The sequence below is a fragment of the Onychomys torridus genome, chromosome 7 (assembly GCF_903995425.1).
Source record: "Onychomys torridus chromosome 7, mOncTor1.1, whole genome shotgun sequence".
NCBI classification, from domain to species: Eukaryota; Metazoa; Chordata; class Mammalia; order Rodentia; family Cricetidae; genus Onychomys; species Onychomys torridus.
In genome coordinates, this window is record NC_050449.1 from 62,814,671 (window position 1) to 62,940,064 (window position 125,394).

At 44.2% G+C, this 125,394-nt stretch overlaps 1 protein-coding gene across 1 annotated transcript; it reads left to right on the top strand.

The window, feature by feature from the left end:
* Positions 1-24,570: 24,570 nt before the first annotated feature.
* LOC118587334 (nuclear receptor ROR-alpha) lies at positions 24,571-117,119 on the top strand. The gene is made up of 10 exons (XM_036193245.1): positions 24,571-24,819; positions 85,902-85,987; positions 97,910-98,051; positions 100,462-100,857; positions 107,403-107,524; positions 109,281-109,413; positions 110,212-110,319; positions 111,872-111,982; positions 113,202-113,314; positions 115,152-117,119. The coding sequence occupies exons 1-10, from the start codon at positions 24,792-24,794 to the stop codon at positions 115,314-115,316; spliced, it is 1,404 nt and encodes a 467-aa protein (XP_036049138.1). The 5' UTR covers positions 24,571-24,791; the 3' UTR covers positions 115,317-117,119.
* The last annotated feature ends 8,275 nt before the right edge of the window (positions 117,120-125,394 follow it).

A 125,394-nucleotide genomic window follows, 5' to 3' on the forward strand; every position in this document is an offset into this window, starting at 1 on the left:
ATGTGCTCCTTTATCTATATCTCCTGACCCCGAATGTTGTAAGCATGAAGTATTACTGTATTCAAAACACAAGGACCAGAGCCACAGGCTCAGCCACTGGCTTCCACGTGATGGTGAAGAGGATTGAAAGGACTAGATATGAGGAGCTGCTCCACAGCCATGTGCTGGGACACAAGTGGCCAGAGAGCCATGGTGCTGTTTTCATGGCACCTTTGACACTCTGGGGAGGCTGCTCTCTTCCTTCCAGGACAGAGTCACAGTCTGTACCCTTAGTCATTCTTATCTTAGGATGAGAGTTCCTATCTGTCTGCTCCCTGCAAGACCATGAGATATGCTCCATTTGAGCAGCTTACTAGATTCGAGGCGTTTTATGAGTATGTAAGCATGTGTGGGTGTCGCTGTGTGTATAATGTCACTTAGCCTCCTGATAAGTATCAGTATCAAAGATCCTGCTTCCATTGAGAAAGCTGAGTTTCAGATATTAAGCAACTTGTACAACTCACGTGACCAGAGTGACAGAGATGAGCTTGAACCTTAGTCTATCCAATCTGGATAAACGCTGTTCTTTCTGCCGAGCCAGGCTGCCCCACTTCCCCACAGAGTCCTGTGGAGCCCAGCACAGAAGCATGTCTTTGTAAAGCAGATTACTGATGAGCTATATCCCAAACTCTTGAATGCTTTAGCCAGGGCCTCCTCACTAGTGAACCCCATGGGTACCTCTTTTTCTTTCTTTTCCAAAAATGCACACAGGCATGCCAAAATAACAAACCCCTTCCCAATCCTCTTTGGTCAGTCAGAGCCTCCAAAGGGAGCATTTTTACTTCCTTACCTAGCTTCTGGAACATTCTTGTTCCCATCATCTCTCACCCTCTTCTTTCTACAACTACTGGCTCCAAGTCAGCTCCGTCAGCCAGTGACCCAGCCTCCAGTTCTGGCTTCCTCTTCCTGTCAGTCAACACTGGCTCCTCTCCATGCTGTTAGGTGGGAAGTGTCCCCCACACACCAAACTAGCTGGCTTCCATCCCTGACAGACCTACCTTTGGAACCAACTAGCCCATGAATGTACAAGGATAGTTCACAGAATTCCTTCTTCTCCATCTAACTCAACGTTCATTGTAAGAATGACCAAGGAAACTGCTGGGGAGATCCATGTGCCCATTTACTGAAGAATCTATCAAAAACAGATTCTAGTTTTCCTTTCCTGTCCCATAGATGTGTCATTTTTATGCCTTTGCAATGGTAGCATAGGTTCAGGGCTGTGTTCGTTTCTAGTGCGGTCCTGTGTGGCAGACCTCGCCTGCCTGCCTGTCCCATGGTACCTTCCCATGAAGGCTCTCACTCAGTCTGGGATTTTTCTGAGGGAGTGTCCCAGAACTAAACAGCAAGATCAAGGAAGAGATTTGTTTTCTTTGACATTTTTTTTTCACATGTCCTTGTAACCTTGATCTTGAGCCCAAATCCAGACAACACATTTGAACCTTGTGGCCATTCTCTTCTCTTTCATTTCAGGAACTTCTGAATTTGATTTTAAAAAGAAATCCAGAAGAGGCATCCCGTTAAGGCCTGGGACACTGGGGGGGGCATTTTACAGAGCGATGTCTGTGGGGGAGAGGTGCATGTAGCTGTGTGGGGAAGGTACAGTAAGCCTCCTTTACAAATGGGGAAACTGAGGCTTGGAAAGTTTCAAACTCACCTGATAGTGACAAAGGAGATTCCAACTTGGACCTGAACCCCAAAGCTTTGGCAGTTGACCCCCCAACTTTCTGTCTTCGAAATTCTTTGCTAAATAAAAAGACATGTCATTTCCAAGGTGCTCTGCAGACACGTGTGACAAAGAAAAGCAGATTTGAGAGGGTTTTTTGTGGCCCCTGACACACAAAAAACAAACGTAAATGCATTCAAATACTGAGAGAGGCCATCAACAGGGGACTTATTACTCATAATTGATTTTACTAGTATTTTAGCTTCTGACCCGTTTCTCTTAATTGAATTGGAGTGACTTACGCAACACATTTGTTTTACTGACTTTGAAAAGATTTATAATCACCTTCACTTACACATATATCTTTTAAAGTAGGATTTCAAAGATAATAGTGTCTGAGATGTGGTCTTAAAGCTAAGTGACACACAATTAGGGTTTTCTTCCCTAGGAAATGCCTTTTTATAAGTACGATTGTGTTGTGTTAAGAAGGAAAAATAAAATAAAGGTTATTTTACACAAATCAGAGAGGTCACCCTGAACAAAAGTAAAATAACGTCTATTAAACCCTTCTGAAAGGCTGCAGATTGAGCCTCTAGAGAGAATGCTCAAGGATTATTCTTCCCTCTGCTTGAAATTTATAATTCCAGAGCCCTTAAAATATAAACTAATTTCATGTTTCCAGAAAGTACTGTCCCACCGGGAAGAGAAAAAGATACTTATAGACACAGGGGTGTCTCCTGTCTTCCAAACAGGTGGCTCCTGATGCCAGACTGCCCAAAGTGCTGGACTGGACTTGATAATGCCCAGCCCAGCCATCTATAAAGGGTCACAATTCAGGATCATTCCAGGGAATTTGTTCTCCAAAGGAATTTCAAGTGAGGACATTCACACAGACTTCCACTGGGCATGATCACAACAGTTTCTACCAGGGATTAGTTGAGGCTGGGAGGAGTGTGCCAAGACCAGGAGACATTATTTTGGATTTTCCAGTTACCGGGTTTTGTATTGGAAGAGGAAGACCATAGCACACTGGCCTTTGATGGATTAGAAGTTGATGGAGTGTTAGGTGGGACAGTGCAGTGGCGGAGATGCCAAAGAAAAAGGAAATTCTTCATTTTGAGAACCTGCAAGGCATGGGTCTCACTGGCCCACGGCGGCCTCCATTGACGTCTGTAGTCTGTTTGTGTCTAACGCATCTGCTCTCAGAGCCGTCAGAGATGGCATCCAAGGGGAAAATGAGGAAGGGACTGAGAAGGAACATTTCTCTGGGTTCCTTCTCCTGTGCCCAACAGGGGAAGCCCCCCGACACAAGTCCTGCCTAGTCTAACTTGAGGCCACCCATGGGCTGATGAGACTAGGATGAAACGTGAGCACTTTTAATGTGGGGTTGAAAAAACGGAATGCCAGGAAGTTAAAAGGACTTAGGGGGAAATGTCCTTTGGCCTTCCTCTGCATGACAGGATTCTGAAGTGGCAGCTAGTGAGCAGAGTAGACTCAGTTAGTCCAGTCAGAGGAAAAAAGAGTGAAACCAGAGGACCAACATCAGTGATATCTTTGAGGACAGTGATGAAAGAATGGGATGGCTCTGCCAGAAAGGCGGGTCTCTTCATCACGCTTCCCAAAGCAGCTGGGTCCCCGTCTCCGGCCAGCTCTGACAGCAAGTGCACCCTGCCCCACTGGGCCATGTTTCTTGAGCACCTACTATGTGTCCGGGACACTCCAGGCCCTTCATGCCAAGAAGATTCCATCCATTTTTTTTCCTTCTCATACTAGAGATTTTTTTGAAGTAAAGAGAGATGGTGATTTTGTTTTCTACCTACACAGAGAAAGGAAAATGCAGAATGGAATTATGGGGTGGGAGGGAATACCTTGGCATAGGAACCCTGAGAAACTTGGAAGTTAACACGGTGGGGGGTGAGTCTTTCTTTCCTCCTCTGGTCCCCTATTCTGGTACTAGCTGGAAACATAGACAGATCTGGAATGCCTAGCCAATGTTTAGAGACAGAAGAAATTGAAACCAAGCTTCAGTCACTCCCAAATGGGGACTCTGCTTAAACATATTTCGAGGTCTGAGAGGTTGAACCCATCCAAGATGAAGGAATTTTCCGTTCCCAGCTGTCTGTCTCAGCAAAGTGAAGACAATGGTCTAGGGAGAGACATTATATTTATCTCAGAATGTGAATTCCCTTTGACGAGGCTTCTTTAGAAATATTCCATGTCAGGACTGCTTTGCATGGTCTACAAACTTCTGATAGTCTTCTAAGTTTATCCACAAGATCTAAACTCTCAAACTCGAGAGATTATCGACAGTAATTCACATTAAGACAGAATATTTCTTGAAATTTCAGCAAGGCATTTCTTTGAGTGAAATTTAAAGCTTTTATTCAGATGGCTGACCCAGATTGGACCCAATTCTTAAAAATGAAAACTTTCCAGTTTAATCTCCCTCCCTCTCTCTCTCTCCCTCCTTCCCCTTCCTCTCCTTCTCCTCCCCTCCCCCCTCTCTCTCCCTCCCTCCCTCCCTCTCTCTCTCCCTCTGCCCCACCTCTTGTGTACATGTGTGTGTGTGTGTGTGTGTGTGTGTGTGTGTGTGTGTGTGTTGCGAGTGCACATTTGTGTATATAGATATGCTGTTGTTCAACTGTGCCGACTCTGTTATTACCTACTTGGTAATCATGGTGAGAAATGAGGCCTGAAACTGATAATCCATCAGATTTTATTTTTTGTTCTGATGGTCATTTATTTCATCTAGCTCACTGTCGATCACACTGCACGTTTTGCCTCCTTGCTGCAATTTTCTTTGTACTCTTGGTTCCCAGCCATGGCCCTGCTTCCTGCTGAATTAAACCGCAACCCAGACAAAACCGAAGAACACATCTCTCCCAAAGGTCATGTAGGAGGTCACCCCTGGTGAGATGGACATTGCAGATGTGGTAGAAAGATTAGAGGTGGCTTTGATGAAACCTTCGTCTGTTCTTTGCCCCTGCTCCTCAGAGTGGAAGATCCAATAGCTTCTCATTGCCTGGAATTATTGAAGACTTTTGACAGGCACCTCTGGCAAAATGCCCCACAGATCCTCAAGTGTGTGTGTTTGTGTGTGTGTGTGTGTGTGTGTGTGTGCATTTTACACAACACTTTAGAATGATTGAGGTGTTCAAAAGGACTTTGCCAAGTGAGCTCTTTGCAGGACTCAGATTCCCATAGGTTGCCCTTCCTTAAGGTCCCTCAGTGGCCCTTACGTTCCGTTTGATGACAATTTCTGTTCATTCCAGATTGTATTACTTCTCTTTAGCGGCTTCAAACAGCTCCCTGGAGCTGCAGTTTTAGCATGTGGGTGCTGATCACATCAGTCCCTGGACTTTTGTTACTTTTCACTCCTTTGAAGGCTTCCCTCCGTTCTTCTGTTTTCGGTGGCTTCCGCTTTCATCTCTTCTGCCTTTTCTGGCCTGGTGTTATCTATTCATTTGAGAGAGTCTGGCCATTCAGGCATCTGAAGATGAGGCCATTCCCTCCCTTCTGGGTCCTGACTGCCTCCGTGGGTAGCCCTCGTTTGGGGCTTTTCATCAGGCAACAGTGGGGACCCCTCTTCGGGCTGCTGCTTTGGTGCTGTGATAAGAATCAGTGTACCACAATTTCGTTTTTATCAGCCTCTTCTGTGTCTTCCTATTTGGGGTTGAGATGCAGGAGTTTCTGGCATGGCTGGTACTTTTAGAAATGGTTTCATCTCTGATCATGGTAGATAATGAAAGGGAGGCCACCTCATCTCCATCTCAGGCCCTTTCCACAAATGACTTTTTACTGTCTCTTTCCTCATTGTGACCAAATGACCAGAACATTGAGCAGGCATCAGATTTGGAGTGTTTTAATCCCAAGGCTGCCTGGTTTCCTACCTGAGACTTTATCTAAGTCCTTTGCTAACTACCACACTATTCTCCTCTAAAATTCCTGCCAGGAGTAGTACATGGTATTCTGCCTAATTGAATAGTTCACGTGTTTTATTTCGAGAGCTCTTGTGCTAAATAATATAATTATATAAAAATATAATTTGAAGATAATATAGCCTGTTACTATTCTCTTGACTGTGTGTTCGTGTGTGGGGGGGGGTGCACACATGAAGGGTGCTCATGTATGCGGGCGTACCTGTGTGTAGAGACTAGGGCAATAGAAGATGTGTTCCTCGTTGCTTTCCACATTTTTGTTTTGTTTTTAGTCAGAATCTCTCACTGAACCTGGAGTTCATTAATAGACTGGCCAGCCCATGAGCCCCAGGGACCCTCCTGTCTGCCTCCCCCAGGGCTAACATTTGCAGGTTCTATGTCACTCTCTGATTTTTACCTGGGGTCTGACAGTCCCAACAGGCTTGCACAGTAGGCATTTTACTGACTGGGCTATCTCCCCACCTCCCTAGTGTAAGCATTTTCTCAATTCAGTATCTCATATCAAGGAGAAAGTGTTAAAAGGGCAGACGTGGGGAGCCAAGAGGCCCGGTGAGCATCCTTTCGATGTGGGCAGAGGTTTGCTTTAGACTTAATGCCTGGAAGCCCCCTCCCCCTTTATTAGTGTTGGCAAATACATGTGATACAGCCTGCCTGGACCTCCCTTTCACCTCTGAGGATAAACTTTTTGTGGGGAGGAGGGTTTTTTTGAGATAGGGTTTCTCTGTGTAACAGCCCTAGCTGTCCTGGAACTTGCTCTGTAGACCAGGCTGGCCTTGAACTCAGAAAGATCCAACTGCCTCTGCCTCCTGAGTGCTGGGATTAAAGGTGTGTGCCACCACACCCAGCAAGGATAAACTATTAAAAGGCGTTTTTCTGTTTAAAGTAGATTAATGAAGAGGTGTCACTTGGAAATATATTCTTACTTTCTGGGGCCACTGTTATGGAGGTACCTTTGTCCCCTTATCTCTGTGACCTGAAAGATTGAAAGACCATAAAATAACCATCAAATATCCAGGCCTGGTTTATACAGCAGGTCACATGAGCTGCTTTTTGGAGACTGTTAGGAGACTCAATGAATTAAAACTTAATTGCTGATTTATTGGTAGCATGCTGTTAAAGGGCCATGTAAATTATCTCCATGGCAGGCATGAATAGATGATATATGTATACACGAAAGGATATATTACCAACAAGAGCATCTTTGGAAGAACAGGAAGTCAGCTTCATGGGTCACTTTCAAAAATCCTGCAGGAAGTAACTTTACTTGGCCTGCCCACCTGAGTGACTCGCAGTACAAATGCTTCAAACAACATGAAGTCCACTGTCAATGCTCCACTGGAGGCAATGTGTCAGAAGCACTCTAGTGGGAGTCAGAAACTCAGGTTCGAATCCCAGCTTTTCCATTAGTGTATGGCCCTGGCTGAGCCAAAAGCCTTTGGGGGGGGGGCAGGATTTCACCTCCCCCTGCCCCTTCCTGAGCATCTATGTTCCCATCTAGCTTTTTCTTACATTCTTCCTAGGATAAAGCATTGTGAAAACATCAATTAAAAAATATCTATGGGAACTTAGGGGTGACCATGGAGATTTCACTACCAAAAAACAAAAAAAACAAAAAACAAAACAAAAAAACCATCATTATTCTGGAACCTGGACCCTATATGGAGTCCAAAAAAACAGAAGCCCAAAGTACCTGAGCACTAGTCTAGGACATTTGCTGCCCACTGTGGAGTCTGCACAAAGTGGCTGTCATCTTGCGTGTCTGTGTGTGTGTGGGGGGGGGGGGTGGCAGATTCCATGCCTCCCACAAATTAACTGGTTTTCATGAACGCGTATCGGCTCTTCTGGCAACAGGCTAGCAGTGTTGTTTTGTTGTTGCTGTTTTTGCGGGGGAGGGGTGTTGTTTTACTTTAATAAATCGCCGTAGCCACTGAAGAAGGCATTGGTTATCATGCATATATGTGTATAAAGCGTCCTTTGACAAACCTGCCACCTCACTTGCTCTGAAAGAAAACAATTGTCAAGTTATGCTGAAGTTTTCCTGCTTCTGTTTCCCACTGACTTTCCCCTTACCGCTAACCTTTTCTTCTCCGGAAGGCTGGCAGGTTCAACATTATGCAGACTTAGAACAGCAGCGGCAACAAATATCTTCCTAGAAAGAGCTGTGTTTAAACCCTAGCTCTGAATTAGCCGAGGAAACATTCTAGACACAACTCTAAATAAAGGTGGAGGGATGTTTGGATCATTTTATTATTTTATCAATATTTGGTGAATGTTAGAAATTGACTGAAAACTCTGTGTGTCACACAGGTGTCCTACTAAGTGAAACTCTTCTATCTGCCAGTAGACCTTGAGGCATTGCTTAATGAACCTTAAACAGCCAAACCCCTGGCTGCAAGGTCTTGAGTAACAAGGCTTACTATTATAGGCACATACAACAATTCTGCATGTGCAGACAATTGAGAAGAATTGATATATTCCCTTGTAAATTAATTTTCAGGAGCATGTCTCTATAAATGCTTAAACAACTTCACTTTTATTTTGCAAGGGGAAGGTTTTCAAAATATATTATTATGTAAGTCCCTGTCCTTGTGTGCTGTCATTCTTAATGATTCAAAGCTATTATAAACATTAATTATTATGGCCTTCGCAGTATGCCGTAACACAAGATGTCCTCAAGATACCCAAGGTGTGGCTGGTGGCTGGCCCCTACACTAAGTGAGCCTGTCCTGCCATAATTTTTAATTCCTTATGTCTCACTTTTTGTCCTTTCATGAAATCTCTTCTGTTAATAATGTATCCTGTATTTTTCTCTGCCCTTAATTGCAAAGGTCTCGGCTGTTCCTTGCAAGGCTCTTTCTCGAATATCTTTTGTATGCTCACCCTCCAGACAGCATGGCTCTCAGGTCTCTCTCCCAGACAGGCAAGCAATCCTGGACCGCCGGAAGCTTGCTTTTGGAGCACATGGCTTGAGCTCGGTCTCTGGGATTTTAGTGGGCATCTTTGTAACATTCTCCGCATTTGTGGAAGGCTTTCATGTGAGATGTCTCTAATTATGGAAGGCTTTATCACAATTATTTGTACTTCTCTGACCACAGTTGTAATTTTTTTAACCTTCTAAGTTACCTGTGAACACTCCGAAAATGGGATGCCTCTCTGAATCTGATGACAGTGTTTAGCACAGAAGAACCAGCTTCTTTTCACTTCCCTTTCCAAACCTCTCCTACAGCATCTCACCCAATGCTGCTCCCAGAAATATCTCTGAAGGAAATTTAAAATTATCGTCTCACACACACACACTGTATACCAATGTAGCTTTCTAAGAACTATAATTGTCTTTCGTGTTCTGGAAAACACCTCTATGTTTTTCACACCTTGGTTTAAAAAAAAAATCAAAAAAAGTCCACACTGAGAATGAAAGAGATGAAAATAGAATTATTCACAGACACAAATTCCGAATGCAGTTTAACTTTCCTATGGGAATCTTCGGCTGATGTAAGAATCTGTAGGTCATTATTAGACATAGTTTCAATCATTCATTCATCTCTCCCAACAATAGCATTTATTTAATACCCGCTGGGCCCCACCAGGGATACACAAACCATATCAAACTCAATCTCAGGAAATACTCACTTTGGCCCAAATTCCAAGGTTTTGTGAGTCACAGCCCAGCTGCCGTGTGTTTGACTCGCTCCCTTAGCTCAAACTGAAAGTTTCAAAGGGAAAAACAACTTGCTTTTCTTTTTCTTTTTCTTAAAAAGAAATCCTGGATTCTATTAGAATGATCCCAAATATTTGTAATCTGGGAAGGAATTTGAAGAAGGATGGCATAACCGTTCTCTTGCTCGCTGACAAGTAATTCAGTAGCCCCATCCAGGAGCATTTAAAATAGCTATGAAATAATGGGACACAATTGTACCTCTGAGGAATGTACTAGAAGCGTGCCTGCCAGCAGGTGATGTTTTAAATGCCAAGTTTGATTCAGACCTGTCACTTGCTTCCTGATAAGAATTTGTGAGTTGGGGGGAGGGACGGTGTTGTCTCTAGAAAAATTAATATAAGTGGAATCTAGGATGCAATGGGAGTTTTGTAGACAGACCACCCTTCCGGATCTCTTGCTGTGTGATCAAATGCACGTAGTCAGCATCTCTCTCTCTCTCTCTCTCTCTCTCTCTCTCTCTCTCTCTCTCTCTTCCTCCCTGCCGTTCCTTTTTCTGCCAGTGACTCATCTTGTTCTGAATCTTCTAAAGACCTGTGATCTTAAAGAGTGTCACTTAATCATATCTGAGCCTCATGATTTTGTAAGACAATCATTGGTATAAATTTTGAGTGAAGAAACCACTGAGTGATGGGTGCTGTCTCTGACCCACCATGGTGTATTCAGTAGACCTAATGTCATTTCATTAGTGTAGGAACACACAGGCAGAGTGAGGCAGTTCCACAGAAATTGTTCATGATTTATTGCCTTGAAGTCTTTTTTAAGAGCATTTTTTGAATTTTATGTATTCATGTATTTTGTGTGTATGAGTGCTCTGTCTGCATGTACATCTGCACACTGGAAGGCATCAGACAGTTGGGCTGCCATGTGGGTACTGGGAATTGAACTCAGGACCTTCGGAAGAACATCAAGTGCTCTTAACCACTGATCAGTCTCTCCAACCCCATTGCCTTGAAATCTTTAAGGAGTACATCAGAAACCATTTCAGATAGAATCATGATATGTTCATTAATTAAATATGTATTTTAGGAATTCTTGAAAGAGGGGGGAAAAAAGACATCATATTTCCAGAGAGAACAAACTTCTGTTTGAGGCATCACTTTTAAACATTCAACAAACGTTTTTGAAGTAGAATAAATTACCAGCTTATTTTAAATTGGACCATATTGGTGCTACGTTGTTAGAAAGTGGTGCTAATATTGAATTTTGAAGGCTATCAGAAGCCCGGAGTCTTCAATATTCCTTCTCACGATGGCATGGTCTAATATCCCGATCATGCAGCACACAGCAAATGTCTGAGAACCAAAGCATCTACTTTTCAATGGAAACTTCCTCTGAGTCCTTTGGATTCCCTGGATGTACTACAGCAGTGTATGGTGGTACCCAGATGCCCACTTCAGTTCACTGTTCAAACTCCTGGTTGAAATATTTTGCATTGTTTACTTTGGTACAAATTTCTAACGCTGGCTTATAAATATCCTGAGGCAACGATGATGAGAAACCAACAGTATGGCAGATTCTAGAAGTCTGTGGTCATTAACTGAATTTTTAGGTCTTCCCCAAAACCCTTATTAGAGATAGGCTATTATTTCTTTCTGTTATATAAGTGAGGAGACCAAAGCTTACAGTCACATAACCAGTTGGGTTAAGACCGGGATGGGAAACCAGATTTTCCAATCCCAGCTCCGGCACTCTTTCTGTCATGTGTTCCAATTTCAGCAAGACATTCGCTTAGTCGACAAATATTTACCCAGCAACTGGATGTGCCAGACACTATGGTAAACCTTGGCATAATGGGCGACACAAAGAGACTAAGACAGGCAGTGTTTTCCCTGACTCTGGAGAGGAGAGCACAAACAGTTACCAAAAAAGAAGGTGAATGAGGCCAACAAGATGACCAGCGGGTAAAGACACCCGCCGTAAAGCCCGAAAGACCTGAGTTCAATTCCAGAGACTGGCATGATGAAAAGACAGAGCTACTCTAGCATGTTGTTCTCCGATGGCACATGCGCGCGCGCGCATGCGCGCGCGCGCGCGCGCGCGCGCGCGCACACACACACACACACACACACACACACACACACACACACACGTGATTGCACATATGTACACATACACAGACTAATTTTTTTAAGAAGAAAAGACATTAGGGAAAGAAGAAGGTACAATTAAAAACAAACAGACATAAACAATAAAGGTGAGGAATCAGGTTCACAAAGAGAGCAGGCTGCAAATGGGAGCCTAGACCTTTACTGGTGGAGGTTGGGGATTTCTCCATGCTCCAAAGACAATGGCCTTTCAACTGAGAGGACCAAGTGACAAAAATGTACGGAGGAGTAGCATCATCTATTCTCAATGTTGATGAGTTTCATATTTATGAATTTTTACAAGCATCAACATTTATTTGTGACCTCCCCCCCCCCAATCAGTGCTGGTTTTGTGGGCGTGGGCAGGCAAGCAACCAAGCAGGGCATCCAACTGTGAAGTTCACATTTCCAGCTGAGGCAATACTCTCCCGCCTTGTTTCATCTCTTGGATTGTAAACAAAGTGGCTTCTTCCAAAGTCTGCTTAAAGCCACATTTGTCCAATCTCTATGCATTTTGTTGATGACCTCACTGTTGGAAATGACTGGCAGTGTGGTGCTCGCCAAAGAGCCGTCTGGGGCCTCTAAGTGTAGGGAGGCCAGTGATGTGCTTGTGTAGTAGATTCCATGTACTCTCAAAGCTTCCTTCAGCCACAAATCCAGGACTCATGGGACTGCAGCTTTGAGTTCAATGTAAGGAATCAATGGAATATATTAAATAGGGTGGCTTTAAACAGAACCATGATTGAAAACAAGGTTATGTCTTCACCAGTTGGCACAAAATGCTTTGAGCACCACTGGCAGAAGGATAACCCCACATTTTCTCTGGGTAAGACGATCCATAGTTAGCGTTTCTGCTGGCTTTATTAAACATAGCTATAACAAATAACCAGAGAGATGAAGCATGGATAAGCAGCAGAGAGCTGCAAGTGTTGGTGTGCATGCAGAGCAATTGGAGTGCATGCATCACTGGTTGGAATGTAAAACAGCACAGCCACTCTGGCAAGCACTAGGCATTGCCTCTATGAAGTGTATGCAACCCTCCTTATAATCCACCATTGCTAGACATTCATCCACGTGGAGTAAAAATGCACACTCCCATACCAGTGTGAGTGTTTACTACAGATTTAACTGCAGTTCCAAAAATGGTGGAAAATGCTCCTCTTCTGTTGGGGAAGGAGTAATCAACTTCATTCAGTAAAAGGGCGCGGGGCGGGGTGGTTATTGATATAGTAAGCATTGTGGGATAAATCTCAAGTGTGGAATGACCAGAGTCAAAAGACCTCATACTAATACACCATTTGCATATGTATGTCTGTGCATCTGCCTATCTGTGTGTGTCTAGATGCTCTTGCAGCTTATGCAGCTGTATGTAAAGGCCAGAGAATGCTCTCTCTCACTACCGTTCCTCAAGCACCATTGACATATCCAATTAGACCAGGCTGGCTGTCCAGTGAGCCCCAGGGATTCTCCGTCTCTGCCTCTGCCTCCCTTAGACGGTGGTTATAAGCATGTGCCACTACATCTGGCTTGTAATTTTTATTCTAGGGATCAAACCGAGGTCTTTGTGTGTGTAAAGCAAGAGCCGTCCTGGTTGAGCTATATCTCCCTCTTTAGAAGCAAAAATATCTAGAAGAAAATGGAGCTCCAGTTTCCAGAATCTGAATAGAAGGACACACTGACTACAGAGAGGTATACAGGAATACTGAGAGGAAGAGATCTCGACTGTGTTGGTGCTATGCCCTTAAATGTCTTAATCAAAACTCTATCTGAAGGGTGAATCATAATACAGTATTTCTCATTTGCCATAATAACTCACAAAAGCAAGGGGGCATTCCAGGTCTTCCCCTGTCATTCTAGCTGATAAAATACTGTGAGTGTAAAACAAACACTGAATAATGTTTGATGTTATGTGATGAGTTGAGTGGTGTTTCCTCTGAACACACAAAGACATTTTCTTTCCTCTTGTTTTGCAATGCCCATGTCTCACGTGGTGACAGGGAATACTTAGAGGCTCTTCGACAAGCATTGAAATCTGCACACTTGACTGTGCTTCCAAAAAAGAAAAAAAATAAGTACGTTATTTATTAAGCAGAACTCTTTCATGACTGGAACTGCCCAGTTAAATGGCAGTTTGACCTTGAGACCATAGAAAAACTAAGACATCAGAGAAAATATGACGCCACCACTTATCTTCCGTGTGTGTGTGTGGCTATTTAACCATGGGCAACTGTCAGACATGGATGGTTTAGCTGCCCATGTCCTTGGAAGCCAGAGAGACCCACCACATAATCTAAGAGTTACTGTTGTTTTTAGTCTTCCTTGTTTATGATGGCTTTGCTCCATTAGCTCAGTTATATTTCAAGGAGTGAGGATGTCGTAAATGGACTCACCATCACAATCTAGTTTATGAAACTCAGTTTCACCATACAAGGTGTACCTAACCTTTGGAATAATGGGCAAGCTCGGCTCTCTGAGACAAGCCTTTGTAGCAAATTCAATGATGTATACCAGTCATTTTCTTAATGTATACTGCTGATGCACTAACAGGTCCTTCCTGTAGCACTGCATTTTAACAATTACTTTACATATTCCTTTGTGGTGTCAGAATGCCTTAACTCTCTATGTGTAGTTTTGTTTTGTATGAATGACACTTGTGATGAACACACATACTACAGCCACTTAATAAATGTAGGCAAGAATTTTACTCAAAGCACTCTGAAAGCTCAGAGCTCTGCTTAACCATGTGTTAGAGTAGGTGGATAAGATAAGATCCTATGCCACATGTTGCAAAGGGCACTTACAGAAAGAACTGGGATGTTTCCATTTGCTAAAACAAAAGCCAGCAAAGGCCTTTATCTTATATGATTTCTGTAGAATAGCATAAACTATAAAATTACTATTTTCTACATTTGTAACACATTTGTTGTGTTTGGAAGCTTGTAGAAATACTATTGGTGCTTGTAACTTTAAATTTCCTTAGGATTACATGTAACATCCAGTTATTTAGAGCTCTATATTCCAAAATGGAAAAGAAAAAAAACACTCCCCTCAAGAGTTAATTTGTAGTAAGTGTTCCTTAAATATACAAATGGTAACATTGTTTCCAAACAAGGTAATTACAACTGTGTACAGAATGTTTCTTCATTAGTAGTAATTAAATAATTTACTAAATTGTGCAATAATTCATGATGACACATGCTAGCCCTGCTCGGTTACAGGAGCTGGTGATAGAAAAATTCCTTGCACCCATGCCTAGATGGAATTGGAGTGGCAATTTTTGATTCCTGGAGAAATCAGCTTGCTATTTTAAAATTACTAAGTAGTGCTGAACGCAAGGAAAACAAATGATAAATTATTTGAGCATTGTGGCCTAGTGAGTGAACACCTTAGAATCCATATGTGTAGGAATTGCTTAAATACTGATTCTGTAGTCTAGGACATGCCACTTGATTTCTTTGCTCCCTACTTCCCTTGTCTGTGAAAGGAGCGTAGGAAAATGAAAACCCAGAATGTCATTGGGTGAAAAGAATTTTGAAAGAAAATGCACGTCTGCCACACAGGAAATCCCAGGAAATCGTTGGCCAGCAGGAGAGGAAATAGAAGCAAAAGTAGTAGCATTGAATCCCCATCCCAAGTCATTTGGAAGGTCTGGGGAGCTGGTTCAGTCCTGAGTTATAATCCCAGTTCCAGGGAGAGAGCTGGGGACAGGAAGATCCCTGGGGCTCACTGGCCAGACTAGTGAAAGACCCTCGCTCGAAAACCAAGGCGAAAAACAATAGAGAAAGACACCTAACATCATCAGCCTCTAGCCTGCTGTACACATACACACACACACACACACACACACACACACACACACACACACACACACACAAAGCCATTTCAATTCCATGAAATTATCTCCATGGTGGGGGAGACACACAAGATTGTGTCCACACACTGGATACTAAAACTCAAGATTAGTTTGACTAGATTGCTTAATTTAGTCATCCTCATCTTCCAGTACGTAGGGATGATTTTTCCATTCAAGAGGAGTGTGGTGATTATCTTTTAATTCAAATTAAACATAGTTGGGAGGCTTTAATGTTTTTATTAAGACAAAAATACCCACTCGAGTTTGCCCTGTCTAGTAGTGCTCAGGGCACATTTGCACTGTGCTGGACTTAGGCAAAAATAATAGATGGGCTTCTGGGAGGGAGAATAGGCTGCAGTGGAACACTGTCAGCCCAGATGAGTTCCGTGCTGTAAGCTGGGGCTTAGATCGGAGCATCCAAACTGCTATTGGCATGTGGCATAATTGTCTGAAATGTCAATAGATATAAAATGAGGATCTCATAATGCAGAATAATTGATTACTCCACTTGACTGAACAGGAACATATTTTGTCTGTGAAAGCAAAAGAATGACAGCATTTACTTCTGCAGAGTTCCTCACTTCAGAACTTGAATTTCCCAGCACAGCCCATGTGACTCAGTGGGCTTGATCACGCGTGACAAGAATAGGGGAAACTGTCTGTAATTGCTTATCTTTTCTCCATTATTTTGTATTTATATATGATCAGGGCTTTTTAAAAATAAGATACAGTCTTTCCAGGAAGGATCTATATTAATAGGAGTGTCTATTATAATTTTCAGAGCTGAAATGGATGAGATACAAAAATCAAGTAACATTCAATTTATCTTGTTCATCCTCAAATGCTCTGCTGAGCTTTGGGGAAATCACACCACTTTCTATTTTACTTTTCCTCCATGCACTCATAGGCTCTGTGTATTTTACTAAGTATAATTTAACTTGATGACTACCAAACCAACCGTAAATCCATACAATAAGACTACAGAACAAGCAAGGTAAAAAGACACCCATTTTCTTAAGCATAGTTTCTTTCTTATGCCCTGACCCACCCCCCTACACACACACATCCCAAACACATTCCATGAATAGATAGAGTTTGATTTTTTAAGTTTTGTTTGTCTTGGGTTTTCTAGGGCCTCGTGTTTCCCAGGTTGGGAACTCACACTCAAGCCAAGGATAGCCTTGAATTTCTGATCCTCCTCCTCCTTCTACCTCCTGAGTTCTGGGATTATCTTATGTGCCTCTATGTCCAGCTGAATGTCTACAGTTTGAAGAGCTCAATGTGAGGCATGTGAAGGGGAGGCGGGAGATGCAGCTATGGATCCACCATTTAGACTTTTTCTCCTCTCACACTGTGTGTAGTATATGCTACTGTGAACCCTTAGCACTGCTGCCCCTTGGCCTAACTGGAACCCTTGTGTTCCCATTTCCATCAAGATTTGAGCCAGACTTCAAGGTTCAGCCTAGATGATACCTTTCTTCTCAAAAAACAAAAAAAAACAAACCAAAACAAACAAACAAAAAAAAAAAACCCCACACATCTGAACATATTAATCTTTCTTGTTCTTTTTTTATAAATTTATTTTATTCTATTTATTTTTATTTTATGTGTAGGGGTGTGTGTGTGTGTGTGTGTGTGTGTGTGTGTGTGTGTGCGCGCGCGCGCGCGCGCGCGCATGCGCGCCTACTTGGCTGTATGTGTCTCCTGTGCATGCAGTTCCCTCAGAGGCCAGAAGAGGGCATGGGATCCCCTATAACTGGAGGTACAGGCAGTTGCAAACTACCACCCACTGTACAGGGGCTGGGAAACCAGAGAACTCTGCAAGACCACAAGTACTCTTAACCACTCAGCCAGCTCCCCAGCTTCCACCCCTCCCATTCTCAACTAACATGGCCCTTGATTTCCAGAACACTTAGAGTTAGCATCACACATTCTGTCTTACATCTTATAGCATCACAATCATTGTCATTTGATCTCCTGCTCGATCAGGAGCTCCTAAAGGACGTCATAAAGTTCTGCTCTTTCTCCTTCCCTCTCTATGTCCTAGCGTAGCCATGCATAGGGCTTTTCTTTACTGAGTATGTGGGAGCTTGCTCTCTTACAGAAAAAGAAATGTAAGAAACTTGCCTGACCAAAGTCCTCTTTGGCCAAGCAGTAGCTGATTTTTTTATTCCCTACTACCTACATAGCAGTTGCTGAATAAACAATGTTTCCATGTGTATATATGTGGGTGTGAGTATGTGTGTGTGTGCATGTGTGTGTGCATGTTTGTGTGCACAGATGCACATTGCACATGTGGGTGTGTGCTTGTGAGGCCCAGAAGTTGACATAGTGTGTTTTCCTTGATTATTCTCCACCTTGTTTTTGTGAAGTCAAGTCTATCACTGACCCTGGAGCTTGCCAACTCAGCTAAACTGCCTAGCCTACAAGCTCCAGGGACCCTCCTGTCTCCACCTCTCACAGTGCTAGAACTACATGCTGCTGCACCCACCTCTATACATGGATGCTGGGGATCTGAACTCAGGTCCCTGAGCTTGCATGGCAAGCACTGTCCTCGGAAGCCCCAATAATACTTATTTTACATCAAACCCACAGCTTCAGCCTTTGTAGAGAACAAATGCATGCCGATCTCCTTTAACAAATCTTTACTAAGGATCAGTGTTTTGAGTTGGTATAGTTTCTACATGTGCTAAAATACAGGAATTAGCTCTTTTCTGTGGCACCTCCTAGGCATTTGGCTCCAACAAGATGAAGCTAAGTAACTCCTTTCCAGCCACCAGCTGTCAGAAACTCAATGAAGTAGATGATGAACTCCGACTTGGTATTTGCTATGCACCATGCATGGCCACAGACATAGCTGCTGGTGCTCTGGGTGAAGAGTAGAAAGGGTGTGTGGTGTGATCAGTCGTGGGGGACAACAAACAAGGTTTGCCCATGAGGCAGGGTGTCTTGATCAACAGCAGCATGTGCCTGCTGTTGAGTAAAGGGCATTCTTACTATAGACCAAGGAGAACCGGAGAAAGGAAGAACAGGTCTGTTCAAGATGCATTGTGAATACAATCTGAATGTTCTCGACTTGGTTAGTCTCAGAAACAGAGAGAGAGAGAGAGAGAGAGAGAGAGAGAGAGAGAGAGAGAGAGAGGAGAAAGGAGAAGAAAAGAAAGAAAAAAGAAAGAGGAGAAGTATATTCTGGAACTGATAGATACTACTGTGCCTTGTTGGCTGGGGCTCAAAAGAGCTAGCAGAATCTGAAAGCTTTTCAGTCTCTCTACAGAAGATGATGTCCACTAATGTCAGAAAGCCATTAAACAAAAAAGGTAAGAAGGCCAGGACCAACAGAGCAAAGATTTAGTGTCCTGTTACTCCACATGTCCTGCAACACAAACCCCAATTCTTGGCTCTGAAGAAACAATGCACTAAAAAAAAGTAAAGAAGACCCAGAATATGCTAGATTTTTAGCCAAGAGGATGAAGGAAGACAAAGAAAATGCCAGGAACAGATTTCCAAGGGCTGCCCTCACTGAGAACTTCTACTTCTGAGAGTCCAGTCAAAAATAAGTCTTTAAGAGGGACAAATAAGTGATCAGACCTTGAAAACATACAGGGATTAGTAGGGTGGAGGTAAATGGTTCTGTCCTAAGTGTTAGCGCTCTGACCTTTCTTTATATTGAATGTGCCTTATGACCATGCAGGACTCTTCTGTCCTTACTTCACATGTGATGAAACAGAGCTTTGCTTAAGATCATTCAACTGGTGAGTAGGATGGAGGCTGGTTTTGAGTCCAACTTCTCCATTGACTGCCAAAGCACTTTCTGCCATAAGACAGAGTTAGGAAGTGAATCAGGCTCCTCAGAGAAGTGAGGAGAAAAAGTTCAACACAGAGAAAGGAATAATGGTGCTCCCCGAACATGAATGGCTGTGACAATAAAGACCTCTGATATCTCATTACTCCCACATTCCACAAGGGACAGACCTTGGTCCTGGGAGGTGAAATGACTTGTCAGAGGTCTCACAGAAAGATGCAAGCAATGCATATAACACTATGTCCTTAGCCCTCTTAAAATCCCTGTATTGAGAGAGACAGACACACACACAGAGAAAGACAGAGACAAAGAGATAGACAGACAGACTATATGTAGTAAGAAAATAGAGGGGTCTACTTAGGGGAAGGAAGGCAAACAGCCAAAGATGGGCAAGGGTACCAAAGGAGAACAGTGGGAGAAGTGGACCATTGAGAACGAAGTACGGTGGCTTGTGTGTACAAACATCACAACAAAACCCATGGCTTTGTATGCTAACCCTCAAAAAGGAAGAAAGGAAGGAAGGAAGGAAGGAAGGAAGGAAGGAAGGAAGGAAGGAAGGAAGATGGGGTTTCATGCATGGCTTATTCTTCCAGTGTTAGATGTGTAGTGAAGACACCCCTGGGAACTTAATGGAACACAGGCCTTCTTGTCTCTAGTTTACTTCTCCTTGCTCACTGCCTTAGCAGCTGTATGTGTGGTGAAGCACCTGCTGCCTACGTTGTCTGTGGAGGCTGGTCATCTCTGCCTGCCAGTGAACTTCAACCTTTTCCTCATTGTAATGGTTACAAAACACAGGCCAAATCTCTGAGTTTCCTAATAGCCATATGAAATATTTGGCTCTAGAAATCCCAAAGTCTATGAAGCACTGCCTGGTTTCAGTCAAACCACCCACCTCAATGATCTATTCCGCTAATAGACACAGGAGTGGTCCATAACCATCCATCCAGTGCTAGTGGACATGGTCACCCAGATACTGGGCTCCTGCAGAAAAGTGCAGCTTTACTCAGAGAAATGACTGACTTCTGTAGGGTTTTAGAGCAAAGGTCATCTCATTGGTAAACTCAAAATCAAAGTAATTGCCTTCTTGTCTTTGCATTCTGGAATACAGTTTTAGGCATGAAATAGTTGGTAATTGTGGTCAGTTAACAGAAGTGTGTGTGTGTGTGTGTGTGTGTGTGTGTGTGTGTGTGTGTCTGTGTCTGTGTCTGTGTCTGTGTCTGTGTCTGTCTGTGTCTGTGTGTGTGTAAAACTGAGGGCATCTTTTGCCACTCTAACACTGTGTTTCACCAGATTTCCTGGACAATGTATTTGCATACACTCATGTATATTTAAATGCTTCACTACTTTGGCCTTAAAATTGTGAACAAGACAGACAAGCTGTGTTAAAAGGGTCATCCTCTCCTCTTAACACTCATAAATAAGATAAATCAAGGATTCCCTTTCTTACCTTTGATTCTGGATCTCTCCAATATTATTCATAAAATGCTATTTTGTGAGACCCGAAGCCTTCTAGAGTCACAATTTGGCAAGGCATTGATCTAAGTAGGGCAATAGGTACCTTCTCTGTAGCTTCCTGTGTAGTCTTGCTGGCCCTGTGGGTCTTTCAGAAAGCTGATCCTATGGCTCTGTTTTGGCCAGAATAGTCCAGCTCCTGAAGAATCCACTGCAGAGTGGCCAAGGATCCAGCTGAAACAGGTGTATAGGACTGCATTAACCTTTAGGTAACCTCCCCTGTTCAGTTAAAATGAAATGAATTGAATTATCAAGCTGAGAGAGAGACAGAGAGACAGAGAGAGACAGAGAGAGAGAGAGAGAGAGAGAGAGAGAGAGAGAGAGAGAGAGAGAGAAAGGAAAGGAGGAGGAGGAGGAGAGAGGAGAGGAGAGGAGACCAAAGTATTCTTATTCACATGCATCAGCAAGTGTTGAAATCATCTTGTTCTGGGATCTTGGAGAGTTGGGGCAAATTCCTCAACCTACTAGTTTGCTGTTCTCCCCAAAAGCCTTATTTGCACGCTTGGGCATGATATACCATATGATTAGATCTCTGTGTGGTAAAAATCCAAATCTCAGAAAGCTAAGGATCATTTTTTAATTAAATTTTTTATTTGATGATTTCATACATGTATATAATACACTCTGCTTGCTCTTGTCACACCATCTCTCATCTCTCCTCTTCCCCTGCCTGTCTTCCTTTCCCTTCCCATCCCTACTAATCTCCCACACTCCATCTTTTTCTTTTGTTTGTGTCCCTCAGGGTTTGGCCAAGGCCATCTGTGTGGCCTTCCGATCAGAATTATCCATTAGGTTTTGGCATGTTCACCAGTGGGTATATAACTAAAGACAGTGATTTCCCCCCTCTCTTAAGCTCTTCCACACCCATGGCTGACTGCTGAAAAGCCATATCTTGAGTAGGCCCATTGCAAGTAATTGCAGCTGCTGTGAGTTCATGTTTATGTTGGATGTTTGGTGGTAAGAGAATGGGACTTCACTGTCCTGTTCCCTGTCTTATATTTTTTCCACTCTCATTCTACAATTTTCTTTGAACCTTACAGGGAGTAGTATCAATGACTTGTTTAGGGCCAAGTCCTTGTCCATTGCTATCACAGCAGCTGGGGCAGCCATGAGTCTCTAGAGTGATGAACTGGCCCTGTGGAGTGGAGGCCAAATCATTTTCTTGACCTCTGAAAGAGAAATTGGCAACTTCCTGGTCATATTCCAGTAGATCCCTGCAGAAGTGCCCCAGGCTCCACTTCCTCCCAACTACCAGATCCAGTGTGATGAAGCACAATGGGACGCCATGAGAGTCTGTGACCATCTGTAAACTCTGAGATTAATTGCATGGGTCTGTAGTCCATTTTGACCCTTTTCCTAAGATTATCCAACACAAATGTTTGAGGGTTCATTTGTAACACTCTCCAATTAGCAGGAAAGAATTCCCATCCTATGGAATTGCCTTCATGTAAGTAATAATTTCTTTTTCTTCCCCCTTTCAGACCACTTGTTTAAAAGAATGCAAAGAATGTATTTTTTAAAGCTATTTTCCCCATAGTAGGTACTCCACTGCATTTATTTAATAAAATCCAATTACTCCTGTATACTTGTAATGTTTTAATATTGTACTGTGTCTATATATGATGGTATTTTAATTTAGTGTGTGAAATTTTATAAAGAATGAATCATTTGTAGTTCCAATTTTATTTTCTTGAAGGAAGATATATAGCCATTCATTCCTGGCTGATTTGTTTGGCCAAAGACCTATAATTTCATAGAATATTTATTCTATAGGCCATCTGTTTAAAAAAAGTCTCTCATTTTTATTTACAAAAGTTTCATAAAAGCTGTTACTATGAAGAACAATTATCTCCCCTAGGTTAAAAGCTAATGATATGCAATAGAGGCATGTATTACTAATAGCATCTAACCACCCAGGGAAGTTAGGACTTCATATCTGAATTCTGCTGCTCATTGGTTGTAGGATGTGAGAGCAATATATTTCCAAAGGGCAAGGTCAGGATTACATTATCCTGAAAATGTCTTTGTTGAATGGATTTGTAAATCTTTCAAATAAGTATGATGAGATTCTGTTTCTATTGAGGACCTCTCTATAGGAGGAAAGATCAGCCTATTTGCAATGGTGGGAGTCCATGTCACCTCACATGTCATTCCTCATTACCCATTTCATTTGAAATGTCCTGGAAATAACCGATTACTAGTGATGTAAGACTATTTACCTTGGAGTCAGATGTCTAGCAGGCAGGCTGGAGCTAATGGATTTGGTTGTTTTCAAAGCATTCTTATCTAAAGCAGGATCCATGGTGAATTCTCAGTTGTCTATCAAGATGCACTGGCATTGCACGGAACACATGAGCATGCTCTCTATGATTATATTTTCCTTCTTTAACAATACAAAGGAAAGAAAAATGCACCCAGAGCCCAATGGTAGACTAGTCTGGTGGCACTCCTCTTTGAACATTATTAGCACAAGGAAAACCCAGAACCAAATTTAAAGAATGGGGCGTTGCCTCATTGGGAGATGGAGTTGCATCATGGGAACATGGTGTGATTTAATTTCATAATTGTAAACATTACAGTGGGTATGGCTGATTTCCTTTGTAATCCTTGTCCACTTCACTATGGCTGGACAGCTGAGTTAACATGGGTAGGTCCTAGATTCACATTCTTATCTTGCTTTTTCTTATTTTTTTGTGGTTGTATTTAAAAAAAAATCTAAAGGGAAAAAAACCTACTTGGGGATGGATGTGTCTAATCAAACATTTTTGTAAGGCTATAGCTTGACTGAAAGACAGTGAAGTTTTCTGACCATTCCAGTCCCAGCACTGTGTAAATGTTTGGAAAACTTCATTTTTCCTTGAAATGGGATTGGGAGGGTGGGAAGTGGGCAGATCTGAATCTTTGTTTGTTACAGGGCTGGATGTCTGCATGTGTTCTAAATTATGGGCCCAATACAGGGTCAGAGGTAGCTTGGTTACATGGAAAGAGAAATATTAGAATCCTTCCGCTTTGATTATCAGGAAGGGGGAGGGATGTCTCTAAAGAACAACAGTAAATAAGCAAACTTGACTTAGATTTTTTTTTCCCCTCTTGTGCTCAATACTGTAGGCATGCTTGCCAACATTTTAAGTAAAGCAGACTCCTGGTAAGTAGTCTTGAAATTCATCGTAGAGATTCATCTGGGGACAGAAATAAAGCCATGATTTTCGTTTCCATAAATCCAGTTTAAAAAAAAAAGTTTCAAATGTTGGAGGGAATTAAATCTCAGTTGTAAATTGAATTGTGTGGTTAACGGTGTTGTTTGTTGTAGTTTCTGTTTAAAATACAATGTCTCATCTTTGAGGTTAGAAAAGTAGCGCCCTTTCCACTTGGAGATGGGTTTTCTGGAGAGTTCTGGATAGGATGAGCCTGAAAATGAGCGGCTCAAATTGCCTGGCACCAGGAGCTCATTTAACAGACAGACATCGTTTTCCAGTCTTCCAAGTACAGGTGGTCTTCAATATGGGATGCTGCCGTAGTGGGCAGCAGGGAACCAAGACCTTGGATGCTGTGAGCTGGGTGAGTCCTGAAAGACTTAGGGGAGCTTTCTCCTCCTCAGGACCGGTGTCAATGCGGGGCGTGGGGGCTGGGATGCTCTGGGATATGAGGGAGACTGAAGCTCCCCCAAACCAAAAGCTTCTTTGGGGCCAACCATCAGGTGCTTTTGTCACCGAGAACGATTCCGGGATGGACTGTAGAATAGCGTCAGGGTGCTTAGCTGAGGGGGTGGGCGTGTGGAAAGTGATCAGACGCTTGGCAGAGAGCTTCCGGGCCGCCACAGGTGTTCGGCATCTGAGGAGGTGGTTAGGGACCCCGGTGCGGGCCCCCGGGAACGCAGGAGGGCAGCACCGTGTCGGGGTGGGCCGCTCGCGGTCACCTGCCCGCGGGGGCGGGGCGCGGCGCCCGGGCGCACCCGCCTCCTGCCTCTCGCTCCCGCCCCGGGAGGAAGCGGAGGGGCGCGGTGTAAACAGAGCGGCGGCCGTGATGTCAGCCGGTCACATGGAGCCTCTTATGGCTCGGGATGGCTCTCGGCGGGCGGGCAGCTGCGGCAGCTGCTGCTGTGGCTCGGGCGGCGGCGGCGAGAGGGGGCTCCGGGGTCGGACGGTCGGCTCTCCCTGCGCTCTCCGCACCGCGGCGTAAAGGATGTATTTTGTGATCGCAGCGATGAAAGGTGAGCTCCGGGTGGCCCGCGGAGACTCGGGTGGACTAGCGGCTCCGGGGGGCGGGGAGGAGGGCACGCAGGGGGAGGGGTGGGCGCGCCTGCCCGAGCGCACGTACAGCCTGGGGGCAGCTACTCGAACCCAACGGGGCCACCGGGGCCACCGCTGCGTCGCCGCTGGAGCCCCAGAGGAGGGATCGGCCTGCCTCGGGTCGGGGGAGCTAGACGCACGGGCCGGATCGCCCCTCTGGCGTCTCCTTAGCCGCTGTCACTCGCCTGGGTGCGCCTAGCACCCGGCGGGGCTCCCCAAAGAAAGTTTGCCCAGAGTCGCAGAGCTTGGGACGCGCCAGGAGGGTCTGGCAACCCGGAGGAAGCTGGGGACGTCCACACTGAGTCCCGAGGGCCCGCACCCCGGGACAACTCTGGCCTGTGGGGGGGGAGGAGCGGCGGCCAGGCCGGGCCCTGCTTGCTAACGCTGGTGGTGTCATCGCCGGGACTGGTTAGCGTTCCAGGCCTGGCGTTCGAGCTCCGCAAGGCTACCCCACCCTCCGCAGCTCGGAGCGCCAGAGCTCCGGGGCGGCCAGCGGGTTGGGGAAGTGCAGCAGCTGAGCGCTGCGTCCCCTGGACGCCGCCACTTCCGAAAGCGCGCGGGCCCGAGCCAGCCCCGCGCCCGGAACGTGCCAAGACGCCCTCGGCCGCAAACCCGGCCGCAGCGCGCCCCAACTAGACACTTAGGTTTGTGCATGGACGTAGAGAGACAACCGGATCAGTCTACGGGATTGGCGGGCCGAGGTCGAGATTAGACTGCGGCGAGGGCCTACCGGCATAGGTTAGCCGCGGTCAAGCCTCTGCGCCCCGGGCCTTCCTCCAGGATCTAGTAGTATCTAGAGCTGGGCAGTAGTCCGGTGGAAAGGAAAGAGAAAAATAGTTTGCCAGGACGGCTGGCTTCAGGTGCCCCAAGGTGAGGCGGGAAGAAGCCCAGGCAAGTCAGGGAAGTTTGTGATAGAGACAAAGTTTGGAGGTGCGCAGGAAGTTGTTTGTGCCGCAGGGAGAAACAGAGACACACACTTTGACCATTGCAGATGGCCCTGGAAAGACTCAGCCCGAAGCACTCTGCGCGATCGTGAGCCTGCTGGGTCCTCGCGGGCGGATAATCTGTCCTAGCAATGCACAGGCCCAGGCGCCCAGCTTGGGGATTTAAAGCTCCATCTGTCTGGCACAGTGACGGCTGTTCTCAGGGGTAACAACTATGTGCACCCGGAAGGTCTTGAGGGGGTTTTGCCCTCCAGCGCGGGAGACTTGGTGCTCGTTGAACAGTTTGCTAGATTTGGGATTATTTTATTGTTGCCATCCAGGATGGACACCCGTGCCATATCTGTGCAGGGTTTACTTTCAGATCACCGTGTTTTTCACTGGAGATTGGGTGGCATCTTTTATTAATTATTAACAGGTCGAAGCATTCGGGACGCCGAGATGAGCTGGCGGTGTGTGCGATGAAATCTTTCTGTAGGATGCGCTCACGGCAAATTTAGTGCCTTTCCCCTACCACTGGCGGGAAGTGAGAATCACTTTTATAATATGTGACTGATATAGCGAAAGAGGGAAGAGCTGCCCGCGATCTTAATTGTGTGAAATTATTGGGGAAGGAAAGGTGTTGAGGTTTCTTATTATGTAAAAGAAAATCTGTTTGCCCTCCCCAAAAGAAAACCTCGGTATTGCTTCCTCTCATTAAACCGGTTAAGTGAAAAGTTCCCTCACCTCCTTAAATTAAAAGAGAAAGAAATTGCTGTTTGGGAAGTGTCAGCCTGGCGATGGTCCCCATCCATCCTGTTTACATTCGAGTTGATTGGGAGAAAGGTGAGAATCTGAGGAGACTTCTTTTTAATTGCCTTTCTTCCTACTGAACAGTAAAACCCTCAAACATTAAGGAAATATCTTTTGATGATGTTATTTGAGGCTTTTTTTTTTTTTTTTAGTAAGTTGGCTTTTGGTTTTTATAGGTCGAGTACCAAGTGAAGTTCTAGCCAAATCCTCCCTGTGATAAAACCCTGAGATCCTCGGGTTCTCCCCCCAAACACCCCCCACCCACACACCCACAAACCCTTCTTGGGAGCATCCTCTGGCGTCCTAGATTGATAGTGTTGTCATAGAGAAGGGGGGGGATGTTGCTTATACTTTCTGGCAGTGAAGTTTCCCTTAAAACTCAAGCCCTGGGTGTGTGTGTGTGTGTGTGTGTAGGGGGGCAGGTGGCGATGACAATTAGGATGTTTCAGTTCCAGCATCTCTACCTACAATCTTGTGTTTTCACAGGATTGACTTACTTTGGTACAAAATTTAACTGAAGAAAAATAGTTTGTGGGAAAACAAGGAATGCTGTAAATGTTTCCATATCAGATTTAAAGGAGAAAGAAAGAAAGAAAGAAAGGAAAGAAGGAAGGAAGGAAGGAAGGAAGGAAGGAAGAAAGAAAGAAAGAAAGAAAGAAAGAAAGAAAGAAAGAAAGAAAGAAAGAAAGAAGGAAAGAAAAGAAACTGGCCCGGAATCATATTAAATACTTCCCTGCTGCCTCTTAAGAAAGAAAGAAAGAAAGAAAGAAAGAAAGAAAGAAAGAAAGAAAGAAAGAAAGAAAGAAAAGAAAAGAAACTGGCCCGGAATCATATTAAATACTTCCCTGCTGCCTCTTGGTTTTAGTGGTTAAATTGGTTCCATATGCAGGAGTTTACATAATTAGATTTTTCGTGCGAAACAGAAAGGCTCTTCTTCATAGTATAGCTTTCCGGTGTGTAGATGCCTGAGAACAGGGGATGAGAGCAAGCCACTATAAAAGAGAGGCATCCTCTTTGTTGCCTGATTTAATGATGTTTAAGAAACATCATTAACTCAGGCCCTTTTTGAACTCACCAAAGAAGCAAATCCTTTCTCTGTGTCACTTGTCAGATTGGTTTAGGCTTAAAGTGGTTCCATGCTTAGGAAGGTAATAACCTTGAGTTTGAGCAGTTTTCCTCTCAACTGTCAGGGGTGGTTGTTTGTTTAATTGACAACAAATCCCCACTACCGTTTGGATTGCTCCTCGGGCACAGGGAAGAGTGGGGATGATACTTACTATGGAGGCAAGAGGTGCTTGTTCTGGTCATCATGAAAGTGTAGGGCCAAGTGTCACTGGCTGGTAGCGGAGTACTAAAAGACTTGGAGCTGGCCCTGCAGCCTCTGTTTGTGTGGGGACCTTGGAAGGCTGGAGGCTAGAGTGTGAGGCTCCATCCTGTCACGGTTCCTTCCTCCAGTTTGTCACACAGGCACAAGGCACCTTAAACCTTTGAAAGTGCTCCGTATATTGGTGATTCCTGTCACACTCCACTTCAACAGTCTGGAAGCATTCAGCTTTTGTTTTTACCATGCGAAAATTGAATTCCTAGTTCCTTGTAAGACAGTTCCTAGTCTCCTTGTAAGCATCATTCCTGCGGCGGCTCTGACCTGGGATTTGTATCCCATTTAGGGGACCTTGGATGGCTAGAACTGTGAGGAAGTGATGATGGTTGGACCTTGAAAAGCAAACATTCAAATGGCCGCCACTGCTGAGCCAAGTGTTATTTTGTCTTTTTGTCTGGTAAAGAGGATCCCGTTCTGTGGAAGACAGAAGGGCTGGAGCCCAAGACATGGTTCATTGGGTGAGGGCACTTACTGTCCTCAAGTCTGAGGACCCGAGTTCTGTCCTTGGAACCCAGAGAGTGGAAGGAAAGAACCAACTCCCACTAGTTAGCCTCTAAACCTCCACATGTGTGCCAGGACAAGCACATGCCCACACGTGTGTGTGTGTGTGTGTGTGTGTGTGTGTGTGTGTGTGTGTGTGTGTAATAATATATATATTATATATTATATATATATATATTTTATATATATATAATATTAAAAATAATTCAAGGCAGAGGTCTGAATTTGCACATTGGTGTAAGGGGAGCCTTGATTCTCCACGGGATGGTGTCTAAGTCAGTTTTCCTAGGCAGCCTCTCAATGCTGTGGATTTCAGTCATGCCACAGGACATGCACAGCAACAGTATTCTTCTGTCAGGTGCTGTGCTATCAGCTGAGCTGAGCGCTCTGATGCTGCAAACATTACCCAGGCAGAAAACAATACAGTATCTAAGCAAATATATACTGTGGAATTTAAGTCCTGGTTTTGTATGCTTTGTAGAATACCTTTAAATGTATCAACAGTTCTCTGGTCCCCCTTTTCCCCATTTTCCCATTCCAGCCAGGGGGATCACAATACCAACCGGCAAGGTCAGTAAACAGATCTTTGCCAAACATCTGGGGGGGCATCCGTCAGCTTTGTACCTAGCTCTGTGGCTCCTAAGAAGATAATATTTTGAAAGGGCCATTTATTAGGACAAAAGTTAACTTCATGGAGGGATGGGTAGATGGATGGATGAATCTTCTAAGATAGTTCAGTTTTCTTAAGATTTTTAACACCAATAAAGTCCCTTGTATAGAATTTATTGTCTGGGAATACTTTGTAATGGAGATGCTTTGTGCAGGCCCGGGGTATAGCTCAGTTGGTAGAGTGCTGGCCTCATATGTACGGACCCTCTCCCCTTAGCACCAAAAGAAAAGAGAAAGATAGATTTTCCTATTTTCTAAATACTCACAATTTTTACTGCAGAAAAATCAAGGCTGCTTTAGTCTGTATGTTTCATATTTGATCATTAAAAACCATAAACTTTTTAGTCACATCAAGCCAGCAGGTACACTGATTTTTATATTTTTCTAATTTAAAATATATTTTGGAACATTCGCCTGGGACATCAAGTATGAACTGACATTTGATAATGTTTCCAAGTCTGTACACTGGTCCTGTGAGGAGTGACAGACAGAATCTCTGCCCCATCTAGCCACTCCTTGTGTGTCCTGCCCATTCATTCCAGCCTTTAGACTAGAGGATGGAGAGATTCCCAGTCTGAGCTCTCCATAACCATCAGTATTGTGTATGACATGACAGAATGGCCTTTTCCCATCAACTGTCAGAGTGCCAGGCTTAGAGAGGAGGTCTCAATGAAAGCTCATATTAGCTAATGGACAATATGGGGCAAACAGGCAGTGGAAATATTTTGTTTCTAGCTTTTCTTTTTCAAGTGAAATGTTAGCCCCCGTCGGGTTGTGAGATAGCAAAACTTCAACCTTTGTGCTCATGGCTATTAAAAGCAAGGCCAAGTTTACTCCCTGCCAGGGCTCTTTGGTCAGATGCTGACTTTCCTCTGAAGTTTACTAGGCATTTTCCAAACCAACAGGGACAAGGTATCCATCTGTGTCCATTAAACTGCACTTCATGTCTCACACACACTCCTGCTTTGTCGTCTGAGGATCCCAGGCATGAAGAGGAAGCTCACGCAGGTCGGGAGCCATAGCCAGCTTCTTTCAGCTGACACCTGGTGGAGCCTGGCCCAGGCCACTGAGTCCCACCATCTTCCTACTATCCTTGAAGGAAGCTATAAAAATGTCCTGTACATAAGTTTGCCTCTCGTTAGTGTAAATGAGAAGTCTGCCGTTTATATGGGGGGGGGGGATAGATTCAATTATGTAATGCTTTGCTGAGCCTAATATCTTTAAATTACTCTTTAATAAAATCAGTTTGATACAAATGGGGTTATTCTTATTTGCTTCTCATTTCTCTTCATGATTTTTATTAAGCCTGCTTGGTATTAAGATCTGGGTGAAGCCTAAGCTAGAGTTTCCTAAATAATATAGACTACTGTCATGAAGTTCAGCTGACCTGTGCAAGGAGTCACCTTTATGACAAAATCCAGCCAAAGATTTGTCTGTCTGTCTGTGCCGTCTCTCTTTAGGCAAAGGGTTTACAAATGTGTCTTTTTATTTTAATATGTCTCATGTGATCGAATGGTTGTGGGCAGTGCCTGCAAGCATGGCCGTGTTGATAGGCAAGACATTGTTACACACTGTTCAGAGACTTGGTGTCTTTCACGTAGGCAGAAATAGTTTTCTTGAAGAGGTGCAGACACTCACATCTTGCTGGGCAGGCACTTAACCTTTCCAGCCACTGGATTGAGGTGTGCTGTTATTTCAGAGGCTTGGGGAGAGTTGAATTTTTTTTTAAGTCCCTCGGATTAAACATCCCATCAGTAAGTGGGTGTTCTCCACAACATTCCTGTGACATGAATGTCCAGTTACGCTTGAACACCTCCTTTGATGGGGAGCTCAGTATCTCTAGAGGTCGCTTATTCCATGCTGAATTAGAAAGATCGCTTCCTATCAAGCAGAAATCTCTGCGTTGTTCTTGTAATCCTCTGGTTCTGAGTCTGCCTTGCAGTGCTCATGGGGCGCGTGTAACCTATCCTTGGAACTGAAGACCGGTAGAAATGAGCACTCGAACACCTAATCTCTGCTGTCCTTCTCTGATCCCTCTCAAAGTTCATGGTTCAGCCTTCTTACAATCTTGGTCAGTTTCTTCCTCAAATGCACTTCAGTTTGTCTAGAAACACTTGACATTCTGATGCCAAGAGTGAAATCTAGGTGCCGGATGTGATGTGGCTGACATGGTGTTTAACTCACCACATAGGAAAAAGGAAAATACCACTTAGAGATTTCAAACATACTAAGGTCTATAAAGAAGGCTCTAGAACCCCACTGGGGATCAGTTTTTCTGGTAATCTTTGTAATTTGTAAAAGGGGGGCTTTATTTGACTTATGTTGATTATTTAAACTATCCAGGAAAATAAAAAAAAGTCATAAGAATAATTATAGGAACATTACAAGCTCGTATGAGCCTTTTTTTTCTTTCACAGCACTATCACATCTGAGATAAGGCTGCCCTCTAGTGGCTGCTTGCACCTGACAAGCAAAAGCCATGTTGGTGCGATGAAATTCCCATCAGGCTAATGGAAAAGGTCAAAGGTTGTGGATATTTTCTCAACTGCTGTGGGGCATTCCTCACCAGATTCGAAAGTGTAATTGTCTTATGCAGTTATTAGAAATGACTGATTAGATAATGAATTTCTAATGTTTTCTTGGAAGTAAGTAAGGGACACTTTTAAGAAACTTAAGCTCTATGAAAGCGTGTTTCTAACAGTCTGCTATGGGTACTAAATTTGAGTGGCATTTGGTTTGTGAGCAGTTTAGACCTGTAGAAAATTCCTTGTCCTGTCTCAAAATTTTAACTTCTGTTCTATTCTCCTCTTGAATTAAAAAAAAAAAAAAAAAGTCAATGGGAATCCAGCATTGTTCTTTTTCAAATCAAAATCTTTTTAGGAAAAAGAAAAGAGAAAAAAAACTCAATAATTAGACTCACTGATGATCTTCTTGGCATCAAAACAATTTTAGACATGGGTGCAGAAACTGTTAGCTCCTTGGTTTATGAAAACCCAGATGGTTTAGTTCATTCAGTGGGTAGAGCAGAACGCTTGCCTTGCATACAGAAAGCCCCCTGTTCAAGCTCCCATACTGCATAAAGCAAGTGTGGTGGTACACTCCAGTAATCCCAGCACTCATGGGGTGCAGGCAGTAGGATCCAAGACTGAAGGTCATCCTCAGCCACGTCGGAGGGTTTGAGGCCAGCTCCCAAAACAAAAGACGGGGCTCAAAAACAGAAGGCCAAAAATAACAGCAAACACACAAGCACTATAGCATCAGAGAAGAAAGGATTCATTTGCATAACATGTAGGCTCTTTCGTGAGCTTTGAGTGTCAACAAAGCTATCTGACCCTGTGGAGAAGCGGAGTTCTGATTTTTCCACCTAAATGCCTTTGGGTAGGGGGTCTTACATCCCAGAGGTATAAGAACACATGCTAACTAGGGTGGGATTTTCGTTGCTCCAAGCTTGGGACCCGAGCTGTCAGAGCTGAGGGTAACCAAGATGAAAGAAAGATGCCGCCTGCCATGACTTTGAAAGAGGAGGGGTCTGGCTTGCTGGGGCTACTCGAAAGAGGCTGAGGGAACTTTTCATGAAAAACAAAGTGCTAACAACAAGAAGGCGCGCGCGCGGGGGTTGGGGGGCAAAGAAACTGCTGTTTTGGGGCCTTGATCTTAGAAGTAAGACTTCGGTTCAGAAGTGAGGACTTGTGGTTAGGTTGAGATCAGTTATTGAAGCAAATTGTTTTTTTCAAAGTGTCCCACCCAGAAGTGTGATCCTCATACTGTTTGCTTTTTGTTTTTATTTTTATGTCATGGGTTGTTATCTTCATTTCTCACTTCTGATTTCTACAGAGCTCCGTGCAAACATAAATATTTATTTCAGACAATGTTTAAGTGTTTCCTGTATGCTAGATCATTCTGATGCCACCTGTATGCTTCTATAGTCAGATTCAAGCCCTTCCTGTCAGTTGGGTGTCTCGAGTCATGAATCAGCGTTTTTAAAATCTACCAAGATGTTGGTAGTTACAGTTAACCAGAGAAGACTGTGTTGAGGATGTTGGTCTCTCGAATTTTTAGTTTCTCAGAGGTTCATGCCATTTATAACCAAGGAGACAGCGATCCCATGAAACATTAATATAATTGGAGAAGGCCAACTCTTACATTTATGTGTGAACATGGTTTTCTTTCAAGTAATCTATGAGTTAACAATAAAATATCTGCTTAATGATCCTGCTTAAGACTGGTTCTCAAGCCCTGGAGTAAAACTCCTAACTTAATTCGGTAACAGGCAGATTACCGGGTCCCACCTAGAGATGGCCTGATGGAGTCAGTGTGGGGTGGGGCCCAGAGGGTGGATTTAATCAGCATCCTGGGTGTTTCTGATGCAGGCATCCTTGGGCCTCAGTTTGTTACACCCTGTGTCCTAAGCTGTTAGAACTGGGGTGGGCAGTGAGGTGCTCTACTCCCTCACTGGGTCCTGGATACTGTCATTCATCACCATCCCACGGGAAACATTAATTTGCATAGAGTTCTGCTTCTGGTGGTCTGGGCCAAAGCCAAGGAGTCAGGACTTGAAAAGTTCTTCTGGTGGTCGTGAGGACTGGATAGGTTTGGGAAGTCCTGCTCTGGCCTCCTAACTAAGGAAATAACGCGAGGCTCCCACAGTTTACCTGAGGGTAAACATAGGCTTCCCTTGGTCCCACTGAAGAGGCAGAGATAGACACCCAGAGTGAGGGATTTCTGGCATCACTTTGCTTTCCACAAGTGTGGAGGAAGAAGTGGATAAAATGTTACCCCCAGATCTCCTAACCCCAAATGACCCAAACAGGAGAGGGTCTTGAGGCAGTCTTGGTAGCTGATAGAGGTGCCTGGGACACTGGCAAAGCTCTGTACTCCTTTTTCTTAATGACACTGTCTGGAGCTGGGCCTCTGTTTGCAACATTGACTCAGTGAATTCCAGCCCTGTGCAGGGTGGGGACAGAATCTCCCCGAGCAGGTCGGGGTGTCTGCCACGGAGTCCAGGTCAATAACAATGGAAACAGCAATGTCTTTTCCATGTTGCCTTTTTATATTTTTATTTCTTTTTAGTAACAAAGTAAAGATTCCCTACCCCTCAAACTCCCCAGCATTTCCTATTAACAAAAGGACCTTTCTCAGGTATAAGCATCAACTGAATGTGTCTGCAGTGGCCAAGCTGGGAGAGTGGGGTTAAGGGAGCCGATTCTAAATAACTAGACACCCTGCCTCTGACTCCAAATAACCAGACACCCTGTCTCTGGTTTCAATAACCAGACACCCTGCCTCTGACTCCAAATAACCACACACCCTGCCTTTTGTACAGAGTGAGTTCTCATCTGGCAAAGCCAGTAAAAGTTGGACTCTTAGTGCTGTGGAGACAGACAACACTCAACACACTCCGGCCCTGGGAAGTGGTTGTGCAATACCCCATTGCTGTGGTAGTAGCTTCAGTGCTGTGGGCTGTGGGGACAGCGGTGACCATGACATATGTAGTCAGTGTCCTTAGTGTGTGTATGCTGTGGTGGGTGATGTTTAAGTAAACAGACCAACTGCCTTCATATAGGTAACTGCAGTAACAGCCAGTCTGACACAAATGTGGTGGCTTCGTGAATGAGCATGAGAGCACTGGATCACATTGTTTCCCCTTGCTAAATGCCCTGCAAAAGGCCTAGGACAGAAGCTCAGAGGCCATCTGGTCTCTCAGCACCCAGTATTGTCAGAATATTAGACGAGACTGAGCTTTCAAAACATACAGGCTCTGTCGGTTGGAGAGATGGCTCAGCATTTAAGAAGACTTACTGCTCTTACAGAGGACCTGAATGCTGTTCCGAGCACATGTCGGGTGGCTCCAGGAGATGCGACACACTCTTCCGTCCTCCTTTACTCATGTGCACACACCCACCACACACAGACACATGCTTCAAAGTATTTTTTTAACTTTTATTTTTTATATATTTTTAATAATTTAATTAACTTTATTTTATGTGCATTGGTGTGAAGGCATCAGATCCCCTGGAACTGGAATTAGACAGTTGTGAGCTGCCATGTGGTTGCTGGGAATTGAACCCAGGTCCTCTGGAAGAACAGCCAATGCTCTTAACCACTGAGCCTTCTCTCCAGCCCCCCAAATTAAATTTTTAAAGTGTGTGTGTGTGTGTGTGTGTGTGTGTGTGTGTGTGTGCTATTTGAGATTCTGATGATCTTAATCTAATGGCATTGGTGAATAGCAAGCGTTGGTAAATTTTAAGCTGCACAGATGATTCTGATTGAGAAATCACTCAAGTTCAACACGTTTATTTTATGCATGAGTCATCTGGTCCCTAGTGTTGCTACACAGTGTTGAGGAGTGGAAAGCCCCTTCATGTGGAGGGAGGCAGGAGAAGATGAAGACATGGGTTCCAGTCTCGATCTGTTGCATGGTAAATGGCAGGGTTTTTCACTTACATTTTTTCCCTGTTTGTAAAAATTAGAAGGTTTTGATTGATAGATGTCAGGGCCTTTTCCAGACTTCCATGTTTATGAAAATGTTTCTGGTACAGCTGAAAAGTGGGCTGGTGCCTAGTTCAAGAAGTGGGAAAGGCAGACAGAAGCCTCCTGACTTCTCTATTCCTTGTCCCCACAGCTGAAAAGTGGGCTGGTGCCTAGTTCAAGAAGTGGGAAAGGCAGACAGAAGCCTCCTGACTTCTCTATTCCTTGTCCCCAGTCATAATTGCTAAAGATACTTCAATCGGCTAACCAGCTCCTTTTGGAAGTGAAAATTCTAAGGTAAAGAGAGGTAATTGCTAGGCCAGCTATTTAAATACATTCTAAAACAAGGAGGCTTTCATTAATATTAACAAATATGCCCAGACTTAGTTCTGGCAAATTACAGCCCTGTTTTATCAAGTTCTAGCCCAAAGCCTTTTCCATTTTTGATGGTTGAGTAAAACCTAGGGGTGGGGAGAGGCTGAAAAAACGGAATGCACCAAACAGCCTTAACCACTGTATTCCACAGTAATTGTATTCCTGACCTGACATTAAAGCCTTGAATCCTGAAGAAATGTAATGTCTCCGAATTTGTTTGCATTGAATAACAGGCAGGACAGTGTGCCTCCTGTGCCGTCCATTCATGAAAAGAAAACACCAGAACTAAGCTCTAGCATGGAGAAGATTCTGTCCCTCCTTCATCCGAGGCCCGGCAGCCCTAAGACCTCGGGTTTCATTGCAATGCCGTCGATCAGAAAGAGAAGGGTCTGTTAGAAACCAGCATAGTGTGATATAAGCACCTTCAATGTACTTAATTTTTGGGGGGGGAATGATATTCAACATTTCCGGGAGTAATTAAAACAAACTTTGGAAAGAAAATCTGATTGGAATTGGCACATGAAATTAGAGTCATATCTTCAATGGTGATCTTTAAAGATGAGCATATTGCCGCTTCTCTGGGTAGACAGAAATTTATGGGGAAAGTGAGGCTTCTAACAGAAGTTTCCCGTTTCTACCACTGCAGAGAAACAAAGTTGATTACCATTGAGTTAAGAGGGCTCAAACTTTTGGCAGCCTCTCCAAGACCCCCTGCTGCCATTCAGCCTCCTCAAAACCCTTTTGAAGTGGCTTAGACATTTCTGTGTCATTTCAAATGGCTGCTTAGGAGAAATACTGACTGAACTCGTTTTGACTGTTAAGGTGGCTCGAGTGTTTTCAGAATGTTTTTATTTGCTAGAAATCTGTTTTGTGCTTAAGCTTCTCTTGTTGAAGAAGTTTGGTTACCAGCCATCTGATGATGCCTCGGGGTGTTTACAGAAAATGTGGGTGCCGCAATTATATTTTGAGCACAGCCCTCCCCCACCACAGATAGCACGGTAATCAGCAGCAATGGGGAAAACATGTATTTAAGGATTTGATGCTTGTAAAAGAGGGGCTGTAAAGGAACATGGTTGTTCAGATGTGGAAGTGACTGGCGGCTCTCCTTGTAGGCATGCTAGTAACAATAAAGTCTCCAAGTTCAACATCAAAGCCATCACAGTTTACTCCACCAGTGGCTTGCACATCAAAGGGGGAGCTGAAGACAAAGAGAGTGCATGAGGTATGTTCTACCTCATTGCCGGATCCCTTGATGGGGGGGAGGGTCTTCATGAATGCAAATCAGTTTTTTGTTGTTGATGGGGGGGTGGCTTACAGATCTTCATTTCATAAGCGGGGCAAATGAGAACTGTATTTGTTCTCACTGGACATTTACTTAGGAAGGATTCATCACAGGAAAGACCAGAGTCCTCTCTGGCTTCCTTCAGGTCGCAAACTCTGTACCAGGGTGAGCATCCCAAACTTCACCTAATATGCTACTTGGAATTCTCTACCAAACAGCACAATTTCAATTGGGTGAGTTCCTAGTCTGTTGTTGAACTACCCTTGACAACATAAAATAGGACCTCAATTTGTAGAGCCCCCCCCATCCCTTCTCTCTGTCTCTTTCTCTGTCTCTCTCTCTGTCTCTCCCCTGCCCCAACCTTGTGGGTGGAGTCTTGATGAATCAGGTGTGCGGTACTTAACAGGTGTGTGTGTGTGTGTGTGTGTGTGTGTGTGTGTGTGTGTGTGTGAGAGAGAGAGAGAGAGAGAGAGAGAGAGAGAGAGAGAGAGAATGAAATTTAGACCTGTTAAACCGGCTCTTAATTAATCACCTGGTCTATGTCTCTGTTCCCTGACTCAAGTCATGTGTATTCCAAAATGCTGAGGTTAGAGCAAGAGTGGAGACCTGAAGACACACACCCCTTCAATATTACATTGAAAATAAAACCAGCCACGCAAGGCTGGGGGGTGATTTGAAATAATATGCTCAGTTTTCTTTCTTTCTTTCTTCTTTTTTCCTTGCCTTTGAAATTTGAGATTCCTTTATAGTTAGCTTCAGTAATTTACTCATTTTTAAATGCTATTGAAAAATAGTAGTGCCCAGTGCAGTCATTAATAAATACAAAGCAGCTTTCTCGGGGCTCCAGGGAAACTTAATCAACACACAGTGTTACTAATTGATGCTATACTGAGCCAGCAGAAGCAGCACATCAGTAAACAGGAGTTAGAAAGCAAGAAGTTAGGGAGCTATAGGGATTATGTCGACATCAAGGGCTGGAAATTATAATAAGGCCTCTTTAGGGGAGTATTCATTTGCATCTGGCTGAATTGGGGCACCCGATTACTTTTGAAGACACTGGTAAGAATGCACCTCAAGTACCCACAATGTGAAAAGGCTAACAGTGGGATTGTGGGCAGGAGCTGAACCAATCTTCATTCTTTAACTCGTGATGGTTTGGTAAGTTTTCAATAGCATGGTTTAGTAGCTTCCTTTCTTAGCAATGTTAAAGAAATCAACTGTACAGATTCTCTGTTTCTAGGAGGGGGAGGGAGAGAGAGAGAGAGAGAGAGAGAGAGAGAGAGAGAGAGAGAGAGAGAGAGAGAGAGAGCACATGTACACATCCTGCCCCACTGGTGCTCACGAGTCAGCTCTTGCCTGTCACTCTGGGTTCTAGGTGTCCACCTCAAGTCCATAAGACTTCCATGGCCAGCACTTCTACCAACTGAGACATCTCACCCAGATTCTTTGTTTTATAACACAAAATGTATACTGAATTACCACAACTGAATTTTTTTTTTTTAAGTAAGTAAAGAAAAGCAGAGTGGACAGGTGGGTGGAGACAGAATTAAACTAAACCTTTTACATCTTCTTTGACCCCAACTCTATCAGGACATGAGCCTTGAGCAGATTCGAGTGCTTTGGGATTTTATTGTCCTCTACACAGTGGCCCTCTTGGTGTGTGATCCAGGAGTCTCAAAGGGTCCCCAGGGTCCTCTAGTGGGTTCTAAGGGATTAAAAGAAATTGCTTGAAAATGTTAAGACGGTGTTTGCTCTTTATGCCCTGGAGACCTCCTGCACCACATGGTGAACCGAATTGGGAGGTAAGACTGCTGGATGCAGCCAGGGTCCAGGCTGTGGTACTCTTTGTGCTGGTGGCCATGGAGATGTCTTCCTTATTGCACACTTGGCGTTAATAAAAAGCAACATTCAGTGCCAGTTTTATTTAAGAATGCCCTTGATGAGGCAGTCCAAAAAGTACTAACTTTTAATTAAAAACATACTTTGTATATTGGGGGTGGGTGGGTGTGCATGATATGGGTGGGGAGTGGGGGGGGGTATTCTACATGCCGTTGCTTACCCTATGAAGGTCAGAGAACAACTTTGTAGAGTCAGTTCTCTCCTTCCACCTTTAAGTGAGATAAAGGAATCAAATTTAGATCTCTAGCCTCGCATGGCAAATTCCTTTACTGTGAGCCGTCTCTCCACCCGTAACTATTCAGTTTTGACCACTGAGTACACACATACTTTCTGAGTGGGCTTTGTAAGACTTCTGCTTTGTTCTGAAGCACCATTCTGTCTCTAGGGAGAAGTGCTGTGCCCTTGTCTGCCTCGAGAGCTAGCTTGGTACTTCTTACATGGAAATCTTTGTGTTTGACAGAATGGCTGTGGTTATTCAGACTTGGCTATGTGTCCCCGTCTCTGTGAAGTGAACCCAGTGTCTGTCGTGTGGAGGAGAACAGTCAGCTGTGTTTATTGTCAATAAGTTCAGTCTTGCATGCAGAAATGACAGGTTTGGAATACTTGTGTCCAACCCCATAGATAGACCTGATACTTTAGGAGCTGCACTGATGACGGGGGCGGGGGGTGGGGGGAGCTCACCATGATGAGCCCTTGAGATGATCGCCTCTGATAAAGAGATGTGTCACCACGGAGGAAAACTACAGAACTCAGTGAACCAAACATCTCTGTGAAACCAATGCCTGGGATTACAAAACCACCGTGCGAGGCTTCTAGGCTCAGCCACAGGACAAGATAGAGCAACTGATTTGAATTGAGCAGAGCGTCAAGTCACTGGTGTGGTTTCAAGATCCATATTCTAATTGATGACTTGCTGGGAGTGGCAGTCCCCACCTCTCAGCCCAGCACTTGAGAGGCAGGAAGTTTGTCTGCAGTTTGAGGCCAGCCTAGTCTCCAGAGTGAAATCTTGTCTCAAAACAAACAACATGAGAGAAAAAAAAAAAAAAAAGGAAAATTCCCTTTTGCTAAGTTTGTGAAGCATTATAGAACATCCAAAATTGCCTGAAAGAAGCCAGTGGTACAGCTCAGGTGGTAGACCACCTGCTTAGTGTAGGAAGCCCTTTCCCAGGATGGTGGAGAGCAGAGCATGGTGGTTCACAACTTGATCCCAGCACTCAGGGAGAGGCAGGAGGATCAGAAGTTCAAGGTCATCCTTGGCTACAGAATGAGTTTGAGGCCATCCTGGGCTACATGAGACACCCTCATACCCCCAACCCCTTGTGTGTATGTGTGTGTGTGTGTGTGTGTGTGTGTGTGTGTGTGTGTGGTGTGTGTGTAAGACTATTAAAAGTAACCTTTCCTTTAGCTATGTGTGTGACCAGATTTTCTCCTCACACATTTCCCCAAGAGAACATCACACAACACACTGAATGCAGAGAAACAGCCACGAGAATCCACAAATGAAAAAGATTTGTAAAAAATAAAAGAAATTGGAATTTTTTGCTAAATTCTGGTGGAGTATTTTTTTTTTAATACATGACAAGTAAATATTTTAACTGTTTCTAGTCTTCCTTTGTAATGTCGTGGTTACTGATGTACAACCCAGAGACACCAAAGCTCCCTGTGGCTTTTAAGAGTATAAAAGGAGCCACAAGTCCAATGTGCTACAGTTTACTCCAGCAAAAAGCATTTGTGGCAGAGTCCCAAGGTGGGAGGAGAAGAAATTCACACGTAGACAGACTCATCAGATGCGTTTGAGTAGTTTACTAAACAAGGCACTTTCCAATATGAATTTCTGCTCCACTCCGCTAACATCCTGTTGTCGTTGGCAGTGGAAGGCCATGGTTGCTGTTGCTGTATTTTCTGTTTTGGGGTTGTTTGTTTGTTTGTTTGTTTGTTTGTTTTACTGGCCCATCAGAGATCCACTATAACACGGTGATTTCTGGAGGCGTTATTGTTTATCCCCAACTTTCTACAACGTGAGTTAGCAAGACAGCACTAGTGAATTCCTCCTGCCTTCCTGTTTGCTTTGCACTTACATGAAGGAAATGCTGTTTGAACCGTTGGTACCACTAATAGCAGTGTCCCAGCTTCTGGGAGCTGGGAGGCTCCTGCCACTACTGTAGATACTTTGGTGAATTTTATCACTGTGTGATGTCCCCCTTCAGAGGAGCTGTCAATCACTCCCCCTCATACCTTCTCCATTAGGGAACAGTCAGCCCAAGTATCTGTCGGCACCCAGAGTGTGACGAGAAGGCTCAGCCCTCATCTAGCTTCAGATACACTTGGCAGAATCTGGTCCATTACTCTAATTAAATGCCTGAAAGCCCAACCTTCCCTGAAATCTCTTGGGGAAAACAGCATGCAGCTAGAAAGCAATACCTAATATTTGCTTGTAATTTTATAATCACTTTCTTGGCATCTGGCACAGAGATGTGTACACTGTCCTCTGTGACCGGGCCATTGCCTCTTTTTGTTATTATCAAGCAAGGGGCACTGGGGGTCTCATGTTCTCGCTGGCTTCTGATTCAAAGGCTGCTGGGGGGAGCAGATGTGTTTGGCATTCTGATGCCAATAACTGGGAGATAACTGGATGCCTCTGGCGCCTGATGGGTCTTGGTATGGGGATGCCTTGCTCCAGCTTGGTTTTATTGTCCAATTAAAGGTAGAGCCTGGGCACACTCACTTGTATAAACAGAGATTGTGCAATGGCCCCAGCCAGGCTGGCCATGAGAAAGCCCTTCCCCCAAATGAGGAGGGCTGGGAAGAAAGAGTGCTGAGGTGCAGCTCACAGCTGCTGTATGGGTGAGAGATGAGGCCAGGGGAAGGGAAGCAAAGCCACTCTGCTGTCCTCCAAGTCCCGGAAGGCTGTGGGAAGGTGAGGCCAAGACAAGCCTGGCTCTTTAAAGGTTAGAGAAACAACAACACATCTTTTACTGGCTAAAGAGAAAGCAAGGGGGTGGAGAGATGGCTCAGCAGTTAAGGGCACATCTATTCTTGCAGAAGACCCCAATTTGGTTCCCAAAACCTGGAGGGAGGGGGGCTCACAACCAAGTGTAACTCCAATTCCAGGTCTGATGCCATCTTCTGGCCTCCATGGGCACCTGCATACTTGGTGTGTGTGTGTGTGGGTGTGTGTGTGTATTTTATTAAAAAATAAAATGAAACACTCAACTTTCCCTCTTTGAAAATAACATGTCATAACGATTATCCTCTTTGAAGTTTACTTTTTAATGTGCTTTTTAAACATTGTATTTTATTAAATTCCTAGCATTGTCCTGACAACTGACTGAAAATAATAGATTTTATATACTAAGTTGTGTAGTAGTTAGTAGTTTTGACCAGGCAAAGGAAAATACCCCAAACCAAAGGGGCATTAATTTCCCCTGTGGATGTTGACTCAGAATAGTCATCAAAGTTGTGTTGATAATTTTAGCCTGACTCTGTATTATTATTTTTTTATTATTATTATTGGAGGACACACATGTCATGGTACACATGTGGCGGACAGAGACAACTGTGTGGAGTCACTTCTCTCCTTGCACTTTCATGCGGGTCCTAGGAATTGAACTCGGGTCTTCAGGATTGTGTGGCAAGGTACTTCCTCCCTGCTGGGCCATCTCATTGGTTTCATGTTGCATTTTGATAGAAAGCTTACTCAAAAGGGAAGAACATAAAAGTACTAATACATTTTTTTTTTAACTGAGAATAGACAGACTCAGCTTGGGATTTTTCAGCCATTTTACAAACACAACTATAATATTTTTATTCTTCGAGAATTTCATGTATGCATACAATATATTTTGATCATATTCACCCCCTACTCTTACCCCTAACTCCTCCCAGATCCACCCCTAAATCCTCTTAGTTTCATGTCTTCTTAATATAAGTATATTTTTATAACCCACCCAGTCTAATTTGTGCTGCCCACACCCTAACAGGTACGGGGCTATCCACTGGTGCACGGTCCACCAACCAGAGACCACACCATTAAAACCGACTCTCCCAGAAGCACTCAGCTGCCAATAACTCCTAAGGCCAGGGGTTGGGGCTCCTCAGTCCCTCATACCTCCACACCAGAATAAACTTTTTGTTTATTCCCAATTCTTCACACTTTCCCTTCACAAGGTGAAATGGAATTGGCAGCCTTGCAGCGGAGAAAGTCAAGGCACCAAGACTATCTTCCTTTACATTTAGACCTTGTGTGAACACTGTAAACACTGACTCCTAAATGAAATAATGGGGTAGGTAGAAAGAAAACGGTAAGGTGGTCCAGTGATGCTGCCATGGGAACCAGAAGGTCTTCTGCAGTGTAATGCTGTCTGGACACTTTCTAGCTCCTGCTGACGGTTCCAGCCCAGACAGAGCTAGCCAAAGCAAACTGGGCCTTGTTTTGAAAGTGATCACCCCTCTTTTGGGGCATCTCAGTGCTCTTCTAGCTTAGCTGAGGACACAGTTGCATCTGGCCACATATCGAGGAAATCAATTGGGTCCATCTCTCCAGATGTCTGGCTGTCTCTTGGTTCTAAGGAATAAAGAAAACAATATCCTGGTAAGAAACTTGGAAAGGAGGGTACACATGTGAAAGACGCTTGATATATCTCACATCTTGCCGAAACTGAATTCGTCTATGTAGGTGTGATGTTATAACAAATGTCATCATCCTCTCTCACACAAGGTCTGCAGTGTGTATCACACAATCAAGGTTGAAGTTAAGGGGATGACGTTGTCTAAGCTCATCTTACATGGTGCACATTGCACTTGAACCCAGGCCTGTCTCCTGCATAGGTGATCTGGTCAGATAGGAGCCAATGGGAGAGCTTGGATGACAAGTCTTACCTATTAGAACCTAAGAATCATCTAACCCTGTGGCCTGATACTGCAGTGAGCTTCCGGAGTTCTCCTCTCATGGTTTATAAAGAGCTTCCTCCGTGTCAGGCACCGTGAGATGGATGACCACATTTAATACTGATCCCTCTCATCTCCACAGAGAGGCAGAACAGCTTGCCCAGGATCTCAAGTCCAGCATGCAGCTGCATCTGGAGGCTGCATCCACCTGACTCCCTAGACTGGGCTGACCCCTCTGCTGTCCTGACCCAGCATCCCTAGCACCACATGCATGTCACAGAATACATTGTTCCTGACTCTGTGATGACGTCCCTGTGCATGTCTCAGGGTTCTTTCTCAACCTGTCAGTGGACGCTAAATACCAACATGTATTATTAAGTATGTGATATGTGCTAGGTACATTATAAAGGGATAGCAGGGGCCTGGGGCAGGAAAGATTCATAAGGGTGAATGCCTGCCCAGAGGGATACACACAGTTCATGGCAGCGCATAGCACAGAGAAGTCCTAATCAGACCAAAGGCCTGGTTGCAACTTTCTAGAAGAGGTAAAGGCTGAGCCAAGCTTTGAAGCAAGGAAAGGTCACTCCCAATAAATGAGCAAGCTGGTGGAAACCCTCAAGGGGTTGATGATCAGCAATTTGGGGGACAGCAAGAAGTTCAGTGTGTCCATCGAGGCACCGCTGGGAATGAGGCACCCAGAGGGAGCTGCAGGGTTCAGACTGCAAAAAGCCCTGCTGTCACTCTCCAGAGTGGTTTCAGAGTGCTGAGGAAGGTTGCCGGACCTTTTTAAGGCACACAGAATCACTTAGTACAATCAGGTATAGTTAGTGGCTTCCTTTTGCTTCATTATTTTGGAGGGGATAGAAAACTTTCGGGACCCTTCTCTGGAATGATGTGGGTATCACTGCCCATGCTCCATCCACGCCCACCCCACCCACTGTTTGCTGTCAAGAGATGCATGAAAGGCACCCATCATGGACTCTTTCGGTGGAGTTTTTTTTGCACTTTGCTTATTATAAATTGATTCCAGGACTTCATTACGGTGTCACCAGAGATGAATGGGGCAGTAGTGTTTTGCCTTGCACTGCCAGAAGGAGGGGAAACAAGTTTCTACGGAGCCGTAGTTCAATCATGCTGCTTGCAGAAGCAAGGCCATGAAAGGCTGGAGCAGTGTGGCTTTGATTCTAGAAACCCCTGTAGCCCTGTGGGTGCTACAAGCAAAGGCGTAAATTAAAGGTTGGAGCCAGCTTTCAAGTATCGACTATCGAGCAAAAAGCTCAGCCCACACTCATGCACTTACTGGGGCTTGTTAAAATAAAAATACGATCTTGGCTGGGCTCGTGTCGCAGCCGGTATAATTATGACATTGAAGATTGCTGTTTGAATCGGGGCTGCTACAGCACGCATTTATTTAAAGATAGGCTTGGTAATTTAATACATGTTAGTCAGGACTTAGCTCCAAATCGGGGGAAAAAGCATTGTTGCCAGCTGCCTCTCAGGTTGTTTCTCTTCCACGAAATACAGGTAAATAACCCAGAACTAGGCAAACTTAGCCAGAATGGAAGGGGTCTGGTTCCCTGACTGTATTGATGCTGTTCAAGGTTGCCATGACATTATTGGCTTCTGGTTATTTCACAGATGAGATATGATGATGTGTGGCTTTTGAAAATATAGTTTAGTATAGGCATTGTTTGTGTGGTGTGTGTGTGTGTGTGTGTGTGTGTGTGTGTGTGTGTGTGAGTGTGTGTGTGATGTATGTGGTTCTGGAGCCAGAAGTTAACATCAGGTGTCTTCTTCAGACCACTCTGTACTTCCCTTTTGAGACAGGGTCTCTAGCTAGCCAGTAAGCTTCAGAGATCCCTCTATCTCTGCCTCCTCAACCGTAGGATTAAAGGCATGTCCTTTTATTTTACATGGGTACTGGGGATCCAAACTCAGTAACTCATAGTCTGAGCCTCTTGAACCATAGCCCCAGCTCTACATCCTAATTATAAGTTTCTTTTTTAAATGGGGGGGGGCATAACTAAGAAGCCACTTTCCCTTCCTCTTCCTACCAATGGTTGAGGTAGGGTGAGCAGCTAGATAAAGCAGTAACAGCCTATGAGACACGGCGGATTATATTGACCGAATATCTCCAATACTCTCAAGCCTGAAAGCTGAGAATGGGCACAATTATGGATTTGGGAATGGTTCCGTTTTCAATGCAGATATTGCTACCAGTACTCCAAAATCCAGAAGAAATGTGAAATGCCTCTAATTCCCCAGCATTTCAGGAAAGGGGTACTGCCTCTGTGTTTCCCATGTTTTGGTTTGGGTTTGTTTGTTTTTCTTATTTTTTTTTTATGCTTCGTCATATCGTGAGTATTCAAGGGTTCAGGAAGTTGTGGAGAATTACACAAATATGACATGGAGTGCTCGTTTGGGGACTGCCTTCTTCCCCAGTCCTTTTCCTAGCATGTGTCTGTCTAAGCCATTCTCTCCTCCCTTGCTCCTTCCTGGCCCTGTACAGCCAAGCACTAAGCATCTTCTCTCAAATGAATCAACTCATCCCCATGGACTGAGTTGCGTTTGATGTTGAAGGCCACTCAGTCTTGTCAGTTAAGAAGTAGCCGGGCGGTGGTAGCGCACGCCTTTAATCCCAGCACTCAGGAGGCAGAGCCAGGCGGATCTCTGTGAGTTCAAGGCCAACCTGGGCTACCAAGTGAGTTCCAGAAAAGGCGCAAAGCTACACAGAGAAACCCTGTCTCGAAAAAACAAACATACAAACAATCAAACAAAAAAACCAAGGGGAAAAAAAAGTCAAGTCTGGGAAACCCCTGAAGTCAAGTCTAGGAGACAGAAGAGGTGAGGTTGCACCCAGCCAGCCTCTTGACCACAGATCTGTGGGATTTCCATGCAAGGAATGCCACTCACAGGCCTCCTCTCCTCGGGAGTGCTGGGATGTGGGAACAGATAGCCAGTGCATGTCAGCTGTCTTGTTCACTTATCTGAGTTCCTCACATTCTTCCCTTTCTCATGGAAGTTTGAAAGGAGTCACAGGATAGTAGTAACACGGGTTTATATGCAGACACGCTGTTCTGATGAGTGAGGCTGATGATTCCCCAGTTGGGATTAAGACTCACTGTAGAAAGGGACAGCTTAGTGCAACATCCTCCTAGCCACTGGGGCATTGTGTAGAGTATTGGAACTGTAGACCATAGGTGGCATCTAGTCTAGTGTGATCAAACTACACCATATGGGAGACTAAAGGCCAAGCCCAGGCTGATTTGGTGGGAGGTTAAAGACTAGAATTAGGATCTTCTCATTTCTCTGCCAGGGTCTGTCCATAACGCATACTTCTCTGTACGTAGATAGCACTAAGCGTGTCAGGGCAATGCTATAGTGCAAAGGGGCAAGTGTCATGTTAGGCCTGTGTACCACTAGTCATTATGCTATACATTTGTCTGAGAGTGTGTGTATATCTGTATGAAGGTGGTACATGTATGTTGTATGTGAATAGGGTATGTGTACATGATCTGCTGTCTTGCTCGCTCGCTCTCTGCCTTAGTCCTTTGAGACAGGGTCTCTGACTGAACCTGGTGCTAGGCTGGTGGTTGGCAAGCCCCGGCAGCCCTTTCTCTTTGCTCCACGGTGCTAGGGCTCCAGGTGCCTAGATGGCCATGCCCAGCTTTTATGTAGGTGTTGGGACCTGCATCGGGCCCCCATTCGAGTGCCACAAGCCACCCCTCCAGCCCTGATTATACGTTTTCATGGAAAAATTAAACTGTTTTCAGTTAGTAGACAAGTAGGAGAAAAAATCCAGCAGAAGACCTGTGTATGCAAAGGCATTAATTACGGTAGTCTTTAAAGGCATAGAAGAGAAACCCCTCAAATCGAAGTTCCACTGAACTCAGAACTATGTCAGAGAAGCCAACAGAGTCATGTACTTTCATTCTAAGTATCATGAAAATGTACCCCTCGCTGTCCGCTGCTGGTCTTCCCATAGGAGACTCAGTGATATCCCTCTCCTTACCCCTACACCCAAGCTAAAACAACACCAAGAATAATAAATAACCACCTTTGGATAATACCAACGGGTGAACATATCCAGAATTGATTACATAAGGTAGTGTTGGCCAAATGAGAGAAAGAAAAGGTGGGTAAAAAAAAATTATCAGCTGTCGAGCACTGGACCATACAGGGCAGAAAAGAGACTGGGTAAAACGAGTAATAATATGGGAATATGCGTCCTTCCTGCCTCCTAAGCGGGTCCTGACAGTTATCTAGTCCAAGTCACTCCTGTGACTTGAGAGGAAAGAGGAGCTCAGAAAGGTTAAGTGGCTGGCTCAGCATCACCACTTAGCAGCAGAGTCAATTTTGGAACTTTGGTCTCTTGACTCTCAGGGCAGTGGCCCAACTACTGTACCATGACCCTCTAATTGATTGTGTGATGACAACCTGTGTCAGGGGTATGGGGTCAGGATCATGGAGACCTCTAAACGAATAGCTGTTGGAGACTTAACCGTGAAAGCTGTTTGTGGTTTTCACCATCTCCAAAGGACCAAAATAGATTAATACAGTATGGCATAAAATCTGACGTTCCATCTAGAATGGAAGGAAGTTTCGCATGTACATGGAATTACCTAATAAGTATTTATTAAGTGCCTGTATTGTGTTTGCATGATCTACAGCCCAGGCTCAAGTGTCTCCTCTCTAAGAGGTGGGAGAGGGGGAGACACCACTGGGTTTGTCCTCTTCGAGTCCCTTCCCCTCCCCCCTGTGCCTCAGGTACACATCTTTCCTTTCTCTGGGTTGTCATATCCTTTCCATCTGCTCTTTAAATGTCAGTCAGTCTCTGTCCTCTTCTCCTTTCTTAGCCAGTGTGGGTTTCTCCTCTTTATCTTGCTCGCCTTTGGCTGACGCATTCGATTTGCATGTCTTTAGCTGCAGTTAATATCTGCTAAATCAAACCATATTGGCTTGAATGGCTTCCATTGAGTTCTGAATAAAAGGATGCTTCAGTTGCCTGGCTCGGCTCTCTGTAGGTTCTTTGTCAGTCAGGAGGTTTAACTTACTCAAGACCTTCCTTGTCCTCGGCCCGCATCCTTATAGTGTCCGTCTTCCCTGTTTAAGCCAGCTCACCCTTTGAGCTGTTATTCCCCGTCAGCTGATCTCTGTTGTGGGGAAGGACTGCCATTTCTTTTACTCATGGTTTGGTGAAACCTATTCACCTGTTGTCCCTGTTGGCCGCTGTGTTGTTTTAACTTCTGCTGCTTCCCTACCATCATTGTAAAGACCACAGCCATGGCTGTCTCCAGCCGAGCCATGGTGAGCATGCACTGTCTGAGCCTCCGACGAACAGCCCAGCCCTTACTTAGTCTCTTCAGAGAAGGGGAGCAAGATGAGCAAGCCACTTTCATTGACTAATTGAATTCAACCTGTTCCCTATAGCTAATGCCTCTTACCACAGAGAAACGATTAGATTCTAAGTGCCAGAAGAAAGGTGTGAACAGACACTAACCACAAAAATGCCTTTTGTAAAGTACGTCATCCGCCATTGATTTTACACTCCAGGAAGTACCAGTCTTGAAATTTTTGTTTGTTTGACGCAAAACCATCTGAACCGAAATCCACATGAAATATACCAAAACTCCTCAGCCAACTTTTATCCACTTCATCTCTGTCATTCAACAGCTGCCTGTTCTTCCCTTCTCAAAGAAGCAATGCTAGGGGTTTGCTGGCAGAATGGTGATACTTAGATTCAAGATCAACTTCCATTACAAGGAAAGTGAAAGGAATTCATAGGTGAGTGGGCTCTATGCCTGCAGGCTGCAGAGGTGAACTGTGGAGACGCCCTGCAACTCTGACATATTCCTGGATTTGTGCCTGCTCTACCTCCTGCCTCCTGAGTATTAGTGGCTAGTCGTGACTTCCTATGCGAGACACACTGGACAGAAGGAGCTTCTTCCTTTCTGAGAGGCAGTCTCACACCACACTAGGAAGCTGGGTGTGTGAGGGGTTCAAGGCCTCAGAGAAGATGTACAAAACTCATCCTTTCTCCCAAGTCTACCAGTTATAGAAGGCAAAAAGGAACCTCCGTGTCATCACGCATTTTTGGAGATGCTGAAGGAAGCCCTTTGGGGCTTCTTTTGGTACCACTGTCTGAGGCTACCTCCCATCATTGGGGATAACACTTATTTCTGGCAGATCCGAACCATACATGAGGCCATAGTGGCAGTGGGAACTTTAGGCATCATCCTATCCATTTTCCAACAGACAACCCCGTCCCTCCCCAGAGCTTACTATCCAGGAAACCATCCTCTCTGGCATGGAGTTCTCAAGGAGTTGCAGATGTTATCCATGTGTGGAAAATTTCAGATCATCACACCTGGAAAGAGCTCCCAGTGTCTAATAAGGAGAGGCCAAGGATAGTGATAAACATTCTGTGGTACTCAAGGCAGCTTCACAGTAAGGACTCGCTGGCCATAGAAATCCCCACAGAACATGGTCATTGCCCTGGGTTCATAATAGATCCCTGACACATGACATCTGTATTTTCTATCAAAGTAAGTTCTATTTTTAAATGTTCATTTTCATTGAACCTGATGAGACAGGTCTTTAATCCCAGATACTCGGGAGAAAGAGACAGGAGGATCCTGAGTTCAAGACCAACCTATGCAACCTCACAAGATCCTCTCTCAAAATAAAAATAGGCTGGGCTTGTAGCTTTGTTGTAGAGAGCTGGCCTGGCATGTGTGAAGCCCTGGTTCCATCCTCAGTACTGTTAAGAAGTGCTTGTGTTCACTTTCTTTGTATGTGAAGGTGTATGTGTGTTAAGAAGTGCTGTGTTCACTTTCTTTGTGTGTGTAAGGGTATATGTGTATGTGTTACAAGTGCATGCAAAGGCCACAGGTCAACCTCAGCTGTCATTCCCTAGGTGCCAACCACCTTGTATGTTTGGAAATAGAGTCTCTAATTGGCTTGGAGTCCACCAAGTTGGCTAGGCTAGCTAGCCAGCAAACCCAAGGATTCTTCCTATCTCTTTTTCACTAGTCCTGGAAGTACAAGCATGAGCCACCTTGTATGGTTTTTGTTGTTGTTGTTGTTGTTGTTGATGATGTTGTTGCATGATCAAACTTGGGTCCTCTTGCTTGCAAAGCAAATAATTTACTGACCGAGCCCACTCCCCAGCCCTCATCTTTCCTTTTAGGTATAGGAATGTTATAGACATGAGGGACACAGTAAGAGTATTGCATTAGCAAAAAAAGGGAGAGGCATGCTGCATGCCATGGTAGAGTCAAGACCAAAAGTGAAAGAGGGCATCTTGCTACTAGAGAAGACATGAACACAAATGCTCAGTGCCCCTAGGCAGGTGAAGTGAGGGTGATGGACAAAGGCAGTGCCTGGGCCTCTGGACATCAGACATGCTGGTGAGAGAGCCCCAGCCCTTGGCTCTGACCCACTGATGACATCTGGGATAACTGGTCTACCACAGCAAGCTTTGCTCCCATTTTGTTCTAAGAGAATATGTCAGTTTGAACTTGATTTTGAATCACCCCGGTTGTTAATTATTAGAAACACGTTTTGAGATTCATAGATGACTTATGAAACCTGGTTAGTGGTTAAGGCTGTTTCAGCCTGTTGTGTCTTTATAGTTATTGAGATTGTGCAGCTAAACATTGGACAGGTAGCATACATCAGCCCTAACAACATGGGCACCCACACTTGGCTCTTTCTGTTCCAAAACCTTGAAGTGAGGTAGTAAATAAGTTCACACTCCTTAGCAAGTGCCTGGGCCCTTCAGAGCTGTTGTCTCCCACCTGGCCCCTTGCCTTCTGTCCTTACTGTGAGGTGAGCCTTTTACTTCTCTCAACCTCTCCTGTGGGCCCGGCCAGGCTGCCTTTGAATGTACTGTGTGTGTTTCTGCTTGGATCTCTGTTCAGCTTCCCTCTGAGCCATCTCAGCACTTGCTCACAATAGAGTGTGACATTCCTTCTTCATGGCTCCACTCAGATGGCAAGTGACCCTCCTGAATTCACTTTGAAACAAGTCTGATTTGGTATATTGTGAGACTCTAGTCTTTACAGGTTGTTAGTATGTGCTAAACTGGTCACCTCCTGAATGTCTAGTAATATCTCAAGCTGCTGGCTAGGAAATCACTTTTATTACTTTATTTTCCATATGGACTTAGCTTTCAGAGTATTTAAACCTAAGTCCCTTAACTGTTTACCAGTATGCACTGTGTGATTAATCAAGTTTCTGCATGAAACACCAACATTTTTCTTTTCCCTTCCTATATGAAACTTTTTTAATTAAAATACTTTTAAAGCCTAATCAGGGAATTAGGCATTTTTGTACCACCTAAGATCCTTTATTAAGAGAGAAAAAGAAGTAAAACTTAGCCATGAGTATACTTATTAAACACCTGGAATGGCCCTAGAATAAGCATTTTTACAGAGTTAAATATTTGCGTCTATACTTAGATCTATAAATTACTATTCTTTGAACTTGAAGTGGATTTTGAACTGGGCTCTCCATAATTATTATAATCATCCATTTCATTTATATATACTTGAGCCATATAGACATTAACTAATTACTTCTTGATCACACAGCCTAATAGGAAGACTTTCCTTGCTGCCCTGGTTTTTACAGTGTGCATATGAGTGTGTGTTAATTACAGACCCCTCTGATTAACTTGGCATCATATTATCCCAGTGCTTACTTCGCAGCCCATCGACATCAAGGGTTTGGTAGGTGGACAAGAAACTTGTATTAGAGTTAACTTCTGTTTTCAAGCCAGGAGGTAAGTGACATTTTATGAACCCATCAAATACCTGGCTTGAGTCCAAGCACAATTCATTTTCCTTAAGTATTTAAATAGTTGTTTGAGGAGTGTTGACTTTCTCAATTCAGGCCACATCATAATTGCCTAATTAAAAAAAAAAAGAAAAAAAAAACAGGTGGTCTCTAAATATATTTGAGCCAAATTGAGCTTTAGTATAATCCAGGTTGTGTGTAGGTGACATGGCTAATTAAGTTAGCCCCATTAGGGTATGCTTTCAGATGTGGCTCTTGCCCTCTGTCTGTTCCATTAAAAACCGCCATTGTCCCTCATTTAACATGAAACAGGTCCACCTGGAGAAAGTCCATCTGAAGCAGACAGAGGTGGCCGAGGGCGACAATGGTGGAGGCTCACAGCCAAGTACAAATGCTTCATAGATGCAAAGACGCAGCACAAGTGCAGTTTGTTTCCTTATTCTGAGCCCCCTGCCTGCTGCTCAGTCCACCAAACAGATTACATGTCAGGTGCACGCACGCACGCATCACAGGTGCGGAACCCCTGGTGCTGCCCTCAGCACAATCAGAAACCAGCAGCCAAGAAGAGCACTTGAACCTCTACTTGCAAGAAAGTAGCCTTTGAAATGGTTTTAATTAGTCAATTGCAAATTTCCCATGGTCCGGGGGAATGGAGCCCCAGGGCCTCTCATGTGCTGGGCACTGCCCCTTCCGCCAAGTTCCGCTCTCCTAACTCCCCTTTTCTTTGATAATTTAAATGTGAAGGTGAAATAAAGCAAGTGGCTTATGTGTGGATGTTTACCGAATAATTCTCGGTAATGCACCCGTTGTATCTCGATCAAATTGTGTCGCCCTCTGTTAAAACTCCTATTGTGTCTCAAAGACAGCCTGTGTGAAAAGAAGACAGTGTCCCTCTGAGTGCTGAGGGATGACTGCGGAGGCTGAGGTTTCAAGAACGTCCTATCTCTTCGCTGAGATACTTCTGGAACAGGATAGATAGTATTCGGGGAACTCATGGGGACACCACTGTTGGGCCACCACAGTCTACCCAGCCCCCCCCCCCCCACACACACACATACACACACACACTTTCCTACTTAGAGAATCGTGCTTAACACAACCAAAAGATCAGAATTCCCCCAGCCAAGCAAGTTTCACATGCAGGAAAGTGGTGTTCTATGGCTTTCGGCTGCCCAGTTTTCTCATAAGTGAAGGGTTTGGATAGCTCTCTCCAAACTGTCATCAAAGCCAGGAAAAATGGCTCCAAAGGGGGCCAGCAAGATGTCTCAGCAGGTAAAGGCCCTTGCTGCCGAACCTGATGACTTGAGTTCAATCCCCAGGACTCCACATGGTGGAAGGACTGAACTAAGTTCCTACAAGCCTCTGACCTCCACACATATGTCATGGCAGGCATGCACACATACATACACAAAGTAAGTGTAATAATAATTTTTTTTAAAAGTTCCACAGGAAGTTCTTATTTGGTGGCCAGAGGTGAAAAACAACGTCACATGCAGGTAAAGTTGGGAACCCATAGCAGCACAGCATTCATTCATTAACTCATTTCTACATGCCAGACACTGGGCTAAGTGATCAGCAAGTGTGTCAACAGCTTTAAAAGTGAGAACCATTATTGTCTGTGCTTTAAAGATGAGGGGGAATTAAGGCCCAGAGAGGTTCACAATCTGCCAAAGGCCACACAGCCTTCTGTGTGAGAACCAGGATTTGAGCAGGCCCATCTAACACGGGCCTCCTTCCCAGCCTGTCAACTGTGTCTCTGTCTCTGTGTCTGGTTGTATATGTGGATGGTTCTCAGATGTCAAGTGTGTATAATGACAGACATGTTTAAGTCGGTGTGCACAGGGCTGGGCATCAAAGAACAAAGAGAGATGGACGAAGGTCTGTGGAGGATGGGGATGATGACCTTTGCACACTAAGTGCCATGCTTGCTTAAAAACAAGTATGTAAGCCACAGCCATTGCGTGTGTATTGTCTGCATCAGAGCAAATCTCCTGATGACCACTAAGAGTGAACCACAGTGACCTCTGATTAAGATTGCCTGTGATACAGCCACACAGGAAAAGCCATGGCTCGGCCCTACAGGGGCGCCCATTTCCTGGTAAATTATGTGGTCTGCCAGGAGTCCTCTGTCCCCCAGGCCATGACACGGACCATTCTGTTGTTGAATATCAGATATTTTTCCATACCAGGAGGTGATGTGGGTCTTACACTCTCCACACTTTTAATAAAGAAACTGAGGCTCAACCAAGCCTCTGTAAGATGGCAGACACAAGACTATGGTAGTTACTGAAACATGTCAGAAGCATCTCCTGAAACTCTCCAAGGTCAACTTCATTTTTCCTGAAACTGCTTAAGGTCAACTGCATTTTCAAGTGAAGTGGGACAGCTAGCTATTCACTACTTCTTGCCTGCTAATCTACACTCAGCTAACATTTTGGAAGTGGGATTCCACAGGGGAAACGGAGGTGTCTGGTTAGACCAAGAGGACTGAGAAGCTGTCCAATTGCCAGGCACATGCCCTGGTATTTGCATGGTCAGACTCTTGCACTTTGTGGGTGCTGGAAAAGTGCTTGTGGTTTGTTTTAGGTACCGGGGGCTCTGTCTGAATATTAAAATACCATTTCTTTTTGGTTCACTGTGTTGGGCTGGCTCCAGTTTCCCTTTGGGAGACTGCTCCTGTGGCTGTGGTTTGGGATTGACATTTACTTTCCTTCTGGGTTAATGGCCCCTTTAAAAAGTGTATTGCTGTTTTGCAATTCAGAATCTCTTACATTGTGGAAGGGAGTTCAAAAACCTTGAGAGCCATCTTGTGGTTAAAGCATCTTTCTCAAGTTTTTCTACAACATTGCATGGAATTCTTGTGTACTTTTGGAAGTTAAGGGGCTGCACTTTTTTTTTTCATTACTTTGTCATTGAAATCATAATTAGTACTTAATTATCAGTTTGCGTTCCCCAACATTTAAAAAATAGAAATAGAAACTTACCATGTTTTATATTTAAAATTTTAGATTATAGAGTTGTCTCTACCACCCTGTGGGTATTCATAGGGGTGTGTGTGTGTGTATGTGTGTGTGTGTTTGTGTGTGTGTGTGTGTGTGTGTGTGTGTGTGCATATATACATTTTTCAAGCTTTGATTAGCACCTAGGAGTAAAAATCATGTGTTTTTCTTTATAATTTTCTATCATTTCTACATTTGTTTCAGTAAACCTATATGATATCTAAATATGAGGAGGGGAGCTAAAATTACAGTTAAATTGTGTACTTGTTGCAAAGGAAAGTTGTACAGATTGCCCAAGCAAGCATATAAAGAGGCCATTTAGATCAGTTTATTCCGTGTATTCATAACAAAATTACAAAAGTGGCCGTTGACTGGGCTGTTGTGCGAAGGAAATGTTGGGGGGTGTGAAATACGACCCTGTGGTTATTGCCCTGGTTATATCACACTTCAGAAAGTACGCAAATAAGCAGTGTAACCCCCGTCCCCTAGGAAAACAAAACAAAACAAACCACTCAGACGTGTGTCCTGGTTACCTGATGGCCTCCTGTTAGCATGTAAGTAGGCCACTGTTTTTGGCTTCATGATCATTTTCAACCTCTACTTACTTGAGATGAGAATTTTCTAGAGACTTCTAGCAGGGGTGTGGTCTTGTAGCAAACAGAAGGGTGGCTCCTCTCAGCTTCTTATTTTCTTTCATTTTAAACTTTGTCACATATAGGCTACACGTGGTGGCTTGGCTTGGTCCAAAAATAACATGAAATCATAAATTCAAACCACTCACCAGCTTCTTGGTGTAAATTAAGTCGCTTGCTTACTGAAAAACAACAACACTCAGTCTTAACTGTATAATCAAGAAGGAAAGAAAACAAAAGTCAAGATTCAACAGGGCAACATGAAGCAAAATGGAACAAAATGCTGGTGGCCACATTTATGAGATTAGATGTATTTGCCTTTGGAGTCTTTCATAGAGCATGGAGTTTTGCTTGGCTTAAAGAAATATTAGAGAGATTTGACGTTCTTGAAGACGTATGTGCTGTTTGGTGTTAGAGAGAGGGCTTGTCTATACATGGTACACATATAGACAAGCAGGCCCAGGCACAAAACAACAGTAAAAGTAAACAGATCTTCAAATGTATCCATTTAAAATCATGGAGAACGGATAGAAAGTTCTCTCAAATTGAATGTGTTTCTGATCACTATCAAGGAACTGTGTGACTAAGAGAAAGGTGGTTGCCACAGGTCCATCACACACTCCTTGGACTGTTCAAGAATAATGATCTGTCAGTTCCATTTTGTCTGTTAGATGGTTCCCTCATCCTACGGCAACAAGCCTTCGTCTCTCTCTTCCTGTATCCTCTTCTACCTGAGCTAGCTGAGGGCTTAGGACGTAAGCAGGCACGTTCCACATTGCCAGAACAGCACCGAAGTTCAAGCAGGACAGCTCCTATGCCTGACTCGCAGGAAGTCACTTTGGATCCAAGACATCCTATTCATAATTGCTTTCTACCCAGCTTTCCCTGATGATGTTAGCAACTTGGTGGAGTTCCAAGCATGTAGTTAAAATTCTTAACACAAAGTATTGGGCTTGGGTATAGCTCAGAGGCCCTGGGCTCGATCCCCAGAACTATTTATATGTTTAAAAAAAGGAAAGCATACTCATTTCCAGTCAGTAGGGGGAGGGCCAAGAACACATCTCACATATGACTGAAGAAAGGAAAAGAACTCCTAAGCTGATGGAGTGGGAGAAACAATATATAGGATGAAAAGGATAGCAGGCCGCAGTTACTCCATGTTGGAGCCATGTCCATTTGTCACTTAGAAGACCCCAGGTATACAACAACATTTAGAATTACCTCATACTTCTTTAGTAAGCTTCAAGGAAATCTTTAAACAAGTTATAATGATTTTTCATCCTCAAGAAGTTGAGTAAAGTGGGGCTCTAGGTGTAGCTTAGTTAGGAGAGCACTTGCTTAGCATGGCCAAGCCCTGGGTTCTATCCCCTACACCACAAACAACAGGAGTGATTGTGAACCCTAGGAACCCTAGCATTGGGGAGCTGGAGACAGGAAGACCACAAGGTCAGGATCATCCTCTGCTATATACTGAGTTGAGGCTCGCCCTTACTGAAGCTCTGGCCAGCTGAGGTGTGAGCCCTTCTGCTATGAAGTGCTTGACAGTCACAAAGCTGTCTGGAGCCAGGAGGACTTACTGCACTGTATTCTTTGAAAGGCTACTCCCAGTCATCATCTGCTTGTTCATAGTTGGCAGGATGTTTCTCTTGTACCCTTATCACTTGGACAACTCTGACTCAGGACCCCAGAGTTTGTAACAGTATCACCAGCCCAGCCAAGCAAAGGTTGTAGCTTATTACATAAGAGTACAAAGAAAATATGGCCAAAATATGGCATTCCCTCCCCTGACCTTTTCTCTCTCGTGTAACTTCCACCCTGGGAGTTCGTTTAGGATGGGGTCTCATGTAGCCTGTGCTGGCCTGGAACTCACTATGTAGTTGAGGATGATCTTGAATAGCTGGGATTACGGGCAAGTGCTAACACTCACTTCACTCTAGTCTCTTCTGTTTCCAAATGAGGGCATGGCAAGAGTGTTATCGGACACATCCTCTCACAGAGCCCACCCCTCTGGCTCCCAGATAACCATAATAGTTGTGAGCACTCTAGCCCTTTCTTCATTGAAGAAAGTGGGTCACTTTTAGGTCTGAGTATAGAGAGATGGCATCGCTCCTCCATGGCAACTCAAAACTCAACTTGCCCAGAATCCATGAGTATTAAGCAGATAGAGCAGAGATGGGAGAAAACTATTCCAGCCAGTGAGGAGTTGGAGAAGTTTCTTCTCCACAAAGAAGAAAATGATAACCAGTGGCTGTGGGGTTGACTGGACAGTTGGAGTTGGGTTTGGGGCCACGTCATCAAGACTTACTGAATGTCAATCAGGCATTGAGTGACATGCTCTGCAGAATGATGCTTTCCTATAAATCATCCATTCTCAATCTTCACTGAGTTGGGATGCAGGAACAAAGGCTCGGGAAGGAGATTGGCAGGTTAGTACCTTCCCAAAGGGAAGGGAAGGAACTGCAAACAGGACATGTTCAAGCTGAGGAGAGACAACTGTTGGTGTTGACAGCCTGTCTTCATTTTTCCAAGACTTTCTGAGGTGACTTTGAACCAAGAATGGGATGCCTGACATAATGAGCATAAAGGGAAGTTGTGAGCATGCAGACATAAGAGACCCCATTTGTAGCCAATAGCCTCTATGGGACAGGGCTAATTCCTCCCGAGCTCCAGAGATTCTGACTTTTAGGGCCCACAGACAGGTCCTCCTGTCACGCTTTCTCAGAAACATAGGGGCAATCGATGGCAATGCCTTTACCTGCAGAGTGAGAAAGAGCATCTCCCTAGGAGATTGTAGCAAGTAGTTATCAAAACGTATCTTCAGATCTTCGCCTTGGCTTTTTACTCTTCCACAGGGTATTCATCAAAAGGAAGGGTAGAGTAGAACTGGGGGTGAGGGAGAGAATGGTGCACATTTACGAGCTCTCGCTTGGGCCAGATTTTTTTCTCCTCCACATTTCTATTTGTGAACTTCCCACAGCACTTTCAGTTTTCAGAGTAGCAATTTTTTTTTACATTAATTCAGTGTGTGTGTGTGTGTGTGTGTGTGTGTGTGTGTGTGTACACATGCCAGTGTATGTGTGGAGTCCAGATGACAATTTGTGGGAGTTGATGTTCTCCTCCCACTATGGGGGTTTTAGGGATTAAACTCAGATCATCAAGCTCGGCAACAAGCACTTTTACCTGCTAAGCCATGTAGCCAAACTCAAGAGTAGATTTTAACTATATTTTCATCAGAAGATAAGTAGGGAACACAGAGCCCTTTGTCAACAACTGAACTGGTTTATAGGACCAAACATGAGGGCTGAGGAGGTGGTTCAGTTGGTAAACTACTACTTGCCACTCAAGAATGAGGACCCAGTTTGATCCCTCAGAATGCACGCACACACACAGAGTCAGCAATGTGGTGTGTACCTATAATCCCAGAACTGGGGCTTCCCTAGCCTAATTGTTGAGCTCCAGACCAGTGAGAGACCCTGTGTCACAAAACAAGGTGGGAGTGTGACTGAGGACGACATCTGAGGTCGATTTCCAGCCTCCACAAGCGAAGGCATGCGCACACACACAGAATGTTCGTGAAAAGAAAAGAGGGGGTACATGAAAGAAGAGAGATACCATTCTTTCCTACCCCTCCCCAATGTTAGACACTTAAAACACATTTGCAAAGAGCAAGAAACTTTTCTGCTCTCCATGCTTTGACAGGAAGTAGAGTGATTACTGTTTTAAGTTGAGATGTGTGTAACAAAGAAACTCAGAAAATATGTCAGTGAATCCTGTGCAGGGGTGTGTGTTCTGAGATGTGTTGACCTACCCAGATCCACACAGAATTAGTGACAGAGGCCGGAAGCGGAAGAATGGAAGAATCTTTTCCGGACAGGAGGAAAGAGATAGATGGATTGATGGGCTGGTCTTTATTTGGATAGCTGCCACTCAGGGCATTTTTAAAACATCTCCTTAAAATCATTTTGCCCAGCAGATTACAATGTTTCTGAGAAAGGGAGTCAAGAAAACTTGACGCAACGTGAGCTGAGCATCCATCTACCACTTTTCCCCTCTTCCCGTCTATGAGTTCGAGGACCATTTCATTCTACTTGGCTGCCTGCCTCAGCCTGAGGATCCCAGCATCCTTCAGTCACTGCTGGTTTTCAAACACTAACCTGGTACCAAACAGAATTTAATCTAGCCTTGGATTCTTTTGAACAAGGCTGTGTTGGCAATTATGAAACCAAGTAGACGTTGGCAAGCGCTTTCAGAGTAATTATAGGGTCCCTTCAGTAGTACAGTATAAATAATTGCCGGTTTAAAAGCGTTTTTTGTGAACAGCAATTTATACTGAAATTTATATTTGCTCCTTGAAGCCAATCTATGTCAAGGGCGCCACTCTCCTACCACACTTCTCCACCTTGAGAGCCCAAGGGCTTTGGGAAGCTTTGGATTCCATGGCGCTAACTTAGCCAGGCGACGAGGAGGTTGCACACGCCTAAGTTGTAGTGAACAAGGACAAGAGACTATATAATCAGTGGCATGAATGAAGTCATGATACTTTCCAAGCTCTGGCCACCTAGTGTGTTCCCAGAATACTGCTTACAGAAAGAGTATTCAGGAGCAGATGGACATCAAGAAGGGCAGCGATGTCCCTGGCAAGTAGGACACAAGGAAGATTATCACCTCCTTGTGGTTATGATGGTGCAGACACAAGGCGCAGAACACCAAGGCACAGGAAACGCGTGGATATAATGCAGTTCTAAAATAGCCACTGAGACTTATTAAAATATGTATGTTCCTCTCTGTGAAATTTTTAATTTTCTACTATAGCATATTAAGAATGGCTAGGGAGGCTGGGGAGGTAGTTCCGCTGGTGTAGTACTTGCTTAGCATGCATGAAGCCCTGAGTTCAATCCCCAGCACCACATAAAACCAAGAATGCTGGTGTATGCCTGTAATCCCAGCACTTGAGAGGTGTAAGCAGGAGAGAATCAGAAGTTCAAGGTTGGGCCAGCAAAGTGGCTTAGCTACTCAAGGTGACTGCCTCCAAACCTGACAACCTGTATTCAGTCCCACAGTCCCACAGTCCCACGTGGTGGAAAGAAAGAAGCAATTCCAAGCTGTCCTCTGGTATCTACCACATGTAACACACACAGAGAAAGAAGTAATGCTACTGAAATTTTTAAGTTCAAGGTCATTCTCATCTACGGAGTTGGAGACTGGCCTGGGCTATCTGAGACCCTTCCTCAAAAATACAATAACATATGTAATAAAATAAATTGAAATGACTGGGGACAATCAAAATGGGGTGGTGGTGGGTAGACTTTGGTAACAGAGAAACATCTGCATGCTGGAGAGGCCCTTTTCCAAGCAGGTGACCCCATGTGCTATCTTATCTTTCTGTTTGTCCCATGTGGCTTCTCTTACCCAGGATGAGAACTCCCTTGAGTGTCTCACATCCTCAGTGTCTCTCAGCAGAATAGCAAGTGTCCTAAGATAATGTGTACTTTTATTTCAATCGCTCTTCTTGGTTTCTGCATTCTAAAGTCCCTTTTAAACCATATTTCTTTTTCCACGATTGTTCGGGTGCTGGCTTTGGTATTTAAATAAGCCTTTCAATGGGTCATTAGCCCTGTAATTAATTCCAGCTATTTTTAAATGATGCCTGGGTTATTAAAGAGCTGTCGCATTCACAGCAGCCTTGTCTTTCTTAGGAGGTTTCACTCAGTGCTGGATGAGTTTTCTTCGTGCCAAAAATGCTGTCATTTTCTGCTCATTTCAAATATATTTGTCATTGATAGGAATAGTCTTTGAACGAGGACAGAAAATACTGAGTTCTGACTCTCTGTGTGGCAGGTTTCTGCTTTTAATTTTCCTTCAAATAACTTCAACAACTATATATCCTGGATCTGAGGCCCCCTTCCCTCTCTATTCCTCTCTCTACTTCACTTGCAGGTTTTTCTTTTTTAATCAGTATTGGTAAATCGCAGGATTTAAGTAAGAACTGGCATCGTGAAGTAAAAGTTTCTTACTCAAAAAAATAAAAAAAGGCTTCTGCAACACCAGGGAAAAACAAACAATGAATCAATAAATGAGAAAACTGACTCAGTGGCAGAAAGGGATGTCTCTGGAATATCTGCCTCCAGGGAGGGACAGTGCTTGTAGGCAGATGAAGTGACGTGAATGACAAGGTAGAAGCCGAAGACATGGTCAGACCTGGAGGCGCGGGTGTTGTTTCCACCAAGGCTGGCAAACTTGCTGAGAGACGACAAGGCACAGAAAAGTGGCTTGAAGGTCGTCAGAGCAGGGGATTGTGGGAAGTGAATATACAGAATGAAGGGACATGAGGGACCGTTCAGTGAAACTTGGTTTTGCAGATCTGAGTCAGAACCCGTCTCCGGTGTGGAGTTGCCACCTCCACCTGAGAGGAGATGGCAGGGGAGGGATACCTTCTCAAGGAGAAGCCTGTGCCCTACCCAAGGCGGAAGGGGTCTTTCCTGCATCTGCTGCCTTTACTTGCTTCCAACTCAAAACAGCCCTCATGCGAAACTGGTGTGCTTAGAGATGGCGGATCCCAGGCCCCTTCACCAGTTACCTGTGGACTAAAATTGGAACCCAAGCCACATGACTTTAGGGCCATCCCTCTCCAGGTATCTTTTTTTTTTTTAAATATTAAAATAGCTGCTCATCTCTGCAACATCCCAGAGGCTTACCTATCCTAGTGTTAGAACCCTGGCTCAGCTCCACACCCTGGGCAGACATTATAATTGATGGTAGCACTGTTCCTCTCGACCAGCACATGCTGGAAATCCATCCAACTTGGAAAGATGAGCTGAAACCCACTTGCCATCTTGACCTTTGAGTAATCCGGGGATTAAGCAGTAATTCCTAGTTCAGGAAAGCAGATGGAGATTAACTTTGATTATTGAGTCTTATCTGAGAGCAGATAAAAATACTTATAGCTCACATCATGGGAGCCAGTAGTTCCCAGTGTACACCAGTCTCTTGAGTCTCATAACACTGTCAAGTCACTTCTCTTGTCTCCATGACACCAATTAAGAAGCAAGAATGGGAAAGGCTAAATAACATGAGTAGGATCACACAGTAAGTCGTAGATTTAGCATGGGGCCTAGGTAATCTCTGAGGTTACCCCTAACTAAAGCATACATAGGGGCATCTGCCCAGGCCCTGGATGTCAGAAGAATACTTGGAACCTCCCTTACTGTGAAAACCCCACCCCTTATTCCCATCTCTCTAAACATATTTTTAAATATTTATTATTTACTTATGAGTATCTGTATGTGTGGCCAGAAGAGGGCATCAGATCCCCTTGGAACTGGAATCTTAGGTGATTGCAAGCCACCTGATGTGGGTGCTGGGAACTGAACTCAGGCCCTCTAAAGGAACAGCAAGCACTCTTAACTGATAAGCCTTCTCTCCCTAGCCTTTTAGAAAGATTTATTTATTGGGTGTCTGTGTGAGTGTATGCACATGTGTATGTAAGTGTGCGTGCCCGTGTGCAGGTGTGGAAGCCAGAAGGGGGTGGCAAGTGCCTTGCTCTATCTCTCCACCAACTCCTCTGGGGCAGGGCCTCTCCCGGAGTGTGGAGCTAGGCTGGAAGCCAGCATGCCCCCCAGAGGTCCTTGTGTCCACGCCTCTCGGAGCTGGGTGACAGCTGTGCACGGGGCACCTGGCCTGTTACAGAGGTGGCGGGACTTGAACTCCCGTCCTCACGGTTGTGCAGCTTGTGCTCCTGTCTGCTAAACTGTCTCTCCAGGGCCTTCTTTAGCCTTTTCTTTTTGTCTTGTGAAACCCTTTGGCCTCTTGGGGCTGCTGGCTAAAATGAGCACTGTCGTTCAGAAGAGAGGCTGGCCTAGGGTGTTAGGGATACACTTGATTCTTCCTGTTCCATTTATGTGCAAGAAGGAAATGCCTGACAGTACCCTTGGATGTCTGCAGGAAACCCTTTCTTTCCGTTCTGGACCCCACTCATGAGCAGGAAGCTGTCAATGGGATTCGCTAGCTTCTCCGTGGCTTTGGGCACCCATGTGTTAGACACTAACAAAAACCATGAAGAAAGGAGACGGGTCTCCACAGTAAACATCTGACGCTCTAACCTCACCCCATTTCAACCCCAGAGACAGCTAAAAGCCTTCCAGAGGTGATAAATGTCATCAAGAATGAATCCAGATATTCACAGCAGGTGACCTGTGCTGAGAAGGCCAGGGATGTCTCTGGGTTTTGAGTTTTTGTGCACCTGAGGATGGATATTAAGGGAGACTTTGAAAGGCAAGTAGTACTTCTGAATGTCTGGGTGTGTCTGCAGTGTGCTGTGGGAGGACTGAGATGGCCAGGAACAGGATCCGAATTAGTTCCAGAGTGGTTTTCAGGGTTTGTTTCTCTTTCTCTTTTCTGAGCATCTTTTCTCCCCTTGACTGGCCATCCCCGACCTGTTCTGCCCAATGTCCAAAGCTCATAGTCTCTCCCTAACTTCACCACTGTGAACCATGAGCAGTCCTGTGTGTCTTGTCCTCAAACTCAAGGCCCTATGGCCTCCAAGGTTTGACTAAATGCCAGGAAGCCCAGTCTCTGCTCCCTTCTCCCACATGAGCTGGGTCTGTTCACCTGGGCTTCGTGAGATGAGGATCATGGGATAAACCGATGGCAGATGAGCAAGCAGATGGGGGGGGGGCACATCAGTGCCACCCCAGCTGGAGAGTCTCGGGACACCCTTTCACCTCTCTAAGCCCCAGTTGCCTTGGCTGAAGAGTAAAGGGCTGTTTTGTTTAGTGTGTGTACATGTATACACATGTGTGTGATCATGCACATGTATGTACTTTTAGAGGTTATAGGAAGGCGTTCAGTGTTCTCCTCTATCACTCTCTGACTTGCTTCCTGATCCTGGAGCTCACATATTTTTTGGCAGCTGGTAGCCTAGTGAGTCCAGCCATCCTCTTGTCTCCAATCCCTTGGGACTGGGATTATGGTGTTTTAGGGTCTCATTGCTACAATGAAAGAGCATGACCAACAAGCAAGCTGGAGAGGAAAGGGTTTATTCAGCTTACATGCCCATGTCACTCCTCCTCATTGAAGGAAGTTGGGACAGGAACTCAAGCAGGGCAGGAACCTAGAGAGGCGGGAGCTGATGCAGAGGCCATGGAGGGGTGCTGCTTACTGGCTTGCTCATCATGGCTTGCACAGCCTGCTTTCTCTAGCTTGGGTCAAGCTGACCTAAAACTAGCCAAGACATCAGGCATACATGGCCCACACTGAAATTATTATATGGTTGCTGAGATCTGAACCCCAGACTTCATGCTTGTATAGCAAGCCCTCTTAGCAGCTGAGCCATCTCTATGCCCTCAGGAATATGGAGTTTAGCTGGGTAATCTCAGAGGTCCTGAAAGATCTAGGATTGAATGGGCTGAAAGGCCCAGTTCTGCTCTCTAGAGCACATTAAACTAAACAGAAACTATGGTTTACTCCAGGCAGATCCCCTGCCTTCATGTTCTCACCCAAAGTGGTTTCAAGGTTGCTGTGAGGTCACTGTGGACAGCGGAGACAGGTCTATTCAAGGCCTTTTACCCTCCTCCTGAGGACAGGCGGGGCTGGGGATGGACCCCGGGCTTGAAGCACACTGGGCACTGCTTTGCCACTGTGCTACGCTCCTAGTCTGCGTTCCCCAAGCTGTGGAAACCCAGCCAGTTTTAATTATGTCAGCCACCTCTGCTGACCAAGATGTGGGGCTGTGCACCAAATCACTCGCTTGCATAAATCACTGGTCTCTTCTTATCTGTCATTTCTCTCTAGACTGAGGTCAGAGTGGTAAAGTTATTGTGCAGGCTATATTTCCGTTGGCTTAAAAGATGTAAGATTGCCAAGACAACAGATAAGGCTGCCCAAGTACCAGTAATTTCCAAAGGCTAACAATAAACTTGTGACTGTATTCTATGTGGTTATATTAAATGTGCCGTGTATGCCCTGCACTGCTAGAAGTTCATGGCTTTCACTGGCAGAATCCTGTGAAACCCCCTTGCAGTAACTTGAAAGATGAGACGCCGATTCCTGGCTGCCTTGATAGTCTTCTAAACTGGGTTGCTTTGGTGTGGTAGAGGACAAGGGGTCCACACAAGAAGCTCCTCACAGACTCACAAAAGGAGCCGGCAAACCAGCATGCTTCTTCTGCCAAATGCTGTTTCTGTTTTCTGTGAGTGTGGTCGTGGTTTCACACGATAGATCAATTGTTTTGGGCTGCTGGCATCTTAGTTTCGAAGTGTGGGTTCAGCCATTCAGTACTTGAACTTCTGTTATTTCAGAATGAGGGTACTACTATCCATGTCACCTTTTAGAAGTCACCCTCCATGTGATAATATTTACATGTTTTCCTGGCCGTCCTCAAGGAAGGTAAACATCATCAAAAAAGAAGAAGTGTGCTGGTCTGAGGGGGGGGGGGCTTGGCTGGTAAAGTGTACGTTGTGTAAACATGAGGACTTGACTTTGATCCCCAGAATCTATGTGAAAGAGCTGGACATGGTGGCCAGCACTTGTAAAATGTCACACACTGGGGAGGTGAAGGCAGATCGGTCCCTGGGGCTCTCTGACCTGCCATCAGTCTAGATTAATGGCAAACTACAGGTCGTTGAAAGACCTCGGCTCAATTAAAATTAAAAAAAAAAAAAACGGGAGAGGATGGGGGCAGGTAAACAGTGCCTAAAGAATGCCAGAAAAAAGGTGATCTCTGGCCTACATATCTCACACACATATACACAGGCAGGCAGGCACACTCATGGGCACACGCGCGCGTGCACACACACACACACACACACACACACACGATGAAAATAACTTTAATCCCTCTGATATTTAAGTAAGGATGATGAAAGCTGTTCACATCCCCATTGATATTTTCTAGATATGATACTAAAGCAAGCATTTTTAAATATATTTTTGTTGAGTTCTAACAGATGAAACCAGTGATACATGAATTATAAAGTCTATGGCTGCAAACACTAGTTTTGAGATATGTCTGGGGTGAGGCATGAACATCCAGATTTAACTGTGAAGTAGTTTAGTTGTTTTTTTTTTAAGAATGTTGTTTCTAGCCATTTACTTTTCAGATCTCACATTTTGTGTAATAAAAGAAGCTGTGTTGACCTCAGCCAAAAAAAACAAAACAAAACAAAACAAAACAAAACAAAAAAACAAAAATTCAGACACTTTCTATAAAATAGGACTCATGAAACACTGGTGTCTGCTTAGTAGCCATTTTCTAATACAAAGATTAAAATATAGATTTTTAATTTCTCATGGCTTGGAAAAGAGTAGGGTAGACATCAGTGTTACAATTTGAATTTATAATTTGGAAGCACAAACCATGAGTGAGGTTTTTTGGTGAGTGCCGTAGTAAATACCACCACCCCACACATGGTCTCGGACAGTCTTTCTGTGAAAATTCACCGTGGTCTTCAAAGGCTGTTGTAATGGTGGTCATGACGGCATATACCTGGAATCCTCCCACTCAAGAGGCCGAGACAGGAGGACCAAGAGTTTGAGTCTGAGGTTTGCCTGAGCTACATGGAAAGCCTCTGAGTTACACTTTTAAAAGGAACTCAAAGAGCATTTCAATTAAAAAAAAAAAAAAAAGATTCACTGTTGGCAAGTACAAATAGGTTGTATCCTCGAAAATTGAAAGGTGTGCTCTACTACACTTGGGTAACTTGTCCTTACAGTATGAAAATCCCAAAATGAACAGCAAACATTCACTATGTTTAACCTGCTCCCTGATGCTTTTTATTTGTTCTAGACAAGGAATGGAAGAAGAATAGCTCTCTTGCTCGCTCATGCTGTGTGTGTGTGTGTGTGTGTGTGTGTGTGTGTGTGTGTGTGTGTGAATAGAAAAGGAAAACATACAAACACTACCCTAGTGTACTTCCTACCAAAATAAAATACCTTTATTTTCTCTTTCTTGGGCCCAACTCGATTACGTAGAGTACACGTTAGCTGTGTTTTTAATACTATCCCACTAAGTCCACACTGCTTACCATGCTTCCTTCTTTACCCAGTTCTCAGATGAAGTATGGTACTTTGTTATGTCTACGACGTAGTCAGGCAACAGACTCGGAACATAAAAGGTGCTCTCTGTCATAAAACACATTGACAGCTGCTCCAGTTCAGCCTGACCTTCTCAACAAGATCTACTACTATCTGCATGGCAAGAGGTTCAATGAGAGCAATGGGAAGCTACTATGCTGACTGCATTTTTTTAAAAAAAAATAATTTTTTTTTGAGCTGAGGATCGAACCCAGAGCCTTGGGCTTGCTAGGCAAGCGCTCTACCACTGAGCTAAATCCCCAACCCTATGACTGCAATTTTACCTGGTATTTTGAGCTGATGTGATGCAGCATGTTTGAAGGTCATATGTATACTTCTTGCCTTCTAAAGTTTGAGGACTTCACCATTAACTTCAAGAGTTTCTCAGAGTGGGGCACGTCCTCCCATGAACATTATTGAATGACTTTAAAAATAAACTGGTGGCCTGCATGTGCTGAAGTGCTCTCGGGCCTGGGGCTGGGGTAGACCACTTGTCTAGCATGAGCAGGGCACTGGGTTCGACCCTCACACTGGCAGAATAACATTGCTTTCAAACTGTGATCGTGTGATTGCTTAGAATGAATTGCTCAAGGGGTCCCCAGAGAAGTACTAGCACAGGGCCTCACATGCCGGCTAGTGGAAAGTCGTGGTCTTAGCTGGGAGATGACTGTAGCTTCCATGGAGACAGTGTTTTCGCATGGCTGACATTAATGACAGCCCAATGCTCTGCCCTCATGAAGGGTTTTCATTTCAGAAGAACATCAAAACCACTGAGTCCTTTCAAGTCATCTTCTTTTACTGCGAAACCAGAAACCCTGCCGACACTGCTTGTCGTAATAACCTGTGTCCCCAGCTGCAGGCTGTAGAAACTCGCCGTCATATAATTTTCTAATTTGTGTGGAGGTAGTTTCAGCAAACAAGTTGGTTTATTCCAGAGCATGACATCAGAAAATGCCTTTTCTTCAGTGGCAAGGGGTAACAGAATTTCCACCAAGTCCACCCTCATTGACCAGTATTGTCAGGGGGGAAAAAATGCGGTACAGCATCTCACTCCAAGTTCTGTATGTTATTAGGCAACAGGGCCGATTTTATTTTAACAAATGTACCAGGAAGCATCCTTTCCCGTGAACTTTGTCCCTTCGAAGCAGTCAACCAACCAGGACAGCCAAACATCTGTGCCAGTGATGCTGGCACTGCCAAAAAGTTGGTGAGCCATCCTCTCTGGAATTGCCTCCACCTCCTTCTGCAATGCCTTGGTCTTTTCTCCATGGTAGCTGGAGAAGTGGACATGATACTCAAGAACATCCAGTCATTAATTCCCTGGAAAAAGTTACCACCAAAAGCCAAAAAAAAAATTTTTTTTTAAAGTCCCAGGCTATTTTTCTTTGCAGGGGGACGGAGGAAGGCTAGGAAGCAGCCATTGCCTTCCCATCTCACTGGCACTCAGTGATTACAAAAGAAATATGGCCAAGTTTTCTGTGGCTGTGTCAGCTTGAGTGCATTCGCGATCAGTCCTGTTTTGGTGTGGAAGAAGGTGCCAACGATGGGGGTGTGTGTGTGTGTGTGTGTGTGTGTGTGTGTGTGTGTGTGTGAAACTCAGCTGTAACGTTGCCATTGAAGTCCTATGGAGCTACTGTCATGGCTTTATCCCTCCTTGAGGGTATGTTTAGAGAGATTCAAATGGTCTGAAGTTTCATGACTTCGAGCCAAAGTCCAAGCCTGAAATCCTAGCACTCTGGAGGTAGAGGCAGAGAAGATCAGGCGAGTCTTAGCTTCATAGAGTTCAAGGTTAGCCTGCACTACAGTGAGACCCTGTCTCGTGAAATGGAGGAGGCGAGGGTGGGGAGGGCGCTTTTCTAAGGTGTAGAACATGCCACTGGAGAGTATTTGCGAGCACTATATTTCCCTTGGTCTGCTTTTTTCCTGGGGATTGTTTGGGCTTGCTGCAGAAGAGGAAGAATGCCCACATTGGACTGGGACAAATGACGATATTCCTGGAAAAGTCATACGCGGGGCTGCCACTTGGGATCTCAAACCCCAAGGCCCACTGGCCATTTAGACACGTGGTGAAAGAATTTGTGACTAATCTCCCCCAGTTTAGCAGCTGTTTTCTCGGTAGACACAACCTACATTAATTCAAATGACACTTGATACCAAATCCAATTCTTAGACTAGTTAATAACCCCCTGGCTTGTGGAGTCTGTTGTGAGCCCTGGAGTCTCCCCCTTTTTTTCTATTACAGAATCTTTGCTCTACATTTTTTTGTTATTGTTTCAGTTGAATTAAAAAGTGAGCGGTGGCATCATAACAATGATGGAGATGGCAGTTACCTGTCAGGTTAAGAGATGGGTCAAGAACTCTGGTATCTGGTGGTGCCAAGTTTCAGAAACCTTTGACCGCCCCCCCCCCCACTCAGGTTAACCTGAGACAGACTGCTCACTGCCTTCAAAAAGCGGTTTTCTCCATCTCAACTGCTGCCTTCAAGTCCCTTTAAGGGAAACTCCTGGAATGACACATTGTAAAACCCACATCTTAAAGAAGTCATTGCTGTGACTATTCCTCCTATCCCTTTAGAAGCATGGGGGGGTTGTTCTGGGCCTTGAACTTTGAGAGCCATTCTCAAAGAATATTTGTAAATGGACTGGAGCTGGAGCTCAGTTGGCACAGTGCATGAAGACTCAGATTTAATTCCCCAGCACTGCGTAAATCAGGCATGATAGCCTATGTAATAACGAAATTCAGGAGGTGGAGTCAGTGCATAGGGATCAGTTCAAAACCATCCTCGGCTACATAGAAAGTTTGAAGCCAGCCTGGGTTACCTGAGACCGTGTGTGTGTGTGTGTGTGTGTGTGTGTGTGTGTGTGTGTGTGTGTGTGTATTTATCACATTCATCCCCATTGCCCTCTCTTATCCCTTATCCCTTCCACACTCCATTTATATGTCTTTTTCTCTCCACCAAATACCTCTCCTACTTTCACATCTGGGATGTTTTAAATGACTTTTCATCCAGAGTAGGTGATATTCACCCTTCTTACGATTGGCGAGACTGTTGGAGGCATGACTGAAATTTAAAGCTAACATACCGAAGGTTACGTATTTGAAAAACTCCCATCACACTCAGAATTTGAATTTAGACGTGTACTCACTCATTTCGATGATTATTTTTCTGGGCATTAACCCTTCTTGAACTCCATTTCTGGGAATTGTTTGTGGTGGTAGTATTGGGTCTCTTTGAATAATATTGAATAACCAGGGCACAGCACAGTGAGTAGTTGCGTTGGTTTTCCTGGAAGTCCTGGCTGCCCATAGCCACCACACTGGGTACTGGCTCCTCAGCATCTAAGACAAAGAACTGTGGTCCAGAGCCTCATGCTATTATGATGCTACAGGAGGCATTATTTCTATGTGCTGGCAGGCCTTGGTTTCAAATATAATACCTGAGACATTTGTGGGTGGGTACAATGCAGCTTGAGACCCTAAGATGCTCAGCAGATGGCAATGGTTTGTTTTGAAAATGTGTGACAGTGGGTGCAGCACTAATGTGGCCTACAGTGAGTATTGTTGCTACTGACTTAAAGCATGGGGTAGACCCTCAAAGAGACAAAAATCTGAGCAAAATCCTGGTGTAGCACTTTGATTTCAATTGTTTACTTCCGAAGGGCACACAAGTTTTTTGGGTTTTTTGTTGTTGTTGTTGTTTTTGTTTTGTTTTTTCCTTTTCCTTCAACAGTGGCTTAGTCTTGAATTGCCGCATGTCTCCCACCAGAACAGGATAAAAGGGAATCACTGAGAGCAGTAAATATTATCTAAACAAGGCAAGAAAAGGCTGGAGACATAGGGCCATCAGTGGACTCCTTGCCTTGGAATTTGAGGCCCAGGACTCACATTTTAAAAGCCAGGCATGGTAACACTTCCTTTATAACCATTGCAGGAGAGGCAAGATGTGAGGTGGGGTAGGGGGAGTGGGGGTGGATCCCAATGGGTCACTGGCCAGCTAAGCCTAGCCTACTTGTTAATTTCCAGGCCACAGAGAGACCCTGTCTCTGAGGAACCCTAGTCGTCATCATTGTCCTCTGGCTTCCACATGTACATAGAAATACACATATACACAAAGGGAACATGTAGGCAAAACTAGAGGGCTTAGCTCCACTGTAGAAACAGTGTCCTAAGTCCACCAGAGCAGGGACTTAGAGACTGGAAGAGAACATCTCATAGTATTCCCTTTCTAAGCCCCCAAATGAAATTAGCCACACGCTCTCCACTTCTCCTCTTCCTTCAGTAGGAGACACCACAGGAAGACATGACTATGGTTAAGGAGCTAAGATTTTGTAATCATCATGTCCGGAGACAGGATCCAGCTGCTCATCTAGTCCAAAGCTGTGGAGCTCAGGACAGAAGTGGAGGCCAAGTCCTGGGGGGAAGATGGTCACTCTCTAGCCCAAGTGTCTGAGAAATGGTGTTCTGGTCATAGGGACCTGTGGGTGCCTCCTCCCCTGCAGTTTAGTCTCCCCCGCACACACACACTTGAGCACAGTGTGCAGTGGGGGGAGAGGCTCTCACCCACTTCCTCTGCTCTCAGCCCTTCTCCAGGGTGCCAGCTCTGCTATGGCTTGCTCTAGAAAGAAACATTAGCTTCTCTGGATGCCTTGTGTGCCTGTTGAGGGTTATTTCTCGGGGTGGGTCTATGCAATCGCAGTAAAGCTGCTAAACATAGAAAGAAATAATGGCTTATCCCTTGTCATTTTTACAAGGTCCCCTCCATTCTAGCTGCAGCCTCACTGACACATCTCCCATCCTTAACAGGCAGGCTGAGATGATGATCATAGCAAACACTCACTGAGCGCCTGCTATGTGGAAGACCCTCGGGCTACAGGACCCTTTGCCTGTACAGGCTACAGTAACGAGGCAGAAATGGTTTGAAACACGAGGAAATACACGGGGCTTCATGAAATGCTCAAGTTCACATAGCTAGGAAGATAAAGGACAGAGACCCAACCTTAGGCTATAGAGTTTGGGAATTAAAATCTCCATACTTTCCCTTCTTCTCCTCTAAAAATAACTTTTGCTTATATCTCTCATTCATGTGAAGAGAAGCTGGAGTTTAATCTGAAGTGATAATAATGCTACAAGATGAACTGTTTTAGTGGGTTCTTTGTGCCCAGTTCACGTCCCTAGTACCGCGGCCTAGCAGTAATGACAGGTGCAGTATTGCATGTGATAGATGTAGTTTGTGAGGTATGGGGAGTGTGTATGTGTTAGCATGTAGTGAAATAAGGTGGCAGCTGCTGGTGGTGTTGGGCTTTGCTGTTCTGAGCTATGGCTGTGACGGTACACTGCACCCATAGCAACTGTTAGCAATCAGATGTGTTTCCATCCTGTGTGGAAAGTGCTGCAGTGGATAGGAAAACATATTCTAAACCTTGCCACCCTGAAGTGCCTAATTGTACTTAGAAATCACACACTTTCACTGCAAATGAGAAGTCACTTCTGAATGAATATGTCACACTCAAGCTATCCATGACAGATACCCACATGGCCAATATTAGACAGTTGACAGGGACATGTGCAGGATGGCCAGAGTGTCATTTGAAATGTTTGTTTTCACAGGCCAAAGGAACACCTCATGTAGGACAGAAAGGACAGTGTCCTGTGTCTTATTTTAGTGTCTCTATGTTGCTGTATGTTCATATCTCACTCCTATGCAGGACTTAAAAGCAGCCGAAGGCTGGAGGAGTAGTTTGGTCAGCAAAATGCTTGCCTTGGAGGTCCAGAGTTCAATCCACAGCAACCACATAAGATTGCCAGGCATGGTGGCATTGTCCTTGTAACTCCAGTGCTGGAGAAGCAGAGTCAGGAGGATCCCTGGGGCTTGCAGGCCAACCAGTCTAGCCAAATCAGTGAACTCCAGGTTCAGGGACAAATACTGTCTCCAAGGAAATGGGTGGCATGCCTGAGGATGATACTTGTTTCTCCTCTGTCCCCACCCCACACATATATGTGTACACACACACACACACACACACACACACACACACACACACACACAAAAGTAGCTTTAAGGCAAAACTCCCAGTTAAACAGTTCTTTTTACTAGAAAAATGACATTTATAAGGTAGTATGGTGTGTGGACTCATGCTCAGATGTCAATGCTTCTTTTAAAAAAAACTGACAGTCTCTCACCTGGTCCAGAGTGTTCATTCCCCTCACCTGCCCCTCCACCAGCTCTGAGCTCTTCATTCCCTTGTGTCTAACCAGTACCTTCCCCTGCCCCACCAGCTCTGCTGCCTCTCCTTGAGTTTATGTTTTACAGCCAACAGTGGAACTGTCTCTCAGTCCAAGTTTCCAGAGTGTGCATTCAGAGATGGGATAGAGCGCCTTCTACCGCTCTTTCTGAATATCCCCGTTCCTGGCTCTACTGGTTGTCCTCCAAAGGCTCAATGAAGAATGTTTAAGAAACACCATCAATGGTCTGGCTTTTGGCACAAACCTTTAATCCCAGTACTTGGAGGCAGAGGCAGGTGGATTGCTATGAGCTTGAGACCAGCCTATTCTGCAATAGTGAGTTCCCAGGTTGCATAGTGAGACCCTGTCTGTCTCAAAATAGAGCACAGAAGGAAGGAACGAAGGAAAGAAGAAATGGGGGGGGGGATCACTATTGGATTGTAATCCAGAAACATATCTGTGATGTATTTGAACTTATCATCTATGATGTATTTGAACTTGTCAGATCTAATGTTCAGATGTTATAGACCATGTCTTAGGAGTTGGATGTACTGGAGAACTGGTAAAATTTGTCATCTTTTATGGTCTTACAGTCTTTTTATTGAGACAGGGTCTTACATAGTTCTGTTGGCCTTGAACTTGCTATGTAATGGAGAATAACCTTGACCTCCTGATCCCCCTGCCTCCACTTCCCATGTTCCAGGCTCATAAGGATGTGCCACCGTACCCAGTTTATGCAGTGCTGGCGATGGAGCCCAGGGCTTCATGCATTCTAAGCAACACTCTGCCAACTGAGCTACATCCCCAGCCCATGATCTGATAGAGCTTTAAATCTACACCTCTGCTTCTAGCAAGCCTAAATTCTTGCTTGTGAGTTTTAACAAAAAAACAGGTCCTTCTCTATCTCTTGTGCAAACTTCCACTCCCGTAGGAATTATAGGGAGGCAGTGTGGAGGTGGAACATAGAGATGGCCTTGGCTAGTCCTCTCCTTCATCCTCACCCATTCATGATCTGTGGACCTTCAAAGTTAAGTTCTCGTGGTTCTGTGTTCCATGACCGTGTAAGTGGAGAATGCTGTCTTTCTAGTCGCCCGTGGCTTGATGCAGAGGGAGGTAAATGCGTTTTCAAGGCTTAAAGTTACACGGTTTTTCCAACTTTTCATCCTGAATCCAGGGTTTATTTGGTTGCAGCATACTTCCTAACTGACATCATCTGCTGTGCGAGGAGCAGCCACTGCTCCCAAACCACTCAAGGTCAGGAAAGAAACAACAGGCTTCTTTGCCGGGGACACTTGCGTGACTTAACCTGAATTCTGGTGACTTTGACCCAGTTGCACACATCTTGCTTCATCCATCTGGTTTTGGTGAGAGGAGGTCATGGAAAGTAGGTACCTAGAATTAGCAATCAGTGGTTGACTTTTCAGGCAGGAGACTCTGGCCTTTTCAGGAGTGCCCTAAGGCAGCCAGGCTGTTTAGAATTCTGTGCTCAGTGCACTCTGGTGCCATGTGTCAAGGACTCCAGGGGCCAGTTACTATAAAACCCATTTCTGTGTCCACAGATTGGTGGGTTTTTTCCTTGTTTGTCCTTGGCATTGAATCATCTGCTTGGTTCTTTTCATAGCATTTTATGTAGCCATTATTTAAGAAGCTTCCCATTGGAAATACCACGATTATAAAATGGATCTAGCTTGCTGTCTACACAGGCAGGTGGAATGATGGGGGGGGGGGGGGCTGTACAATGAAGGGGTTTTCTCTTGAGCTTGGGCGTGAGAACTATGCTGCAGTTGTGGATGGTGGGGCTGTGTCGTGAAATGCAGTAGGAGTAGTTCTGATGGTTCCGGTGCGGCAGAAACTAGATAAGATTTCTAGATTGGGTTTGGTCTTTAAAGACACTTCTCTGCTGTTGCGAAGAAACGGATTCTGAATGACAGCAGCAAGCAACTGACCCCCTTGCCCTCAGCTGGCAGGAAGACCTAACCTAAATGTGGTACGAGTGTTCTTGCTGGAAGTGGAAGAGAACTTGGTATCTAGAGTAAGGCCGATCTCAGAAAAAGATTAGATGCAGCTTCAGACATGACATTTGCTTCTAGTAGCATATAAGAGACGCCTATTTAAAAACAAGCTTTCTGGAATCTCCCTTGAGCATAGTCTAACCAATAAATAAAATGGACTATTTTTCCTGATGGTATGAAATAACATTTAACCCACACCAGAAGATTTAGCAGAAATTTTCTAAATGTTCTTTGACCTGGAGTCCTAGAAAATCTTCAGGAACTATATACTTGGAAAATATGCTTGTGTATACATATATATTTGATTCTAGATTCCTTTAGTTCATTAGAAAATCTTCAAAGAAGCTTCATGCCAACTGGGAATTCTGCTAGAATGTTTAGTGACCTTTTCCTTGGTCTCTGATTTCAATTAACACCACAGATTCATAGCCACAGATGTGCTCTGTGGTTGACAGGGATAAGATTTAGGGAAACAAGAAAAAAAAAAGGTTTGTATTTGTGATCTTAGTGGCATCGTCTGGGGGTGGGGGTAGGGCCAATTACTCAGCATTTGGCCCAGTTCATGAGCAGAATGACGTCTTAGAAAGCATTTTCTTCTTGCTGGTCGAGTCATGTTGCTCAGGGTTTAGTTGGTAACTAGGGAGTTACCAAAAGAGGTCAAGGAATCAGTTACTTTAAATGTAGACACCTGGTGTATGACTATGGAGACAGAATTCTAGAGAGACTTGGGTCTAAAAATCAAAGCCTTCCCATACTCCCCTCCATGGCAATATGATTCCTTTCTCATTGGATAGAATGTCCCCCACCCAGGGATGAGCAGGCTCATCTGGATTTGGCTTTTAGCAAACACACAGATCCATCAGGGGATGTGAGTCTCTTTCTCAGGAAAGCTTAATCAGGTTTGGGTGGGAACATTACAAGGGGTTAATGTTCTATCCCATTGTCAGAACTACCTGCATCTTCACAGAAAACCACATGAGAAGATGGGCCTGGCTTCCTTATTCTTCAGAGACTTCCTGCACACTCAACTAGCTCAGCTCTCTCCGAATTCATTCTAGGACATTCTGGCCACTGTTTGAACTCCTCTCCATCTAAATGGGACACAAAATAGTTCAAGTTCCAAATGTCTAGTTGTGCTCAGTTTTAATTATACTTGGCAATCTTTGTATTTTGAGGTAGAGATGTGTCTGTGTATATCTGTCTGTCTGTGAATCTCTATGTATTTAATGAGTATTTACAGTTATGTCTTTAAAAATTATTTTAAAAGCTGCTAAACTTCAGGGGAAAACTCAGTCAGTGTGAAGTTTTTAAGGAGTGGCTCATGGACTGAGGACATAGGCCCATCACAGAGTGCTTACCTGGAATGTACTACACACACACACACACACACACACACACACACACACATACCACCTTCATAATAGGTAAAATTTAGGTCTTCAAGGGCAAAGGCACAGAAAATATAGGTCTTTGTTTCTTTGTAGCTTAACAGGGGGGTGGGGTCATTTAAGTCAATTTAAAAAATTAATACTGAATCTTGGGACATTTGAGGATCACATGAACATGTACTATGTTTACCAAGTGGGCGTCACGGCACCAATGATGTTCCCAAATGACTGGTCTAGCCCTGTTTAAATAGTGTGGCTCAGTGACTTTGCTGTGACTTCTCCATCTGAAGGGCCTTTTTCTTTCAGGTGGAAACTATCACAGTGATGCCCAAACCCATCTGAAGGGCTTAAAACTTAACATATGTCTAGCTCACAGGTACAAATTATAGCACCGTGTACTTTGATTCTTTGTGGTGGACCTGTTGTGGGCAGTGAGGGCATGGCGTCCTGGTTCTTGCCAACCGTGATATGCCAAGCTTCTCAAAGCTTCCTGTTTATATAGGTTTTTCATCTTCAAAGAGGGTTAAAGGCATTCATTTACCACCACTGCCTGGGAGGTAAGACGTATTCCCTTTTTATAGGTGGAGGAAGTAGAGGTGTGACTTACCTGTGGCCACCCAGGGAGTCAGGTGTCAAGGACAGGTTGGAGGGCTGGTACCACCTCTTCTTGGCTGGATGGCTCTGCGGCTCTTTCTCCCTGGTACCATTTGTTCTTAAGAGCAGCAGACCACGAGTAACAATTCCATGATACCTAATAAGCCAGAATAGGAAAGAGATATCACGTGCATTAGTTGTGTGTCTGTCTCTCTGTCTGCCTGCATGCATGTATATGATGCTCTGGGATATGTAAACATGAAGGAAATTTCATGTGACCCTCCCGAGGCTTTTCTTCCCCATCTGTAGAATGGGAATGCTACAGATGCCTCCTGTAGGGATGCTGTGCATGTAGAAGTCAAAACAAGCTAATGAGGTCAAAAACTTTCAAAACCGCACAGAGCTCTGTAACTCTCGGCTGTCATTACCACTGCCGGAAGATGACGGTGGGGCTGCTTATGGAATGGGTATTGAGTGGGTAGGACTTTCCTAATTAGGGGTCTAATTGTTTTGGTGATGTGTGGCAATGATTTCAGTACTGTCGTGAAAGAATCCAAAATCAAGGGAAGAAAAGCCTATCTTCTGGGGGAAAGCTAGCATTCTGAGCAGCATATATTTAGTAGACACAATGGCAAAACAAGTTGATTATGAGTTTTCTGAGAGTGCAGCTGGACCGTGGCACATGTAGGGGGCCAGGGAACCGAGCCACACTGTATTCCAAGCCACAGGTCCAGGGTGACAGGCTGCTTCTCCTACCATAGAGATACAAGGAGAATGCTCAGTGAGCTTCAAGGATGGGTCAGTCCTCCCGAGGCAGGAGAGACAGAAGAGTTGCCACTGGGCTCCTGACCTTTCCCTGTACTACACCCATGGCTAGCACTCCGCAAGTTGTAACACTGTGGATGAGGGTACCACGCGAAGGGATGGTTTAAACAACAAAATCAGCTCCTCTGCGCAGGCCAATCGGAAGAGGCCTCCTCAGCAGGACAACAGGTCCAACTGGAACATGGACCTCTCCTTTTTGAGGTGGACTCCCCTGGGTAGGGTGCAACCCGCACAACCAATGTTGCAGAGCCTGCAACCAGAGGAACCGAGATTTGCAGAAACCTGAAGTTTCCAAAGGCATTCCAGGGTGAAGACTCAAAGGCTTTGGGTCAGGCGGCCTTGCCACACAGGCCATGCTGCTGTGCAATGCCATGTGGGAGCTCCAGGAGCCTTTAATACCCCAGCAGTTTTAAACTGGGGATAAAATAAAGTGACTAATCCACAAAGGCCTCGGCCATTTGACTGAAAATAAAATCAAATGCCTTAGGGTTTTTCTTTTTAATCTTTATTGGTTTTTCTGCTTACAAAAGTAATACATGCTGGTTGTTAAAAAAAAAAATTCAAATGTTAGAGAAATATGTAACAGAGCAAGGAAAATGTCCTCCACATGCTCAGCCTTCCAGGAAGAAAAAACACCTTGACAGACTTCCTTTTCCAAGGAGATCTTTGCAATTTTTTTTTTTCAACACAAGCAAAACTGATTGACATCCACATGTGTGACAGATATAGTATCATAGCTGTACCCATGGCTTGGCCACTAGCCATTTTCCTGACAATCCAAAAGTCACCCCAAACACATATAGTCCAATTCAAGATAGTATGGGTGCTGAGATGACTCAGTCCTCACAAGCATAAGAACCTGAGTTCAGTCACCAGCACCCAGGTTAAAAAAAAAAAAAAAAAAAAAAAACTAGGTGTAGCAGGGAGATGGAGACAGAGGATGCCTGGGTTCAAGGTCTAGCCATATTAGTAAGTCCCAGGTTCAGTGACAGCCCTGATCTCAAAAAATAAGGTAGTGAGCCATGGAAGAAGACACCCAACATCACACTCTAGCATCCACATGCTCATGCATACATGTGTACATGCACCCATACAAACACAAAGGATGGTGTGCAAATGAGCCCACAGTGAAAAATGAATACGCTGTGCTCATATTTTCTATGAACCAACAGAAAAACCACCAACATCCCACTACCGTTTGTGACATACACTGTCACTGAACCTAAAAGTGCTGGTGTGTGTCGTGCTGCTGTGGCAGCCAGCACGAATTGCCTTTCACCATCCTTAGAAAATAAGCAGCTTTTCTCTATCCCCACTTCGCAAAGAGCTTAGACTCCAGAGGAAAGAATTTCATTCCACTATGAGGCAGGACTCCTTATCAACAACAATAATAGCAACTAGTAGTTATCAAATAGGAAGTCAAAGAACCAAGCGGTATGTGCCTGAAGAGGATTCATGTATAAAAAGACGTTGTAGAAATGGTTCAGAGAGGCTGCCGTTCATACACTATACCAGCCAGCAAATATTCAACTGGGAAGCTGGGATCAGAGGGACTAACTAATTTGCCTAGTCTTAAGAATTGGTAAACCTGAGGTCAGTCACTGGAAGGTCAAACATTCTACCTGGAGTTCTGCAAAATTGAGAAGGTAGCCCAAAATGTGAATGGTAATTTTCAGCTATGTGCTGGGCAGGTAATTCCTAGGAAATGCTACTGACACAGGTTCCTATGGCATGTAGGCTCATCCAGATTGCTGAGAAGGTGTTGCCTGGTCCTCCATTGATTGTGTACCAAGTGCAAGTTCATTGATAGTTATACAGACTGTTCGGCTTGGCAGGGTGGTATGATGAGAAATTGTTTGTGTGTGTGTGTGTGTGTGTGTGTGTGTGTGTGTGTGTGTCTAGGCACAAATGTTGTATGACACACATATGGAGGTCAGAGGACAACTTGCAGGAGTCAGTTCTCTCTTTTTACCATGTGGGTCCTAGGGGCTGAACTCAAGTCATCAGATTTGGTGTCAAAGGCCTTTAAGACCTTTGAGCCACCTTGCAGGCCCAGAGTCACATTTGCTTAGTTAAGCAGTCTTTCACCCATAGGAGGAACTGATGGCTACTTCTCCTGTAGATGAGAAATAAAAAGCAAACTATATGTATATGTATACACACACACACACACACACACACACGCACACACTCATGCATGTATCGTGCTAAGTGACCATCACTGTGCTAAGTGACCACCCAGCTCAAGAATCATGTGATCTGTTGGCATGCTGGCGTTCTCAGGCTTCTTCCTACTGTCACTTGTTAGCTGTAGAAATCTGCCTCTGAAAGTGGAGATCCTGCCTGAATTACGTAGAGTGTACAAGAGCAAACTAGTTAGGCAATAGGGCTTTCAAAAAAAAAAAAAAAAAGGTGAGCAAACGAGACCTTTTCCTAGCAAGGCTGCTCATTGGGAGGCTGATCTGGGGCCATACAGCCATGTCTGGCATCCAGGGGTCTACTGCTCAGCGATGCTGGCTGGGAGAAATGCACGTGTGCTTACACGTTAGTCTGTGTACTTGTGATTGTCAACCGTGGTAGTGTCTGACAAAGATCATGCTTTGGAATGCTGGCCAAGTTCATGTATGTGGTAGACACAGGAGCCAAGACACATCCTTTGTGTGGAAAGAGTATTATGTGGAGAAGACAGTGCTTCCTGGCTGAGAACGGAAAGGCTGAAGGGATACAAGGCGAAGGGATTCTTATCCTTCCTGTTGAAGGGAAAACTTAAATTGGTGGGACTAAACCGCCATCTTTTTGAAATGTCTGGGAGGCGTCAACTATGGTTTTCTTCTCTCTGATTCATTTGAGTCAGGCAACTGAGAGTAAGTAGGACTGGGGCAGCTGAGGCAATTGAATGGGGAGAGGGGTCAGTGCCTTGTTCCCAGTTGCAAATGTTTGCTGTGGGAATGTCCACACGTGTGATCCTGTGATCAGATGACATTCAGAGGGCTTTCGGTAGGAGCAGGTGCATTTTCATCACTCCCAAAGAGCACTCAGGGTGGAAATATCTCCTGAGAGAAGACAGCCATGGGGGAGGGGGGGTCAGCTAGCAGGGCCCTTTAAGCGGGCAAAGCACATCATGATGGAACAAAGGTCCAGGGGAATGGCCCCATCCTGGACAGACAAGTGAGTCTCCGTGCGCCCATTCATTCTTAGCTTTGTGGCCTCTGTGTAAACTTGTGCAATCAGCTTGGGTTTGGATAGCCTTGAGATCTGAAAGACCTGAACTTACGCAAGACTGAAGACCAAGGCTGCCAAAGCCTGACTCAGGCCCCCAGCCCTGACCCAGCAGCCACCAGAGGCTGTGCTGCCATTAGTTGCTGCCCTCCCCCAGCCAGGCCATGAGCCATTCCTAGAGGATGGTGTTAAGGCTGGGATGATACTTCTAGCCCTTCCCCATCTTGTGAGCATACCACCAAAGCTCCCTATATATAACATTACCATAGCCCTTTAGAAGCATTCTGAGTACTCTCTAAAGTCCACCCCAGAGCACAGCAGTAGCAGTCACATCCCAACTTGATTCAGGCAGTGTAACTTAGTCTCCCTGGATGGCCCGCCCAGGGTCTTCAGATTCTTAGACAGAACTAATAGATGTGTCTTCCATCTTTAAGATAGACTGAAGATGATTTTGTTGTTTTGCATCTGTGTGGACGCACACGTGTGTACATGCATGTGAAGGCCAGAGGTTTGAGTCATGTGTCTTTCTTAGCCGCTGTCTAGCTTATTTCTATGTTGAGGCATGGCGTTTCATTGAACCCAGTACTCACCAATTCAGCTGGTCTGGATAGCCAGTGTGCTCTGGGGACTCTCCTATCCCTGCCTCCCAAACACTGGGATTACAGACTGGCTGCCACGCCTACCAGGCATTTAGGCGGGTGGTGGAGATCTGAACTCTGGTCCTCTGCTTGCAAGGCAGATGTCCACCCACTGAGCTGCTGTGCCCTGAAGATGGTTCTTGAAAGGCCCCGGATGAAGATGAGTGAGGCTGTTCAGTTTGACCCAAGTGGTTCTGATGCTGATTTACACTGGGGTGGGGGTGGAGGGGTATCAAGGTCTGCTCGTGTCATTTCAGTGATAGTTTGAAGTGGAGCAGGGACAGAAGGCAGCTCCTAGTTGTTTGTCTTTATTTCTTAGATAAATCCTGTTTAATAGGTGGACTGAGTAGTGTTACCTAATTTTTCTTTTCCTCACAGGTCAGGGTGGAGGCAGCCAGTTCTCAATATAGACTAGTTCATGCATGTGAGAAAACCCAGGTTGGAACTGTGTGGGCTGACAGAACTTTTAAGATGCCTTTCTCTCTGCCCCTTGTCTGAAAAGCATTAAGCATAACTCTGCCTGGTGCAGCAGACTGCCTTTCCCGTGACTTTACTGAAGAAAATATTGAGGGGAATGCTCAATACGGGGGCCTTATGCTATCTCCCTCGAGGAAGTCAGACAAGGCACAGTTGGAAATGGGATGTTTATTAATACAGTTCTAAACATTCTAAGTTGCAATAGCACCATTATGAGACAGTAGGCCTCCAGATGATTTTGAACACTCTCTAAATCTGGTCAGGAGAGATGCCTCATTGGTTAAGAGTCCTTGCTGCTCTTCCAAAGGAACCTGAGTTGGGTTCCTGGCACCTATGGTCACAGCTCACAACCACCTGTGACAACTCCAACTCCAGGGAACCTGATGCCCTCTTCTGGCCTCTGTAGGCACTGCTGTCACATGCATATGCATACACACACACACACACACACACACACACACACACACACACACACCTCAATCTTGGATGAGCAAGCATGGGATGAAGCGCTGAAAAACTCCACAGGGAAAAGACCCTCCTTCTAGAATAGCTGAAGTCACCACACACTTGTGTTCATCTTCTTGGAAGGGGGTTAGCAGACTGCATAGTTTATAATGAGTTTGAATCCAGGAACTTTGTGTGTCTGGATATGGCATTACATCATTGCATCAAGTTCAAAGTCAGTGGTTACAAAAAATGTAACTGGATATGGTATGTCATTAGAAAAGAGTAAGCCGTGTGTTTGTGTGTGTTGCACACATCGTGCAACAGAGTCCCTGGATGGAACCATTGCTTTGTGGAAGGTATAAAGCTACCCAAATACTTGCATAAAATGAAATTAACTAGGGCACTTGCTATTCTATCTGCATGTATAACTCGGCAGATAATGTGCTGTGGTGATATCCAACGGTGAAAATTTTGGAATGTAAATGTAGCACAACAGAACATTCTAGGTAAATGGGATCATAGTCATCACTGCAGATCAGTCTTGGTCTCCATGAGTTTCATATAGAAGTCTTATTTAAGAAATGAGTTAAATGTGGGAATTTCCCCCCCATGTATTCTCTTCTGTATATTTCAGTTCTCCATTCTGCTTTTTCTGACTCTACTGGAAACATAGTGTGTTTATTTAGAGATGAATAGATGCCTAGCCAGGACTTCGAACTTTGGTGTGATATCTTAATCAATTGGTTTTCCAGAGGCAAGCAGCTTTAAATAATCAATTGCATAAAAATACATGCATGCTGCACCAAAAGAAAAATCAATTTCCATCATAAAAAAAATTCAGAAGCAACTTCTCCTGTTTGGCAAAATTCATCATTATTAAATTCAGGCAGGATATTAACTTTATGGCTGAAAGGTCTGGCTGTACAAAGATGAACTAATTTTGAACACATGGCAACTACATTAATTCTTTTAAAGGATGAGTGAGGAGCCCTTCCTATCATATGTAACTTATTAATATTTTGAATTGAATCATTTTCCTAAGTAGGCCTGACTTTGGGGGGGTGTATTTTTCTCTACAAGTCAAAAGCCACATGCTCAGCCAAGACAGATTTATGACCTTTTAAAAATAATGATGGAAAATGAGATGGGATGGGAAGGGACACACTTTAGTATCAGCTTTGCTCTGAGGCCTAAACTGCGAACTCTCCAGTTCTGGAAGCCTTTGAAATGCTGATTCCAGTCTTCTTGTGGGCTCTTAAACACCTTCTCAAATGACCCATTTTAATAACCCGAAAGCTATTATATAACGAGCAGCCATAATTTAGTCCAGGGCTCTAGGGGGACCCTCACAGTTCAGCAATGAATAGTTAATGCAGGATAATGTTTAGCAGGTTATTAGTTTTCACTATACAAATGCTGATCGGGGAACGCTTTTATAAGGTGTTTAAAAGAAAATGTAATTAACTGGTTGCATGCTTCTGTTGCAGCTCAAATTGAAATTATTCCATGCAAGATCTGTGGAGACAAATCGTCAGGAATCCATTATGGTGTCATTACGTGTGAAGGCTGCAAGGTAAGCTGTTTTAATTGTTGTTGTTGTTGTTTCTATTCATGTTACAGGGCATCTTTGCCATTTCTATTTTTTACTTCCAGTCTGCCTAAAAATTCAACTCCTTGAGATTCTGAGTGATGATGACAGGGTGTGGTCAGGACTGCGCTATTCAATTATAATTACTGTGGTTACATATACTTTACTCCTTCCTTCAACATGGCAGAAGAATAAAGAGCAAGGGACCAGAATCTGCTGCACTGAGGAGCTACCTCAGGGCCTGGGGAGATGGCTCAGTGGGTAATAGCGTTCCGTGTGCAGGAATGAAAACCTGAATTCAAATCCCTTGGTGCCCATGTGAAAAATCCCAAGAATGGCCACCCACGACACACACACACACACACACACACACACACACACACACACACACACACACACACACAAGACCTCTGATTGCCCTGTTACTGGATTTATGAGACAGTATTTCCAAGTTTCACATGGATGTGACTAAGTCTTTCTGTTGGTATCCAGATGTTAGTGCACCTGGCTAAATTACAGAACTGAGCTCTACTCCTGGGACTTGCCCACATTGTCTGGGACACATCTCAGCCTTTTAAGTGACTCGGCTTTTTCCATGAAGTAGCCGTAATACCTGCCCTTCCTACCTGTTCAGCCTAGTACAAGAATAGGAGGTGCTTTTAAATAAAAGCCCAAAGACCAGAAAAGAGTCATTTGAATGATGTAACCATGGGGCCAGGGACACAGAACAGGCTTACTGTGAGAACGGAAGACAGAGATGCTTAGTCATTCCAAGACCATGCCCCCAAACTTATACAAATTTTGACTAAGATTTAAATTCTTCTGCTTGTATGGGAAGAGTTCTAAGCCGGGAAGTGGGGGGGGGGGGGGGGTTGGGGATTTAGCTAAGTGGTAGAGCACTTGCCTAGCAAGCACAAGGCCTTGGGTTCGATCCTCAGCTCAAAAAAAAAAAAAGATAGGGACAGGGGGAGAATTTGTGAATTTGAATTTGGTTTGCATTCCTTTAGTGAAAACAAGAATATATTGTGTCATAAAATAGAAAATCACCTGCAGACATACGTAATGTCTGAGAGATTTGGGGGAGATTAGCCTCATAATTGTTAAAATTGTTCCTGTCACTGCTAATCATAATATCGTTTGCTGATTTACATACATGTAAATACATCATCTAGACTGCAGGTTAGTGAAGACGGATTTTTTTTTTTAAACTATTACGTGTATTATTTGGAGCAGCAAAGTGGTGTGCAGATGCTATGGCATGCATGTGGAAGTCAGAGGACAACTTGCAGAAGTCAGTTCTCTCTACCACGGGGGCCCCAGGAACTCAGCCATCAGTCCTGGTGGCAAGTCCCTCTAGCCACTAAGCCACCTCACTGGTCAAAGCTTGGGACTTTTGCATATCACCAAATCCTTTTGTACTTTAAAAGGCCACCCACCTTTTAGAAATGGGAAACTTGTTACTTGAGGGGAATTTTGAATTATTCATTGCTGTGGCAAAGGCCTCAGTACTGGATTTATTAAAAAAAAAAAAAAAAAATCCCACACCCTTTTCTTCCTTAATCTGGCCTCTCTGAAATAAATTCTTTTAAAAATGAAATACTTAAGGCTGGAGAGAAGGCTTAGTGGGTAACACCACTTGCATTGTGCGTATAAGGGCCTAGTGTCTATGTTTAAAAAAAAATAAAACAAAATGCTGCCTCCGGTGGTGTGTGCTGGAACCCTGGCATTGGTGGGGCAGAACTAGGCATATCCTGAGAGCTAAGTGACCAGCCCCCTGAGCTGAAACAGGGAGCATCTCTGTCTCAGGCAGTAAGAGCACAGTGGGAGACCCTCCCCCATCCCCCCCGTGGCCTCTGCATGTCTCCCACACACAGGTGAAAAGAAAGTTGAAATACTAACCTAGCTATGCAAATGACCTGTCTGTAACCATGGCCTCAACTTCAGCCTGCGTCCCCAAAGCTGTATCCTTGGTAGAAGCACCAGAGCCTCTCTTATCCCCACAGCGTTTGTTGCTCTGCCATGGTCCTCAGTAAATCTGACTTTGGTTCATGGCCTATCACCCAGGTGTTTATACCACCTAGGTCCTTCCATTCTGCCCAAGAAGCTCACCCCTCCCTGAGTCTGCCCACTGCACCCCTGTGGTTCTTCTGTGTGTTGAACTGACATACAGTAGCTGGAAATATGAAATACAGGGGTGAGTGACTTGGGTGCCATGCTTTAGCAATTTGAAAGGCTCGCTAGTAACGGGCTATTCAGTAAATCCTCAAGTGACAGAGAGCCGATGCATTTCCACATGCACACAGTACATTTTAAGGCCCAGTGTTTATTCTGGAGGAAGGAAAAGCAAACTGTAAAGCTAACAGCAGGTAAGAGCCTCTCATCATCTGGAAGCCCTTCCAAATCCTGTCCACGTGACACCGCCATGCTGAAATGGCTTTCAGCTGTTGGTTCTGAGCCTCTGCTCAGGTAGCTTCCCACAATGAAGGCTACTAAACCACGAAAGTGTAATCTACTCAGTGTTGAACATTTTTGAGGGATACGGTACCTGTTCCACATTGTAGTTTCTGACTGAAACAGCTTCATCCCTAGTTCCAGTGAAGTCAAGAGACTTCTGCCACTGTCATTAATTATCAAATTTTAACCAGGTGTAGGTGACTCCCCCCATGGCTAATCAGAAATGATTTTCTTTCTGCCAGTACAATTAGACATAGGAGGGAAAGCACATAGCACATCAAGTAGATATGTAACGAGGAGGGGGTCGTGTATTATAGACACACATACAAATCATAATAGATATACATTTACATCATAGTATATTTACCATAGAGGATTCATTTTTCTGAGACTTATTCATCAGTGACTTAGAGCTAAGATAGTGTCCTATGTGAAACTTTCTCTTTCAGCCAATAACAGGAAAATTCACAATCATCTCCGCATATATGCATTCTCATAAAATGACTATAGGAAGGTTTTTAAAGAAATTTAGAGTATGTAACAGATACTTTTCTCCCCTCTGAGGAAATTGTCAAAGTATGAGGAGCTTTGTATGTGCTTAGCTGGAAAGAAGCTTGACCAGTTTTCCCTTTAGGCCCAAATAGCTCTTCATAAATTCTATTTGTTGCTGTTATTTGATTGTAAAAAGTCACTGTGACCCCTGAGCTGGTTCTGTCTAGTTTTCAACATTAATGCTTTCATACTCAATATTTTTAATTTTAATGCTTTAAAATGCCTAGTCCTGGATTAGAGTTCAGCCTTTTAAAATGAAAATTAGATTTGGGAAAAGCTGCTGTTACTTCCCCCTTCAACCATCAAAGTTTTCCATTCTGCCACATCTAAGTCATGAGGTGAATGGAGTACTTCTGGTTCAATCTGCAGCGCCACAAAACCAAATGACCTGTTAAATATGTCTCAGTAGCTACTGTCCTTCCTCTGCTCACAAACACACTGTGTTCAAGGCAGTGTAGTAGATAGAAATTCTCCCTGCCCTAGTGCTAGATTTCTGGAAGGTTCTCCTTTGGGGCGCTGAGTGCCTTTCCTGGGATTGGATCTGAGAATGTTGGAGCTCAGGTGCTAGCAGATATCTCCATTTACAAATGGGACATGTGAGGTGAGGTCAGCTTCACATCAGAGCTCACTGGCACACACAGTTCCATGAGGAGGTGGGCCATATCTATTGGAGAAAGTTTCCCTGGGTAGGTTTGCCTGGCTAGGGGACCTGTACACCAGCTAACTGGTGCACGTGAGACTGAAGAACCTGAGTCTCAAGCCCGTCAGTGGTGGTGTACACCTTTAATCCCAGCACTCAGGAGGCAGAGGCAGGCGGATCTGTGAGTTTGAGGCCAGCCTGGTCTACACAGCCTCTTTCTTTGCCTCTTCCTCTCCCTGACTTCAATCTATGGATGACCTTTCCCCTGAGTAAAACTGACAGTTACCATCTTTCCCCCATTGTCCTGCTGCTCCACTTGCTCCCCACACTCATCCTCACCCTCCTGAACATTCCCAAAAGAAAGCTCCCAGGATAAATAAAAAATAAAATAAAATTGGGACATAGGGCATCGTATACATAGAGGACTCGGCTCTTCCCACCCCCAGAAATAAAACAAAAGGCAGACATAGAACCCACTCGTAAAGTCTTCTGAAATTCCAATTCTTAGTTGAATTTCAAATGCAATGCTTTGGACAGGCATAGGAGCACTCCCAATAACTCAGAGTCATGAATAAATCTTGGTTGTCAAAAAGCAAATGTGTAGCCATTCCAAAGCGTCTGCCATTAGAATTCCACAAGGCAGCTGTCAGCTGTTTTCTTGTAATTAAACAGCCAATGAGCAGCTAATTAAGACATATGTGTACACAGAAGTGGAAGTGGGTATGTTAATGAACTGTAGGAATCAATTCATTACGTGAAAATTGTCAAAAGACCAAACATCAGATCAGTATTGCAGCCTGTGCTTCATGGAGAAGCAGCCCCAAGTATGAGGGGACACCTCCACCCCAAGGGTAAGACTCCTGAGTACCTCCCCATTAGATCTACAGTTCAGTGTTCCACCAGCCCACATGCTTGGGCCAAACCATTAATAACCCTGATATTTCAAAGATTTTTATGAGGTAGATCTAGCAGCCTAGTTTCCCCAGCTATGTAGAAACAGCGTTTGAGACCCTGTATCATCCTTGATTTGATCATTATCAACAGTTTTCACTACAGGTCTGAGAAGCAGGTTGGGGCCTTTTTTTTTTCCAATCTGTCCTCCATACTTCTGTGACCTGAGGCTGAGGAGATGTCTTCATTGGTGAAGCACTTGCTAGACAAGTTTGATCCCCAGTAACACACACCTGTACTCCTAGGAGAGGCAGACGGGAGAATCCCTGGGGTCAGCCTAGTCTAACTGGTGAGCCCTGGGGCCCAGTGATAAACCCCTACTAGGAAGGAAGGAAGGAAGGAAGGAAGGAAGGGAGGGAGGGAGGGAGGGAGGGAGGGAGGGAGGAAGGAAGGAAACACAGCTCCTGAAGATTGATACTCAAGGTTGACCTTCGGCATACCCACTACAAAAACAAAAACCTGTGACCTTTGGAATAAGATGTACCTAGAATCAGGAACCCAAATCTGGCACCTCCTGTCATTGCCTGCTGTGAGGTCTTGAACACGTAGCTCTGAAAATCTCTCTGAACTTGAAACTTGTCTGTAAAATAGATATGCAAATTGCTGCTTTACGTACAGTTAATGAAGTGTCCCGCACAGCACTTAGAAGCATGCTGAGAACATAACTATTACTGCCCCCCATCATGATTCAACAAGTATTGGAATGAACTATTTTGAACAAAGAAGGTAGTTGAGACAGAAGTAACACAATTTGAGGGGTAAAGTCAGAGTAGGACTATGCCGGGGATGGGCTGGGCTGGCTCAGAAAAGGTCCCAGAGAATGTGGGGGGCGGGGTAGATTATGAGTTTCCAGGCTATGGCAGGGACAGAGGTCATTTGAGGAGCTAGGAAACGGTAGTTTAGGTGGGTCTATATGTGGCTTTGGGAAGAGGATTGAGTCTGGGAGACAGATGCCTGGACGGGTGGCCATTACCTAGTTATCATGAGGGTGAAGAACTGGGGGGCTGATGGGCAGGGAGGACTCCATTGCTGGGTCTTAGATGAGTGTGTCCCCAAGTCTGGATGGAGGAAATAAAGTCTACAGCTTCAACCTGAATTCGGGTAGACAATTTCATCTCCACATATGAATAAGAACGTGAGAAAACAGAGCCACATTTTAGAATTTCACATCTTCGTCAGTGAAGGTGTGAACAACTTTGCTGAATCATTTAGTAACCTTCAAATTCTGGATGAATACTTCCACCTCTCTATGCTATCCCCAATTCCATGGCCACAGTTATAACACACTCTCGCATTCAGTCTGCATTGAAGTCACTTTCTGTATGACCGTTTCAGTTTAGACAGCCACCAATCAACCAAGCTCACCAGTTTCCATGGTGTAAATACTCCACCATGAGGCTCCTGCAAGCTGCCCAGGATACAGCCTTGCTAGAGAGTCGGGGAGAAATAACCAGTACTTCAGTATCCCCAATGGTTTTCAGCCTTCCAATATACTCGCAGCACACATCCTAATAATCATTTTTTAGTGGTTAGGTTTAATAACTGGGTTGAATGAATTTCCTGATATTTACCATTCAGTTCTTGAATCCAGTCAGGTATAAGCTTTCTCCTGAACACCCTAGCCCAGGTCTAACCCAGGAAGACTCCCACCCAGTGGTCAAATTCAATATATATAACCATATGGTTTTCTGAAAAGTATCAGGGAATGGACACGCCCAAAGAATAGTAAGCAGGTATCAGAAATAAAGCTCAAAAACTGCACTCTGAGTACAAGATAACATGGGGCTGGAGAGATGGCTCAGCAGTTTAGAGCACATAATGCTCTTAGAGAACTAGAGTTCAGTTCCCAGTACCCAGGTCAAGTGGCTCAGAACCCCCGTAAACTCCAGTTATAGAGGATCCGATGTCCTCTTCTGGCCTCCAAGACACTACATTCAACCATACCAGGGACACACATATACATAATTTGTTTTTTTACTTTGACATAATATAATTAAATCATTTCCCCTTTCCTTTCCTCACTCCAGACTGCCCCATATACCCTTCCTTGTTCTTCCAAATTCATTCCTTATTTCAGTTGTTACACACACACACACTCATATATATTCCTAAATACAGTCTGCTCAGTCTGTATAATGTGACTTGTATGTATGTGTTCTGGGGCTCTCCATTTGGTACTGGATAACCACTGGTGCCTGTCCCTGGGGAAGACTATTTCTCAGGTTCTCAGCATTCTTTGGTTGCTTGTGGTTCTTTGTGGAGAGTTGAAGCTTCTTGAGCTTTCTGCTGCCCATGCTAGCCTGTTTTGTTACCATTGTCCTTCAGCTCATGTTTAGGTCGTCTTGTTGGTAGGACATTATGGTTGTAACTATTTCATATTGCTCAAACTCTGAATTTACATGAATTGTCTCCCTAAAGGTAAAGGATTTATGGTGCATTGTCAAAACCTGCACGGGTGACTCCATTGTGTCACCTGCTGAGGGCTACAGTGCCTGATTATCTTTCAACTTCCTTCCAGCACAGAAGGCTTACTGGTGTTGTATTTTGAAGGGCTGCATGGCAGCATATAGCCACTAGGTGGTGGTAGTTTGCCACAATCCAATGTGGCATCATTATATGCTGTGTGAAGATATTGCTGTGATTGGTTTAATAAAGAGTTGAATGGCCAATAGATAGGCAGGAGGTATAGGCGGGACTTCTAGGCAGAGAGAGAGGAAATTGGAGATGAGTCTAGGTATGCGAGAGACATGAGGAGACACAGAGAAAGTAGTACATGACAGAACATAGATTCATAGAAATAGGTTAGTTTAAGTAGGTTCTAAGAGCTAAGGCCAAGATTTCATAATAAGTCTCTGTGTCATTATTTGTGAGCTGGTGGTCCAAAGAAAAATCCGACTGCAGTCTTAGCATCTCCTACCTGAGGTAGATCATGGTGACTTCACTCAAGCCCACCATGTCTGGAATGAAAGCTCTGTGTTCTGACATACCTTTTGGTACTAGTAAAATTGAACAATGATGTAGTTAATGCCTTTCTTGCCTTCAGTGCTGGCTCTGTGGTACCCATTCCCTCAAAGCTTTGTCACAGGCTGCTCAGCCTCAGGAACTCATGTCTCAGAGGGACCTTCTCTAGGACATCTCCAAGCAGACAGAAACCTGCTTCTCACTCGGAAATGTGATGCTTCCACATTAAGAAATGAAGAATCAAAAAAATTAAAAAAGAAACAAGGAACCTACTAAGCTTTCTTCTGTTTCCTTCTCACTTCCAATTCTCTCCTATATATTCTTTGGGGTTTTTTTTGTTTGTTTGTTTGTTTGTTTGTTTGTTTGTTTGTGACAGGGTTTCTCTGTGTAGTTTTAGAGCCTGTCCTGGATCTCGCTCTGGAGCCCAGGCTGGCCTCAAACTCACAGAGATCCGCCTGGCTCTGCTTCCTGAGTGCCGGGATTAAAGGCGTGCGCCACCACTGCCCAACTCTCTATGTATTCTAAAGCTTTACTTATTTTACTGGTATAACTTCCTCAACATTGAACTGCTTAGAAATCCCCCCAAGGAACAATGAAGAGGTCTTTAAAAGAAGGCCAGGGCTGAGGAGATGGCTCAGCGAAGCATTTATGATGTAAACATGAGGCCCTGCATTCAATGCCATGTTAAAAGCCAGGTGTGACTGCATGCATGCACTTGTAATCTCCATAGAGAGAAGAGGGGTGGGGTGGAGACAGGCTGATACTCAGGGCCGAGGGTCAGCCAGCCTGGCCCAATCATGAGTTCTAGGTTCCAGTGAGAGACTTGGTCACAAAAAATAAATAAATATAAGAAACAAAAGCCTAAGGTGGACAGCACCTGATGAGCAGGATATGCACAGGCAGCATACCCCGGGGAGGCAAAGGACTCATCGCTCTGAAAACGCAAAGTTCAGTTTGGCTGAATCATTGCAGCCTCCTCAGGCTCTCCCTAGAAAGCTACAGCAGACCCCTCCCATAGAATAGAGGATATTTCTTCTTGAGTACGGGGCTCTGTTTTCTTCGCCCAAGAGAATGGCCTCCTCCTGCTTCTCAGCTCTGTCCTGTCACAGCTGCTGAGCAGACCTGTGCTTGACAGACTCAACTGAAAAGTAAATGTGAAGAGGGTGTGGGGGGGGGGGGGGCTTGCTCTCCCACATCCTTCCCAGCGGCCACATCTGAGCAGACAGCTTGGAAGCCAGTTGTGAGCTCCAGGATTGATGCCACCAACCCTAGATCCATAGAATACTGCATCAATCATCCTTGTAATCAATCCACGAGCCGATTTACTCAGATGTCCTTAATGAGAGTGACTCTGAGACCTTGCCCCCAGTTTCGTTGCCCTTCATTCTATGAATGAGCGCAAGTGATCGCCACACGGCTGAAGTAGGTAATGTGAACCAAAGGAGACAGACTATTTCTGGGCAGAGGGAAGGAGACAATGGATTTCAGAGGCTGGTTTCTCATGTGACTCCTACCCCGCCTCAGTTGTTGATTTGATAAGATGCCTGGGGAGTGGCAGCCCCAGGTCAGCTGAAGGAACAAATCTAAAAAGAAATGTTGATTTCAGAGTCAATGTACCAGTGCATACCTTGGATCTGGACACTCATATAAAGGTGGGCCTCGATGAGAATGAGGGAGGAGGGAGGGGATTCTCTTGACAAATCATGGAAGTGGGGAAATAAAAGGGATGGGAATGTTCTAGAAAGCAGCCTGGAAAATCCCTGACCTGACTTCCTGTCATGCTGGAGGTGGGATTTTGAGCAAGTCACACCATTGAGAGGTTTTGCCCTTCATACAAATAAATAAAATAAAAATCTTGTTTAAAATCCCTGTGAAAGGAACAAAGAGGGGGTTGGACAGTGACTGAGTCTCAGGAAGGCGGTAAACACTCAGACAGAGACTGAAATGAACACCCATGCAGGCGACCTCTTGGTATGTTTTAAATATATTTCCTTGGCTTCTAAGAAAACTTTTTCTCACTCCCTTTTTACCGAGGATCGATCACACACACACACACACACACACACACACACACACACACACACACAGGACTTTAAATATTTTGACAAGGGACTGCTTTCCAAGACACTGTCCTTGCTACAAAGTAAATTAAAGGAGCTAAGCTCACATGCATCTAACTTTCATGACTTGGTCCACACAGACCCCAGTCACCACCTGAGCAGCACATGAGGCCAGGGCCAGTGGATTCCCAGTACCTTGCATGCCTGTCCACTTCCAGAGTAATAATCAGAAAGCAAAGAGAAAAAGAGAAAATTAGAGTCACGCATGGGCCTACTAGCCAAAACCAGCAACTCTTATCATTCAGGGGTATAATTTTCCTTCATTTTTTAATATCAAATGTGTGATGGTCTCGCACTTGCAAACTGGATTACCTGGGTTTAGTTCTTTAGCCAGTTTTATCACCTTTTTATATTAACGCTATTTCTGAAACATGATTTTCAGTGGTACCCAGCTCCATTGGGTGAGTGTGTACTAGAACATGTCAATCATGCTGGGCCGCTAGTGCTCTCCAGAGCCTCCTTCTGGATGAATCTTTGTGCCATTTCTCTGGTGGTCCTTTAATGTTTATTCCTTAAAAGATTCCTCACTTACAGGACAAGCACATTTTGTTGCTGTTCTTAACAATTCTAATATAGTAGCCAAACTAGCCTCTGGAAAAATCTGTTGGCAGAAGCATATCACTACTATTTTGACATTACCTGGTCCGTTCTTCCTTTACTCCCTGACCTGTCGATGTCCCCTTGGTTGGAATCATCTGTCTTTATCATTAAAGAAAGCTCTGAAGATGACCATTCTCTCTCTTATACCCTTCACACAAACAGTTCCTTACCTTACTTTTCTTTTGGGTGTTTTTCTTTTGCCCAGCTTACAATGCCATTGAAAGAAAAAATATATATGCGTATGTGTATGCATGTATATCTATGTATGTATAGATATACATGTATACATATATGTGCAGTGCATATACATACATCTCCAATGCCTCTGCCGTGTATCTGGAAGTTAAGAAATATGCTTCTAAGTAGCACAAGTGTTGTATAAGAAATCTATGGCAGATTAGAACACATTTTCAAGAAAGTGACAGTGGAAATACTGTACCTGTGGTAAGCTTGTGGGTTGCTGCTAAAAGATCACTAAAGAAAAGCCTGCACATTTCAGTCCCAATACTGAAAATCGGGAAGTTAATAAATACACAGCAAAAACAGCATCCTTGAGGTCAGCAGCTCCCTCATGTCTTTGCACACCCTCTCACTTCCCACACAGCACTCAACACAAATGAGAAAGCCGATGATCAATCACCATGCTGGACCTGTCAAATCCTAAAGGCTATGATTCTAAACACTACTGATTCTCAACCACTGAGGATGGAGAATTCCCCAGGCAACTGATTTTAAAGTAGTCAACCCAAGTATCATCCAACTGTTTCACCAACAGGTTCAGACTTAGGGAGTGAGAGATGCCTAAATGGCCTGAGACTTGAGTGGCAGAGAGAAAACTTCAACACCACAGTGCACCACGACACACCCAGACTGCAGCGAGCTGAGTGCAACCACGTTTTCCTTAACTTTGGGCAGCCTGGAGAAATGTTTATTTTACCAAAAAGTATTTTGGAGGCTGGAGAGATCAATGACTTCGTGGGTTAGAGCATTTGCTACATAAGGATGAAAACCTAAGTTTGAATCCCCAACATTCACACAGAAAGCCAGGCATAGCCAAGGGGACTGTGGGAGACAGAGATGGGAGGGTCACCAGGGCTTGCGACATGTCTATTTCCAGGTACCATGAGACCCTGTTTGAACGAATAAGGTAGAGAGCGAGAACAGGACATCTGATGCCCTCCTTTGGCCTCCACAGCACACTCATGCATACGCGCACATGCGCATGCACACACACAATTGTGTGTACACCTCCATACATGCACCCCCTAAAAAAGGTATTTTAGAGATTAAAGGCAAATCCTTTGGGGTCATTCCAGCAAGGCACACAGCTTTTTTTTTTTTTTTTTTTTTTTTTTTTTCAGCTGGATCATGTGTCTTTTACAGTCAACTGGGTGGAAGTTAAAGGAAGTTTTGCATGTGTAAGGGATAGAGGATTAGGCTCTGGGGGTTAATTTTACTCAAGGAAAAAGAAGCAACTTTAATTTCATTAATGGTCTCCTGGACGATTCTGCTCCAAGCTTATCCCTCCATTAAATATTAATTTAATGGTGCTCAGTGCTTAGCCCATGGCCTTTGGTATCACCGCTGGAACGGACACTAACCTGTTCCGTATTTATAACTGAATCACAGGGCTTTTTCAGGAGAAGTCAGCAGAGCAATGCCACCTACTCCTGTCCTCGTCAGAAGAACTGTTTGATCGATCGAACCAGCAGGAACCGCTGCCAGCATTGTCGGCTGCAGAAATGCCTTGCCGTGGGGATGTCTCGAGACGGTGAGCCTCTCCGAGCTGGCATGGGGCAAATGCACGGGGCTGGGCAAGCACTCCTGAAACATGGGCACTGCTCCACCAGGGGAAGCCCCCTCTCAGTCTTCCCAGGTCCCTCTGGGCATCTTTCTGCAAGCCACAGCACTTTCTGGAGTCAGCTGACTAGCTGATGGGGGCAGACAGAGTAGTGTTTTGTAGTCAGAAAACCTTCAGATTGCCAGCATTTCAGACACTACAGGTATGTGTCATCTGAGGGCTTTCAGAAACACGCCTCCTGCAGGAAACCCAAGCCAGGACAAATGAAGTAGACTTAACGCTGCTAAGTCTATGGGCATTTGGCAGGAAATAGTTCTTCTGGTAGGTAACTGGGTCAAAGTCAAACATTTGCACCTTCTGAACATGTGAAAATAGTACAAAGTGAGGCTGGTGACAGATGTCCTTTTTCATTAAGAGAAGGCATAAGGACTAGAAATGAGCCAGTGTCCAGTTACAGAGCATCTCAGCATCCTCCCTGAAACTGATCTTAAGTGCATCAAAGAACCAACAGCAGGATTCAAGACAGTTACGCACTGAACTGGGCAGGAAATGCAGCAGGTCCATTTTAAGGGCTTTTCTGAGTACACTAGCTGACTGTCTCCAGAGATCTTGGATGGAGTGTCAGCCTGCCCTTCCCACTATCAGATGTTCTTAGGACCCAGTAGAGCCACCCAGGCTTAATTCATTTTCACTCCATATTCTGCAAGTCTACACACTACTAGAGAGGTCAAGCTTTATGCCATTGGGGACAGGCATCATCTCAGAACCCACACTAAGTCCATCTTCCTACAGCATTAAACTGACAGTTAGGTGTGGCTCTTATCAGCTTGTAAGTTAAAACTGAAGTTACAAATACATTTCTTTGGGTGCTGGTCATCTTCTCCCCTCACTAGATACAACTGCCATTTCATTAAGATGAAACCTAAAGCACAATCACACAGAGTCAGACATTCTACCCATGGGGTGCTCTAAAACATTCCTTGCCCCTCCCCGAATTAAAAACCTTCAGAATGGCTTCTTACATGTGCATGTACATAAGATAGTATAGGTTATTGTGAGGAAGAAAACATATTCAGAGGTTTATAAAAAAGCAGAAGCTCCGAGGTTGTTGGTATTCTCATCTGTTCCTCTGTGTGAAGGACAGGACATCCTCCCCTGGCGAGAAGAGTCCACCAGCTGGTCAGCGGAGTGGGCTCTCGGCTCCCAATTTCATTTCATTTTCATCTCCCCTGCTTCTGGCCCTCGTGTCGCTGACAGTGGTGGGATAAATGAGTTCGCGCCCCCCCCATCAGAAATCAGTTAAACTACAATCAATTAGGAGAGTGAAGTCCCTCCGGCAGAGGCTACATCTATAGTGCCTAGGCAGGGAGGAGGGGAAAAAAGAAAAAAAGAATAAAAAAGAACCTCCGTGGGAGAATTCAAACCAGGAAAACCGTTTCCTGTTGCCTGGATGAGCAAACACCTGAGATAGTGAACTGGGAGCCGCTACAGCCCTGCCACCTTTCAACTGGAGGATGCTGCAGCCACAGACCATCCCTGGCGATCTTACAAGGCCTGCCCTCCACTGTCTTTTTTTACCTGAGGCTAAATGCTTGCAAAGGATCACTTCACGGTGGACCCACTTCAGACCCAGGGGTGTGTGCCTTAGCTACTTGAGAGGCAGAGAGAGTGCCCCCCCCCCCTTGCACCTGGGAGTTCAGGGTCAGCCTAGGCAACACAGTCAGATGATCCCAACTACAAACAAGAAAATAAAGACAGGCCTATGACGTCCAGGAGACCCCCTAAGTCAGGCAGATTCAGACATACAATTCTACAAACTCTAGACAGCCTCCGCATAAAGCCCCAGATCTAGCTGCTCAAGCAGGAAGAACTTCATTCTTGTGTACAGACTAGAATCCTTAGTAAAGGATGAGGCTTCTGCCTCAGCATACCCCAGAAGCCTTTCATCTCTGCCTCTCTGTCCAAACGCTGCAAAGTAAGGGGCAGGTCTAGGCCAGGTGGTAGAGAATAAACAAACCCATTAAGCTGTACTTCAGAGCCAGGTTTGATGGAGTATGCCTGTAATCCCAACACTCAGGAGGCTGAGGCAGGATGCTCAGCAGTTCAAGACCAGTCTGGGCTACTTAGTGAGATCCTGTCTCAAAACGGGGTGGGGTGGGGGGACAAAACATATCCTCAGTGAGTCCAAGGGTCTAAGACTGCAGGAAAACAAAGAGAAAGTTGCCTGGGATGTATGTTGGGGGCATGTGAGGAAGCCTGTTCTTGCTTGTGGGTGACCTGCTTTTGTGCTGACCTGCTCTGAGATTTTTCTGGAAACCTGAAAGCTTGGGGAAGAATAAGGCTGCCTGGTTCAAGGTACACTTTGCTCTCTCTCTTCCAGCTGTCAAGTTTGGCCGGATGTCCAAGAAGCAGAGAGACAGCTTATATGCTGAGGTGCAGAAGCACCGGATGCAGCAGCAGCAGCGAGACCACCAGCAGCAGCCTGGGGAGGCTGAGCCGCTGACGCCCACCTACAACATCTCAGCCAATGGGCTGACGGAACTGCATGACGACCTCAGCACCTACATGGACGGGCACACCCCCGAGGGCAGCAAGGCCGACTCTGCCGTCAGCAGCTTCTACCTGGACATCCAGCCCTCCCCTGACCAGTCGGGACTGGACATCAATGGGATCAAACCCGAACCCATATGTGACTACACACCAGCATCTGGCTTCTTCCCCTACTGCTCCTTCACCAATGGAGAGACTTCCCCAACTGTATCCATGGCGGAACTAGGTAATGGCGGGTTGGGCATGCTGCCTCTGGCTTGCTCTGGGCATGCCCTGTGAAGTAAAAGGGGTACAAGGGACTGTCCTCGGAAGGGTGGGATTTCCCCTCCACCTTTGCTGCCAATTCAGATGCCAGCCTTGCTGTTTGATTGTCCCTATGGTGTTTGCAGTAAATGTATTGTTCAGGAACAGGGTGTATGTAAGCAGCCTGTGTCCCACAGCACACACAGTAGGCACAGGGGATGAGTTAGTCACTTAGACTCCAGGTATTCCTGTATGCCTAAGGTCACACACATACACAAAGTCCACTAACCTAATCTGAGCGGTAGGTGTATTTTTGTAATTTTAAAGTTTTTAATTGGTTGCTAATATTTTTACATTTTTAATTGACACATAACTACTATGTATAATCATGAAGGGCAGTGTGACATTTCGATACATGTTCACATGGAGTAATAACTAAGGGCATTTAGCAAATCGGTGACTTTGGACACTCAGCATTGATTTATAGTGAGCATTCAGAACCCCCCTGTCCAGCTTTTTCAAAGCAAAAGTCCACATTACCATTCTCGGAGCCCCTTCTTCTGGGGCAGCACACCACAGTTCGCTCCTCTCATGACCCCAACGTACCGTGTGCCTGTTAGCCATTCTCTTTCCAGCATGGTCTCCCTGCTCGACTTGAACACATAGAATAAAAATCAGTTTGTCGGCTCTTTTTTGGAGATTTAATTTTTTTGTTTTAATTACACTGGACCCATATTTGTGAACCCCAGTAACCAACCGGTACCAACTGGGGAATGACCCATCTGGCGGGCCCCTCAGGTAGCCAAGCTTTGCTGCACTGGTGTGAATTGTAGGTGCCTGAGGTGGCTTAGCTCTGAATTTGCCGAAATGTGTTGAAGAGGGCCCTTCAGTTGTTTGGTGACCAAACTGATAAGGTTTTATATAGGGCTCACTTTGCCAAAATAACAACCAAACACCCACCTCCTTATTGTTTTCCTCTTGGGAGATAATGACCTAGAAACACTGGTGGCCAGACAACGGAAACTTTCCTTTGGTGTGTGTTATGCTAACACCCTCTGCTATATTTAATCAATTTTTTAAATATGGTGCTATTATTAGAAGAACTTTGATAAGAGCCTTTGCAGTGGTTGAATGATCTGCTGTTTCCAGCGTTTCTGCACGGGGTCATTCCAGTCCTTTGGGGTATTTCAATTAGCTGCTGCGGAGACCAGTGAGCTACGAGGGAGACCCGGGGTGGCCAAGAACCAGCCGGTCTGACTGGAGCACAGAAACCCTTGGTGCACAGCCATGAAGGCTGTGTTCTTTAGATGGTCCCTCCACCTCTGGACCCCATAAAACATCCCTTTTAAGGGAAAATTGATATTTCCAGTCAAAAATCTCCAAATAGAACAACTTGAATGTTCTTTACAGTTTTTACACGAGCATCTCTTTCTGGATCTAAATTTAAATCCTTCAGAGCTGGGGCATTTAAGCTTGCTCTTTAACCACTGTGCAGTATTGAAGGTGTACCACTGCTCTTTTGATTAGCAGAGAAACCTCTGAAGTGAAAGTCATGCTGAGCAGAGGTAGATTTGATTTTTTTTTTTTTTTAATTTTTTTCCCCAAACTAGAACAAAAAACTTTTTCTTTTTTTTTTGGTCATGGAATCTTGGTTGGCTGAGCCTGAAGCAAAACTGTAATGAAAATTAAATTTTCAAAAATGAATAAGGATTTGATTGAAAGCCGACAAAGTTCCCACGCAAAGTGACCTGACTCACCCCAGCAGGCCTGTTGCTGCTCCACCGTAGGGACAGTGAACCTGCCTATTCGCCTGCCAGGTAGTCAGTGTTGAAACAGAGCCCCCTCCCCCACCCCCATGCACGTGATATTTTGGCTAAAAGAGCAGAAATACCTGAATGGGGCTAAAAAATGGCTGAGCTGGTGCCCTCAAGTCTCTGGACAGACCTATACTGGTCATCTCCCAGTGGATCTGGGAGTCATGGGCTATAGCATTTTCCAGGATGAATAGACTAATAGAACCAAACTCAAAACCAAATTAGAATTTGAGGCTATTTTCTATCCCATTTGTATGTCAGGGTAGTTCAAGGTAGCTGAACGTGGCATGTAAGTGGCCGAAGACTGGCTGAACCTTCTCCCCAGCTCCCTCATCTGCTGAGATTTCCTTCACAGCCTCACAGCCTGTGCTCCTTTCTAACACAATCTCTTGACCTCCTGGTAGGCTAGACTTTGTCATCAGAATTTAAGCAAATCACGCAATAGGAAAGTAGGTTCTACACGAACATATCCTAAGTCCAATCCCACCTTTCAAGAATTATACCCACAGTATTTTGGGCAGAACAGGTCTTTATCCTTGGCTAGGAAATCCTGCCCGTGGCATTCAGTTAGTGGCCGGATAACCAACCAAGGTTTGTTTTATAAAGAGCTTGCTGGGTTTGTTACAGTAACTGATAGCACCTTGCTACAAGAGCCGCCTAAGTAGGTACAGTGAGACAAGAAGTCAGCTTCTGTGGGTGGTGGGTCCAGCTTGGCTGTTGGCCGCACAAGCCACTTGGAGCCACGCAGCTCACAAGCAGCAACTCTCCTTCTTGTGCATTCCCATATGTATAAAGGTTAGGACATACTCTGAAGCCAGGTGATATCTGCATCTGAGCCCTGCTCCTGAACAGCTCTAACACCTTGGAAAAGTTACTTAACCACAGCCTAGCCAAAGAAATGGGGACAGTACCTATCACCTTTCTTCATCTTCTGAATATATATATTATATTATATATATAATATATTCAGAAAAGATGTAAATCCTTCCTTTGGGTCTGCACACAACAAGTGTTGTGTAAATTTTAATTATTGATGTTATCTGTAAAAATGAGCATTCAGCCAGATGGTACCTAAAGTTCTAGCCTACCCTGAGCATCTGAGGGAAAATCTTAGAAGTCAGGACTCCCCATGTGAGGGGTTTAAACGCTGTAACACACACAGCACAATTCAAGTTAAAAACGGGGATTTTTCTTGCCTTTGTGTTTTGTTTTGAAGTAAGCTCACAACTTTGCATTGGGCCGCATCCATAGCTCTCCATAGCCACATGCTGCCCAGAGGCAGTGGCTGGAACACACCTGGGGACCCTGACAGTGCTGCCATGGTCAGGGTTGAGGAGGGAAAGGACTCACCTGTGTCACAAACCAAGAAAAGTCACTCACCTGCTGAGCTTTGCCCAGAAAGCTTGTCTCCTAACTCCTAACAGACCTCACTGTCCCCTACCTGGTCTGAGAGGCACACTGACTTCCTGGATTTTTATGTGATCTGGTTAGACTTTCGTTTGCTGAAAGAGACATTTAGAAATAGTGAAGTGCCTTCAAAACATTAGCTTTGTCAGATCCATTATGAACTGGAATCAGAAACACTGCCTGAAAGTTGGTCAGAATGTAGCTGCTGCCCCCTGCTGGCCCAGTGTGTGCACTGAGTTTGTCCTTGTCTCTTCTTATTGGCTGTTGTGAAAGTCCCACCTAGGTCCAGGTGTCCAAGAACCATTTTGCAAATGCTGGGGATCAAACCTAGAGTTGTGAACATGACAAACAAGCACTCTGCCTCTGAGCTATGTCCTCAGCCCTGGATAAAATTTGAGACAGGGCTTCACTCCGTACCTCTGAAACTCACTACATCACTCATGACCTAGAACTCATGGTAATCTTCCCCTCTCGGCCTCCCAAGTGCTGGGACTACAGGCATATGGCACCATACTTGGTTCCCAGTAACATTTGTTAGGATCAACTGAAACTAGATGTTGCCCATACTTACAGGAAAAGACATAAGGAAGAGCAGAGTGTGAGCCCTAGGGGACCTCCTGAGCCTCCTTGTTTAAAAAATAAGCTAATCTTGGCTTGTAGCCTAGACACATAGTGAGAACTCTTTATGTGAGCATTAGTTTCCTACTTCCCAACACCCATTCTTTTTATCTTACGAGCTGGCTTCTCTGCTTCTCCTCAGGTCTGTCTGCCTTTCTTTTTCTTTCTTTTTTTTTTTTTTTCAAGACAGGGTTTCTCTGTGTAGCTTTGCACCTTTTCTGGAACTCACTCTGTAGCTCAAGCTGGCCTCGATCTGTCTGCCTCTGCCTCCGAGTGCTGGGATTAAATGCATGCACCACCACCACCGCTGCCCGGCTCTACATTCCATTTTTAAAAAATACTATTTATCCGGGCTGCTCTACCTGTGTATTGCCAGAAAGGGCTGTTAGGGTTTGTTATGTTTCTGCATCTCCAAGCAGACTCAGGTTTTGGATTACATTTGGGTGAACATTTGCCGTTCTCACATAAACATGTCTCCTGCTGTCTGAAGGAAGCTGTAGCATGTTTATAAGCAAGCAGGCTCTGCCGCTGTTGTCCTCGGCCCTGCGGTCTTTGTCACCCTAAGTGACTTGCCTGCCGTGGACTCAAGATCCTGGGAACGTGGTTATTTTTCAGTATGACTTGATGTTCAGAAACTCCTGTCAATTCTTTCCAATACATTTTTTTTTTTTAAGACAGGGTTTGCTCTGTAGACATGCTAGCCTAGAACCTTCTATGCAGAACAGGCTAGCCTCAAATGCATGGCCATACTCCTGCCTCCACCCCAAGAATTCAAGTTACAGACACGTACTGTAGTTAGTGTTTTCCTGCCTGGCCCAGTCAGGACAAATCTCTCTTACCCGCCAGTCCCACAGTCGCTCAGACCCAACCAAGAAAGTACACAAAAACTTATATTGCTTACAAACTGTATGGCCGTGGCAGGCTGCTTGTTATCTACCTTTTCTATCTTAAATTAACCCATTTCTGTTAGTCTATACTTTGCCACATGGCTTGTGGCTTACCAGTGTCTTTACATGTTGCTTTTCATGGCGGCAGTAGGCGGTGTCTCTCTCCAACCTTCTACTTCCCAGAATTCTCTTCTCTCTTGTCCCGCCTATACTTCCTGCCTGGCCACTGGCCGATCAGAACTTTATTTACACAGAGCAATATCCACAGCACACGTACTGTCATGTCCAGCTTTTTAAACATGTGAGTCATCTGTCCATTCCCTAACACTGACTACCGTCCTGCTTCATGCACACTCTCTCCGATCTCGATTTTAGCAGCTGCCACTCTGGTCCTTCTGCTCCAGCCTCTCTAGGTCCCAGGATACCAAGATTGCCTGTCCTGTCTCCATATCTTCAGTGCCTCAGCTTTCCTGGCAGAGTTATGCCTGGTCCTATTGTTATATCATTTTCCAATTCAACCCTAAACACCCAAGATCCTTCACAAGATGGGCTCCCAGCTACCCAAGTCAGCTTCAACCCTGTCATGCCATCCAATCTGTCTGTCCCTGACAAATGCCATTGTGTTCTGTCATCCACTGGGCCTTCTCTACAGAACTGATCTCCTTCCCAACACAACTGACCACCCCTGCCAACCCTACCCATCTCTTGGAGTCCAACATGGTATCCCTCCTTTTCTAAGAAGCATTCTGCAATTCTAGTCAACCAACCCTGAGCTCTCCCTACCTGGATAGTGACTACCTTTTATCTTGTGGTGTGATTTCACCTCATGCTTTATTGTCTGATGTCCTGAATTATCTTTTCTGTGTGTCAACACATGTCCACAGATGATCAATTCTAGGGATATCATTAGTATATATTTAATATCACCAAAGCCATCATCGGACACAGTCTAACAACTACATAGCATCATATGTAATGCTCCCTGTTCTAATTGTGATTCATTCCATTCTCAGAGCAGCCCTATGAACAAGTGCTGTAAAGAAAGCAAAGTACAGGGAGGTTAAAGAACTTGTCAAGGCCATACATCTCAGAAGTAGCAAGCAAATACACGGACCCAGACAGCCTCAGTCCAGGGAGGCACTCTCTTCACCAGACTACTACACAGTCTGTCCATACCTCAGCAATGCTTGTCCCGATGTCTGCTAGAAAAGCCAAGGTAATGGCCAGCTGTCATCATGAAGCTGAGGAGATGTCTCAGTCAATAGAGAGATTGCCATTACAGCATGAAGACCTGAGTTCAATCCCTAAGAACCTATGTTTAAACAAAAGAAAAAGCTGGACATGATGTAAGCACAGCTGTGGAGGAGGAGAGTAATGAAGGCAGACTCTTGATACGTGTACACATGCAAAAATAAAAAAGTTTATACACACACACACACATTCACACAATTTCCTGACTTTTCAAGAGCCACTTTTGTCAGGATATCATAAAGAGTCAGGAAGGGGCTGTCAATCATTTCCCTAAGGCCATCAATCTATGTTCATCTCCAGACACTGGCAGAAAGCCTATGACAAGGTCAAGGTCATCAAGGTCTCTGAATCCAATATGCTCCATGCAAAGCCTCTCTTCTCCATCCCCCTGTCCGTATACAGAAGGGTTCCAGCTTGCTTGCTTAGCTACACACAGGAAACCAAACCTTGTCAGGCTACTGCTTTACAGGAGTAGCTTTTAAAGGCAAACGACACAAGAAGGAGAGTTACTGGTGCCTGTTCATGGTTGTGACCTCCCGTTTTCTCCCCAGAACACCTTGCGCAGAACATATCCAAATCCCACCTGGAAACCTGCCAGTACTTGCGGGAAGAACTCCAGCAGATAACATGGCAGACCTTCCTGCAGGAGGAGATTGAGAACTATCAGAACAAGGTAGGGCTGGAGGAGTTTCTCTTCCCATTGAGGCAACATTGAGAAGGGGGTTGGAGGAAGGCATTCATTCAAGAATGCAAACAGGGGTTGGCGATTTAGCTCCGTGGTAGCATAGCAAGCGCAAGGCCCTGGGTTTGGTCCTCAGCTCTGGAAAAAAAAAAAAAAAAAGAGTGCAAACAGACCAAAGGCAGACGAGACTGTCTTGTATCAGCTCTCTAATCTCTGCTTAAGGACCTTACTTCCAGAGCTGATCACAGGCTCAAAGCTTTGTTGTCTTCCTCGGATGCTAGTGCGTGAAGGTTCAGCTGGAACAAATGTCATTGTGTTTAATAAGTCCCTCTGTGTGCCAGTGAGAGATTAGATCAGGTAGCTTCCAGAAGTCTCCATGAGCTAGGACTTGTCCTGATGCCACAAAGATTTTGAGAGCTAAGAATTGTTCAAATAATCAGCCCCATGCTGCATGCTTCTAGGTTAACAAGGAATTGGTTAGATTGTGGGCAAGCATGGGGCTTGGGACACTGGAGAGATGGTTCAGTGGTTAAGAGTTGATTCCCAAGACCTGTATCAGGTAGCTTGCCTGGGCGCGGGGAGGGGCAACCAGGACAGACGACAGACAGACACTTAAAAATGTTCAAAAAAAAGGGAGAAGAATGAGATTTTGGAAGGTCTGGCTGTAACTGTTCAGGACCGAAAATGAGCTTGGCAGGTGGTGACCCTACTTGCTTTTATCTCTATGACACCGGGCCAATGGGCCACTAAAGTGGGAGGGTGAGCCGAAGGTAAGGTAATGGTAATTATCCATTTGCCTTTGGGAAGAACTGCCACGGCAGCTTTTGCCAGGGGTGGTACAAAGTCAAGCTGGGAAAGGACCATGGAGATGATGGAGGTATATCCTCCCTGTCACTCTTCCTGGGGAGAAAACCATCATCCCGTGGCTATGGCTGCACAGTACATCAGAACCATGTCCTCAGGCGAGACTCAGCTCCAGGGTTTGGTCCCCATCATCCTATTGGAAATAACCTTAAACCGCAGGGAGTAGTGGGAGAGCGGATGAGCAAAACAAGAGCTCCAGGACACTGTGATGAGTGGTGGGAAGGAGAGCAGCTCACTCTGTCTGCCTCTGAGTACAAAGTCACCCCATCACCCAAGCCACAAAGGAAAGCCAGCAAGCCTTGTGAAGTGGGACTTTGGCCTCAGCTCCGCTTATACCTACTGGCTGGGAAGCCTCAACAGTTTTGGTGTCGTTTCTGAATAGTAGACAATTTGTATAAACATATGAAACAAGGATATCATCAATCACCTAGCACAGCAGGTACAGACCGGGGGGGGGGGGGGGGGGGGAGAACTTGACACTCCTTCTCTCCACCCCCTGTAAAGTACCGGTAAACTGCCTAAATGAACGGCTTTTAAAAACCCTCCACTTACTGTGGAGCCCAGCTACAGCAGTCATGTCCATTACTCTCTTGCCTTGTGTCTAGCTGTTGGTCCCCTATGTTCAGAATACCCCTGACTTTCTGCTCCCCCACTTCGCCACCCCCATTCAGTTGCCTTCAAACAGTAAGCTAGGAACCTCAGGAGGCAGGAAGGATATGGAAGCAGGCTTTTATAACCTAAATAAGAGACTATATTTTTAATCCTATAATCTTTTTTCAACCCATTTCCAAAGAAAGCTTTTTACAAACTAGGGAGCGGGAAGCTAGCTGCACTGGGGGGTCCATGCTCGTCGTCTCTTAATATGTCCCCCCCTCTTTCACAGCAGAGAGAGGTGATGTGGCAGCTGTGTGCCATCAAGATTACAGAAGCTATCCAGTATGTGGTGGAGTTTGCCAAACGCATTGACGGATTTATGGAGCTGTGTCAAAATGATCAAATTGTGCTTCTGAAAGCAGGTATGTGCTCTGCAAGTGAATCCTGATGTCGCTTCCAGCCTGTTTTCACCTGCTTGTTAAAGAAATGCTTGCTAAGGAAGGTGTCGGAGCCGTTTTCCCAGTGACAGTAGTTCAGGGTTTGCTTAGCAGAAACTGAACTCTTTTTATAAAAACATTTTAAAGATGCATTCAGCGGGGCTGGAGAAATGGCTCGGTGTTTAAAAGCACTGGCTGCTTTTGCAGAGGACCCAGGTTCAATTCCCAGCACCCACATGGAGGCTCACCACCATCCATAACTACAGTTCTAGGGGATCCAATGTCTCCTGACCTCCAGACACCAGGCATGCACATGCTGCACACATATACATGCAGGCAAAGCACTCACACATACCAAATTATTTGTGTATGTGGTGTGTGTGCACATATATTATTAAAATGATGTTCAAGAAGCATTCCATTTTCCTACTCCCCTGGGAGGAAGGTTACCCTGGGGAATATTTGCACCCCAAATCTTACTATCACCCTTCAGGCCCTAATGCCAAGTTGTTGGGAAGATGTTTATGAGCTCAAAGAGTCATTGTTAGGCTGGACTGTTTAAATAAATATGCATAAATATTTCCCAAGCGACTTTAAAACTCTGCATTGCAATGTGAGTCAGTCATCATTCCTTCTGCCCCTTGGACAGAGGGCTGGTGTGACTGATAACACATGGCTGCCCTGCACTCAGCCACTGTGCCATCTCAGGAAGGCTTCTGTGTTAGCAGCTCAGGAAGGAACTAGGATCAGTGGACTGATGCTAAGCAATTCTTCCCCATGCAGGCTCTCTAGAGGTGGTGTTTATCAGGATGTGTCGTGCCTTTGACTCTCAGAACAACACCGTGTACTTTGATGGGAAGTATGCTGGCCCCGATGTCTTCAAATCCTTAGGTAAGGAAATCTCACACTGTTGTCTCTGTAAGTGGGGGTCATGTTCAAGGATGCGTATGGATGGAAGCTCTTGTTGTACAAAATGAAACTGTTATTTGGAGCCCAAATTAAAGAGTGATACACCTATCTTACTCAATGTAGCTACCTGCTATAAAAAACAGTCTGCACGCAAGCAAGTACCTTTGTCTACATCATATGCAAACTCAAGTTCATTTGTAGGTTAGTCATTGAGTGGGTTATTGCCTACATCACATGTAAATTCTTTGTAGGTTGGTCATTGAGTGAGTTAGTACATGATCTTTCAGTTCCCATTCCAGGCTCAAATAAATGAGATTTTCAATTAATAAAGTGTTCAAATAATGGAGAGAATATGACTCATATGGAAAATGAAGCAAAAATGGAAAAGTCCATCATCCTCTCATACTGTAACCATTTACAAAAAGGAACTGTAAACATCGAAAAAGTCCAACAGAACTAAAGAAAACTATGGCATATGCATCATTAAAAAGTCCTTTTGAGTTTCTGTAATATAAATAATCAGAATGTTGCCATTAAGGAGAAACAAAGGGAACCCACGATATGTTGATGGCTTATTTTAACCCTGAGTGGCCGGAGGTTTATCTAAGTGCGGCACAGCCCACTGCCACTTACTGATAGTAACAGATAGGCAAACCTGAATAACAGAAACAAAACTCAACTCGTCTTAGGTGAGTTGAATTATTATTTTAGGGGACTTTCACATCATTTTCAATTTGATGAATAGTTACAATTACACCACCAGCACGGATCTGAGTATCAGAGCAAATAGGGCATTAGATCCTGTTCATTCCAGATGAGGGTTCTGAAGTCAGATAACCTGGAGTTGAATGTCAGGTTGCAACCACGGGTACATTACTTATCTCTCTTAAGTATCCATTTCCTCAGTCCTAAAATGGAAATGCTAATGATAACATGCCCCTCACAGGGCTGTTTTGAAACCCAAGGAAACACTAAGAATGTTGTTCAAGTAGTTATCTGACTAGGAAATCACAGGACAGATGTTCTCTCCCATTACTGTAGGTGACAATCATGGGGGGGTTGGGGGAGGGTCCTGATATGAAGCTGATGGTAGCGGCTAGGACACCTGAGGAGATGATGGTGATAATCTTTGTGATGATGGTGGCAATGATAAAGGTGGTACCAGGAGATGTTAATAGTGATGGTGATGTTGGCTGAGCCAATTTATTTTTTAAAGATTTATTTATTTATTATGTATACAGCATGTATGACTGCAGACCAGAAGAGAGCACCAGATCTCATTACAGATGGTTGTGAGCCACCTTGTGGTTGCTGGGAATTGAACTCATGACCACTTGAAGACCAGTCAGTGCTCTTAACCTCTGAGCCTTCTCTCCAGCCCCCAATTTCTTTTTTAATACTTCAAAATACTCAACTAAGAAACACTCTTACTATATCATCTCATCTCCAACTTCCACATCTCTCTTCACCTTGTTCTGTATTCTTCTCCTAAGGTAACCATCAACATCCTAAACTTGCTTTATTTTAATCATAGGTTGTGAAGACTTCATTAGCTTTGTGTTTGAATTTGGGAAGAGTTTGTGTTCTATGCACCTGACTGAAGATGAAATCGCACTATTTTCTGCGTTTGTGCTGATGTCAGCAGGTAAGAAAATCAAACAGAAATACAACAGTCTCTGACGTGTCCAGGTAAAGAATGTTTCCACAAGGCACAGGACTTCTGCATCTTATCTAGTATTTGAGGGGCTGCCAAGAGCCGCTGCCACCCTTACTCAGTCTAAAGTTTCTCAGAGAATACCCCCTCTACGCAAACACACACAGCTCTTTTCTAAAGACCTTACAGGACTGAAGAGCTGGCTGAGGGGGGCCGGAGGGGAGGAGGGGGTCAGAGCACTTGCTACACAAACATGAGGACCTCAGTTCAGATCTCAGCACCCACATTTAAAAAAAATTGTTGGGCACAGTCACATACGAGTAAGAGTAACCTCATCGCTAGGAAGGTGCCTGGAGGAGCAGTGGCATTTGCTGGCTGCCAGCCTAGCTCCACGTTCAGTGAGAGACCCTGTCTCAAATGAATACAGTGGAGAGTGGTAGAATAAGACACCTAATGGCCTCCTCTGGCCTCTACAAACGTGTGTACACATGCATTCCTCTCTCAAACACACACGGGGACAGACACACACACAGAGACCTCATGATATGCAGATAACAATTTTAAGAAGTACTCCACATACCAAGACAAAGGAGTTCAGAGAATAAGGCTGCTCTTCTTGACGTCAGTCTTTGTAAACACTGCCATCCACAAGTCTATCCTGCCTCCAACCTACTTTCCCCACAGGTCAGCCTCTTGGGGGAATAATCCTCTACTTGGAATTCTCACACAAAGACGTTCCTAAATTAACAGCCCTTAAGTCATTTGAAATTCTCTTGACAATTTGCATTGCCCTGGGTTAAAAGGCATTTCCAGGAGGGCCAGTGGGACAGGTGGGATAGTGCCGGCAAAGGAAGTACCAAAAGAGCTTGGGGAGGGTGGGGCACAGTGGGTTCCTGTGCAGTCGTTGGCCCTAATGTAGCTGTCCTTCGAAAGAAGAGGAAGAGCACCTCCACCCTCCCCAACACCCCCACACCCCCAACCCGCTCCCTACCAGGACCAGGGTCAGGGGGGAGATTTAACAGCCTGGCATGCTGTGTCTGAAGTTGTCTTTACAATTTTACAACTGTCTGTGCTGCAGAATTGGCCTTACTGGCCTGCAAGTCTGTAAACACACACTATAGCACAGTAAGCAATGCTTTGGTCAGGAGGAACAAGGGTCTGATGCTGTGTTGAAGGAATGGCACCAAGTCTCCTTTTTTCACGTTTAAAGATCGCTCGTGGCTGCAGGAAAAGGTAAAAATAGAAAAACTGCAACAGAAAATTCAGCTAGCCCTTCAACACGTCCTACAGAAGAACCACCGAGAAGATGGAATTCTAACGAAGGTAAGGTCCACAGGGGCCCAGTTGGCCCAGCCTGACCTATCTTCTGGCACACATCTTGTTTGCAGTGTCTTTATAAGTCACATGGCCAGTCCCAGAAAGTTATCAGCATGCATGGGCTACTCACTCAGAAAGTTCTGTTGGGCCAAATCTCATTGCTCAGGTTAAACTCTCTTTATTATAACTGATCACAAAGTTTCCTGCAGTAATACAGCCATCTGGGAAAATATCATTTATTGCATGTTAATTATGTATATATGGGGCAGGGGACAGGTGCATGCCGGTGCTACAGAGACCAGAAGAGGGTGTCAGATCCTCTGGAACTGAAGTTACAGGCAGTTGTGAACTGGCAAACTTGTGAGCTGGGAATTGAACTCTGGTCCTCTGCAAGAGCAGTATGTGCTCTTACTCACTGAGCCATTCCCCCAGCCCCAGGAAAGACTATTCCCCCTTAAAGAATGAACCCTCTCAGGAACCTCTTCCTGTTCTTTAAACTTAAGCATAGAGCAGGGTCAGCATGCTGCACTGATGGAAGCAGGAGGCTCTGAATCTAGAAGGAGGAAGCAGAAAAGGACTAAAAGAAGATAACCATGTGTTCGAATATTGGTTCTCTTAAATTCATTAGTTAATAGCAAGAAATCATTTTGTATTTTGTTTCCTACTTCTGTGCTTATTAAAAGCACGAGGCTTCATTCGTTTTTGCTAGTTATTCTTTACAGCTAAACCATGATAGATCTTCCAATGCTGTGGCTTCTGATGTCAGGGAAGCATCCATTTCCATTCTTTGCTCAGTTGCTGTGTTGTATTGTACAGAAGGTGTTGTTTTCCTGATGGCTTGAGGAGGTCAGTAGAGAAATTGTTTTTCATGTTGTACATGATCAGTGAGCAAGAAGCAAAGAGGAGGTCCCAAGGCCCAAGCATGAGACCACCATGAGGGCTGATATCCTAGAGAGGGCCTGACACAGACAGGAGCTGGTGAAGCCCTTTCCTAGAGACAGTCACTCAGATCTGCAACCACAAGACACCTCGACTCTCTGTAGTTCAGTAGGGTTTACAAGCATCTTTGCCAGTCACTGCGGCTACCTTCAGCTGCTAGACTTTCATTAGCTGAGACCCTGAGTGGCTTCATAATATAGAGAAAGATCTTCCTCTAGAAGAAAATCACCCATAGCATTTACTCATACAGTCTGGTCAATGGCTAAGAGACTCAAGACACTAACCAGATTATCTGAATTTGATCCCCCCAGTACCCACATAGTGGAAGGAGAGAACTGACTCTCAGAAGTTGCCCTCTGACCTACATACACACACATACCATATATACATACTTACAGAGAGAGCACTGAGATAAATAAATGTAATTTTATAACTAAAACAAAAGAATTGACCCACACTCATTCTGCATATGATGTATAATAGGTGCCCCTCTCTAGCTGTAGTACCCTTGCTAACCAGGACAGCCATTCACCTACTTCTCCATCAGAAGACCTCTGAGTCTTTTTTTTACCACTGAGGCAGAGAGCGGGGCTTCACATGGTGCACCCCGGATTAGGGAGGAGCCCAGAGCCTCATCTAGACTCCAGCAGCAAAGTGGGGAGGGGGTAAATTTGCTTATGAATACCTCCTTGAGTTAAATTATTCATGTTCAAATGCATTTGGTGTATTCCAAGCGCCCTAACAGAGGACCTCCACTCTTCTCCCTGCTCCCTCACTGGAGGCTTAAGCAGCATTACATGCTCGTCACCATGATGAGCAGTGGTGTGGAGGTCACCCTGAGTCCTTGAATTTCCCCTTTCATGACTGCCCTCCCCTGACATCCTGTCCTTTCTCCTGCTTACAGCTAATATGCAAGGTGTCTACGTTAAGAGCCTTATGTGGACGACATACAGAAAAGCTAATGGCATTTAAAGCAATATACCCAGACATTGTGCGACTCCATTTTCCTCCATTATACAAGGAATTGTTCACTTCAGAATTTGAGCCAGCGATGCAAATTGATGGGTAAACGTAGCACCCAAGCACTTCTAGAACATCTGAAGTACAAACATGAAAAGAAAAAAGAAAAAAAGAAAAAAAAAAGGAAATAAAACAATGATAACGAAGACAAAATTAACTGAGACACTTTCTATGGCCCTGCACAGCCCTGGAGCGCCACCACACTGCACAGACATCTTATGGTGATCGGGGTTCAGGCACAGAGGGAAACAATCAGAACCAATAAAAGCTAAACTTGTTTTGCTCATGAATATGATTTCCACTATGCCTACAGATATGGACCCTTTTTCTGTCTCGACTTCTAGAGCGGTTGGCCTCTGCATATAACAGGAGGAGGGTACTACGGTCAGGAGTCCCTTTTCTTATAGCTCACTGCCCACAGACTCTTACGGGTAACGACAGAGTCCAGCAGTAATCGGTGACCCCAGTGTGCGTAGCGGGGGGTCGCAGCGGTACTTTGCACAGCTTGCTTTTCTGTGTCATGAAGGAAGATTTGGTTTTTCTCACCGATTATTGCCGGTCAGAGGGATGGCGTGAAAAGGGGATCCCTAGCGCTCGCAACAATAGCATTATAATATATTACACAGGGTAAATGGGCATGAAGACTATATATAGCTAAAGAGATATTGTTTATATATTGTTTTAATTAATATAAACTGTAGTGACTGGCGTAGCTTTTCCTGTTGAATTGATAAGGCACTTTCCGTTTTGCACCTTTTGTTTTCTTTAAATTAAATGCTAGCGTGTTCACTGTCGCCGTGTCGCATGTACACCAGAAACACAAGTTTAGCTGAGAAGGCTTGGAAGGTACGTCGGGAGTTATTTATGCTGCTGTTTACAAAAACAAAGACAAAAAAAAATAGCAATTACTTTTAAAAGACTGGCTGGTCATATCCAGAAATCAACATGTTGAATTTTTTTTCCCCACCTGTCAATTTGGAATTAACAGACTGCTCCCTAAATCATATTTTGTTTTGCATGCAACTAAGAATGGGTGTGTTTATGCTTCATACAGAGTCGAAGAGTATCTGGTGCTGTGGGCTTAAACCATATTTGCATTTTTTGAAGTTTTTAAAACGCCACCTTTGGGAAGTGGAGGAGGAGAGACTCATTTGACACAATTCAGTAGTCAGAGGGAAACAGTATCAACTTGTATTTGGATGCTTTCAGAACAGATTAGTAACCAGAATATTGATTAATTTATAGCTCTTATTTAGAAGAAGGACCCAAAGACTCTATGTGGAGCAAACACACTCCCCACATTCATTGAATGTCTTATGTTCTTGGCATCAGGAGCCCTAAGAATTCATCTCAGAGAAAACTGATCCTGGACTAGCTATTCCAGGTTCTAGACTGCTCCTCTCCATGTTGGGTAGACAATGGATGAAGATGGAGGGAGACAGTGTCGAACCTGGTTCCTGTATTTAAAATAAGCCTTCAGCGTGAAGGTGATACCAGCTGCAGACATTTTCTCGTGTATTTATCTTCACTAGAAAACTGTGGACTGTAATTTATTTTTTTAAATAATTAGCAGATAGTTTGGCTTTTGTGTTCAGGTAAGAAGTATTGAAGTATCCTTGATTAATTTCGCATTTAAAAAATAATCCCCAATGGGAGTATAGGAAGGAACATTCCTATGTTCACAGGTGTGCATATTTTAGCAAGTACCCTGGGACTAGAGAGAGGATGGCTCAGTGGTCAGGAGCGCTTATTGCTCTATCAGAGGAACAAACCCAGCAATCAGATCAAGCAACTCAAAAAGGCCTATAACTCCAGCTCCAAGATATCAGTGTTTCCTCTGTGAGCAAGCACACACACAGTGAGAGAGACAGAGATTAAAAAAAAAAATCAATCAATCCTTTAAAACAAATGCCCTTTTGAGAAATCTGGAGGCATTTGGGAGATGACTTTGGTCATAAGACTCTGGTCTGGCATCAAAGACCGTATCTGTAAGGAAAAGGGAACATCTTCCATGGTACAAAGGTGGGTGCTTCTACGAAACCCTATACATCTACTGGCCTCCTCTGCCACTAGGGTCCTTCTAGAATCTTTCGCCAGCATTTCTGTTCCTGCTGATGTCCATATGATGGCTTTGCTAGGACCAGCTTCCCAGAGCACTTCACAATTTTTAACTTCACTGACTTTCTGCCTTATTTACTGAGTAGGAAGGAATTATTTGTAAATGTGTGGGTGAAGCCTAAATAACATCTGATTTTTTTTTTCAAAAACATAGTTAAGGATTTAACCATAAACAGGAGAGCGATATTTACTTAAATTTCTTACAAGCATAGAAAATTTTATGTGTTTATATAGAGAGGTTAGCTGTCCGCATATAGTATTTATATTGGGCAAGAAGGGGTAAATCAAAATTTTATTTAAGCATAGTTCCTTTAAAGATTAATAGTATTTATATTCTGAAAAGAGTACAGTTTTGTTATTTATTTACCCTTTTTTTTCTGTTGTTTCTCCTGTGTGAGGGAATGGTGTGAGGTTTGGGTTTGTTTTTCGTTTTTCCTTTCTTTTTTAGTTCAGATTCACTAAATTTGGGGATGGTTTTAGTAAAATATATTAACTTCTTTTTAACCAAAGCTTTCTGCATATGACCAGCCTCAGGTGCTAGTGCACTAAAGAGCAACTAAACCTAATTCCAGTGTCCATGTGTGAATAAGGTGAGCTGACCGAACTTCTCTAAGGGTGAGAGAAAGAGAAGGTGACATTGAACTTCAGAGAAATTCGTTTGCCCAGAAAGGATTCTGCATGTACCCAATGCAAAACACACACAAGACACTGCGGATCTCAGTACCATGCCATGGTGACAATACAGCAGGAGAGAGTACTGTGATACTGTTTCCAGGTGGTCCTGAAAGAACAGCAGGAAGTAGGCTTTCAGAGCAAAATCCTCCGACATTATTGGGACGGAGCCATAGAGACAGATGCTCTGAGAAACTGAGAGACAACTATGGTTTGCACCTAAGTTGAGAGTCACAGGAAGTCCAGAACAGGATGTAAAACCTTTGGCATTTTTCTTTTCTTCCTTATGGTGAGAACCATAACGCTTACTAGCTCATGTCATTGAAGTTACCTGAACTTAAAAGGCTCAAGTCTCCTGGGGACTGAACAGTATTGTATGCTCGGCTGCTAGAAGGCCATCAGACAACTCTTTTTTACAGAAGGTAAATGAGGCTTTTGTACAAAATCTGAATGTTGTTACTAGGATACTCCAGTGATCCAGCAACATCATGAGAAATTGGCCTTGGCCACAGCGAAATCCAAAGTGCAGTTGAAAACACTTTTTGGACAGATCACAAATTGTGCTAAGGCTATGGATTTTTTTAAAGCATTCAGCATTCTAATTTGTGTTAAATCCATGGATTTTTTTTCCCAAAGTCTTTCACATCCTGATTCACCCTTCCTAACTTAAGGAAAACATGACCTAAGACACTGCTTCCAAGTTTGGTTGTTCTTTAGCGAGTGGATACCAGATCTCTGTGAGTGGATGGGGGTGGGCTGAGGGTCAGGGGAGGAAAGAGTGTTTTTGCCTCTGTGTGTGTGTGTGTGTGTGTGTGTGTGTGTGTGTGTGTGGCTTTTGTGTGTATGATATGCGTGTGTTAGACCGCTTCTAGGCTACTAAGTGTCAATGGGAAAGAAAATGTATTCAAAATACATAAATCAAAACTAGAAGATGGAAAGAAAAAGATTTATTCTATACAAAGCCTTGTCTGGACCACTCTAGAGAGACTTCTATTTTTTTAACCCTTCTATAAATATTTGATGGCACTAGAAATATTCCTGCAATAAGATGTGATTTGTGTAAAGAAAAAAAAAAGATTTTGTAATGTGAAACAAAGAAAGAAAGTAATGTAATTTTCTAAAAAAAAATACAAACAAACAAACTTTGTATTATTTTCTTGATGGAATTTGCCTATCTGTCTTTGGAAAAAAACATTTATTTCATTGAATGTGCCATAGTAGATGTACGTGTTTTTAGTTTTAGACTAAGGGATGGCTGTTTGTGTTCCGACATTCCAAAATGCAAAGCAACTTAGAAGAAGCCTTGATACGGAGGTTTCAGTAGGATGCAAGAGTCTCCTTGTTGCTCTTTTTGCACACGTCTTTAATTCCTACCTAGTGCAATATCTGTACATAGAGCACTTGCGGGTGTACTTTGATCCCTCAGGGAAAAACACATATTTGTACAGTTGTTGGGTTTGTTTTGGTTTTTTGTTTGTTTTGGGGTTTACTTTCCTTTTGGTTTTTTGGCTAAGGAATGTCGATCGAATCACTTGTCAATGTTGAGAGGCAGCCAGATAATCCGCCTAAAGCCACTGTTTCCAACACCGATTGTTTGAGTCATGTCTTTCCAGTACTATTATTTTCAAATAACAATTATTAATAATATTAATAATAATAATAAAAAGCTATTTTCTGACAGTTCTTTGTGCTGACTGGTGGAAACCGAAAGGGGGAAAAAAGCACCTTATGATTGACTTACTGTGAATGACAATCCATCTTGGTGTCAAGGACAGCCCTGTTTGTCTGGAGTTGGGGCTGAGAGTCAGAAACACTGTGCTCAGGGATCTTCTAAAACTCTTAAACAGGGTGGCCAGTGGACTGGGACAAATTGTGTTCTTACTATTAAAAAGAATGATGAAGCTATCCCTCCAAGGCACAAGTGAACTGTAGAGAAGTGTGTATATATGTGTATCTGTCTGTCTGTCTGTCTGTGTGAACTCTTCACTGTCTCATTTTGTTGAGTTCAAAATTCCTGTGTTCCAAAATACTTTGTAACTCCTGAGGCAGTGTGATGTTCTGCCAGTGTGGATGAAAGATGAATTCGGAAGTGATAGACCAGTCAAGGAGCAAAGCGCAGCCCATTTGCTATTTCCCTAACAATTAAGACAATCACGGGAAATAATTTTACATTTTAAACAGTTTCAAATTCTATGTGTTATGAATTAGGTTTTACTGCTGGTTTTAAAAAACTTATCAGTGAAATAGGCAGCAACAGAGAGTCTTTCAGATCTAGAAAACAACAGTTTGGGGTTTGGGTTTTTTTGTTTTGTTTTGTTTTGTTGTTTTGTTTTTTTTGTTTTTTTGGTTTTTTTTTTGTTTGTGTGTGTGTGTGTGTGTGTGTGTGTGTGTGTGTGTGTGTTTCCATTGTATTCTCCTCCAGGAGCAAGCCAAACTCCTGTTATGCAAAACAGTTCCTATTCCACAGCCCTAGCTCTTTTGGTTTGTGGGGTTTTTGTTTTCTTGTAAGAGCTGACATTTAAAGACAGATCAGTCCCTTCATGACAGACCACAAGTCGATCTGACTTGAAGGGTTTCACAGTTCTGACCACAGTTCTGTCTTCACATGCCTATATACCACTTCCCATAAAGTCTCCTGCCCCATAATACATGCCTGGCAGATTCACATAGCTTCTTACTGCTGTAAGAGAACTTGGTATGGGAAACCTGTCCCCTGTCCATCAGGTGACAGTACCACCTCACACCTTGTTTGGAGTGGAGAAGGAAGCAGCAATCCCCCTCCTCTTCTCTCCCCATCGATGCACCTGTGCACAGGACATAGGCATGTGTACATCCATCACAGGGCCACCTCTTACTCAAAGTTGTGATTCAGAACCCCACAAGGCAGCCTTGAACTGTGGATCAGTGATGTGCCCGGAAACGCAGCTGCAGCCGTCAATACTGACCAACTGCTATTTCTATCATGCTGACCTTCACTTTGCTCCCAACACTAATGGATGAGATGCTCCTACCAGCTTTGATGATAGGAACTTCCCGTTGCTGTCGATTTTTAATTGATTGAGGAGGCTAACTATCAATGTTATCAAAGGTGACTGTGTACTCCCTGTGCCCATGCATGCATGTGTCGCATCAGTTCACGACACTATCAAAATAATGTTTTTAAACAAGCAAGCAGGAAGGCTGCTTCATACCAAGAAGGTGGCTCCCTGTCCATGAATGAAGGCAGAGCATGTTCCACCACACACACCTCAGAACTTAGAGCAATAAACACTATTCAGTTGCTTATTTACTTGTAAATGGGTGACAGAATATTTGATCCAAATAGAAACCACCATTTCCCAGGGTCTCGTGTGGAGAGTGGCGATGAATGTTTGGAAGAGATACCCAGAGAATGTGTTCTCTGTTTACATGCAGTGTGTTTTTGCCACATAAGCTGTCCTGTGCTTTTCCTTTGATCCTTCTAGAAGCTAATGACAGCTTGCTGTTAGCTTTATATGCTATGCATGTCATTCCATTGTTCTCCCAGAACAACTGGCTTCTCTCTCATGTTCTTGTATGATTCCTTTCTCATGATGACTTATGTGGAGGAGCCACTACATCTAAGATGATGATCACTGAACACATTGCATACATAAATGCAGAAATTTCTTGAGCAATATAGTGAATATGATTTCACACACACACACACACACACACACACACACACACACACACACACACAAAATCCATATGTACTGTACACATCTCCCCAAATCCTCAATTCTCTGCTTCTCCACAGTGGTTTGAAATCTCATCTACAACAGTGGCAACCGTTTTAAACAGTAGGACATTAGCTGGCTGCTTCTTTAAATGTACCTGTACTGTCTGCCTGCTCCTTTTGTGGAGATGTGTTTTTGTATTGGATGTTTGGGCCAATGGGAGGCTTCAAGCTACAACCTATTTTCCCAGTTTAAATATATTGAACTTACAACAAACCCCAGACAAGGCTTTTAATCTGTAAAGAACTGCAGTGTTGGGTGGTTTATTTACAAACCGTTTTCAATGTTGTCCATTTTTATGGCACCTTTAACAATATACTTGTTTCCAAAGTACAAAAAAGAAAAAAAAAAATAGGTTAAATAATCTAGCCATAACTGAATGTCAAGCAATAAAACAAATGACTTTTGTGCATAGACTTTAAAAACTACAAATTTTAGACATCTGCATGTAAATGCAATCTCTTGTTTACTGCTTTCTTCAACTCAAGCAACAGATTCCTTATTTACTGTTAACTTAAGAACTTGTAATGGCCTGTACACATTCTCTCCTACTCTTCTTTCAAATTTACCTTCACCCCTGCTTTTGAGTCCTAATATTTAATGTTGTTCTGCACACCTCTATACAGTTAACTTTCTGGCTTTTGTTCTGTATAGATAAGAAGATGTTATATTATAAACAGCCTACTCAGTGCAAATATTTATCTGTTTATCAAATCCACAATATGCTGTGTAATACTGGTTTTACAATATAATCTATTTTAGACATAGCTGTTTAGAACTAGAGTGTGCTATTTTTGTGTTTTTCTGATGTGTGGTGCTAGATAAGTTACTTTTGTGAACAAAAAAAAAATTATCCCTTTTATTCCTAGACAAAACCACCTTTGGGTCTTGTTAATTTCACTGAGTATAACTATATATTTGTATATATATATACATATATAAATATATATATATATTTACCTGTACCCAACTGGCAACTGTATCAGAGTGCTAGATTTGGGACATGCTTTTCTCTTTAAATACATAATATCATTATATAAATTATTCTAGAGTATATTTAATTAGGATAAAATTACATCCTTAGTATGGCTATTTGACATATACTGGGTGAGTTTGTTCATAAATATGGACATGAAAAACTGTTACCATTTATTAAGTGTGTTGCTCAGCTTTACATCACATCTTCTGAGCTGAAAAATAATTTGACAGGCCTTGACCCCAAAGCAACAATCTCGTTTAGTGAAGAAAACCTTTCTTGCCTTACTATAATTGGCACCTGACTGAAATCTACATTAATTCCTAGTATAGAAAACATGTAGAATATTTATGGAGGATGGATAGCACCGTAGGCCATTCCCCTCATCTCAGTCGTGAGTTGTATGGACATATGCATTGGGCTACACTCCAAATTCAGCAAGGGATGATGTTTTCTTATGACGGCAACCAGTTCTGTGAACTGAGAGGAGGCCCCTTGTTAACATTGTGACCTCTTTCCCCAAGACCAATTGGCATTGTTAAAAGTTGTACAGCAAATATCTAACTAAGGATGTAATTAACCTTCTTAAATATTGATTAGAATTGTTCTGTAATATTACTGAATTTGTAAGATCTTTAGCAAAGATTTTTGAGCAATTTATAAATATAGAGCAAATGTTTCTGTTTACTGCACTTTTTGTAACTGAAGGTGATAACTTCTCAAGTCACAATTAGTGGATCCCACGCATCATAATACATACTTAGCCACCGTTCTGGACATTTTCCATTTTTATTGCTGTTCCCTTGATTATAAATGTAATCAGGTGGTTAATGAAAGCTAATGCTAATAATTGACCTTTTAAAGTGAATTTGATACAATTTAAGGAGAAATCTCTTTTAATGCAATCATGCCATTCCTTAACTGTCTAGCTTGAAGAGAAATTGAAACATTTTTTGTTTGTTTGTTTGTTTGTTTGACTGGTTGATTGATTGATTGATTGACTTTTGCACAGTTTAGTATCCCAAGCTTCCCTAGGATAGAAATTTTATCTCTTTGTACTTGCACATGGCCAGCACATGTCAGCATTTGATGACTGTTTAAAATGACAATTGTGTGCCCACAATTAAAACACTCCCCAACCTGAGTGTTTGGGCAAAAACTGATACTTGCAAAGTCATAGCGTTAACAATTCTATATCCAAGTCTATGAGTCACACTGTCCTTTTGGAGGACATGAAATGCTGAGTCTAATTGTGTGTGGGTCTTCAGGATCAAGCACACAAACGTCACACAACTCTACAGGTAGCAAGCCTGGCCTGCTGGAGGAAGTAGTTGGGAAAGTCTGGAAGCAGCGATGCCGAACCTATAAATAAGATGCTGTCTCTTTGTGTACAGGATGGAAAGCTTCTTTTTCTGTCACATTAGAAATGCAAACCATGTATGGGATTCTTAAAACCATAGTATGGACCTAAAACTTTGCTAATGATCTTTACTAGAGGCTCATCCCACTTTTCACTGACATTGGGTTTTCTTTTCAATCCTCTCTCTACAGTAGTAGATTCCTTATTCCCAGCTGTTTATTTTATTGAATCCTGAATTTAAAGAAAAAATATTTTGATTCATTTTGTAAATACAAGCTGTAAAAAAAAAAGAGAGATTTAATGTTGTCTTTTAAATCCTCCAATTTTCATTCTAATATGGATGTTGTTATATTGTACTTAGCAACTGTACCTTTAACATTACAGTACCTTTATTAAAAGTGCATTGAACACATCAATTTTAGATGTGCTTTGTGTGCTCTTATCCTATAATAAAACTTCAGCTTCTAATGGAACATTTGTCTTGCATTTCTTCCTTCCTGAGTGACACTGTATACATTTCTAGTTATATTTCCCTTCTTGTGAATGGTCTTCTAGTGAACCTCAATAATCAGTAAGACCCACAGACCAGTAACATTGGCACCACCTAGACTGCTACAGATGGCTCAGTGCTAAGAGCACTAGCTGCTCTAGAAGAGGGTCTAGATTCAGTTCCCAGAACCCATATGGTAGCTTAGAATTGTCTACAACCCCAGTTCCAGAGCATCTCTATTCTGGTCTCCATGGACACCAAACATGCATATGGTACACATGTATTCAAGCATGCACTTATACACATAAAATAAAAATAAATTGTTAAAAAAAAAAAAAAAAAGAAAGTCCCAAACTCGACCTAAAACGTAGTAAATCAGAATCTGCATTTTCAAAATCTCCAGGTGGTTGGTGATGTTACAAGTCTCTCAGAAGCACTGATCATGTGGTCATAAAAAGAAGAAGAAGGAGGAGGTGGAGGAGGAGGAGGTTCACTTCCATTCTGCACAGGGAAAAAATAGGTAGTTCAACAGAGCTACCCTCCTACCCTCTTAGCCAGGGAACAAAGGGACATGTCACTGTGAAGTGGTACCAAGACAAAGGCAACTCTTATAAAAGAAAGCATTTCATAGGGCTAGCTCATTATTATCATGAGAAGAGGCATACAGGCATGGCACTGGAGCAACAGCCAAAAGCTTTACACCCTGACCTACAGGCAGCAGGCAGAAAGAGACGCTGGGCCTGCTGTGGGCTT

Bases quoted from the DNA above. Each gene is read 5' to 3' on its own strand.
- LOC118587334 (XM_036193245.1), top strand. From the start codon at position 24,792: ATGTATTTTGTGATCGCAGCGATGAAAG. The intron at 107,525-109,280 runs GTAGGGCTGGAG...CCTCTTTCACAG, and splicing joins TTGAGAACTATCAGAACAAG to CAGAGAGAGGTGATGTGGCA. The intron at 109,414-110,211 runs GTATGTGCTCTG...TTCCCCATGCAG, and splicing joins AATTGTGCTTCTGAAAGCAG to GCTCTCTAGAGGTGGTGTTT.